The sequence below is a fragment of the Neofelis nebulosa genome, chromosome 2 (assembly GCF_028018385.1).
Source record: "Neofelis nebulosa isolate mNeoNeb1 chromosome 2, mNeoNeb1.pri, whole genome shotgun sequence".
In the NCBI taxonomy this organism is placed as follows: domain Eukaryota; kingdom Metazoa; phylum Chordata; class Mammalia; order Carnivora; family Felidae; genus Neofelis; species Neofelis nebulosa.
In genome coordinates, this window is record NC_080783.1 from 128,019,742 (window position 1) to 128,160,369 (window position 140,628).

Sequence of the window (140,628 nt, forward strand, 5' to 3'; positions counted from 1 at the left end):
ACAAGTTAGAAAATTCTGTTGCTGATTCTTTTCTCAGTGTTCAGGTAGGAGAGATTGAAAGGTATTATAAGCAGGTCATTGGATAAAATTGTGTAACAATGGCAACATCCAAACACCTGTATTCAAGCGCTCTTTTCCTGGCATGAGTTTATTTTTTAGGCAATGATAGAGCATCACCTTTATCTTGAAGGGACAGATCAAGAGTGCGTATTAAAAAAATCTGACAGCCATTTGTCGTTCATCACAGAAAAGAGCAATAAAAATGGAACATTTGTCTTTATAAGAAAACCGTGTGATTTATGGTTACGTTTGGTGGCTCTTTTAAGTACTTGCCATGAGAAAACTGAGGAACCCCCGTGTGAAATGGAAGATCTTCCTGGTGACTCGAGACCCCATTACAAAGTAGGGTAAAGACCCCATACTTTAAAGACCTTATTTTTTATAAAAGTAATGACGTGAATGACAGCGCTCAGCGTTCGTGCACATCTGGCTTTTGCTTCCTGGCTGCCAAGTGAATGAGTAGCAAGGGTGTCTCTCCTTCGTACCCACACTCCAGGCTCCCCTTTTCATATTGGTCAATCGTTTTCCCATAAACGATTTTTTTTCTGAGAAAGTCATTTACTCATGTTTCTCTTGGTGATTCAAAAATAATTCTTTCCAGGACGTAAACGAAGTAACAAATCCCATTAATTGAGATCTTAGAAGGCTCTCTGTGTTCAGTCGTATACAAAGCAAACTTCCTATCAGACATACTCTGTTTCCATGTTCATTTCTTAAAATTTTCAGCAATGTTTTCTATGCATCGTTCAATAAGGTCTGCTGACAAAAGATTTCATGTTGTTGCCATGGTGTTTTTCGAGTATTTCAGCCATTTTTCATGGTAAAGAAGCAAGCATTTCCCTAAGGGCATGCGGCTTTTTGTGTTTTGCAATTACTAAGAAACACCAAAAGACTCCTGTATACACTTATCATCACATTTAATGAGATTTTGTTAAATACTGGGGTAAGTATTGTTAATAACTTTAAGCATCAATGAAATAATTGAGGAAGTTTGCATTCATTGTCTGGATGCTTAATTTTTAAATGTCTTACTAATTCGGAAGCTTTCTACAATCAAGAGCTAGTATCTCAAGGCAAAAACTCTTAGGGCAATAACCTTCATTAACAATAATAAATGTCAACCACATTTCAGGGAATTATCTTGAAAACGTTGTTGTTTTTTTTGTCAACTTCTTTTTTAAAAAGTTTTTATTGATTTAAGAGACAGAGTGAGAGAGTGAGAGAGAGAGAGAGAGAGTGGGAGAGGGGCAGAGAGAGAGGGAGAGAGAATCCCAAACAGTCCCCCTGACATAGGCTTGAACTCACAACCATGAGATCATGACCTGAGCCGAAATCAAGAGTCAGGCGCTTAACCAACTGAGCCACTCAGGCGCCCCATCAAGTTTGTTTTAGGTCCAATTAGACTGTCATTGCTTTTGCCAGCTAATAAAGAGCTTATTCAGGAGGAGAAAGGTCATCCCAGATTATTTTTTTTATTGTTTCTTACGTTTGCATTATTGATAGTATCTCTAATCCAGGTCTCTTTGCAAGAATCTTTTAAAGCCATTTGTTCATTTTGTGAAGATTATATAGACACATAGCAAGCACGCAATAAGATTTTGGTTGAATCGAGAAAAATCTGACATGATACAGTCATCATTTCCTCCTTACAAAGCCTTAAGATCTTATGGTTCTCAAAGGATTGAGATCTATGGGGCCATCTCCCCTGTAGATCCCCATAGATCCCCAGGACTGTGGGGAGCAGTCCTATGGCCTCAGTGGTTTGAAATGGGAAGTGAGAAGATTCTATTCCTGAGTTCGGGAGGATCAAGTTCTTAATTCTCAGGGACTTCTCAGCCAAGAAGCATTTTCCTGGATGTCATGCTCTCTCTTGGGAGGAGTAAAAACAGTCCATGGGACTTAATTCTTCACTTTCCCCCAGAGGGATGTATAAAGATGAACAATCAAGACGCAAGCCCAGGCCTGCTGGCAATTCTGCTGGGAGAATCCAGCCAGTTTCCTTCCCCGATACACGGGGTGGTCTGCTCCAAGCTGGCCTGGTTCTAAGCTCTGAGGAAGTGAGCCTGGGGACAGAACCAGGACAGGATCTACATATGGGTTGGTGAGCCCGGGATCACACTCAAGAAGGCATAGCCCCCTGGCAATCTTTAGGCATCAGTTAGGATTGCATTTGGCTTTCCCTTAACAGAAACCCACGCTGGCTCACCCACATGGGGCTTTGAGTTTTGCCATATAACAAGAAGTCAGGAAGCAGGGGAGAGGTGTTGTCAGGAGAGTCATGAAGGACTCAGATCCTTCTAGCTTCCTGCTCTGCTATCCTAGTCTGGGGCTTTTCTTTTCAGGGTCGTGGGATGGCCCCCTTCATTCCCAAGCATCTCTGTCTCACCCCAGGCAGGAAGAAGGGGAGGGGTGAGGCCAAAATGTAGTCTTTTCCTCTGGGGACTCTGCCTTTTATTAAGGGAGGGCCAGTCTTCCCAGAGACGTTTACCTCTATGTTATTGTCCAGCCCTGTAGGCATTTGCAAGTGAGCCAGAAAGGCCAGGGATTTCAACTGAACACATCATTGCTCCCACATCAAAGTGACATTCAGTTAGTAAAGATTAAGCGGAGAATGGATTCTAAGTGCACCGGGAGCGTCTGGGTGGTCGTGAGTGAACCACCTGATTTCATATTGAATAGACTGACCCTTGCTTTTTCACTCCCCACTTCTCAAAAACCTTTCATCATGCCTTGGGCAATGTATGACTTAGAAATATTGTCAGGAAGAACCACACTGACTTGTAACAAGTTCCCTGGGTGCCCCATCATGCCCCCGTGCTGGCCTGCAGTCCACTCTTCGAGTATGGGTGGCAGGAGTCAGGATGCCTGGTCCCAGGCTTTAGTTTACCATGGGGCTCTCCATGTCCTTGACCTACCTTGCGGGTACTTGAGGACAGCTCCAATTCATAAATAACTGGTGCCATCTGTGAGAAGCTGTGCAAAGGCTGAGGCTCCCTGGTGAAGCCACAGCACCCCCCCTCTGCCGTTCACCCTGACTCCAGGGGGGCACACAGCCCAGCAGCCCAGCAGCCCCAGAGGGCGCTCGATTTCAGCGTCCAGGAGACTGTGTGGGAGGCGTTCCCAGACAAGATGAGCTGGGGGCTGGCAGCGGGGGAGGCCCAGGGCTGGGGAGTTGGCTCTGCAATGAAGCTGTGACTTTCTACAGCTCCTTGGTGAATTTGCAACTTCTGCTCCAAGCCTCTTCCAAGGGGGATTTCCACAAGGTCTGTAGATTTTGCTCAAACTGAATTGAATCGATACTAAGTTTGTTCAAACCCTGCAAACCCTGCGTTAAGAATTTTTGTGCTGTCCTCATGGCAGTAGCATAACATACTTGACCCTGAGCAGAGCTAATAATCACCTATGTGGATGATTAGGAGGACGGACGAGTAGTTTTTTGTGGTTTTTTTCCCTCATTTTCTTTTTTTTTTAATTGTTTTTTTTAATTGTTTTTGAATGTTTATTATTTTTGAAGGAGAGACAGAGACAGAGCGTGAGCAGGGGAGGAGCAGAGAGAAAGGGAGACACAGAATCCAAAGTGGGCTCTGGGCTCTGAGCTGTCAGCACAGAGCCGGATACGGGGCTCAAACTCACAAACCGTGAGATCATGACCTGAGACGAAGTCGGACGCTTAACTGACTGAGCCACCCAGGGGCCCCTTTTGTCCCCCTCATTTTCAAATAGATAGATAGATAGATGATAGATGATAGAAGTATACACACACACACACACACACACACACACACAAACTGCAGAAAATTTAGAAGTATCATGTTCCCACTCTTCATTCCTACCATAACCCCAATTTTATTTAGGGTAGCAATGCGCCCAGGTAAAAGATGACATTTCTTAACCTTTCTTGCAACTAGCAAGTGCTAATGGGCTATAAGTGGAACTTAGATGGGCTTTCGGGAAGATTCCTAAAGGAGAGAGGGGGGCAGACAGGGCAGGCACACATGCCCTTTTGTTCCAGTTTCTTCCTCCTTTTCGTGCCTGGAATGTGGATGTGATGGCTCGAACTCCAGCAGACATATTGGGTGTTTAGAATCGAAACTCTGTGTTGAAGGCAGTGATGCAGAAAAGTAGCAGGGACCTGCATCCCTGATGACTTTGTCCATCTGTCAAACAGCCCTGTAATACCTGCCTCTGGACTTCTTTTATGAGACAGAATGACTTCCTCTGCTCAAGTCACCAGGGTCAGGTCTCTGTTAACAACAACAAAAGTAATTCGTAGCTTGTTTAGTACCTGACACAGAGTGAGTGTCCAGTAAAAGTCTGGGGCCGTACAGTTCTCTGGAAAGACCTCTGGGTGATGAGAAAAAGCATGGGCTGAAGAATCCCATTCCTGTTTTGTCACCAGCTCCCTGAGTGACCAAGTCCGGGCCCTCTCTGGGTCTCAGTTTATTTTCTGTGAGGCATGAGGTCAAGGTAAATGCCCCCTCTGAGAGCTTCTTCGGCTGTTATCCCTCTGAATCTGTGGACTGAACACACCTGGGTACTCTTTTGGTTTTGTATCTTGCTAATTTTGTAGCAGTAGGTGGGTCATTTAGCCTCTTGGAGTCCTGGATTAAAAAAAAAAAAAATCTCAGTCACCTCGCTTATCAGGCATGCAGGAAATGTTTATTGAATGAATGAGGAAGGTTGGGGACCATGTCACCTGTCTGGTTGCCTCCCCAGATGATAGCAAGGATAAAATGAGCTAAGCCTGCACAATGCCGTCCCAAGAGTAGATCCCCGAAACTCAAATGCCTCCAGGACTGGGTTGACCTGGCTTCCCCCTGCCCCTTACAGAGCTCGGGTTCTAGGTATTTGCCAGGACTGACCTCTACTCAGGATGACCCTGCCACTACCCCGCCCCCCCCCCCCCAAAGCAGCTTCCAGACTGCTTCTTAGATGGCCAAAGTCCCTGGGCGAAGGAACAGAGAGAGAACCAAACCAGTCCTATGCCAGATGTGAGGAAGAAGAAATAGAATCAATCCCTCCGTGAATGAAGTTCCAGAGACAGCATCCCCCGTCTCCCCGCTGACCTCCTTCTGAGGATGCCAGGACTCCCGCCATCATTTGCCATCAGGAGAGGAGCTCCCGCCATCCAAGGAGCTCCTTGGTTCCCATTGGCCCAGAGCTCTACCTGTGCTGTTTCCCAACAGGAAATTCAGTTGCCCTGACACTCAATCTCCATAGCAACCCTTGCTTTTGAGACACTGAATGGAAACTGCTGGTGTGGGGAGGCCAGTAGCAGAATACTGATTTGTCCTGTGTCTGGAACCACGGCTGCGTCTCAATACCTTTCCAGATACCTAAGGAGCTAAAAATACATCTGGTTCTGTCTGGGGCTCTCCACCCAGGCTAAGCATCTTAAAGTGCATCTGTGCTCTGACCTGCTAATATCAGTTACCTCAGGCAACTTGTGCCTGGGGGCCACGGAACGGGGCACAGGTCTGGAGGGGTCTGCTGGAAAGAAGAGAGACAAGTGAGCAGCGTCTCCGGAGAGGAAACTGAGGCGTTCTGGGGGGACAGCCAGCAGACAGCACTAACTCCCTGCAGAGCGCCAGTGAACTTGTCAGTGCAACCCACGATCCCGGCATTTGGCCATTGGCTCATTCGACAACCGCGGATTAAGCCTCTACTCCATCCCCGAGTCTGTGCGGGGCGCTGGGATTACAGGCGTTAAGAAGAGAGGGCCCACGTGGGGCGTCTGGGCGGCTCGGTTAAGCGTCTGACTCTTGATTTCGGCTCAGGTCTTGATCTCACGGTTTGTGAGATCGAGCCTGGTGTCAGGCTCTGCACCGACAGTGTGGGGCTTCTTGGGATTCTTTCCCTCTCCCTCTCTCTCTCTGCCCCTCCCCCGCTTGTGCTCTCTCTCGAAAATACATCAACTTAAAAAAAAGAGAAAGAGCGCACATGTTCCCTGCTCTCACCGGTTTACGGGATGTTTGAAATGGGAATTATCCCTGAAAGTGCAAGCCTACTACGTGTATTCCTGGATGTTGTCTCTGCTCTGCCATGAGCCAGCCTCTCGGCTCAAAGATTATTTGGACTCATAACCTGGGCAGGGTTTCGCGGCACGGAGTAGGTGGCAAGCTAACACCGGGCCGACTGCAATGGCATGGAGCTGAGTGGCATTGCCCCTGCGGCCGGGGCCCGTCCCACCCGGGGAAGCCTCCCTCTCCGGGGGCCTCCCACGCGCTCTGGCCAGCACTGCAGAGGGGGTGCTCAGTCTGTGAGGTGCTGCATTTAGGATAGATAGTGACTACTCCACGGACACCTGTTAAGGCAGCTCAGGACAAAGCGACAGGTTGAATTACTTCCTAGTGTCCTTGGCAGGATTTGCAGACGGTCCTCCCCAACCCCCACCTCCTTCTTCCTGTAATCACTGCACATGTCATTCAATTACTCCTGCATTTCCCAGAGCCGGAAGCTGTGCAGAGTTTAGAGCAAGCGGTGCGTGCCAGGGCTGCTCTGAAAAAGCAGGTGCCACACGGCCCCGGCCCAGTCCCCGCTCGAACCCCGGCCTCCGCCATAAGGCACATGGGCCACAAGATGGAGAGACGGGGTTACGCGGCAGGCGCCGTGCAGGCACAGGAAGATCCCACAGATGATGCACCAGGTCACATGAGGGTGCCACCACGACCCTGACTGACTTCTTGAGCCTCAGGGCCTCGGATCCCGTGGCCGGCTGTTTGGCCTGGAGCAAAGAAAAGGGGCTGGGCTCCTGGACGCATCCCAAATCCGTTGGGCCATCTGGCGGAGAATAAGAATGATTCCATGCAGCCTAATTCTCTTTTTTTGGCAAAGCAGCTCCAGATCTGCCCAACGGGGGCATCTTTGCTTTTGGTTCCCTCCTGCAACTCTGTGGGCAAAACAACACCCTGACTCCTTCTGCCCGGATCATTTCGTCCTTCGCCCGAGGGAGTAGCAGCTCTCTGATGGTTTCCCTTTCCTTTCCTGCTGGAGAAAAGATCCTGTGGCTACCTGGGGATTGCTCTGTAACTGACCACCTGTCCCTACCGGTGGCTTCCTGCAGGGCCTTGGGGTGGAGCAGGGACTCCACAGACCTTAGACGCTGCGCGAACCCTTTGCGGGGGTTGGGGGGGGCACCGGGACGGTCCTCTCTTGGACCAGGACCTCTTTGCCAGGTGCTGGTCTCATTCAGGGCTGCACCTCGGGTGCTTCCGACCACCTCTACCCTCTGACTCAAGCTGCCTTCAGAGCCCATCTAAAGACACCTTCCAGAAACAGAGTCCCAGCAGGGCCCTTCCCACAGCTCTGTGGGGGAAGAAACAGAGGCCTGGTGAAGGAAGCCCATTTTGAGTCGGACTGCATAGATGGCCCGCGAAGGTATTCAGAGCTGGCTTCAGAGAGGTGGCTGAGAGGGTGGTGGGGGAGAAGGGCGCTGAGGGTGGGGGACACATAGTGAGCGAAGGTACGGAGGCCCAGCTCTGAGTGACACGACGGAGACAACCCTCCCAGTGGGGAGATACGCTTGTGAACACAGGTCGGGCTTTGGGCTCCAATTTTAGGCGCGTCACTTAGCAGTCGTTTGTCTTGGACAAGCTTTGTTTGTTTGTTTATTTATTTATAAATGTTTATTTATTTTTGAGAGAGCACGAGTGGGGGAGGGGCAGAGAGAGAGGGGGAGACAGAGGATCTGAAGCGGGCCCGCACTGATAGCAGTGGGCCTGACGTGGGGCTCGAACTCACGAATCAGGAGATCGTGACCTGAGCCGAAGTCGGATGCTCAACCGACTGAGCCACCCAGGCGTCTCCGTCTTGGGCCTGAGTCTCAGGTTCTTCGCCTATGAAGACTTGCTAGCAATACTTATGTGCAATAGCTAGCGTGAGGATTATATTAGATGCGGGCCTGAATTTACGGCTCACTAGCTGCCTGACCCAAACAAGTGAACTGCTCTGAGTCTCAGATTTCTCATCTTTAGAGTAGGGATTATACCTCCTCCAAAGGATGGGGGTAGGATTGAAGGAGCTGATGTACGTAAACTATTTGGCATAGGGTAAATGCCCAGGGAATGGCGGAATGTGCCAGAACCACTCGAGGGAGGTGGGGAGTCGGGAAGTTGTTTGAGCAGAGGGGAAGGGTTTGAGCCGAGCCACCCACCCACATGAGTGTTCCATGTGAGGGGGAGCCCGGTGGGGAGCAAAGCCTCTCTCCATGCCTCTCCCAGGCTTGAGCCAGTGAGTTAACCAGGCCAGTAACCACAGCCCTGCAGGGAAGGCTTTCATACCCTGGACCCAAATGATCAACTTAACGGCTTTATAGCAGAGGCAGGGAAGGAATTCAGAGAGGGCTCTCCTCTGGCAGCCGAGCGTGAGCTGTAAACCTCTTTTCTTTGTTGGAAGGAAAAAGAAATCATTTTAGTGAATTTCTTTTCTTGCAGGCACACTGAGTCACAGAGCCTGGACATCTTCTCCCTGGAGGAAGCCTCCAAATTCCCCCAGACACCCCTGCTGAGGCCTGGAAAGGTAAGTGAGCTCAAGCTGCCAGGGTCACTGGGCCCTGGGTGCCTGGCTGAAGAGTGGGGGTGGGGTACGGCAGGCTGCACAGGCCCCAGGTGACTCGGAACCGCCCATCCCTTCCTGTGGGGTGCCTCCTGGGTGCTCCGTCCTGTGGACAGTCCTTAGACCGCTACCCGGAGCACCCAGACAGCTCATGGTCATGGGCTTGGTCTCTAAGTCCCCCTGATGTGGGACCTCCCTTGGGCCTGTGCAGTCAGGAGAGGCAGCCCGGCGTGAGCAAGAACCGTGGATCCAGGACAGAAACGCTAGCGTTAAATCTCCTTGTTTTCTCTGCCTGCACGACGGGACAGTGTCCTGCCCCGCCTGTCTCTAGGTTCCACGTACGTGCAGGCCGTTTGGGTTAATGTTGTCATCCTAACACCTTACAGACAGTCATGAATGCCCAAGTCGCTTACATGCTTCCTTCCCTCTTGGGTAAATAATCCCAAACCCTTGCCTTCCAATCCAGTTCAAGTCCTGTCCCTCTTTCTGCTACATATTTTCATGTTCATGGCCTGTGGAGCTTAAAGCCCTCTCACTAGACAGCCCCTAAGCCAGGCAGGGCTAGCGTGCAGTGGTGGGGAAGGACCTCACGGCGCCTAACGTGGAGGTCCCACAGGGACTCTGGCCAAGAGTTCCCTGCCTTGCTGGCACTCCCTAAGACCCTCTGGTGGGAGCGGCTGCCGCCCTGGACACCCGGCGTTTTCTCTGTCACCTGTTACTGCCTCCCCTGCCCTCCATGCCTCCTGCACAGCACCCAAAGGCCGGAGAGTTAGCCAAGCCTCCAGGTGAGGCCAGTGCCTCCCAGCAATGCAGATACTTGGCTTCGGGAAGGAACAGCCACCGACGTCCTGCCCGTGGGCTTGGTTGAGCCTCCCAGAGAGGCCGTCGGCCTCTCCTGTCCCAATGGCTGTGTCTGAGCACACAGCACTGCAGGAGCAGGTCTGACTTTCCTCTCTTCCCTCAGGTGCTGAGCTGGGTGCCTGGCTCAGAGCAAGTGTGGCCCTGATCACTGGGCTGGTTACAGGTAGGAAGGAAGGAAGGAAGGAATTGTGCTAAAGGTCTCATCCTCCGAGGATCTGGTTTTCCTCAGGACATGAAATCTCTCCCAACACTGAAAACTCCTCCTCCCCTTCCTTGGGCCAGCCACGCGGGCATATTTCTCCAAGAGGATAATTCCATCTCTTTCCCTGGGAGTTTCCAACCCCAAAATGGCTCAGGCTTGCGCAGTGGTGCCAAATATGGCACACAGATTATTCTGAGCAACTCACAGCCTGGTCTTACACAAATAGTGAAGTAGAAGCGGAGAAGTGGATAATTCTGGTGTTCTCTTTCTTCGTGCCTGTCCTCCCTACCGTCATTGATTGAGTGAGTCACTCATTGATTCATTGATTCAAACTGTTACAGAGCGCGGGACACTGGTAGGTTCAGGCTATACACAGGGACCATGTGAGCTGTGGCCTGGGGAGTTTGCGGCCTGGAGGGAATTTGTCTGTCAGCCAGGAACACAAAGTGCAGGGGGTCTAGTTGATGGAAGGAAGGCCAGGGAAGCTAGGAGGAGGGGGAGGAGGCCGGGAAAAAAGGAGTGTGGTCTGGGAAACATCTGGAAGACAGTGTTTCATCTGATCTGAGCAAGGGGGATCCTTCTGCCGGATTCCTGCTAAGGTGTTGGTTGTTAATTAAAGAAAGTGTTAGCCACCGACAGCGTTAAAGTGTGGCCCTTCCGGGGCGCCTGGGTGGCTCAGTTGGTTAAGCGTCCGACTTCGGCTCAGGTCATGATCTCGCAGTTTGTGAGTTCGAGCCCCGCGTCGGGCTCTGTGCTGACAGCTCAGAGCCTGGAGCCTGCTTCAGATTCTGTGTCTCCCTCTCTCTCTGCCCCTCACCCACTCACACTCTGTCTCTCTCTCCTTCAAAAATAAATAAACATTAAAAAAAATTAAAAAAAAAAAAGTGTGGCCCTTCCTTTTGACAACCGTATTTGTTTTCGTTGCCTGCTGCCTGGGAAGCGTGTGGCATTGGCATCAAGTCGACCTTGATGTCCAGGTTCAAAACCTGACTGCCCATCGCTGTCTCTAACTTGGAGCAAGTCATTTGGTTTCTGGAATCTTCACTTGGTATAAACAGAGACTATCTTCTTCACCCCAAAGGGTTGTTGTATGGATTAAATGGGATGGCACATAGAAAGGGCTTAGCTCAGAGCTGGAACTGCACAGGTGCTCAGTAATGTGGTTTTGACCTCAGAAAATTAAGCAAGCGTTAATATGATCCAGCAATTCTACTTCTGGGTGTGTTCAGAGGAAATGAAAGGAGACTCTCAAAGAAATGTTTGTACACCCGTTATTCACAATAGCCCCAAACCGGAAGCAACCCAGGTTGGATGAATGGATAAACAAAATGTGATACACACACACACACACACACACACACACACACTGGACATTAGGCTTAGCCAATCACAAAGGGACAAATACTGCATGATTCCACTTATATGAGGCACCTAGAGTAGTTACATTCATAGAGTCAGACAGCAGAATGGGGGCTCCCAGGGGCTGGGGAGGAGAGGAGAATGGGGAGTTGGTGTTTAGTGGGCCGAGTTTCATTTTGGGGTGATGGGAAAGTTCTGGAGATGGACGGTGGTGACAGTTGTACAATAATGTGAATGTACTTTGGTGGGGGGAAGGGCAGAGGGACAGAGGGACAGAGACAGTCCCAAGTAGGCTCTATGCTCAGCACAGAGCCGACTCGGGACTCAATCCCACCACCCTGGAATCATGACCTGAGCTGAAATCAAGAGTCAGGTGCTTGGCCGACTGAGCCACCCAGGGGCGCCAACAATGTGGATGTACTTAATGCCATCAAACTCTACAGTTAAAAATAGAAAATTTTGTTATGTATATTCTATCACAATAAAAAATGTTGCTTTTACTCTCTTTCTCCGGCAGTGGAGCCTCTACAGACTTCTCTCTTCTTCATAAGGGACGTGGACAACCGCAAGCTTGGTGTGACACTTCTAAAAGGTCACCACCCCTGAGCTTGATGCCTCATTATCAACGGATCCTGCCCAGACTCCCAGAGAGGGCGATTGATTAATCAATGTTCTGTCGAGGCCAAAGAGTCTATACATCAGGCTGTTTGGAAGGAAGCTGGCTGTAGACTGGAGTCAGGCAGAGGGAGGAAAGGCAGACGAACGTTCACCGAGTGTCCACCGTGGGCTGGGAAAAGTGCTCAGCAGTTGCCAGGCATACGAATGACAAGCTTCTGCCCTCAAGGAATTCACAAGGAACTTCTCCCCTTATGGCCAGCCGGCCATCCCCCACTGTGGAGATGGCAAGGAGGGGAAAGGGGAAACTATATAGTTTTGCAATTGTCTCTCTGGACTCAGGACCCAGAGTTTTCTAGGGCCCCCAGAAGACCTGGCTCCTGAGGCTAGCCCTGCTTACTGACCTTCAACACAAAAATGCCTCTGTGTCCAGACCTGGAGGAACAGTCAGGGTTGTCTGGTGGGATCGCCACAGTGCTGAGGTTGGTAAGAGCCCAGGTCATGGGCAGAAAGGAAGGGAAACCTATCTGGGTATCCTGCTTCTTGCACCCCCGGGGGGTGGGGGGGGGGAGTTGGGGGTTGGGGGTGCAGGAGGGCCAGGATTTGCTTCTGCTAGCATTCTCTGGGGATCACATGGCCCAAGAGTTGGGGAATCTTTATGGGGACCCCCCCAAATAGTTTAGGGTCCTGAAAAGAAGCTCTCATATTTCCTACATCCCCCCACTAGCCTCAGGCATATGGCAGATAGGGATCCCACTGCAGAGGGTGTTTGGCAGTTCAAACATGAGGTCTCAAGTCCAAGGAAGTGTTTTAACTCATTCAACAAACACCTATCAAGCCCCTACTTACTACCAGGCATGTTAATAATTCAAGCTATGCTCTTAAGCTGGACAGGAGATAGAGGTCTAAGTGTAATTTCTAAAAAGTTGAAAGTATAAGTCTCCTACAGATACAGAATAAACGTGTCAAAGATTTTATTTAACTCATCCATTAACGAGGTAACCAATAAAATACGCTGGTTCAAAGAGCCTTTAAGGAACTGGATTTAAAAAGAAGACACACCGGTGCACCTGGATGGCTCAGTCGGCTGAGTGTCCGACTTCGGCCCAGGTTATGATCTCAAAGTCTGTGAGTTCGAGCCCCGCGTCGGGCTCTGTGCTGACAGCTCAGAGCCTGGAGCTGCTTCGGATTCTGTGTCTCCCTCTCTCTCCGCCCCGCCCCGCTCACGTTCTGTCTGTCTGTCTTTCAAAAATAAATAGATGTTAAAAAAAAAAATTCAAAGGGAAGACACATCAAAATAAATTTCTTTGTAAGTTGGAGACAAATCTGGTAAGTGTCCTGCAGAGCAATTAAACTAGGGTTATCTCTCCTACCAGCCAGAAATCATTTGACTCTCTACCGGATGGTGAAATGGTCTTCTAGAGCGTGCCATCCAATAAATATACACTGGGAACCATGTGTGTGATTCAAATTTTTTTAGTAGTCACGTTAAAAAGTAAAAACGAACAGGTGAAATCAATGTTAATAATACATTTTATTGGGGCGCCTGGGTGGCTTGGTCAGTTGAGCATCTGACTCTTGATTTCAGCTCAGGTCAGGATCTCAAGGTTGTGGGATTGAGCCCCGTGTGGGGCTCTGTGCTGAGTGTGAAGCCTACTTAAGATTCTCCCTCTCTCTCTCTGTCTCTCTCTCTCCTTCTGATCCTCTCCCTTGCTCACACGCGCTCGCTCTCTCTCTCTAAAATAAAAAAAAATTAATTAATAATATACTTTATTTAACCCAACAGGTCCAAAATACTGTCATTTTAACATGTGGCATTAGCACTTAACATGTTAAGTGCTCAAAAGCTCTATGTTGATAGCACAGTTCTAGAGAATTAAATAAGCTTTGTGTAGGTCTGTTAAACAAAGCTTCACTATGACAGGGCAAGAGTATACAGTCATCCTTTTGACCTTATCTAAATTTTGGATAATTTAAATTTTCCCTAATATAGTTAATATCCTAACATCTACATAGGTTCCTTGGCCCAATTTGCAGAAGTACAGGGAAGGTGAGTCCAAACTATGACTCTTAACACAGTTTGTGCAGGGGTGTGTGGGTGGCTCAGTCAGTTAAGCGTGGGACTCTTGATTTCGGCTCGGGTCACGATCTTGCGTTTCGAGAGATGGAGCCGCGGGTGGGGCCTGTACCGTCAGCGTGGAGCCTGCTTGGGATTCTCTCTCTCTCCCTCTTTCTTTACCCTTCCCCAGATCATGCTGTCTCTGAAAATACATAAATAAACTTTAAAAAAAAAAAGTTTTGTGCAAGGCATTCAGGTAAATACGGAGTGCAAACAAATGCTCTTGTAAAGGTGTATCGGGGGCTGTGTGGGGAGAAAATTCTGCTGGTGGGATGGGTGGATCAGGAAAGACTTCCCAAGAGATGAGTACTTTTCACAAGGTAGAGCAAATGGGGGCTGCTTTGAGCAACCTGCTAAAGCAGGACAGTGCAGAAGTTCAAAGAACACTTCTCCTTGAATGTGTGGGGAGGGAGGGACAGGAAATGAGGGTTGATGGGCCAGACGGTCAAGGGTCTTGGGCATCTCACCTCTACCCAACAGGGAGCCATGGAAGGGTTTTCAGAAAGGGAAGGACATGGTCAGACTTGTCTATTAGGAAGACCCTTCAAACAGCTGTTAGCCGTGTGGCTGGTGGAATTTTCCAATTCCTTCCCCTCTCGTTACCCCAGTGGTGAATGGGGATGAAGTCTGCGTCAAGGTTGGTAGCTAAAAATATTTCCTAGGCATCAAATTACAGATGTAATCCAAATCCGGAGTGAAGAAGGCACTGGCCAAGCGGGCAAGGTGGCCTCTGAGGTCAGAACAGACTAAAGATTCCTTCTGGGACCTGTGGAGGGGCTGCAGGTGGCTTTTATGGATTAGTGACTTGGTAGCCAATACCCTGGCAGCCTTTGGGGGCCAGGTGAGTACAAAGTAAGAGAAATCTCAGCTTGGCATTCACTCAGCCACTGGCCAAGCGAGGCAGGCCAAGACACAGGTTTGGGCTGTGTTTATCCCCATCATCTGGATAGAGATAAGGGCTGCCTTTGATTTCTCTTGCCCTTTACATCTGAGAAGCTCAGAGTACATCATGGGCATTCTCGAAGATGCCGGTCTCTCACTCTGGCAAGAGGAGGGTCAGACAAGGGCACGGAAAGCTGGGACGGGCACAAATGGTGCCAAGAACCAGGAAAAACTCCTGAATTTTCTCACCCTCCTTGGTCCCCCAGCTCATCAATGTCAGAGAAGAGGAAGCTAACCTGTGTTACTTCTAGTTCTATCTGAAGTGCACAGAACAAGCCACTTTGGGCCAAGAGCCTTGGCCCCAAGGAAGGTGAGAGGTAGCGTAGGGAAGGAGAGATTTCGGGATGGCTTGGTAATCAGCATCTGTCTTGGTGGTGTGTGCAGTGAGGGTGGGCGCCGAGGGGTCTTCGGTCAGCTTCCTTACAACTGTTGTGTCTCTAAGTGGCCCGTCCGCCAGCTGGCTGTGTTCCGAATATCCGACATGGGTGCAGTTGCCTTCCCGCCACAGTTGAGACCTTCTGCTGATGAAGACCTCCTCTCTTCCGTCCTCCACCAGGGCTAACCCTCCTGCCCCGGCACCTCCTGGAAAAGCTGCAGAATGGCCTGGGCTCTTTCTCTCCGGTTTAGGTCTCCCCAACAATCCTCTAGTAGAGTCTACCTGCTCAATTTGGGAAGGTTCCTTAGTGTTCATCCAGGAAAGAAGGGGGAGAGGAAGGAAGTTAAGCTTTACGAATGAAATGCCAGGTACCAGGCTAAAAGCAGTAAGAATGCAGGATCTTAATCGAGCCTTGGGGGAACCTGCTAAGATGGGCAGTATTATCCCCAATTTTATAAGTGCTGTAGCTCAGCAGGCAAGTTGTCAAAGATAGCACAGCCAGCGGTAGATGCAAGGCTAGAGCTCCGGTTCTCCAGTTCCTGTCCACGGTCAGTCCCAAGGAGAGCTGATCTAACTCTAGAGAGATCTGTGATGGAGCAAAAACCCCAGAGTGACGGCTGGCTAAAAGGAGCCACCAGGGGCCACCTGGCTCCACCTGTTTTCAGTCTGTGCTGGCCCAGCCTCTAACTTCCAGACTAATTGTTCTTCACATTGGCGGGAAGTGGGCACAGCAAGTCTGATGAAAGATTCGAACGCTGCCTGTAGAATATAACATACAAACAACGTTGGCTGCAACTTTGGGGGGCTCACGCACCCTGAGAGTCCAGAAATGGTCTTTGAGACCCAGGAAGTCTGCATAGGAGCCTAGGTGGGAAAAGAGAGCCAGGGTTTGGAAGGGTGGAGGAAGACAGAAACAGTGCTACGGGGGCAGGGCGGGAGCAGAGAGGTGGTCACTGACGGCCAGGGAAGGGGTCCCTGGGCTGAGCGTCAGGTGCACGGGGCACCTCCCAGGGTGAAGTGTGTTGGCATCAAGTGAGGTCACCAGAAGGCATCATGGAGCCCTGGGGGTGTTGAGGGGGGCAGGGTCCCCCAGGCCAGTCCTGGCCCATGCCAGAACTGGGTTTTGTTCTACAAATGGATTCAGGAACACAACTCAGAGTTCTAAACCTCCATTTGGCAAGCGGATTAAGATTTCTCCCCCTGGGGCGCCTGGATGGCTTAGTTGGTTGAGCATCCAACTTCAGCCTAGGTCATGATCTCACGGTTCAGGAGTTGGAGCCCCGCATCGGGCTCTGTGCTGACAGCTCAGAGCCTGGAGCTGCTTCGGATTCTGTGTCTCCCTCTCTCTCTGCTCGTCCCCCGCTCACACTCTGTCTCTCTCTCAAAAGTAAGTAATAAACATAAAAAAAGATTAAAAAAAAAAAATTTCTTCCCCTGAAGCCAGAAGTGTCCACAATGACAATAAAAACCCTCAGAGTAACCCAAACCTTCCATCCGCCAAGCAAGGGTGGGGTGGCGTCAGGCTAACCCAGCCGCCAAGGCAGCCTGTTAAAAATAATGCTTACGTAAAGAAAACACCCCCAGAAAAAGAATCCCGAGTAATCTGGGCGGGCTGGAATAAACGCCTCCTGTTCGGACCTACCTCTGAGATGAAATGATCTATTTCTTCCTTGAACTGCTCCCCCAGTTCTGTTCATTCACGTGCTTGCTCAGCAGACACCCAAACAGTGTTTTGGGTTTGCCCAGCTGTTCTATTTCCAGCCTGTTGAGTTCATTTTAGGTTCCACGGTCGGGATTGGTCCCTCCTCCTTCTCCCTCCTCCCTTTCTCGGTCCTCCTCTTCCCGCACTTTCTCACTCCTCCCGCCCCACTTCCCTTCCGACTCCTCCGTCTCCCACCCGTCCTCCCTGCCTCTCTCCCCCACCCCCCTCCAGGATCCCTGCTCTCTGTCTCTCCTCTAGTGCTTTCTCCCACGTCCCCACTCTTCGGCTCCTATGCCCCAGAGCTCGCGGGTATGTGTAGACAAGCCCTGGGAGAGAGAAGGACTGCAAGGTGGGGTGCAGGTGGTAGCCCTGGCAGCAGGCAGCTCGGCGGGCTTCTCTCTGGCTTCTCACGGTCAAGTACACAGGTATCACACAGGTGCTTCACGGCCACCAGGAGGGAAATGGCCTCGCCAACCGGTCACCTCGAGAGCATCCATGCCCCGGGGCCCTGCATCATGCTTGGACGCTGCCTCCGTCCTGTCATCTCCCTAGTGAACGGCCCTAGCAAGGATTTCGGGCAAAGGGTTTCTCGTGCTTTCTGTTGTGGAAGTCACGCCTGCCAAGCCCTACTCCCCTGATTGTGTCTCTACAACACGGCGGACGTGCACAGAGCACCATTTGCCTGCCTGAGCCTGGCTAGCTGTTTCACCTATTTCACCTCTCTTTGCTCCTCCTGGCAAAAAAAAAAAAAAAAAAAAAAAAAGGCACAAGCAGCAAAGCCAGTGGCAGCTAAAATTCTGGGTGTGGGCAGTTAATCGATGACAGGAGAGGGGCCAGTGCCACGGGGCCAGCTGCAGCCTGTAGAGCCAGCGGTCAGGGGCATGGGGGTGGGGCAGAGTCAGGCTGAATGGGTTCAGGTCAAAATCGGGATGTGAAATCTGTCTGTGAGATTGCTGTCGGGCTGATCTCCGTGCCTTGGTTCCTTATCTGTCACATGGAAGTGATTAAAAGAGCTCTTACCTCCTAGGTTTGTTCTGAAGATGAATCCGCACAGAAGGCTTAGCACAATGCTTGGCCTGTCAGGTGCTCAATGTGAGCTATTACTATTTCCAGAAGCACCAGCTCTCCTCTTCTGGAGGAACACCCCAGCCCCTGAGGGAAGGTCAGAGGAATGATAACCTTTCACCTCAGGTAGTGCTCCAGGGGTTCCAGAAGACCCGTCTACCCACTTCCTCATTTAACCTTCATACCTCCTGTGGATGAGGGCAGGGGAGGTTTAATTCCCATTTCACAGACGTGGAAACTGAGGCCAAGCAATGTCATGGGACTGGGCCAGGCTCCTATGGAAACAACCCTCTCCAGCTTCTCTCTCTATGGCCCACTCGGGCAGCGGGGATTTTGCCCACATTGGTGCTCAGAGAGTTGGAGAGGGCAGAAGGCTCATAAAAGAACACTGGTGAAGACTGAGAACGTGGAATATGGAGAAGGGAAGAACCTGGGACACGAGCCCTTGACTGGTCCACGTAGACTCCAGGGACGGTCTGAAGCCATTAGCACCAAGAGAGAAAGGCCCGCTGGCCGGCCAGAGCCTGGGAAGCTGAGGGGAGTGGGGGGCTGTGGATGGGGGCACTGCTGGCAGTGGGGGGGGGGCTGGGCTGGCACACAGTGGTGGGTGGTAGAGGGAGGGGCCCAGCATCCCAGGGAACTGTTCTGGACAGATTCTGAGACCAGACATGGGCTAGAATGACAAGTGTGAATGGCAGAAGTCAGGAGTGAGCGGCTAGCTCATTCCCTGTCTACTCATTCATTCCTCCATTCATTCATTCATCATTGAGTTCCTGAGCACCGAGCAGGAGCTGGAGATAAAAGCCTTAATAAGTGAGTAAACAGTAAGTCCCCATAAACAAGTAAATAGGCAACAGGCTATCCCTGTGCTAAGTCCTACACTAGAGGGGCGTACCAGGTACTGTGAGGGTATAAAGGAAGAGTCCAGGGAAGATTCTCACCGGAGGTGACAGATGAGCGGGTCTTGAGGGACGTATAAGTCCCTTGAGGGATGTATGTGTTTGCCAGGCAGGGGACTCAATACTGGAATATGGAAGGGGGTCCAAAAGGAGAGAGAGGGTCTTCGAGACAGGCAACTCCTATCACATATCACTTCTGATTTCCCTTTCGCGCTCCATTTTCTTTTAGTAATCAAAGCAAAGCCCAAATTCCTTGTAGAACTCTGGCCTCTACCTTGACTCACACAAGGAGCTCCTGCTTTCTCTCTCCTCTGGTCAAAACAAACAAACAAAATATCTACCCTCCCTAGAGTTCTCTGGTGTGAGGACTTCCGATAACAGAGAACAAGGCTCTTACTCCATAAGCTGAGAGGAGGTCTAGTAATCCTATGTCCTGGGAAATGAAATATACATGGGCCCTGATTTATACTACCATGTGGATGACTGGCACAAGATACTTTTCTCTGCATATATTAGAACATGAAGAGAGGGTGGAGAGACTAGAAGGACCTGGGAAATGTGCGGGTGTTTGAGGTGCAGTAAGGGTGTAGCGTATTTAGTGAGGATAGACACAAACTCAAGAAGAGACATGGAGGGTTCTAGAAACCAATTTTCCAGTTCTGTCCAGGGAAATGCAGCTGGTCACAGTGCAGCACACTATGTCCAGAGGGAGAGTGCTGCCATTGGAGCCTTCTCACACACCCCCTACCCTCACCATCCCCCCCCCCCCCCCCAGGCTCTCTGGGAGTTGGTTGCCACCTGGGGGGGAGGAAGGTCCTGAGAGAAATGAGGTCCCTAATGGATCTGCCAGGAGTACAAACAGTATCGTTCCCTCAGGGGGAGGAGGCAGTCCTGAGGCATGAGGCTAGACGCAGCTGGGGTGCTGGGAAGGAAACTGGTTCTGACTCCTATTCCTATAGTGCCCCCCTGGTCCACTGAGACGACAGCACAAGCTGGCCACCAGGCTGACCATGTATTGGCCTGGGAAGGGGGAGGGTCCTGGGGGAGCTTCTCGGTGCCGGTAGTGGAAGCCGTGGCAAAACTCTGCTCTCCATAGCAACTTGGCAGCCGCCACCCCAGGGAGGGCCACCATGGCAACAGCCGGGCCAGGAGCCGCTCCTCTGGGGGCTCTGGTCCTCCTGGGATCACCCCTGGTCTTCCCGAGGGCCAGCTGCCTGGGCCTGGGCCAGGCCGGACACTGAGGGTATGGGGAAAAGTCTGGTTTTTTTTGTTGCCCCCCTCCTTTTTTTTTTTTTTTTTAGTTTATTTATTCTTGAGAGACAGAGAGAGAGAGAATATGAGTGGGGAGGCGCAGAGAGAGAGAATCCCAAGCAGACTCCACACTGTGTGCAGAGCCTGACTTGGGACTTGAACTCACAAACCATGAGATCATGACCGGAGCCCAAGTCAGGAGTCAGACACTTAACCGACTGAGCCACCCGGGCTCCCCTCCCTTGTTTGTTTGATTTGAACATTTGATCACGGATATTGAATTTTAAGTGACTGTCCTTGGACCTGGGGCCTAAAGGTGAGAAACCGTGGGGGGAGGTAGTGAGTGGGTCTCTAGGGAGATAAAGAACAGAGTTGCCCATGGTTAAGGAATCCCAGGTTTTGGTCCCTACAGAGGTCCCCTCAGGGGTAGTGACACCCCAGTGGCCCCAGGCTCTGTCAGCTGAGGGCTCAGGATGACCCGGAGGAGCCCCACTGTCCCACCCAGAGGCCTGGGCTGGACCAGGAGGCTCAGAGTTCCAGAAAGAGTGCATATGGGTGAGGGGGACTGGCTTGAGGGCCATGCTGGGCCAGGCAACTTGTTTTCTGTCCCTCTTTCCCACCCCCAACCTCTCTCCCTGCCAGCCTTGTCTTTTGCCTCTTCCCAACTGCCTTTTCCCCAGAGCACTTACCCCACAGGGCTCAGCCCTGAGGGAAGCCAGGATGAATGAGCTCCCTCAGGTGGCTCACCGGTTGGGGAGGGGGTTTGACAAGTTCCTGAAGTTCCGAAGTTCTGGAAGGAAGAGCAGGAAGAGCTAGGAGAACTCCCCTCTCCGCCTCCCTCTCTCTCAGTCCTCATTATTCTGACAGTTTCTCAGGCAGGAAATGCATAATGTAAAGAGAAGAGCTTTCACGTTACTCCCCAAGGACTCCCAGGAATGCCCTAGAAGTGAGGTGCAGAAGCCAGCTGGAGACAGCTTGGAGGAGAAACATAGGATGCAGTTCAGCGGCTGCTTATGGCACGGCCATGTCTGCCCATTCATTCATTCATAAACTATTTACTGAGCCCCTAGCACTGTGCGGGGCCCCAGGTACTTACAGAGAGGCAGGCAAGGGGCAAATACGTGGTTACAAAGCATGCTAAGCACCCCGAAGAAAATGAGCCCGCTGCAGTGATAGAAAACAACACGGGGCACTGGAGGGGGCCACCAGGGAAGTGACATTTAAAGCCACACCAGAGGGGTGAGGCAAAGGGGTCAGGTGAGGTGGGCACAGTGTTCCATTAAAGGTGGAAGAGATGCTGTGTGTAACAAAGGTTCAGGGGCTGAGGGAAGAGGGGTGTGGGGGGGCACGGACGGAGGTAGGGAGGGGTCTGAGGAGGCACAGGGCCGTGAGGGCCCCCCTTTACCTTGACAGAGTTTAGATTTTACTCAAAGTGCAGTGGGAATCCAGCCACTGTGGGTTGAAGATGGGTTAACGTGATCTAGTGTCCATTTTCGGAAGGACTGTCTGGCTGCTGGGAGGACACTGGGGTGTAGACAGGCAGCTGGGGCCCAGCGAGGAAGGGGTGAGAGATGGAAGGCTTGCGAGGCATATTTCAGAACTAGGAATGACAGCATTGAAGTGGGCTGGAATGAGGGTGGGAGAGGTTATTATGTGTGTCTTTAGTCTACCGGTCTTTTGGCCTAGCCCCCCCATTAGAATGTCAGCTCCATGAGGGCAGGGGTCCCACCGACTGGGTCACTGTTGGTTCCCCAGGATGCAGTATGGGCATTTGATAAAGATTTAACGTGAGTGAGTGAGTGAGTGAGTGAGTGAGTGAGTGAGTGAGTTAAGGTATGAGAGGGAGGGGTTGACGATGACACCCTGGTTTTTGCTCAGCCTCAGTGTGGATGGTGGTAGCACATGGACGGGGAGAGGAGGACAGGGAGGGAGAACCGTGAAATCAGAGTCCAATGTCAGGGGAGCGTGGGGGTGCTTTTGAGGGGCTGAGCAGGCAGGGTGAGTGGGTGTGGAGAGCAGGGAGGGGAGGGGGTCGTACTCTCTGGTCACTGATGTACATGCAACATGGAAAGCAGTGCCTGGGATAGAGAAAAAGTTTAATATATGTTTGTTGGATGAATGAATCAATGAATGAATGAACAAATGAATGAAGTTGAGAGGAGAGTTCTGGGGCTGGACCTACAAACATGGCTGTCACCAGCTTCTGGAAGGCGTTTATGACTATAGGAGTGGGTGAGATCACCTAGCAAAGTGGGTGTAGAGAGAGAAAGGAAGGGACCTCCTCAGGCCAACCCTAGTCCCCACACCGGCAATTGCTGATTTATGAAGCAGGGAGCCTAGCTTAGCAAAAGCAGAGCCTGGCCATTCTGGGAGACTCTTATGGAATAGCCCTAACGACAGGTAAATATGGTGACTGGGGGTGGGGGTGCAGGCTGGCCCCTCAGCCCTGTGAGAAACGGAGAAGCTTCCAGCACCAACAGCATAAGGCCTCTGACCCCTCTGACCTGGAGCCACAGCTCTCCTGGCTCCCTCTCCTCAGCCCGTGATGCTATGGTCAGGCCCAGGTGAGGTTCCCCGGGAGAAAGCAGCTCCGAGCGTCCCTGGCAGCCCTTGTGGCCCCTAGAGCAACCCATGCTGTCCGGGGCTGAGGCGTGGTGACCACGGCCCCAGGTGACTGGGCCAGCTCACGTGCCACCTGTCGTGTTGATCCCACAAAGGCCTGGAGCCGGGCAATGAGGGCAGGTGCTCACGGTGATAACGTTGTCGGGGCCCGGGAGGCTGTAGGGGCGGGTACTGGCCACACATCGCAGGGTTATCAACCCAAGCGAGGGTATCAACCAGATGCACCACAGATGCCAGTCTCAGCCCTGGCATACACCCAGGATTGGCTGGAAAGAGGCAGACAGGGAGTCTAGCAGGGAGTTCCCCTCCAGAGCGAAGGACTTTGAGGAAAATCATGCCAGGAAAAGAGCTTATCTGGGTCCTGTTAGGAAGACCCGGGCTCCAGACCAGCCTCCACCGCTGAGTAGCTGCGTGGCCCCCTGTCAGTCAGAACGTGTGAGAACCGGAAGAGGTCTTCTAATTCAACCTTCCATGCCGAGTGGAAGTTCTTCCCACAAACCCTGGCACGTGACCACCCAATGTCTCTCCGGACATTTCCAGGGACAGGAACCTCGTACCCACAAGGCGGTCATTCCTATTCGGCAGTTCTGTCAGAAAGGTCTTTTACCAAAGGCCTAGAAGGACCCAACGCTAGATGTTAATAGTGTGGCCTCCAGGGAGGAGCGTAGGACTGAGGGAGGATGACAGGGCCTTCCTTCCCTGTTGATTTGGTATGGGATGCTTTCAACACCATGTGGGGAATTTGTAATAGCAGGAAAACAAAAAGCGAGGTTCTTCTTTATTTGACCCCGATCTGTCCTTCTAACATTTCCACCTACTGGTCCCAGGTCTGCTCTCCGGGATCAGAAGATAAGCTAAACCCACTTCCCCTCAGATGCCTTCAAATACTGAAGATGGGGGTCCCTTTTCTTCTGCAGGCTGAGCTGCTCCTGCTATAACTTGGTCTCCAGACCCGTCCCCATCCCAGTCACTCCCTTCAGACAATAAAACTCAGTGGGTTGCAGAGGAAAGAATCAAGAATTCCATGAGTTGGGGGTTATGCTAATTAACAACAGCCCCTTTTCTGTGGGGGGTGGGGTCAGGCACTACCAGGGCACCCACTTCCTCAATTCCAATTGAGGTGAATGAAATGAAAACCATTAAAAGCACAAATCCCTGCCCTCGGGCTGATGACTTAGAAGCCCCATTCCATTTACAAGGCAGGAAAGCACTGGACTCTTGGAGTCAGACTAGTTGGGTTCAAATCCCAGCTTGGCCCCTTTTTGGCTGGGTGACCCAACATGGCTGTCCTGCAGTTTTCTCTGTGAAACAAGAATAATGATGACACCGGTCTCGAAATGAGTTTTTAAGAGCATTAGATGTATCGCCCGGCACTCAATAAATGTTAGCTGTTTGGCATTATGACCCCCCACTCTCTCTGCCTGCTTCACAAGAAGATGAGGGCTTTACCGAAATGACGCTAATTCATAGCACTTATTTGAAAGGTGAGGCCAGAAACCAAACTGGGGTGGGTTACTGGGGGGAAGTTGCTCCACGACGCTCCTCCTCCCCCCCAATATTTGTAAGCAATGATCATGTGCCCAGGGTTTTACAGGCACTGCTCACTGGGTTCTCCCAACAGCTCCATGAGGTAGGTGCCATCAATACTCCCATTCAACAGATGAGGAAATAAAGATTCACATGGGTTAAGTAGGTTAAGTGACTTGCCCCAGGTCCCACAACTAGGAAGTCATGGGGCCAGGACTCCAAGCTGAGTGTGAGTGTGTCTGACTCCCAAAGTTGGTCTTGGACACCGGTGTCCTGTTCTTTGAACCAGCCCCCTCGTTTGGGCTCAGCCCCTGCTTTTTTTTTTTTTTTAATTTTTTTTTTTAACGTTTATTTATTTTTGAGACAGAGAGAGACAGAGCATGAACGGGGGAGGGTCAGAGAGAGGGAGACACAGAATCCGAAACAGGCTCCAGGCTCTGAGCTGTCAGCACAGAGCCTGACGTGGGGCTTGAACTCATGGACCGCGAGATCATGACCTGAGCCGAAGTCGGCCGCTTAACCGACTGAGCCACCCAGGCGCCCCAGCCCCTGCTTTTTTGAGGAAGCCACGGCCTTCCTTTCCTGACAGCCCTGCCCGCTGTTCCTGTGAGGTGAAGCGGACGGGTAGTCTGTTCTCGCTGAACTCTCCGCCCCTCTCCCCTCCAGAAGTCTGCACCAGCGTGTCACCGGGGACCCTGCATCTCCTTGGGTCCCCTGAGGGCCACCCTGGCCTCTGGTGCCCCGGGGCTGTTTGCTGGTTCTTGGCCCCTGACCGTGAAACGGTTCCACACTCATCTACGAAAAACAAAACAAAACAAAAACCCCCAGCCATCTTGGACGTGGGCCCCGATGCGTAATGTCGTTATGGAGCCAGAAGTACATCCCATCCCATTATGGCCTGGCCAAGCTTCTCTGAGGCCAGCCTGGCTGCAAATGGCTTTCTCCAGCCTGGAAAGGGGGGGCAGGGGCACAGGCCTTGCTTGCCCTCCGCGGCCGGACAAGATCTTATCTTTAATTGACAACTGGCAGCCTGCCATTGCTTTGCCTTGGCCGGCTCAGGCTCCAAGCCCGATTTTCTCTTGTGCCTCAAGAGCAGGCTTCCCCTCACTTCTTCCATCCCCTCTGCCTTCCTCACCCCCTGCCCCGTTATGCGCTTGTCCTTTCTTGGCGTGACTGAACACGGCGAACTCAGAAGTCTGTGGGGAAAAGCCTAAGAGCTCCGGAAAGGGGTGAGGAGGGAACGAACACTTGCTGTGGGCATCTTCTCTACGTCATAGGCACACCGAGGGCACTGGGCCCGGTCCTTACACGCGCGGTCTTTGAAACCCAAACTGGGCTGTTGTGATCCTCTTTCTACAGAATGGAAAACTGAGGTTGGCTGAGCTGTTCCCAAGTCACCCAGCTAGTAAGTGGCTTTGAACTGAGGCCCTACGACTCTAGACTTTGAACCGAGGCCCTACGACTCTAGTTTATGCCTAGAGTAAGAGGGTGAGGCAAACAAACATGTGCCCAGAGCTGGCTGCATGATTTACGGAGCCCGGTGCAAAAATGAACACGCAGGGCCCCTTCTTCCATCATTTCAAGACGGTGGCAGCTGAGCATGAAGGTGCGGGGCCATTTTGAACGAGCCCACAAGGCAGCACAGCTGGGAGCCAGCCCTGCGTGTGCCTCCATGTGACTGAGCGGGGAAACAACAGTGAGGGGCACGTGTCCCCATCGCTTACCCAGGATTCATTTATTCCCCATCGCTAAGTGGTCCCGGATGTACCACCTGTCCCTTGCCGGCCTCAGTTCGTCAGCCATCCAGTCTTCGCAATGACTCTGGCATCCCCAGGGCCTTGGCCCACATAGCACTGGTGCAATTCCAGGGAAGGTGGCGGGGGGGGGGGGGGGGGCCTGCACAAGCAAGCAGGAATACAGGGGTACGCCTTCCAAACACATCTCTTCCGCGTCACGGAGGGGGTCAGGTGGCGGCGGTGGAGACCAGAACGCTGCCGGGGAGCCGGGGGTCCCGGGTCAGCCCTCTTTCACAACCCCGGGCAAGCCTGTCCTTCTCTGGGCATTCGTGCCTAGCTCTAAACGCAGGGGTTGGCAGGCATCGGTGATTCCGGGTGGGGACAGGGCTAGGATCGGAGTGTGTTGCATGTCTCAGGTGTTGGGGTGGAAGCCCGGGGAGGTCCCCACAGACACAGAGCCAGAAAGGAGAGGCAGACGCAGTCACTCGAGGCGGGAGCAGCAGGATGCTCCAGATGTCTTTATTGGGGCTCGAGCACAGCACGACAGTGGAAGGCGCGCAGACAGGGCGGCAGGGCCCAGCCTAGGCATGCCTCAGACACACAGACACACACACACACACACACACACACACACACACGAGGGGACAGCTTTACAAAAGGACTGACCAACGCCAGGGAGGGGCAGGGCGGGTGGGACTGCGGTGAGAGGGCCGCGGGAGGGGCAGAGGCCAAGGTTGAAGGGGTCACCTGGTCTCTGCTATTGCACGCGTCCTCTGGCCACCGGCCAGGAAGTACAGTATTGCAACTGGTCTCCGCTTGCCCGAGGCTTCCCCTTCTCAGACCCCTGAGCCAGAGAGGCAGACAGACCCCTTCCCTGCCCGTCTGCCCAGCAGCATCTTTGAAAACAAATGGACGGAGGAGACAGAACAAAAACCCCAAAATAAAAAAAGACAAAACGCCCCCTCGGTCCAGGACACAGGTAAGGTGGAGGAGGAGTGGAAGAAGCTGCAGAGGAAGTCCCCTGGAAGTCCCCCAAAACTGGGGCGTGGGGTGGGAGGTAGAACCCCAATCTGGGGTGGGGTGGGGCCAGTGGAGCAGTGACCCCGGGGGGCAACCGGGCCTTCCCCACAGACCGCCGGCCACAGGGGAAGGAAACAACCCCGAGGGGCCAAGTCTGGCCTGCCCGCCCCCTCCCCCCTTGGGACTGGCAGAGCCCAGACGCTCTTTCTTGGGACATTCCACACACGTGTTCAGCAGAAACAAGGAGTCAGTGAAGAAGAGGGGGGCCGGGGGGCGGGGCCTGGGCCTGGGGAGACACAGCCTAACAGAGAAGACAGACCACCAGTAGCACGTGCACCACACACGAGTATAGTACGTACGAATATAGATACTATATGTGCATATATATCTCTTCGGTGTACAACAGAACAGAACATCAGACCCAGATGGCTCTGGGCCTGGAGGGTCACATGGGAGGTTTTCCGTCAGTCCTGTGCAAACAAGGGTCTCTGAGTCTTTCCCAGCGAAAGATTCTTGCCAGGGTTCCAGAGTTTCCCTAAGCCTCTGGCTTTCTGTCTGTCTGCCTGCCTCTCTCATGTTGGTGCCGCTTAAGAGAGGGTGAGGACTTCAGCCTGGGCATAGCTGGGCGAGAGGGCGTCTTGGCAGGTCTCTGTGTTTAAAGAGCACAGGTGTGAGACACTGGGACGCACGCTTTCGGCTCAACATTGCCGTCTGGGGGGGCAAGGAGTTCAGCAAAAGAAAGGGAGAAACAAAGAATGAGATGTTAGAAGGAAGCCAGCTGCTGACCCACAGCCTGTGGGCTAAGGACTAGGCCAGGAGCAGAGCTGGAAGGCATGGGGACCCCGGGCTAAGAGGCCAGGAAGAGCAAGGATGGGTCAGCGAATGGGGTGAGCCCTCTGCCTACCATCACCCCTCTGCCTACCCAGCACTAGGCCAAGGTGACTCGTAGACCATGTTACAGCTTATCTCCATACCTGCTCACGTAACGAGCTCCAGGAATCACAAGCCCTCAGGTCTTCAAAACCCCAGTGCAGTGGGCGGAGGGATCACAGCCCTACATGCTGGCACGGAGGGAGTGGGGGACGTTCCTGGTGTGGCCTGGAGTCCAACCTGGGCGGCCCACCCCCGCATAGCTCCACCTGCCACCTACCACCTGGGGCCACTCCATTGTCCCCGGGGCGGAGGGACAGGGGTGGCTGGTGAAGAAGGTGCCTGAGTGTGCTGCCCTGTCGTGCCTGGCCACAGTTCCTCAATCTGGCAGGAACAGAGTTCTAGCAGTTGGAGGGTGGATGCCGAAGGGGAGGGTCAGGGAGGATGCACGCGTCCATCTCAGAAGAGAAGGCCAGAAAGGAGCATCTTATTGAGAAACCCAACCCTTCTCAGTGAGCCCTTCTCGGCAGCTCAGCCTCAGCCTGGAATGTCAGTGGCCTGGGCCTTCCCTTCCCCTACCCTCCCAGCAGGGGCACAGGCAGGGCGGGCAAGGAGGCTGCTGTGGGGGCAGGGATTTGGGGGTGATACTCTCTGACCAGGGCAGGGGAGGCCCTCCTCTCCCAGGAAGCTCTGTGACAGGATAGTCTGGGCCCAAGGGGGTGACTCCTGGAGCCCCAGCCCTCGGGCTGGTACTCAGTCCCCCCTCTGACTCCCGGCCTACACTGAACAGACACCTTCCACCTCTGGTTCCAGCTCGCAGCTCTCCCCAGAAGCCCTGGGGGTTGACAAATGCCTCTAAGTTTGTCAGCAGGCCTGGTGCAAATTCGTAAGGTGAACAACTCCTATCCCAGCTGCTTCCCTGCTCTGTGGGGGAGGGGGTGGGCCCCAGCTGTGAGGGAAAGGCTTCTAGAAGACAAAGTAATGGGTACAGGTCCAAGTCTACACCCAACGTGAAGCCAACTGTGCTCTCAGATTACAGGTGGAAGGGAGAGCCTTCCCCTGAGGAGGGAGGCCCAGGGTCTGGACAGGCTGAGGCCCACGTAGGCAGCTGCGTTCCTAGGCAGGGCCCTGTGTACAGTGGGTCTCTGCAAACTCCAGGACTCACTTTGCCCCTTCCCAGGGCCCTGGGAGGTTCAGAGGTCCTGAGAAGTAGCAGCCTACTCAGCCGTCCTGTTAGCTAGGTCCTCTGTTTCCCCCACGGAAGCCAGAGAACCAGGGGGGACAGGTGGGAGCCCATCTCCCAAGGCACCAGGGGCTCCAGCTTGGCACTCCTGCATCATGTCGCCCAGGGACATCTGTGCCCACCGGAGGGGTGCCATGAGCATGCCCATCCCTGTGGGAGGGAGGAGAGGGAAGGAGGAGGTGGGTACCGTGGAAACTTGGGCTCCTGACAACTTGAGGGCTGCCACAGAAATAGCCAACTCAGTTCCCCGAACCAGAAAGGCAAGTCAGAGGAGAAAATAGCTGTGGCGTCCAGGCTAAACTGGACACCTAGCTCATCACATCCCCATCAGACTCAGGAGCCCCGTGCAAGGAGCCCTGTGGGGCCGGGACCGAATCCATCCTCACGAAGGAAAAGCAGCTGGGCTCTCAGATTCAGCGACGAGATGGTGCTTAATGTCTCCATCCTGCTCCACGGGGCTTCCCAGCCCCGGTCACTGAAAGGGGCCTGTCCAGGCCACATGGATGCCGCTGTATTTTCTCATCTCTTAGCGGGACATTTCATTCTGAGAACAAGCAGGAGACAGGCCCCACAGGCCACAGCAGGGCTGGGGTATGCCAGTACCCATCGTGAACACACTTTTCCGGAAGGGACATTCGTGTGTCTGCCCAAGGCTGAAGACAGACGGCACTGAAATGGGGGTGCTCCTGGCACAGGTTTTTCACAACAGCCAACCTCACGAAATGGTCTGACCTTTCTGCCCAGTGCACCTTCCGGGGTGGCCTCCCAATCCCCCAGCCTCCTGCCGAGTCCCTGAATTCTGTCCTTCCATTCCTATCTTTGCCCACCCTGGAAGGAGCAGATACGGACCTTAGTCATTCCCTCTACAAAGTTGCATAATCTGACTCTAAAAATTGCCAGGCGCACGGCTCCACTGTCAGGTCTAATTCCCATCAGGTGAAACAGGAAATGGCTTGGCCGAGGCCTTCTGCGTTCCTGAAGCTGAGGGGGCCCAGAGAGCCTCCCTGGGAAGCTGCTGGGGAGGGGCCGCCTGCAGCCGGCCCTGCCTGGCCCGGGAGTGGCCACGTGCGAGGGGCAGGATGGCTTCTGTCCCCACGCTTCCCCTCAGCTGCCCCTGCCCAGGGGGCACCCCTGCTCACTCAATGACTCACAAACCTGTTGTGCTCCTGGGCTCGTTAGGTAAATGAATACACTTAATTATAGAAATTAGATGAGTCTCCGGTTCTGGCAGCAATACAGAGCGCAGAGGCTGGGTGGGAGCGGCAGGTGACTCAGAGGCAGGGCTGGGAGTTTGGGGGAGCGGAGAAGGAGGGAAGAGAAACTGTCGTGGAAGCAGAGAAAGCAGCGCGGGAGAGGCACCACTGCTGGGGCGCAGATGGGGTGCGGGGCTCTGCCGCCGGGTGTCATTCTGGAGAGGAGGGCATCCCCACGCCTAGGCAGCCAATTGTGGGGCCCTAGGGACCCCCACCTGCGTGCCAGGCCAGGGCTGGGGAACATCAGGCCTCCTCTCCCAGGGCGGCACTGTTCCCCTCGCGGGCCTAGCTCCCTGCACACCAGCAGAGACGCCCCACGAGACAGCCTTATTCTTGGCTGGTCTGGGTGTGGGATGGACAGACAGACAGACAGAGATATTCAGTGGCAGGCTGGTTGCTGACTGAAGGCCACGAGGAATGAAAATGCATTTGCTGTGATTACGATGGGGCCCTGAGGGCAGGCAAGGCCCAGAGGCACAGGTCCTGGGTGGGGGGCTGGCACGTCCGGCTCAGGATGGCGACCGGGGAGGTGCAAGCCCTGGGCGTAATCTCCCCCTTGTTCTCAGGCTCCAGAGCTGAACATTCTGGGGAGCTGGGTGCTGTGGAGGAGAGGCTCAGGGGCCTGGATTCTCCTGCATCTCGCCCGGCTCCCTCAGGCCCCAGGAGGTATGAGGGCTGGAGGGCATGTGAGTGTGTGTGCCGGGGGGTGGGGAGAGCCGAGGGTGCCGCTAAGGGGCCGGGTGTCCAGGTGGAGGGCTGGTGAGAGGGTGGAAGGGGTGGGAGAGCGGGAGCTTTCTTGGAGGGTAGGGTGAGCTGTATCTTGATGCCAGTGGAGACAGCCCCAGACTGGTTCCAGCTGCTCCAGCTATGTTGTTTAGACTCCGGGACTTTGCGCAGCCTTGGTGAAGAAAAGGCACATGGGTCAGAGGGGCCTGGTTCCTCATCTGAGCAGCTCCGTGGGATCCATGCTCCAGGGGACCCCGCGGGGCAGTCAGCCCTGGGCTGGTTGAGGGGTCTGGCCCGCCTGGGAAAGGCTCCCTGACGTTCTTGGGCTTCCAGGTCACCTGGGCTCCAGAGGACAGATGCCAGGGCCGCACAGCTGATCTCTGCCCTGTCATTGTCCCCAAGTAAGTTCCCTTCCAGCTACACATACACCCCCCAGCCTCCAGCACCTTTCTACACCATCTTCGGAAGCCCTGATCAGCACCGGTCACCTTCCCCGCCCCCCCCCCCCCCCCCCGGGAGTTCACACTCTGACACTTGGGCAGCTATAGGCTCACAAGGGAGTCTCTGCCCGTGGCTGAAGGAGCCCTGGGCCCCCTACGCTAGGTCCCACACGTAGCCCCAGTGCAGAGAAGGGAGGCACGGTCTGGCATGGGGAAAGTTGCTGAGTGCTTGCTGGGAGTTTGGCGATGCTAACTGCCACGCTCGCTTAGCAGGGCCTGTTTCCCAGCAACCCACCTGTTCCCTCTCGAAGGTCACTCTAATTGGCTGAGCTGCATGCTTGTTGCCAAGAAGCAGTGTGGAGGCATCTTGAAAATAGAGCAGCCGGGCCACACGAGCTCCCAGAGAGATCTGGCGGTGCGGTACACGCTCCCCAGCCCAGGCACGTGCCCCTCCTGCCCCGGGTGTGACCCGCTCCCCACCTCCTCACGGTCCCGCCTGACTTGTACCCTCACAGCCTCTTCCACACTGCCACTTCCGCCAAGCCCCTCACAGTACTGGAGTGCAAACAGGGCTGTCGGGCAGTCAGCTCGAGGCCTACATGGGAGGCAGGGTCCCCTCTGCCCCACATTCCGGGCCATCACTCAGCATGCTCCAGCCACAGCAAGTCTCTGGGTCTGAACCAGGATGCAGCAGAAGCCGCTGCGTGTTTGTGATGGGGGGCAGGAGAGACAGGCACATCCAGAGCCCAAGGACTGGGACACGCAGAGGACAAGGAGACCAGAGAGACGCAGGAGAGAGTGTAAATGGTCTGAGTACCTTCGACCTGCAGCCCCGTAGCTGGGGCCTCTGGGCCATCTCCTTCCAGCTGCCAAATGGCAGCTCCTGATGGTGACACCCAACAGTACATATGCCCACCACAGCTGGACACACACCTCTCAGCGCCTCATTAGGGTCAGGGTGCCCTGGGGATCCCGTGGGGGCAGGCGCTGGGAAGGTGCCCGTGCAGGCTGCATGAGATGGGCAGGCCAGGAGACATGCTTGGGGGGACAGAGGCATCACAGACACTGCCCCAACTCACTCAACCCAGACCTGGACTGGAGTTTGGGACAGTGAGAAGTGGCGGGGGTGGGGGTGTGTGGATTTGGTTAAGAAGTGGCCTGAGAACCCAGGGACAAGCTTTGTTTCGGGAGGAGTCAGGGTTTGTTCTGGAACTAGGTAGGGCATTTAGGCAGGTTAAGTCACAGGGACAGGGCAAGAATGACAAAAAAGTGATCAGGAACCGGGCAGGAGCACCTGCTCTTGAGACTCCTGTTCTCAGCCACTACTGGCCCTCAACCAACCTCCATCATTGCTGACCCCCTTTTTGCAAGTAAGGAAGCCCTAAGTCCACGGCCCAGCTTCTGCCCTGCTCCTGCCATAGCTAGGGGCCTGCCGATGATTTTCAGCCTTTCCTTACAGGAGAGGACGGGCTACTCTCCTGAACCCTACAAATGCTTCAGAGCACACCTCAGAGGGGACACAGAGTCCCTACCCATCCCTACCCCCTTCCCCACCCCTTGGTCACCTGCTGGCTCTGCCTCAAGAGGCGTGCAGAGCTGGGCTGGCCCCTCCAGGGCTCCTGGACCCCCAGGGCAGGATGAGGAGGTCAGGCCTGTGCTAGGCTCTCCAAAGACATCACACCAGCGGCTCATTCTTATCCTGACTCCCGAAGGCTCTTGGTATCTCTCGGGACTTACTTGGGAAACCTTAGCTGTGTTTAAGGGAGGTCTAGGGAAAGTCTGGCAGTGACCCTGTGGAGCCAGGCCTCAAGGTCGTGGCAGGAACCAGAGGAAGAGGTGGTGATCAAATGGAGGGGAAAGGCAGGGGCCGCTGATTTGGCCTGCCCTTAGCCTCTAGCACTTAGTCTTTCTTCCCTGTGGCCATGGTGGGGGGCGGGGAGGGGCGTGGGTGCTGGGCTCTGTGAACCTCTGGGGGATGCCAGAGGCCTTTCTAGTCCAGGGAGTGGGAGATCAGGGTACTCATCTTAAAAGCGGGGGCACATCCAAGGCAGAGGAGATGGTGGCCAAGGCCTCAGGGGAGGAGGGGACCTCAAGGTTTGCAGGGGACACTGGGGAGACTCAGCTCCCTGGGGGCTCTCCACCTGCCCGGCCTGGGGAGCCATACCTTTCCGGACACTACCATCGGCACAGGCATAGTCCCCGGCGCTGAGCAGGAAGCAGGCGGCTGCCTTCTTGTTTTTGTCTCGGGGGCCAGAGCGTCGCAGGGCCCGGCGCTCCTCAGGGGTGGGGGCAGAGGCCAGGGGCTGGGTGAGGCCAGCTCCCTCCTCATCGGACAGCACCGCATTGGCATCGCCGTTCTGCTTGGAGTCTAAAGGGAGCAGACAGAAAGGAGGCTGTGTGAGGGGCTGCTTGGGCCTTCCTCATGGGCTCACCTGGGGGCTCGCCAATCCCAGCCCTAGAGTGTCACTTCCCTCACCTGAGGGGGCCTGGCATCTCCCTGGGAGGGCCAGCGAGTGGGCCTGGCCCTGGGGGCAGGGGGCGGAATGCCCTCCTTCCCTCTCAGCCTTGGCCTAGGGTCGTTCCCGGGACAAGGAGCCACAGATACCCCAAGCCGGGGCTGAATTCTGTCTGCCGCAGGCTGTCCCAGGAGATTAGCCTGAGGCAGGCGGCCGACTCGGCTTCCTCCTTGGGGCTGGCTCAGGCTGACACTTGGATGAGTCTGCATTCCCTCAGAGAACACCCGGCTTGCTGGGATGAGGGCTGGCAACGCCAGGGTTAAACCAATAAATAGGCCTCCACGGCCATCTCTCTGGACCCCCTGTAGGCGGTTAATCTTGCTCACCAGGCACCTCAGGCAGAGTCAAGTACCTAAAGGATTTGGAGCCCTCCGCTTGGGGCTCGCCTGTCTGGGGAAGACCCTGCACAGAGGAGGCTCCAGTTCAGCTCCCACTGCTGTGGGCTCTTTGCCCCAAGCCCCTGCCTCCGTCAGGCAGCACAGTGGGCCCTTGGCTGGCTCGCTCTGAAGGCAGCAGCCTCAGCATGGGCCAGGAATGCCCTGACCACGGCCAAGTAGTTAGGGTCAGGCTGAGGTGCAGCTGACAGCAGCCGCGGGTAAGTGTGCATCCAGGAGCTGGTGCAGGGACTTGCGCATTTTGATATTAGGTTTCCCTCTGAGCTCTGAAAGGGCCTCAGGGTACAGCTGAAATTCCCCGAGGCCCTGGCTGGGAGATTTCCACCCAGGGATGGGGGAAGGGGCACCACTTTGGTGGGGAAGAGGGGAGCCTGAGGGGGGTTGTTCCATCAAGGCCCCCAAATGACCCCAGGGAGTGAGTAGCCCCAGCATGTACTACGCCACCCCCCAACAGGCCATAGGTGAGTGTTATGAGTCAGGCACCCCTCTGGAGAGTGAGTCCCACTTTGCCCCCAGAGCTTAGCCAAAAGCTGCTACCTTTGTCTCCTGGCCCACCCCCAGCCTCCCGATGGCCTGGCGTCCAAGGGCTGCCCAGGCGAGGAATCCCAGACCTCCCTCTGGAGCCCCTCCCACCACACTTAGGCTCCGGCTCTCCAGCCTAACTCCAAGTTTCTGTGGGTTAAGCCGATTTCCTTTCCCCTCTCTTGACGCAGGTGGAAGCAAGCTTTCCAGGGGTGGCCTTTCCCATCCTTGAAGAACAGGATCCAGACCCGGAGGCCCTCCCCCTCCAGGGTGCAGAAGCCATTTCTTCTACCCTTCCTTTTCCCCTGCCCGACACTGTCTGGGCTACTCCCTCTCGGTTCCCTCCCATCCCATGTTAAACCCTGAGCCGAGGACTCAATCTAGCTTGTGCTGAACAGAAGGCAGCCTCCCACTGCTGTTACGTTATCACAATTATTAGGCCAAGAGACATCAGACTCCAACGTTTGGAAAGAAATGATTCACGTGTTGATGCACCTTGGCAGAACAGCTGCCCTGCTCCCTAGCTAACAACGACAGCGCCTGATGCTTGTAGAGTGGTTTTCACTTCTCCAAATACTCTCAGATCTGTTATTCATTTGGGTCTCCTCAAAGTCTTGGGGAGTAGGAGATGACTCCCATTTTACAGGTGAAGAACCCATGATCAGAGACGGTTAGTGACTGGCCTCAGGTCACACAGCACCATGGCCAAGACGGTATTTGAATTCACAGCCCCGTGCACCGCCCGCCGCAGCCTAAACTGGGTGGTAAACTCACTCCACAGACCCTAATGTTCAGAAAGCTATTGGAAAACCAGAAGAGAGAGAGAGATTTGGCCTCAACACTTTCTGCTTTTAAAGACACATCTTACACACTTAGGGCAGCCCGGGACAATAAAGGACAATCCCAAGTCCCAAGGGCTGAGGTTCACTTGGGGACTCCCTCCACCACTGGAGGGGAGGTGGCTTTCCTTCCTAACCCCCAATCTCACCTGCCCGTTTCCTCTCAACCATACCCTCTTCTGGGGCAGGGGGGCTGGTATCACTGTAGGTGCTGTCCCGGGGCGAGGTCTCCTCAGACTTGCAGTAAATGGGTGACTCAAGCTGGGGTGGCCGGGGCACGTGCTTCTTTCTTTTTTTAGGCAGCTTCTGCTTGGCCATGGCCAGGGAGTAGTACATGCCGAAGTTGTTGACGATGACCGGCACGGGCATGGCGATGGTGAGCACGCCAGCCAGTGCACACAGCGCCCCCACCAGCATGCCCGACCACGTCTTGGGGTACATGTCCCCATAGCCCAGCGTCGTCATGGTGACCACCGCCCACCAGAAGCCAATGGGGATGTTCTTGAAGTCGGTGTGGTCGTTGCCCCGTGGGTCGGAGGGCCTGGCGCCAATGCGCTCGGCATAGTAGATCATGGTGGCGAAGATAAGCACGCCCAGGGCCAGGAAGATGATGAGCAGGAGGAACTCATTGGTGCTGGCACGCAGGGTGTGGCCCAGCACGCGCAGCCCCACGAAGTGGCGTGTGAGCTTGAAGATGCGCAGGATGCGCACGAAGCGCACGACGCGCAGGAAGCCCAGCACGTCTCGGGCTGCCTTGGAGGACAGGCCGCTCAGCCCCACCTCCAGGTAGAAGGGCAGGATGGCCACGAAGTCGATGATGTTGAGCAGGTTCTTGACGAAGTCTAGCGTGTCAGGGCAGCACACGATGCGCACCAGGAACTCCAGTGTAAACCACAGCACACACACGCCCTCGATGTAGGTCAGGATGGGCTCTGTCTCCACCTCCCGCCGGAAGTGCACGCTGGTCGTGTTCCCCACTCGGTGGATCTCTGTCACGTTGCGGTCAATGTTGAAGGCCTCGTGGGTCTCCAGACAGAAGGTGGTGATGGAGACCAGGATGAAGAAGAGAGAGGCGAAGGCCACCACCTGCGGGCGAGGAGGAGAGTGGGGCGGTTGTCAGGGATGGACGGGCGCCGTCCTGTTTGTGGAGAGTGAGGGCATGGGTCACCGGAAGGAAGGACGTTAGATGGTGAGAGGCGGGATGAAAGTAGTCGTGGGCTGGAACTCCCTCTTCAGAGGGTCTTTACCCATCTGCTCGGGCATTTTAAGGTAATTCCTCCCAATCTTTGTCACGGCACACAGAAGAGACAGGCTGCTTCTGGCTGGAGGCAACTGGACAGGAAACTATACTATTGGCTACGACGCGCCCCACCCCCCGCCCCGCCCTTAACGCTCTGGCTCCGCCCACTGCTGACTCTGGCCCCGCCTCCTGCCTAGCTCCGCGCCCCTGTAGAAGGGTCGTGCCTTAAATCTTCTCAAACTGTAATAGGTATATAAATCATCTAGGAATCTTGTTAAAATCTGATTCTGATTCTGATTCTGATTCAGGGCCAGGGTAGGGCCTGTGATTCTGCATTTCTAACAAACTCTCAGGAGAGGCTGCTGGTCCACAGACTACACTTGGAGTAATTAGGCTTTAGGGGCAATGGTCCTCAAAGTGAGGTCCCGGACCAGCTGCAGGAGCAGCAGCACTTGGGAACTAGTTAGAAATGCAAATTCTTGACCCCGTAAACTTACTGAATGAGAAATACTGTGGGTAGGGCCCAGCTATCTGCTTTAACAAACCTTCCAGGTAATTCTGATGCATGCTAAGTTTTGAGGTCCACTGTGTTAGGGATATGCCCGGAGAGAGGACCTGGAGGGAATGAGTCCGGGCCTGTTTCTGCCAGCTGAGTCTTAGAACTCCAGCCACGACCCCCCACTTCCTCAAGTCCCAAGTCCCAGCCCCTCTCTACCACCTTGCAGCTTAGAATGTCCCAGCCAAATGCCCAGACAGTGAGAAGTGTCTGAAGGAAGGTAGCACGTTCCATAATAGGAGACAAGGGGAGGTCTGCCCAGAATAACCACCTCGCCCCTTCCCGACACCTGGCATTTCCTGGGACACTGAGCTCCAACAAAAAATAAACTGCACCCACTGGGATCGGAGTGTGGCAGGGGCTGATCCAGACGGCTCGGATCTCGGGTAGAATGATGACAGTGGCACCCGGCAGAGGAACAGCTAGGTTTAAGTGTCCAATCATTATGAATGGAGATGAAATGCATGTGTAATAGCACCAATTACGGAACCCTCATCTGTTATTCATGCAATGCCATTCACCACTGTCGGGGCACCTGTTGCTGGGGTCTCCGCCCCCTGCTGCTGCCTGTCCTGCTCCGTGCGTGCGTGGGGATGAGCTTCCTCCCTGGGCAGAGGGCCGAGCTTAAATAGGTGGACGGGGAAGGACTGTGGCCCCGTGGCCACTTGGCAATCCCCACACACTGACTTCCACCTGGCCATGGCTAATGGTGCCCCTCAGGGATGCTTTCCTCCCTGAGAGTGTGCATGAGGGAGGGGGAGAAGGCACACCTTGTTCTTAGTATTGCAAAACACCAATGGAGAATACAAGGGGAGCTGGGAAAATGAAACAGCAGCACCTCCGGGGCCTCTGGAGCAGAAGCAAGTCTGAGAGAACTTTGGGAATGAACATCCGTTAGCTGTCTGTTTTGTCCTGGCACAGCTGGGCACTTGGTATGTGTTACTGCCTTCGGTCCTCCCTGTGACCCTGTGAGGTAAGTCTCATCGTCTCCTTTTAAGGAGGAGTAACTAAGCATCAGAGAGGTTTAAATGCTTGCCTAAGGTCACATAGCCTAGAAGGGTTGGAAACCAGACTTGAACTCAGATCTGTTTACCTTTGGAGGCCATACCTTCTCTTCACACCGCACTGCCTTCACGATCAATTCACAGACCCAGGAAAGTCCTCTCTGAACTGTCAATACTGTTCCTAGCCAACTCCTTGATGACTACTATTTTACCCTTAGAGTTGTGTACCTTGGACTTAAGACAGACACCCACTGCACAGTAACACATCTTATTTACACTTGACCATGGACAGGTTGATCAAATGCAGCGAGGAAGGAGAACGGAGGTAGCAGACCACTTTCCCCACTTGAACAACTCTGCCTGGAGCTTCTCCTGTTTGTGGCTCTCCTATGAAGGTAAATTTCAAGTTCCTTTTCTGATCTCTCTCTCTCTTTTAAGTTTATTATTTATTTGAAGAGAAAGAGAGAGACCCCAAGCAGGCTCCACGTTATCAGCACAGAGCCCGATGGGGGGCTCGATCTCACGAACCATGAGATCATGACCTGAGCCGAAATCAAGAGTCACGTGCTTAACCGACTGAGCCACCCAGGTGCGCCTGATCTCATTTTTCTTCCCCGAGAAAGGTGCTATCAAGGCAATACAGACCGATGTGGGTATTAGGCAAACGGCTCCAGCCTGGGGGCTCTCCGTGGCCATCCAGAGATGAGCTGGTGGTGGCACCTGTTGAGTGGCCACCGTGATGCTGGGAACCGACTCCGGGCACTGCTCCCATCCCCAGCAGCAAAAGGGGTGGGGTAAGGCGTGGAGACGGCATACCCTAGCTCTGCCAGGAAGCATGGGAAGCAGGAGCCTGCTCTCTCTGAGGAAAAATTAGCCAGGAGAGTTGGCCCACCTGGGAGCCGAGCGTGAAGTTAATTAGTGATTTGGAAAAACAAGTTCAGGAAGAGCTGCCAAGGGGCTGAGCAGAGGGCACAGAGAGGGGAGAAGGGGAGGGAGGGCAGTGTGCCGGCCACCCTCTTACCCACAGGGCCAAGGAGCCGGCCTTGGTGCCTTCCTCACTGCCGCCCGGGCTCCTTCTGCAGCCGCCCAGTAAGTACAAACCACCCCTCCTGCCTTAGGGAACAGCCCCCTGAATTCCTGCGGTGTCCACTCACTTCTGTTTTTCCTTAGAGCTGTTGCAACTATTATCTCGTATCACTCACCTCGGCCCTCCCAGGAGATGGGGCTGATAAAGGGTAGCCACATGTGCCCATTTCCCAGGCACGAGAAAGGGCAAATGACTCGCTCAGGATCAGGCAGAGGCCAGGTCCCCTGACTCTCAGCTCAGAGTTCTTTCCGCTTGGTCCTCTAACCAAACAGTCCACTCCTCTTTGGTGACATCTTCACGGGGTCTCAGTCTCCCCTGTGACCTCTCGACGGCTAGCAGCAGGTGCAAGGCAGGCCCCAGAAAGCCCCCCCCTTCCCCAAGGAGACAGGCACACCACCTGAGGCTGAGCTGGGACAGATGCAGGCACCTGGGCTCTGGCGTGTTGCCCCAGGTGGGTCCTGAGGTTACAGGTTCCCCTGTCGGGCCCCAATGATTCCTTTCTCCCTAGGTTATTCCCGAACTGAATTATTTTGTAAGCAGTGGTCCTAAGCAAGTGCAATCAAGGCCCTTCACCTCCAGCAGCAGGGACACTGCTTTTTTTTCCCTCCCACTCTCTTTTTTGGGGGCTTCCGGGGACAAAAAAGGACCAAGGAAGGAGGCAGTGGCTGCAACAGCACCCAATTTAGACATCAAGGCCTTGAGCTGGAGCCTTCTGAGCGGCCCTTGCTGGGCCATCCCATACAGCTAGTGGGGTACACTTGTACCTCCTTCCCATGGTACCTGCTGGGCAGAGACTGAGACCAAAGAGCTAAGGACCCCTGGGGTCAGACTGCCTGGGTCCCTCATCCTGGCCCAGCCACTCACTAGGTAAATGCTGCACTTTGTACGGGTCTCTCACTACAAAATGGGGCCAGCACTAGTTCCCAGCCAGGGGTGTGGGCATGGTCTCCAAGGACCCTTACATGCAGCTTCTGAGAGGCTGAGTTGGACCTGGAGCCAGAAACATCGCAAAAATCTTTGCTTTTTAGAAGCAAAGGGACCCCAGGAGCTCACCCAGTTCAATTCCCTTTCTGCTGGTTTTGCAACCAAAGAAACTGAGGCCTGGGGAGAAGGGACTTGCCCCGGTTCCCATGGTGGAAGATGTCAGTTCTGTCCATGCTACCTGAGGACACGGGACATAGATTCTGCTGGAAGTCAAAACCGCCCAAGCGGAAAATTGCTTATGCGATCTGGTTTGGCCAGCAGCTACGCTCCTCCCCGCTGGAAGGATGCGGGAGGGTCTCACCACCCTGGACAGGAGGTTCCGAGCCTCTGTGCTGGAAAGCACCGCTCCTTCCAGCTTCCTGCTCCATGGGCTCCCCACACACAGGCTGGCTGTAGCCTGTGGGGGACCCACCTGTCCGGAGACCCAGGTGTTTTGGCTGGTGAGTCAGCCCTGTTATCAGCCTCCTTCACCAAGCTCATCCTAAAACTGCCATGGTAGGAATCTAAAGTCACGTGCTTCTGGGTACAAGCTGGTCTCTGCTACTCACTGCCTGAGAGACCTTAGGCAAATTTCTTAACCTCTCTAAGCCTTAGGGTCTTTGCCCATAAAATGGCCTACTGTGTGCCAGACACTGTTCTGGGCGCTGGGGAACAGCAGGAAACAAAACGAACACCCCTGCCCCCTAGGCCTTACATTCTAGGAGAAGGAAACCATCAACAAATAAGCAAATACATAGTATGCCGGATGGTATAAGTGTCAGGAAGAAAGATAAAGAGGAAAGGAGGTAGAGTATGAGGAGGAGGGAACTATTTCATTTTCTTTTTAAACCATTTTTTTCAATTTGTTTTGAGAGAGAGAAAGAGCACGTGCATGCGCAAGTCGGGGAGGGGCAGAGAGCGCGAGAGAATCCCAAGCAGGCTCCATACTGTCAGCGCAGAGCCCTATGCAGGGCTCGAACCCACGAACCATGAGATCATGACCTGAGCCGAGATCAAGAGTTGGACGCTTAACTGACTAAGCCACCCAGGTGACCGGAGGGACCTATTTCAAATAGGGTGATTAGGCAAGACCTCAATGCCAAGGTGACGCATCTAAGCAGAGACCTGAAGGAGTGAGGAAGTGACTTATATGAAGATCCAGGACACCTGGAGAGGCAGAGGGAACAGGCACTGCAAAGGACCTGAGGCTACAGAGTGCTTGATGTGTTGAGGGGGATGAGAACAGTACCCACTTTATAGGGCTGTTTTGAGGATTAAAAGAAATGATATTTGTAAAACTCAGCACAGAGCCTAGAGTGTCTCAAGAATCTGGCACAGGCTGGGTCGGGGGGGTAGGGGGGAGGTGACAGACACCAGTCATTGGGAACTGAATACAATCAGCGGGGGCAGGGGAGGGGGGCCCAAGGAGAAAGGGCCAAGGAGACAGATGGACCGATAAACATAAGAAGACTCATGCCCAAAACCTATATTAAGGATGAAGTGTAGGAGAAGAGAAATCTGAGAACACAGCCAAAGACACTTGCAGAGAAGATCGGTGGGGATGGGATGAGGCGCTGAGGCTTCCGGGGAAGTGAGGTCCTAGAGCCCAGGCAGCGCTGTAAAAGGAGCGAGCAGCCCTGCGGGCTCAGAGGCAGGAAAAGAGAAACAACGTGTCAGGCAAAGCATCTCTGAGCTGTCCCTAGGCTCCTGAGTGAGGGCCTCAAACTGCAGGTATCAGCCTAGCGACACCTGTTCCTCTCCTTTCATGGGCTCCCCTGGGAGCAGACCCTGGCCCTGGGACCTCCTATCCTGGTTCCAGGGGCCACAGCCTGCCACCACCTATGCCCCCCTTCTGCCAAGCCAGCACGTGGGGCTTCTCAGGGCCTCTGGGCTGCCGGGAGCTGATGAGTCCGGCCCCAGAAGGAATTCAGTCCAGCCCAGACCGCCGGCCAGGAACGTGCCCAGCCAAATGCAATTCCTGGCTGTTGCCTATCTGTGTTCCGTGCTGTCCTATCTCTGCTGGGGCCGGTCGCCTGGCCAGAAAATTCGCCCCTTCCCTAACTCCGCATGGTTAAAGCACTGCTCACGGTGAAAATTTATGTATTTATTTATATATTTATTTATAGCCTGCCTCCTTCTAAAAATTATTTAAGAGAGCTAAGTCATTATCCTGCAGGGCCTATCCAGCTTAACTTCTATTTCCTCCTTGCGGCTTCCCTGCTGGCCAACCATCCCCCCACCTCGCTTCACTTCACACAGAGGTGGGATTTATGGCTTTTTCCTCTCACCTCCTGTGGGGCTTTATTCTTTAAGAGTACTGTGGCACCTCTCAAGATCCATCTTGTGTTATTACTATTTCTTGTCACCCAATTTCCTTCAACTGCCACCGACTCCACCTGACCTAGCTCCCTTCAGGAACAGGGACCACGTCTGTCTCGTCTCTGTATTTACAGGGCCCAGACTGGTGTCCGGCATGTGATAAGTACCCAATAAATGTTTTCTGAATGACTGGAGCCAAGGGGACTGCCTACTTCCTCTCCAGGTCCTGGGGAACCTGTCACGAGGAGGAGACGTGGCCAGCCCCACTAACTCGGGCTAGAGGTGACCGAAATGCCCAGGAATACCTCCAGGCACATGGGCTCTCAGACTCTGTGGCTTTCCAGGGTGGGCCAAGGCCACTGCCTGATGGGGCCCCCTGCCAGAGGCTGGGTAAACATCACCCAGCCTGAGAAAAACCCAAAAAAACCCTAGCAGGGAGCTGGGCCAGAGGCTGTGGTAGGCTGGGTGCCCAGGAACAAGGATGGCCTGAACGTCCTGGTGCCCAGCACACTGGGTTTGGAGTGAGGGCAGGACAATGTCCACGGGTGGAGGCAAGGAGCCTGGGGGCTCCCCATTCCCAAGGCCCAAAGGCCTGGCTCTGTTCCTGCCCATTCTTCCCTCATCTCCCCAAAATAGCCCAAGTTTATTTCAGCCCCTCCCCCACTTTACACCCCACCCCAAATGGTGACAAACAGAAACACCTCATTATCCAGAGACAAGATGTTCAGAGGCAAATGTTGGTCTGTTCAGAACAAAAAAGAAAAACACAAAACAGACCCAGGAAGAGACTGGGAGGCTGCCTCGGGACAGGGTTGGGGGACAGGCCAGGGCACCGAGCCTCCCAGGCTTGGCTTCTTGGCTCTCCCTAGCCCAGCCGGCTTGGGACCAGGGGGTCCTGCCCACCACCCAGCTAGTCCCAGTCAATGCCCATGTCAGAGAAGCTGGGGGGCCTTCAGAAAGGATAAGTAGGAACAGAGCTCTGCATTTTCTTCCAAGAAGGCCTCCATTTCACTCCTCTGTCGGGCCAGGGGACACCTCGTCACCTCTCGTAACTAAGTCCCCTTTCTTTTTGTTCTATGCGAGTCCCACAGTGAGAAAAAACAGAGAGCAAGCTCAGATGTGAGCAATTCTAGGGAGTGAGGGGATGGGAGCTTTAGTTTGGAGGAGGAAGTGAAGGGAGGGATGGCAGGAGAGCAGAAGGTCCCCTCTGGGGCCCCCTAAAGTCAGAGGCCTTTTCCAGGCAAGAAGGCACAGGAGGCGGCTGAAGCTGTGGCACAAGCACAGACGTGGGTTCACAAGATCTGGGTTTGGAGCCTAGTTCAACCACCAGCTGTGTGAGCCAGCCCCTCTGGGCCTCAGTTTCCCTCAGTGTAGACTGAGGTTAATGATCCCTGCCTCACAGAGGCCAGACGAGATACTAGAACAAAGCAAAAGTGACCTGATACGCAGTGGGTGCTCAGTGAAAACCCAGCTCCAGCTGCCTTCCTGGGACAGTAGGGATCCTTGGGCCACATCCTCTACTCGGAAGGGGAACATTATGGGAAAACGAATCCAGGTACTGATTTAGCCAAAGGAGAACGACTATCATCCTTTTTTTTTTTTTTTTTTTTTTTGTTTTTAAGTTCTATTTATTTTCAGGGAGGGAGAGAGAGCATGAGCAGGGGAGAGGGCAGAGAGAGGCAACCAGGCTTTGTGCTGCCAGCGTGGAGCTCAATGGGGGCTTAAACTCACGAACTTAAGATCATGACCTGAGCCGAAATTGAGCTGCACGCTTAACCAACTGAGCCACCCAGGCGCTCCAAAACACTATCGTTCTTAACAGGACTGATAACAGCTGAAGTCAGTCTAACCCCTGGGTCCTCAAGAGGTTGGGAGTGAAGGGAGGGGAGTGTCCTAGGGTCCCGTTCCTCAGGCCTCCTATGTGCCCTCAGCAAATAAGGAAGGCCTTATTCTACCAACCTCCTTGCTGCCAAAACCCTGCTGGTCCCCCTCAGTCTGGCAAGCCACCCTGGCTGTGGCTGAGGCTGGGACTGTGGGCACTGGGCAGGTGGGGACAGGACCAGCCTGCCCCATGCCTGCTTTCCCACACCAGGCCACAGAAAGAGAGCCACCAAAGCGCCGCCACAGGCCTGGCCACCGTGAGGGGAGCGGGGGTGAGCACCCTGACCGACCTAGAGCCTGCCTGAATGGGAACAGCTCTGCGGGCCAGGCCAGTAGCTACGCAACAGGCTCCACAATCAGTTGAGTTCACTTTCCGTTTGTATCTGTTTTGCTCCTGTCATAACACACTACTCAACTGGCCAGTTGGGTGCAAACCAACGCCTGGGGTGGGCCCTGCCCCTCTGCCCTACTGGCCTTCAGTGGGCACCCCACACCCACGGCTGATGCTGCAGGCCCCGAGTAGGGAGGGTATGCACAGACCCAGTGGACAATACTTGCTGGAAGGGCAGTGTTATTGGCCGCGGGTAAACAGAGTGAGGAGGGCACAGCCCCAGATCGCCTACGCCCCAGGCCCTTAGACCTTGAGGGGTGGCAGAGTAAATGTCCCTGCTGATGTCCCCATCTGCCCCTGGGTTTTCTGATGTCATCCACAGGAAGTACAGAACCTCAGAACACCTTCCAGGCCAGAATAAGAAACAAACCACCCCTTCACCTCCAAAACAGCCTCGTTCAGTGGAAAGAACATGTTGCAATCGGAGGAGCAGGGGCTTTGACTCACAGCATGCCACTATCTGGCTGTGTCATCTCAGGCAAGATGTTTACCCTCTCACAGGCCCAATCTACTGAATGGGGAGGAGATCTCCACCGTTAAGTTTATCGGGAGGACTAGAGATTAATGTAAGTACCTGCATGGCATACTCAAACCAAAAGCCATCAGCAATTTTTTAACAATTATGTATTCTCACTTGTCTGTCCTAGGAACAGCTGAATTGAAGGCTTGCTTCTGCCTCGTGCTCCTTAGCAGGAAGCAAGTCCACTTTTGGCATGAGTGCCATTAAGCTCCACATAGCTGTTCACATCAGTGTTACCAACCAGAAAGTTGGAATCTAAGGGAGGTTCCTGCTCTGCCCTTAAGTGTCTTTGACGGCATCGAACACCTCTGGATCGTGGTTTCTTCATTGCTTCAATATTAGAATTAACCCTGCCCGGCCCCGAACTCCTGGCCTCGGCTGGAATGCCCTGGCGGATGTGACTCCACATCAAACGGGCAAGTATCTTGGGCTCCTGGAGAAACTCAAGAGGTCAACTAGGCTCTGCATTTATTCAACGAGCCCCCAGGCCGGCCGACCCTGGGGTTTGTTGAGCAGAAGGTAAACTCATAGATGGCACAGCCCCTTGGAATCCAAGAGAGAAGCAGCAGAGATGAAAAGTTCCCCAGAGGCCCCAGGAACAGGACCTAGCTCCCGTAACCACATCATTTCATTTCTGCCTCCCTGCCTTGTCCCCTTTCCCCATTTCTAGGAAGCCAAATCTACTGCCTCCCCCTAGCCCCAACTTAAAAAGAGCCTGGATTAGCCTGTACCTGTTGCTCTCCCCTAGTACCCACAGCCAACAGCAGACACTGGCAGGGTTAGTGAACTGCATGAGAAGCCCCCAGAACTCACAGCAGACCCAGGCCAGGGCATCATCTGGGCTGATCTAAGGGCTGTAGGGAAGAAACAAAGGCAGCTCCTGGCCCCAACTTCCCTCTCAGTCCTGACAAAGGGGTCTGCCTTCCAGGGGCTGCCCTGGGATGCCTTGGCCACCAAGACCTCTGTTCTTCCCAGGCCAGAGATGTGTCTGCCCTGGTCTAGCATTAACGCCAGCCTGGCCTGCCCTGCAGCCCCACTTCCCAGCCTCCTGCCCTCACCTGGGTGGGGAAGCGGAACTTTCCCTTCCATGACCTGGTTGAGGCCCAGCACAGGAGGGGCCAGGGAGGGTGGCAAGGGCTCTGAGACTCATTAATAGGATGACTTGGGATGCCAGAGGTGAGGAACAGCCAGGCTTTAGGCTGCCAGCCATGAAGCCAGGCACCAGCCTCTGGGGTTCTCTCTCTCTCTCTCTCTCTCTCTCTCTCTCTCTCTCTAAAGAATCTGAAGCCATCCTTCATGGTTGTTTTTTTTTTTAAGCCGTCCAAGTATATCCCCATCCCTCCAACCCCTTTCACCTTAGGGGGGTGGGAGAAACTGGACTGACTTGAGGAGGAGGTGGTGGGATAGGACTAGATCTATGCCACCCTCTTCTCCCCCCACATACCCATTTCAGGCAGTAACCCGAACCAGGGCTTTCTGGGAAGCCAATCTGTGCCGCAGCAGGAAGAAAAGAAGTGGCAACAAATTTGGGATCATCACAGGCAGCCTGTGGCTGGCCACTGACCGCGGGAGCCTGCATCACCCAGAACATTAGGCCCTTCCTGTCTAACTGAAGCCAAGACATCCCAGGTGACCAGGAAGCCTTAGGGGCATGGCAAGGGGCAGACATCTTGACTTATCTCCCTGAAAAAAGGCTCACCAGAAACCTGGATGAGAGGCCTGCATTCCGGTCCCAGCCCTGCCTGGGCTGGAGCTGGTGTCCCTCTACAGAACTCATACTTCACAGCGTACCCGGCTGCCCAGAGCATTTAAAGGAGGTGGCACCCATGGAAGAAGCTAACACATGGGCCTGCCACAGAGTAGGCGCTTAGCACACCCAGTTTTCTTCCCCCAAACCCTGACTCAGGCAGGAGGCCTAATTCCAGCTCTCCAGGCCGCTGGCCCTGTGGAGGAGTGGGGGGTAAATGAAGAGAGGCAGCCTGTGCAGAGAAGGGGGAGGAAGAGCTCAGCTAAGGGCAACCCACTCCCTCGAAGGGGATGCGGCAAAGCAGGCAGCTGGGATTAGGTCCAAGTAGTAAGTCAAGTGCGTGCAATCTTCTGATGAGGCGTGCAGGAGAGAGGGTATGGGGGGGGGCGGGGGGGGGGGGAGGATGAGTCCCCTGGGGTTCCATGGAAGACAGAGGGAATTGGGAGGGAGGCAGTGGTAAAGGTAAGTCAGTCTCGGCCCAGCCCGCTCCTCCCGGCCCCCATCCCCACCACCACGGGTACTTACACACCCGAGAGGAGGCTCAGGCTCCTTTCACTCACCCTGGCCGCCCGGGAGGAGTAGGGATCTTCGAAGAGCGCCCACATGCGGGGCTGCCAGCCGCGGCAGCCCCCCGACCCCGCGCCGGGGCCTGCACCTCCCTCATGGGGCCCCAGGCGCTGCAGGGCCAGCTCCCGCTCATCATCGCCGGCCTCATCGCCAGTCCCTGCGCCACCGCCGCCTCCGTCCGGGCTCTCGAAGATATCGAGCGCCTCTTCGGCGTCGCGGTGCTGCCGGTAGGTCATCCAGCAGCAGGGCTCCACGTCGGTCTCGTCGATGCCCCAGAAAGTGAGCTCCTCCTCGAAGAGCGGCCCACACACGTCGGCGGGGCAGTGCAGCTTGCCGGTGCGGTAGTAGTTGAGCACGTAAGCAAAGACGCCCGGGTGCCGGTCGAAGAAGAACTCGCAGCTCCCGCCGCCGTTGCTGCCGCTGCTGCCCGCACCGCCGCCATCGGACTCGGGCCGGCCCCCGCCGTCGGGATCCGCCAGCCAGGCGAGGCGGGTGCCCGGTAGGGTGCGCAGGGTGCTGCGGTAGGTCTCATGTCGCGTGCCGCCCACGTTGATGATGATCTTCTCCGACGCCTCGCCCTTGGCCATCTCCTCCTTCAGACATGTTTTGGACGGAGGCTTGTTCCCCGACTTGCGCCCACGGTAGGAGGAGACACACACCGAGCTGATCATAAGAAGCGCTGCGGGGCTTCGGCTTGGGGCGGCCGCTGCCCTCCAAACACCCTTCCCAAGGAGGCAGCGTCAGACGGGGGAGGGGGAGGAGACGAGGAGGAGGCAGGAGGCAGGAGGCGGCGGCGGCCCCCTCTGCGGCTTGGCCCTGCCCCTGCCTCCCCCCGGGGCGCGGAGCAGGAGGGGTTGGGTTTCTCCCGTGCACAGGTGGTTGGGGTTTGGGCAGGCAGCTCCGGCGAGGGAGGCAGGAGGGAAAAGGCGAGCCGAGGACCCAAGCGAGGGGCCCGGGGAGGCAGGAACAAGCCCTCACGCTCCCCGGCTAGGACTGGACACTCAGATGCTCGGGCCCCCGGACACGCCCCCCCCTTTCACCCTCAAAAGGCGAGTTAGCGCACAGTCCAGGCTCACTGCGAAGGTCTGGGGCGCGCGCGCGCTCACACTCACAGGGGCCACCCTCCGGCTCCCGAGTCCCGGGAGCGGCCGGCTTCCCCGCGGCGGCGGCAGCGCAGCAGCAACAAGTCCTCGGAGCGGCTGCCGGGGCCGGGCCGACGCTCTTACGGCAGCCGGCGGAGCTCCGCGGGCCCGGGCTGCTTGCGGTCAACACGAGGCGGCGGCGGCGGCATGTGGCCTCTTCCCCCCATTCATAAATCCAGCTCAGGGCTCGGATGGCGGGCGGGGCTGAGCGGAGCGCGGCGTTCAGGCGGGCGGGGGCTGCGCAGGGCGAGGCGGCCGCAGAAAAACAAGCGCGCCCGCAGGAGCGAGCCTCCCGTCCTGCGTCCGCGGCTCGGCAGCGGCTAGGAGCGGCGCGGGGCTGGCGCTGCGCAGCGGGGGCCGTGCTGGGGCGGGGGGGGCCTCAGACGGGGCGTCCTGCGCAGCGCCGAGCCTGGGGGGCGGAGCCGCTCCGGGGCGCGGGGCTCTGGGCTCCGGCGGCCGAGCGGCCAAGGACACCTGCAGGCTTCCCAGGCAGCGCGGATCGAGAGCTTCAGCGCAGCGCCCCGGCGCCGGGCTCCAGCGATCTGGCGGCACTGGGAGCCACGCCATCCGCGCGTCTGCCCATCTCCGGGCGGGGCGCCGGCCTTGGCTCGCGGCAGGAGGCGGGCGAAAGGTGGCCTAAGGGCGGGGGAGCCTGGGCGCCGGTGGGCTGGGGCCCAGGGGGTTCTCGATCTCCCTCCGGCGTTGGTAGCGGATGCCACTCTCTGGTGGCGCCTTTTCTTCTCGGCCCCGCCTCGCCCGGGCGCGCCCTCCGTTGGGCGGGGTGGGCGGGGCGCGGCGCGGGACCGACCGGACTCGCTGCAGGGCCCGGGCGGCGGGGCTCAGCCTTCCTCCGCTGAGCCGAGCCGAGCCGAGGCGCGTAACCCCCTCACCGCCAGCGCCCAGCCCAGCGCGCCGCCCCTGCGCGCGTCCGCCATCGTCCCCTCCGCCCCTTCGGCCCGGCTCCCCGCCTTCCCCGAGCCCGCAGCTCCTCCCACTGCAGCCCCTGGGACACCGAAGGGCTCGCGACCCCTGACCTCTAACCTCCGCCCGCCCCTTCTGGCCGCTCTAGTCAACTCCCCCTCCTTGTTGCGGTTTCATTGCGGCGGACTGGAGGACGGGGAATAAAGGGGGTGGAGAGACAGTGTCGAGTGGAGGAGGCTGCCCCCTCCTGTCCCAGACACCGTGTTGGGGCTTCCTGACCACCCCGCCCCCATCTTGTGCCTGTGAGGCCCAACTAGGCCCAAGATGACTGTGATCTCGATACCAGCCTCTATCACAGTCAACAAAGACCCTGCCTGCGGTGGAATGGGGGACCTGGCGGCCTTGCGCAGAATTGGCTCCTGGTCTGGGTGGAAGAAAACCAGGGTTCTGGCACTATTGTGGGTGTGGAGTAGGTGGTCCTGAAAGATCATTAGGTTAAAGCCATGGCTCCTTGTTGCCCTGAAAGCACATAGAAAGTGGCTGCAGCCTGCCGTCCTGCCGTGTGACTCCTTCCTGGTTCTGTGTTGTTTCACTCATTGCAATTTGTCTCCTCTCCCCTCTCTGACCCTGAGGTCTTTCCAGCCTGCACTGCTTTTTCATCTTGATACCCCCCACACTGCCTGCCTGGAGAACCTGTTTGCTAAGTGATTGAGAAGCTGCCATACCCAAAACATTAGGCAGCAGCCCGATCTTACTGGCCTCATCCCAAGAGCAATTTCCAGATTCGTTTGTTTTTATTTGTTTTCAAGTCCAGAGCCTCTTCTACATCTTTAAGTTAATCCTCATTTTTTTACAGCTTCAGGCTGCCTCCATGTCCATCGGGATGATATAAGGAGGGTTTTAAGGCAGAAATACAAGGGGATTGACACCTGCTTCGGATACCCGTGTACCATCCAACTTCCAGATCAGGTAGTACCTGGCTACAGTGGGAAAACAAGACAAGGTCCTGGTGTGCTCCAAAGAAAGGTTAAAAGCTCAGTGAAGATGCAAGGGATTGTCAGCAAAAGTCTCACTAATGAGGGCAGAAAAACAAAGGGACCGTGGTCTTTGATGATTCGTACTAATATGCAGAGGAGGTGGGTACCATCTTGGACTGTAGCCAGAAACACACATTTGCTGGTACCTCTTTTGTGTCCAGTCCTTAATATCTGCATTTCAGAGTTTGGCTGGCTTTGGGTTTGCTGCAGCAAAGAAGAAATATCCCAAATGTGACTGGGAAGAGAAGACCTGGGACTGTCCAGAAGCTGGAGAGCCATAGCAAGGATGTTAAAGAATTGACTGATGAATAGCTTTCAAGTGCTATCTGGTTGTGTCCTGGCAGACTCCCTTGGGGTCTCCCCCACTTTGCATTTTTCAGGCTGGCTGAACTCAGTCATTCCAGAAAGAGTGAGAAATTGGTGGGAGTGGGGTGGGGGGAATGAAAAACAAACGAATATCCTAGCATCCCACAGCTGAGTCCTTTGTTTATCCAGTAAATATTTCTTGAGTACCTACTGTGTGCCAGAAGCTGTTCAGGCAATGGAAATCAATGAATAAAACAGAGCCCTACCTGCCCCTGCCCCCAACCTCATCCCAGCAAATCTCTGCCCTCTTGGGGCTTCTGCAATGTTTGTGGACGGTAATAAGCATGTGGGGAGACGGGTGGAGGGAGAAAGCTGCCAGGCAAATAAAAGGCCTGGAGGGGAGGTCAAGAAGCTGGCGTGGGGGTAGGGAAACCCAGGAAGAGCCAGGTAAGACAGAGGGCCCAGCCTGGGAGAGGCAGTGAGTAAATGTGCACTGGGGGGTAGCGTCCCTGACTCAGTGCGCTGACCAGCTCCTGAATATGGGAACTGAGCCTCAGGCCGGAGGCCCCCAAGAGCAGTCCTCACCACTTTGCTGAAGGTTTTATCCCAGAGCTCTGGGCTAACCTGTTACCTAGCCTTTCTGTAATTTTCTGGAGGATTCAGTACGTTGCAGCTGGCTTGTCTCCGTTGGTTCTGTGTGCATGAGCTCATGCTGTTTCCCTAAAGTACAGAGCCCAGGATAGGTGAGAGCCCCCTCCCCAGCCGGCCCTGTGACGGCCTACTCTGGATGGGTGGGTGCTGCCCCCTGGTGGTACTAGGAGTCCCTGCTCCTGATTGCACCTCTGGCCTGTGGGGATGAGGAGAAAAGGGGTTTAAAGGCTTGGGGTGACAACAGATTCTGGGCTTCCGGTCAATTCCAGTTTCCCATTAGGGACCCTGCATTCTCTTGCCTTTTCCCATTCCTCCAAGACCTCTATAACCGGCAGGCTGAAGCAAGATTGAAATAGCTTGGAAATTCCTTAATTCTACAAGCCTAGTTCCCTCTAGTGTCACCTTTTCTACCCCTTCCTTCCCTGGGCCCTGTGGTTTCTTCTAGCAGTCAGAAAAGAGCACCCATCTGGGTGCTAGTTCACACGAAAGTGGCAGCCACAGTGGGCTTCCCTCACCAGGAATAAAGGGTGTGGCAAAAGCGTAGGAAAACAGGGCAATGTCTGCTTCCAGGGTGACACTGATGAGGGCTGGCAAGCCTTTCTATAGCCCCTCAAATAAGGCCCTTGGTCTCTGAGACCTGAAGCTGACCCTGCCAACCCAAAGCTGGAGAGCCTGACATCAAAGCCCTTTGCCATTCCCCTTTCCCTACTGCGGCTTGGAGTGGGGCTCAGTCACCTTGGGGTGACAAGAGCCATCCAATACGCTCTCTGTCTTCTTGCTTTGGACTCCACTTGTGTTGAAGGGTTCCAGGCCTAGGAGCAAGTCCCCCAGCTGTCAAGCAAGGATCTCTCCAATGATACTCCCATGACCCCCTTTCGGCATTCCAGCTCTGGCCAGGGACTGACCCTTCCTCCCTGAGGCCCAGGTCAAGGAGCCAGCATCCTTTCCCAGCCTGCTCTGCTCCCCAGCCCAATTAATTGAATTGTCTTATCAGCCATCATCTCATCACTGGGGGGAGGGTGATAGAGCCTTTCCCTCGCTATCATGGAGGGACTAGGGAAGAGAGCCAGAGGAGGCTGGAAGTCTCTTGTTTGCTTATCAGTTCATTTAACCCTGCCTCCCACCCCCACCACAGGCAGCCTGCAGAGACTAACAGGCTCCAGATGAAATGCTGAGAGCCTTCCCAAGTGGGATCCAGGGAGAGCCAAGCATAGAGGACAGCCCTCGGGGCCCTGTGGAGGTCAGCTCTAATGGTTCTTTCACACAGGGGCAGGAGGCAGGGTTGGGTGGCTGTGATAATCCCAGTGAAGGTGTGTTTAGGGCCCTAGGGAACTCAGAAGATGGACTTTGATGTCCCAGCTCTTAAAGTGCCAACAGGGTGCAGGCCACAAGCTCAGGCCTGGCCAAGACTCAGAGCCTCATAAATCATGGACCCCGAGTCATAGGGCTGGCAGGGACCTGAGTGCTACCTCACACATACATTCTCCTTGAGAGATTTCTGGCCTAAGGAGCAGCAATGAGCTCTGGGAGACTGAGCTGGGCCTGTGGCTGGGCCAGGGGTACGGAATGATATGGGGTCCCGCATGGCCTCTGCCCGTAGAACAGTATTCATGGGAGTCACAGTACCAGGACCAGCTCAGTAGACCCCCAGAGCTCTCTTTGCTCAAAGTTGCTGGGATAGACACTCCACCTGTGTCCAGAGACAGAGCGCACCAGTGCACACGCGCACACACACACACACGCACACACACACACACACACCCTAAATCAGGGCCCACCTGGCAGGACTCCTTGGCACTCAGCATTTCTCCATCTAGAAAAGTACAGTTTCCTCCCACCTGGGCTAAATTCCAGCAAAACTGGTTCATTCCATTAGAGTGGTTAATTAGTTCTGATGGACCCAGCCCCCTCCAGCAGTGTCCTGGGGAAAGACGACGCAGTCGTCTGGAGAGGTAGACCAAACACTGGCTCCTCTTGGATGCTCATGAAGCCCAGGGATCCTTCCCCATTTGGGTCAGTCTTGGGAAGAACAGAGAGACCCAGAAGCCAGCCAGCTCTGCCCCAGGGAGCCACAGGGGGGATCTCCACCGAGTCTCTCTGCTCTGCAGCTGGCTCTATGGCTGGCACGGAGTAATCGTAATAATGGTTTGTTTGTTGTTGAGTGACAGACGTCATCTTCTCCCCATTTCCTGGGTTTCCTCCCACATAAGACAGTGTTGGTGAAGAACGCATCCGTGTGCCTGGAACCAGCCAGCGGGTATGACAGTGGCAGGACATTCCAAGTCACATGATGACTACCCTGCATGAGGCAGGTGCCCCCGCCTGACCCTTATTTGTATTTTCTCAGCGCTTGGCACAGCCCTAGGACTCAGATGCTCAGGTCATGCTTGAGGCAGGGAATTAATGTTGGTGGGATGAGGGTGGGCAAGGGGGGAAGCTTTCCTTGTAAGTACTTGCAGTACCTAGATTGGGAGTCTAGGCTTTGGCCCTGGTTTTCCCCCTGTCTGCTTGTGGGAAGTCTGGGTAGATCTCTTCCCCTCTCTGGGCTCGAGTTTCTCCAATCGTCCTATGAGGAGCTTGGGCCCCATAATCAGTAGGGTTCATGTTCTGGTTACTATCACTCTGAAGCAAATTACTCCCCAAAATTAGCGTTGTAAATACAAAGAACATCCTATTTTGCTTCGGATACTACTGGTCCAGCAGATCCGAAGGGCTCAGTGGGACCGTTCTCGCTTAGGGTCCCTCATGCAGCTGCAGTCCAATGTCCACTGGAGCCTCAGACCTGTCCAGCTCAGCTCGACTGAGTGCTTGCTGTGGTATGTTCATGTGGCTGGCAGGTGATAGTGGCTGTCAGCTGGGAATTGAGCTGAAACTGTGCATGGGACCACCTACAAACACACAGCTTCTCTAGCACTGGCAGTCTCAGGGCAGATAGACTTCTTATACGGCAGCTGGGATCCCCCAGGACCACCATCCCTAGAATGCATCCCTAGACATGGCATGACTTTTCCTGAGCTAGCCTCACAAGCCATCTAGTGTCACTTCTGCCATACTCTGTTGGTCAAAGGAGACGTTTACTCACCCTGATTCCAGGGGAGGAGCATGGACTCCACTTGAAGCATTAAAGAACTTGGGGGCTTTTTTTTTGAATCCCTGTGGTTTGTAGAATCCTTCAACCCTGGCCCAAGCCCTTATGGTTGGCTGAGCCTCTGTGGCTTGTTGAGGCTGTTTTTTTTTTTTTTTGGGGGGGGTGGGGGAGCAGTGTACAGGATCTGTGATACTCCCTTCTTTGGAAACAATGCCTTCTCTCCCCTCCTTTCTTAGTTTCTTTGGGTTTTAGGCTGAATCCGTCTTTTCTGAATAGCTCTGTGAGAATGGCTCATTGCATGGGTAATGGGGCCCTCGGAATGAAAGGGGCCCCATGGATCTACTCCAGCTGCAAAAAGGAAGGGAGCTACTATTTAATGAGCACCTATTATATTTCAGTACGGAAAGAGTTCTGTACTGTATTCTAGTAGGTGTTCCAGAAGCAGGTCAGTTTTTCCTCACAGCAATCTCTGCAAGGAAGAGATTTGGTCATCATCCTCCTTTTACAGATTAGGAAATGAAGTTTCACAGGTTTGTGACTTGCCCAAGGTCAAACGATCGGTGACAAAGCCATGACTCAGAAGAAGCTGTTCTCGGGGCACCTGGGTGGTTCAGCTGGTGAGGCATCCGACTCTTGGCTTCAGCTCAGGTCATGATCTCACAGTTTGTGAGTTTGAGCCCCTCATTGGGCTCCTGCTGATAGTGCAGAGCCTGCTTGGGATTCTCTCTCTCTCCCTCTCTCTGCCCCTCCCCCGCTCACTCTCTATCTCTCTCTCAAAAATAAATAAATAAATAGGGGCACCTGGGTGGCTCAGTCGGTTGAGCAGCTGACTTTGGCTCAGGTCGTGATCTCGCAGCTCGTGGGTTTGAGCTCCACGTCAGGCTCTGTGCTGACAGATCAGAGCCTGGGGTCTGCTTTGGATTCTGTGTTTCCCCCTCTCTCTGCCCCTCCCCAACTTGTGCTCTGTCTCTCTCTCTCTCAAAAATAAATAAAAAACATTTTAAAAAAAGAAAAGAAAAAGAAGTCTGGCCACCCAGAGATGAACCATGCTGGAGAGGCCAGGTGTAGACACTCTTCTGGTGACAGTCCCAGCTGAGCCCAGCCTTCCAGCCATTCTTACTGAGGTGTCAGCCACTCGGATGAATGTGAGTGAGGCTGCCTTGGACCCTCCAGACCAGCTCCTCTGCCAATTTAACACCACTAAGTGACCTCCGTTGCCACCAGAAGGGTCCCTCAGACATGCCCTGCCTGAATTCCTTACCCCCCAAAATCATGAGATATAAGAGAGATAAAATAACTTGCTCTAGGTCTCCTAGGAACCGGCGGGGCGGGGGGGGGTGGGGGTGGGCAGCTGACATTTGAACTTGGACTTTGAAAGTCTGCCTCCACAACTCCTTCAAACCCACTGCTTCTTAGTGGGTTTATGTGTGCCTCCTGTCAGGGAAATTGACATTTCAACCCAAAACACTACCTTCAACCAAAGGATTGAATGAATTTACAAGGAGGGACGTTTTCAGCACAGGGACTTTCTCAATTAAGAGGTACATGGTGTGATATAGAGTCTGGGGACATAGGGGGTGGTTTCCCTCTGGAAAACCCAGGACAGCAGGGGTTGATTTACCTATGTTTGCGTGTCCATAGCTGGCACAGAACCTGTCACCATGGACGCTTAATAATTGTTCACTAACAACCCACAAGGCGGAAGTGCTAGAGTTGGAGAAGAGGGTAGGGGACCAAAGATCTGGAGAGAAAGGTTTTCCTGCCATCTGGTGGCTGTTTCTGGAATGACACCTTTTACTTCTAAGGAGAAGGAAATGGAGGGTGGCTGGGGGCCTGGGCTGCGTGTGCAGATCAGGCAGCAGCATTTCAGACTGGAGTGGGGTGCGGTAGGGGGGCCTTTACCGTCCACTAAAGTTTGCAAAAGATCAGAATTTAGAGCGTGCTGTTCACATGAGATTAGACGTGTGGAGCACTCGGACCCCAATAAGGCCTCCTAGAAGCGTGTGTGTTCAACACCCAGGGCAACGCTTAGGCAAAGAAACACGCATCCCTCCTCAACCTTCCCTCAAACTCCTCAGCCAGCCAGCACCCACAACCCACGGCAACCCTCTCTGCCCCATCCTGTCCAAGCTTCTCCCCCGGAGCTGCTGCTGGCCTCTAAGGCTTCCCCCATCCCCTCTCCCTGAGCCTGAGGCGGGTCAGAAAGGCAAGAGGGATTTGGTAAGAACAGACACTTTATTGTACACCGTGGGTGGGGGGAGTAGAAAGGAAGGAGAGGGTCGGGGGATGATGATGCCTCGGCCCCTCCCCTGGGCTGAGCGGTCTTGACCCAGGGCCCTGGCCAGTCACGGGGCACACGGACTTCATGTCTCTGCTCTCTCCCACCGTGGGAGTACTCTGGGGGGACAGGCGGGTGTAGCTGTGAGGAAGGGCAGAAGGGGAGCCCCCTGCCTATAATACTACAGGCCTGCTGAGGGCCTGGCACCACGCAGCTTGTGGCCCCCAGCTTCACCACCTATGGCAGGCTGACTCAGGAAGGCTTCTCCTGGCACTAGGAAAGACGTCCCCTCAGATTTATTGCTGGAGGGCAAAAGCCAACCCCTCGCCAGTATGCCTCACCTGTCCACCCCCATCTGGAGCCCAGGCTTCGCATCGCCTCAGCGGAGTAGGGCTCCCCGAGGAAGAAGCTGGTGACCGGGGCTGGAGGACAGGCAGGAGCAGGGACCGGGGGACGCTTTCAGGCAACCCCCCCACCCCGCCCTGCCTGCCCTGAGTCCGCTGTCTCCTGTGGGCACTGCATGGACAGCACCAAAGCCGGTAAGGGACGTGGACCCGACACAGGGATGTGGGGGCCTGCCCCTCCCACTCCTCCAGGGAATCCGGGGCTGGATCTCACCTTGTCAGATGCCTCACCTCTTCTGGCCTCGACCAACCGCTCCCAGCCCCCCTGAGGAGTGAGGAGTGTGTGTCAAAAGCGCAGGGAAAGGGAAGCTGTTCCTTTCTGAGCCCTCTCAGGACTGTCTCAAGGACGAACATGGGACAGAGGCGCTGGGAGAGGCTCTCCTGGGGTCTCCCCATCTTAAGAAACCCAGCACTTTTCCTCAGGATGCAAAGCTTGTGACTCCAGAGGGAACAGCAAGAAGTTGGCTAGAAAATAAATTTGGGGGCTGTCCCTCCCACCCCAAAGCCCCTCCTTCCCTGTTTCTGGCAAGCCCAGGGGTAGGAAGGTAATGGGCCACCAGCAAGAAACACCTGCCTTTCCCCACAGCACCCTGCCCCAAGGCCTTGCCTGACAGAGCTGAGGGGGGAGGCAGGGAGAGGGCCAGTGTGGTCTGCAGGGACGTGGTGAACACGGGCCGGCACGAATCACCTACACGCACCCGCACCCAGGTAGGTGCACGCACCACACACACACACACGCACGCACACGCACGCACCAAGCTCCAGGCCTTATGTCTAACACAGCAGAGCCACAGCCGGGACGGGGCCCGGCCTGCAGCCAAAGGCTACAAGCACTACCCGGCCCGTAAGAACCAAGCAGACGGCCCCGCTCAACCGCCCTGGTGCAGGCTGGCAGGCTGGGGCCTGGCCCAGCCACACGCTACAAAATTAAAAATATATCAAATATACAATGAAAATAGATCTGTACAGCACTGAGGATGAAAATAGTCCACCAGCCACAGTATAATATTGGGTTTGTCATTTAACAGCATTTACACCCACATGTACAGATTGAATATACAATAGAAATAGAATATATAGAAGAGTATATATAGTAGAGTGTCTCTCCTGGGGCCTTGCTTTTCCTGTTGCTAAGTCTGCTGGGATTAGGCATGGGGCCAGGTAGGAGGTGTTGGTGAGGTGCCTGAGGCGGGATGCTGTGCCCCAAAAGCTCATGTCTTCGGGGACATGTGGGTCTCCTTCCCCTCCTCACACTGAGAAAGGACAGGTGTGGCCAGAGGGCTGGAAATGGGAGCAGATGCGGGGGGAGGGGCCCCCTGGCGAGTTGGTGGGGGGGACCATGGGGCTAGGGGATGAAGGAGGGAACCCCGGGCGTGGCCTGTCCCTCCCAGCGCTGAGAACACGGGAGTGACTCGGGACGTTGCGTGAAGGTGCCCGGGCCTAGCACTGTGGCCCGCTGCTATCCCGTGTACCTCAGCTCTCACAATTGGAGTTCCGCCATCCCCGCCAGGCTGCCTGCCTTCCATCCATCCATGCCCGTGCATCCACGCGACCATCCTTCCGCGAGCCCATCCAGTGCTCTGCAGACATTATTCTCCAGCCGGACTCCAGTCCTCCCAGCCTGCACTCCGAGGGCAGCCCTCTTCCGGGGGAGGCCTCAGGTAGGGGTGGGTGGGGATGTGGCAGGGGCTGGGCCCCAGGACAGAGACCCGGCCCTTCTCCTGGGCAACCCCGGTGCCCACAGCACTGCCTGTGCACTCCCTGTCATGGGCCGGGCGGCTTGGGGAAGGGTCCCGAGATATTTACACATGACATGCACACGGCGCTGGCTGTGCTCGAACAAGGAGAGTGAGTGGCAGCCCAAAGGGGCAGTGAAGTTTCCGTCTTTCCCTAGGGATGAGGTTTGCTGGGTACGAGCCCCTGAACTCCAGGGACCCCCATTCCAGGGGAGAAGCTGCCGCTAGTGAGAAAGTTGGGCCCCCGCGTGAGAGAGGGAGTGTGCTTCGCAATTGTGCTCTAAACCATCTGAATTGTGCTGCAGGCCAAGGGCCCCCGTGCCCAGCCCCCCTTCTGCTGCGGAGGCTTGCACTCGAGCCAGAGAGCGCTATCTGCCTCCCAAAACAGAACCTGGGGACTTCCACAAGATTCTGTCCCAAGTCTGAGCCCTGAGTCCTGACACAATCGTCCCGTCCCCGACCTTGAATTCATCAGCCTCCGGGCTGCCCCACACCCTGTCCTACCCGACACCGAGCCTCTCACCACCACCTGGCGGCACGGAGGGATGCCCAGGACCTAAGAACGACAGGTACCAGGTTACAGGGAGCGGGTAGGGAGAGTGACCCCTACAGTGGCCACTTGCAGTCTCCACTGTGCTGGGAATCCGGACTTCTGGATTGTTCTCGTTAATCAGCTGCGATTTGGTGAGCGGGTCTCAGGAGGTGAGATGGGCTGGGAGCCTGCACTGGGGACAGAGTTTCTCCCGGCCCCTGCTCAGGTCTAGGGAGGAGCTGGCCGGGACTGGGGTGGGGGATGAGGGAGGGCACCCCCCCTCTCCGTGGGCAGAGGGCCTGGCCTAGGAAGCGAGGCCAGGCCGGGACGAGCAGGCTGGATGGGTGTGGGGGGAGAGGTGGGCAGGGCAGGGTGGGGCAGTGGTCACAGCTCCGACTCGGGGGTGCTGGCCAGGAGGTAGCTGCTCCCATAGCGTCCATTGGGGTTGCCGCTGGTCTCCAGGGGCGACGTGCTGCCGGGCCCCAGGTAGGAGCGGTGAGTGGGCATGGGGGAGGGCGCCTCGCTGGGCACCTTGCTGAGGATGAAGCGGGTCTCATCGTTCTCCTCCAGGTTGGAGATGTCCTTCATCATGCGGCCCTTCTTGTAGGACACGGAGAGGGTGTTGGAGCCATCAGAGAGCAGGTGGAAGTGCCGGAGGATGAACACCACGGGGATGGGCAAGGTCGCCACGACGATGAGGGTGATCAGGAGCGCCATGGCCCAGTTAGGGAAGTACAGGTAGCGCTCCGCAGCCTAGGGGTGGACGGGGGCGAGGGCTGCTGTCCGACGCTGTGACCACCTCACCCTCCCGGGACCTCCAGGCCTGACTCCTCCTGCCCTCTCCCATCCCCACACGCCATCCTGGCCAGGCGCCAGCAGAGATGGAGGGCATCGGGGTGGCTACTCGAGTTAGCTGGTCGCCTTGGTTAAGGGCCCTGGGTCTCCCCTGGGTCTCGGTTTCTACATCTGGAAAATGGATGGGTAATTCTGCTCTACAGACATGGACAGAGAACACGGGTTAGGAAGACAGGACGGGTGCACCAAACTTTCTGACCCTCAGTCTCCCCCTTTGTGCTCTAGGGGTAATGCCACCTCTCTCTCTGGGCCATTGTAAAGATTACAGATCAGGTGTGCAAAGGCCCTGGAGGGGCCTGGCACACAGCAGCTCCCCTAGAAGGGTTTATCTCTATTGCCTGGGGAGATGCCAGTGACCCTGGGGTTTCAGGTCCCCCCTCACCTCCTCCTTGATCCAGGCGCTGTACCCGGGGGGCGTGACCCCCAGCTGGATGATGCTCGCCGTGGTGAGCACAGCCATACACAGTGGAGACACGAACTTCCACATGTAGAAATAGAAGCGATAGGGCCGGAAGCCCAGCATCTCTGTCAGCTCCTGCATGAACCTGCCAGGTGCACAGAGAGCCCAGCTTCGACACCCCCACCGCGCCTGCGTATCCCCCCACAACTGCCTCCTCCAGGAAGCCTTCAATGACCAGTCCCTCCCTCCCAGGCTCTTCCATTCTTCACATTCAGCGCTCCCAGTTTATTATTCGGTGGCCCAGCTGGCCTCTGCGCAGGCTCTGGTGCCCTCTGCTAACCTCCCCTGAATACCTAACAGCTCACCCCATCCAGGGATTTGCTGCTGTTCACGGGACATGCCTGCGCAGCTGGACAGGCGCCGCAGGACCTCTGTGTGCGCCTTGCACCCCACCCCACTCACACTGGTCTGGCTCCACACGCCCCCTGCTGGAAGAGAGGTGAAGGGCACTTCTCTAGCGTCCAGGGGCCCTGACTTGGGGGGTTCTAACGCCTGGGTCTGTGGGTAGAATTACAATAGTTGGCTGGCTGTGTACATGAGTGTCATGAAAAAAACATCATTTCTACGTCAATAACACCTAAGTGCAATCTTGCATTTCTTACTGTCGCAAATGCAAGCAACCACAGCGGTATTGGCAGTACCTGAGACTTTGTCACCAAATCATTACATCACAGACACCTTCCCATCACGTTACAATCGAAGCCGCCTACAAACGCCATTTATGTCCACCGCTATCTCACGATGATTGCCATAGCTAGGTCGTGTAACTTCATGCAGTAAAAATAAGGTACCTGTGCGTCACTGTATCCGATTTTCAACAGCACTTTCCTAGTTTTCATCTTCATTTATTTCCTGTATCTTACATATTTTATCTTATCCACTTGAGAAGAATATTCTGGGGCTTCACCTGACTGCAGAAGCCTCTTCTGCAGGAGCAGCCTCTTCCAGCCCCGGCTCCCAGGGCTGTTCCTGTCTTACCCCGCGTCCCTGCCTGCGCTCTTGTAGGAAGAAGATGGCTGTAGCAGGGCCGTGACAGAGCCTGATTCCAAGACCAGGTCCAGACATGAGCGGAGGCTCTGGCCTTGTGGACAGAGTGGGAGGGGCCCGGTCCTGGGGCTCCCCAGGCCCACAGATTTGTTAAATGAGGAATGAGGCCGGGGGGCTGACGGTGGATGTGGCTCTGCTGTGGGCTCGGGCCACGAGCCCCACTGCTTCCTTACTGCTGAATTCCCTTACCTCACCCCCCAGACAGGTCCCCAACCGCACCTCATCTCGCACCCCCAGATTGCTCACCCCAACACTGAGTCGGGCTGCTGAAGTCCTACAGTTCTCTCTGAGTGGGCGGGGGGGGGGGGGCTCTTGTACAGCCGCTAAGTGCTTAACAAGCTTAACAGAAGTCTGAAGAGCTGGTACTCAGGTAAGGGGCTACAGTAATTTAAGGCAGCTTAGGGTGATGCCAGGACCTGAACCCAGGAGACTCACGCCCTCAGCCTGTCTCTGCCTCTTACCAGCCAAGTGGCCTTGGGGAGTCACGTCCTCCCTCTGAGTCCCAGATCTCTAAGGGCACTTTGAGCGCTGACATTCGGACTCTGTGATCTCCTAGCCCACTCAGAAGCAGCCCTGGGGACACGGCACTCTCCAGGAGGTCATAATAGGACAGACCCCTCCTCCTGTCCCACGCCTTCTCCACGTCTCCCCCCCCCCCTTACTTCTTGGTTCCATAGATCCAGGCCACAGCAATGTTCTCAAGGATGACGATGACGGTGAGCGGCAGGGTGGCAGAGTAGTCATCAAACATGGTGACAAAGTAGTTTCCGGAGCGCTGGACGAACAATAGCCCCACGAAGAATGCAAAGACACAGCAGCCCACTACAGAGAGCCGGGAGGCCGGTGTGGGGGCACAGGTGCAGGGTGGGCGGGGCCCAGGGGTCTTGGGGGGCACCCAGGCCCCTCCCTTCCCACCCCTCCTCCCTGAAGGCCTTCAAGGGAGGGTTCCAGATGCTGAGCTTCTGAGCTCCCACTCTACCAGGAGAGGAGCGGCCCAGGGCTGGGAGTAACAGAGACGGAGTAGGGCGCAAGGCCAACGTGGAGGGAGGGCACCCCCCCAGGGGGGTTCAGCAGGCCCTCAGAGAGAGGCCATCCCCCAGCTCGGGTTTGGCACAGATTCCCCAACAGCCCTCTCCTGGCTCTTGAGTGCTCTCCTCTGGGTGGTAAGCCAGGCCCCAACTGCATCCCGGGGGGCAGCAGGGAGCCTTCTCAGTATGGAGTCTTCCTAAAGTCAGAGGCACAATGGTCGCCTCTGAGGGCAGCCCACAGGGCTGGGGCCGGGGGCGCTGCCGGGAAGAGTTACCTGTGAACATCTCCTTGGGCACCTTGAAGGTGTCGATGATGGGCGTGGTGATGCCGGCCATGGTCCCAATCATGCTGCCCAGACCCAGGTTGATGAGCATCAGGAAGAACATGACAGACCAGAACGGGGAGGCCGGGAAGTGCGTCATGGCCTCAGTGAAGGCGATGAAGGCCAGCCCTGTGCCCTGCACGGACTGAGGACGGGGTGGAGGGCGAGGGCTCAGCGAAGCCCACACCACTCCTGGGAGCCCCTTGCTTCCTCATCTCTGCCCCTGCAGCTTTAAGAATAACGATTCCCTCCTTCACAGGAATCCCTGCCCCCACCTAAATCTCATCTTTGGCCAGCGGGTCTCAAACTTGAGTGAGCATCAGCATCCCCCCCCTCCCCCAGGGAGCAAGGTACCGCTTCAAGAAGGTCACCTGTGGGATCTGGGAGCTATGAGCTGTCTAGGGATCCCAGGTGATCTAGATGAAGATGCTCATATTTAGCCCAGCCTGAGACCCTCCTCCTCTAAGAAGTCTTCCCTGATGGCTCCAGCCACAACTTTGGGAGCATCCCGTTCTGAGCTCCAGACTTTAAGGTAGTGGGCCCAGCCTCCAGTGCCTAATGGAACTACACCGGAGCCTTTAAAACACCAATGCCTGAGTACTCCCCCCGCACCCCCCCCCCCCGGAAATGATCATTTGATTGGTCTGGTGCTAAAAGCTGGGTATGTGAGTTTTATTAAGCCCCCGGGGGACTCCAATGGGTAGCCAAGGTGGAGAGCCACTGCACCCATGCCTGGGCCCCTGCTCATGGGGCAAGTGACCACACACTGCCCACGGACATCACTTCTACGCTGTCCTGTAGGGACCCGTGATTGTGGGGAAACACCTCCCCCAACTGCGTGAGTGTGTAATTCTTGTCACTTGGATGTTATCGACGACAGATCATATAAGGAAGAAAAACTGGCTCTAATCCTAGTTTTATTCAGAGGACTTGGGCCATGCCCAGGAAAATGGAGCAGGATCTCACGGAAGGGAGGCGCCCTTTGTGCTGCCAGTCACCTGGGGGCAGAAACCAGACTGGATCGTTTGCTCTCGATCACATGGGAAGAGGCAGAGGGTACAGGACACGGCTCCCTTAGCATTAGTATAGTGCCAGCAGCATGCAGAGGACTTCACATCGAGCTCAGGCATCAGGACAGGGAAAGCTCATCTTGCCTAGCTTCATAAAGAGGGCAGAGTTGGCCTGGGCTGAAGGGAGCTGGCTCTGCCCCATGGAAATCTTGGCACCAGCTGGGTCCCAAGACCCTGTGGGCATGTCTCTATCCTGTTACCCCTACTAACAGAACAGTCCCTTTGAAAGTTTCCAGCTGTGCAAGTGGGAATAGAAGCAAGGTGACCAAACTTGGGCCTGAGCATTAAGGAGGGAGTGGTAGTCACCTGCTCTGTCCCAGGGACTAAGGGTCATTGCGGCAGTGGGAGCTGCAGTGAGTGGGGACAGCCGGGGGAGGGAACCGAAGCATCAAGGGGCGACTCAGAGCATGGGGACTCGAACCCTGGCTCCCCTTACTAGCTGTGAGACCTTGAGCAAGCTCCCAATTTACAGGCTACATAGCCGCAAAATAGGTGGCCGTATTAATACTCAACTCACAGCACTGTCGTGAGGGCCAGAGGGGACAGACAGCAGAGCGCACTCAGTAATGGAAGTGCTTCTTTTCTGTGAGCCGTGTACAAAGCCCTGTTGCAAGTGCATTATGTATGACCGTGACCCACGTGCAGGAAGCCTGTGCAACGCATCTGAAAGTCATTCCGCACGATTCCTGTGATCTCTGGGACGCGTGTGTGTGCCTCGTGCCAAAGGTTTGGCTGAAACCTTTCCTCTCTCCCTCCCTGGACACATCGTGGGTCCTGGTTTATCAAGCAAGCAAATGAGTCCCTGGCGGCCTTCTGAGGCCTGCATCCAGGCTCCAGCCACCCCTGGCCTGTCTCTGGGTCCCACACTCCCACGTATGCCTTCCTGCCCACCCTAGGAAGGGCAGCCTGCCTCACACCTTGTCCAGCTCGTCCTCCAGGAGGCAGGGGTCGAGGCCCAGAGCTGAGAAGTGGTCCTCCTTCACGGCCATGATGACTTTGTACATCTCCGTGTAGTCCTTGGCAGTCAGGTGCGAGAAGTTGACGTGTGGAGGGATGAGGTCCCGGCTCAGGACATTGGTGTGGAGGTACCCCAGGATTTTCTCGGCATTCCTGCAGCACAAAAAGGGGAGGGCCAGGTAAAGAGGCAGGAGTGGGCACGGTCCCCGAGGCCCCTCCCAGACACCCAGGAAGGAGCCCACACGGGCCATCGACAGAGACATCTCTGAACCCGTCCCTGGGATCCGGGGCCGGGGCCGGAGAGAGCTCCTCTGATGTCCAGCCATTAACCCCGGGGCAGATGGGGACTCTGCCTCCGTAGCCCACCTGCCCCGCCTGGGTAAGGTGGACAGGGAGAAGAAGGGACAGCAGCCAAGATGCCACCTACTCGACCACACACTTCTCGTTCATGATGTTGGCCTTGAAGCCCAGCACAGCAAACACCACGAGGGTGGCCAGCACCGAGGTGAAGAAATTAATGAAGGACACCAGTGCAGCATCGAAGTGACAGTTGTTATCTTGCTTGTTGTAGCTGGAGAAGGCGATGACACCCCCGAAGCCTAGCCCCAGGGCGAAGAAGACCTGTGTGGCTGCCTCCCGCCACACCTGGGGGTCCAGCATCTTGTCCAGCTGTGGGGGGAGGACGAGAGACACACAGATGATGGTTTTATTCACGCACAGTGGCGCTCCCACCTCGGCCCCTTCCTTACCCTCACTGGAGTTCAGAGGCCGCATGGCATGGTGGGAAAGCTGTGGTTGGGTGACCTTGGGTTTTCCCCTGACCCCTCTGAACTTGAGACCCCCATGTGTATAACACAGATAACAAGAGCATTAACTTCAGAGGATTGCTGTGAGGCTTAAGTGAGATAAAATAAATGCTGTGTGCTTACTCAGTAACTTCTCAGTTCATTTGAACTGCCACCTTTGCTTACCATGGGGCTATTATACTGAGGAATATCTTCAGGGCCATTAGGTATGATGTGTGGTGCACAGCTCGAGGGAAGGCCATTCATTTGGACTATAGTGTGAATGGTGCCTCTTAGAGTTGTGCAGTGTACAACCTGCACAACAGCACTAGAGAACTGAGAACACGAGTGTTTCCCCGATACCTTCTCCACTTCAAACCATGAAAAAGGACACCAGCTCCTCCTTCCTGCCCACCTGATCTTCTTTTCCCAGGAAAAAAATAAGGGCCCCATCTTCATTCTCGCACTTCTACATGTTCTGGGTCACAGAAAGACCCTTCCCCCCTCCCACCCAACCAACTTGAAGCACAGAACCCAGACACTTCCTAGAGAGGGGAAACCCCCTTCCTGACCTTCCACCTGCCTTCAGACCTGATGGAACCCTGCACCACAACAGCCTGTAGAGGGTATGGGGCAATTCCCAAAGTGCTTTTCGTAGCCATTTTCCTTTTACTGTTTGCCCCTCAAGACAGGGACCGTGGCTTGGACCCAGCACGGGGCTGTACAGTTAGATGGACCCAGGCCTAAACCTGACGCCCATCCTTAAATAGCTTAGAAGGGTTAGAAAAATGACAGTGCCCGTTTTGTGAGCCTCAGTTTTCTCATCTGAACAATGGGAACAATAATAGAGTATCCCTCCCATGGCAGTTGTGAGGATCAGATGTGCAGCAACAAGTAATGCCTGGCACATAAATAGCAAGTTAATCCTGACAAAGTGCCTCTGACTTGGTCAGGACAGGTTTGTTTGTTTGTTTGTTTGTTTGTTTTGGTGGAGGGAAGGAATTACTGTTCACATTTTGAAATAGTGAACAGACACCCCAAGGTGAAAATTACTCGCTCGGAGTTACTCGAGTACAGATGCTCTGATGCTGGCCCCTGACACCCTCCTAGCACCTCCCCAGACCATATCCTCCTGCGCCTGTGCTGCTGAGGTCAACCCAAGTGACCGAGGAGGCAAGGAGGTTCTAGAGAGTTCGCTATCCCTGCAGGCACAAGCCCGAACTGGTCCTGTCCTGGCCGCCCCTCGCTGTGTGCCTGTGGCCAAGTCCACTCCCCGTGTGCGTACTGAGGCCTTGGACTTGAGGCTCCGCCCAGTGCTATCTTACAGCCCTAACGCCCAGGATGGAGGCCCATCTGCCCGCCACCTCAGCAGCTCCCTAGGCACAGCTGAGCGCCTGGAGTCACCCCACTGGCTGAGGAGATGCTGGCAAGCTTGGAGGGCTGGGAGAGGCGCCCCCAGGCTCACCCCAGCCTCCCCCAGGCTGGGGAGGAAGAGGAGGACGACGGTGATAGAGTCTTCAGGGTCAGTGCACAAAGGGAGGCCTGGCCGGCGAGTATGTGTGTTCTGGGGGGCGATTAAGTTCCCCTCACCTTGCACAAAATAAAGTCATCTTTGGTCCACCAAGAAAACCCAGAACCCAGGCTTTAAGGAGCTAACAGTACCCGACTTCCATGAGAAGGGGACACCTTCCCCATCCCCTCCCTGTCTCTGCACACTCAATAGTAACGTGTTGTGGCCTCCCTGTGAGTATGACACGCAGCCACTCATCCATCAAACACGGGACACCTACTGGGGGTCAGGCCGGGGGCTAGGTGTGGGGACCCACAGAGAGTAAGAGCAGGCAAGGTCCCAGCTCCTGTGGAGATGATATTCTAATTGTCAAATGACCCCACAAACAGATGTTAAGTTGCAAAGGTGACAAGGGCTGTGAAGGCCAGGACCCAATACTTGGTCGGGGGGAGGCAGGGGGTTGAGCCAGTCAGGAGGCCAGGGACAGCTTCCCCTGAGGAAAGGATCCTCGAACTGACATCTGAGAGGTAGAAAGCGAGGTTAAGAGGGCAAGGAAGAGCATTCGGACAGAGGGAACAGCGTCCGCTGAGGCCCCGAGGCAAGGCAGGACAGAGGAGGGTGTGTGAACAGAAAGAGGCCAGGCTGCCTGAAGCAGCAAGGATGAGGCGTGAGAGGTACAGGTGAGGCTGGGGGGCAGAGGAGTCAGATCAAAGGTCTTACCGGGCTCCCAAGAATGCACTTAATTCCGGGGGGGAAAGAAGTGATCAGATGTGCATTTCTAACAGAAACCAGAGCCAATGAGGCAGCCCTGTTAGGAAGCACCTCTGGGGTCCAGGCAGGGTAATGATGGCCTTGCCTAGGGTCAGGGTGGAGAGATTTCAGCAGGAAAAACCAAGTCGACCTTCGCTCTGGACTGGAGGTGGGGGGATGCTGGAGAGTCAGATGCCAAGGTGACAGCCATGCTTCTGGCCTGCGTGCCTGAGGGGGTGGAGATGGACACCGAGGAGAAGGGGCAGGTCTTGACGGGGTTGGAACGGTGCCGATCGAGACGTCAGCTGTAGAAATGCTGAGTTTAATGTGTCTTTACGATAGGCGAGAGGAGATGTCAAGTGGGCGGGCAGACAAGTGAGCCTGGAGCCCAGAGAAGAGAGGCTGAGCCAGACATGTAACTCGTGAGGTGCAGTTGTGCGGGAAGGAACTGAAGGGCTCACCGGGGTGGGGAGAAAAGGCAAGCCAGGGGCCGGGACAACATCTCCAAGTTCAATGCAGCAGAGAGGGAGGTGCAGCAGCCCAGACGGGAGGAAGCGCAAGAGAAGGCTGGCTCCGGAGGTCACAGGACACAAGCCTGGCTGGAGGGGGACCCAGGCTACCGAGAGAAATATGCTACGGTGAGCAGGTCATGGGTGGGCTCCGTCGGAGCTGTTCGGGAAGCGATGTGGCCAGAGTCACGTAGATGCCAGGAAAAGTGAGAAGCAGAGGGGAAGAAACGAAGGCAAAGCAGATAATCTACTCCTTGGAGAAGCTAGCCCTGGAACGGGAGGAGAAACGTGGCAGGTTCGGGCCATCAAGGAAGTGTGGCTTTTTTATTTGGTATCTTGTTTTTGCTTTTTTAATTTTAATTTTAATTTTTGAGAGAGAGAGACAGACAGACAGCGAGTGGAGGAGGAGCAGAGAGAGAGGGAGACACAGAATCCGAAGCAGGCTCCAGGCTCTGAGCTGTCAGCACAGAGCCTGACGCGGGGCTCGAACTCACGAACCGTGAGATCATGACCTGAGCCGAACTTGGACACTCAACTGACTGAGCCACCCAGGCGTCCCATGTGTTTGTCTTTAATGCAGTGACTTGATATGTAAAGGCCGATGGAGGGCAGGGGATCTAGAGGGGAGGGGGTCTGTCTTCCACAGGGAACCCTGGAGCTGCTCACGGAGGGAGCAGGACAAGAGAACAGGATAGGGCAGCTGCAGGGTGGGTTTGTATGTTCCGCGTCTGTCTCTGAGGGGGTTTCTGTCTTGGTGGCTCTGTTCACCCCGTAACGCAGAAGGCTGACTCACCTGTTAGGGGTGAAGCCGGCACGTTCAGACAGGCGGAAGAGGTTTAAATCGGTCACAGTGGAGCACAGAGAAATGGAGCAGGGTTATACCACATTGTCGAGGGTCCACTGTGTTTGCAATGTCGTCTTGACGAAAAGTAGGACAGGCCCACGTTTCCTTACCTAAAAGCCCCAAGGCCAGACTGGTTTTGGGACTCGGGCTCTTCTTCCTAACTTTATTTTAGAAAGGTAATATGGTGCATATGCCACGCAATTACATAATCCCCCAGTGGGGTCTGGGGCAGCACCCTGTAATCAAACACATTGGTATTTCTGTAGCAGAATATGAAAATTCACACCAAGTGAATCAATAATGACTATAAATAGCCTCACATCTGTTCAGGTCATTTTGCCGCCAACTGAGTTCCGGGAGAAAGAAAAAACAACTTTTGTTTTTCAGGGCTATTTGGATTTTGGCATTGTGAGTAAGGAGACAGAGGCCTGCGTGGAAATTTGAAGATTATTTTAAACAGGAGAACAAAATAATCGTTGTCCCGACGGGGCAAGGACCTTTGTACCTCCCCTCTCCTGGGTGGGTTTTTAAAAGATCCTCCCAGGAGGTTCTAGAAATGGGTGGGGGGATTACTTATGCCTGGGAGGTATGCTGGCATTCACTGATGCTCACCAATGATCATTCATGACAGTTCTACCAATCAGCTGGAAACTGGGCACTTCCCAAAATGGCCGGGCTCTGGGCGGTCTGGTGAGTTCCCACCAGGAAGAAGCACCAGATTTTGTGACAGAGGGTAGGTTGAGATGGACACCGCCCTGGCCGTTCCCCTTGCAGGCTGAAAAATCTTTGCTGGTTCCCCACTGTGTGCTGAAAAATCTTTTTCCACTCTTTGCTCCTATCTCCGAATGCAGCGAACTAACTCTTCCAAAGCCCCGCAGTCTCATACCTCTGGCCTTTGCCCAGGCTGTTCCCTCTGCCTGGAATTCCGCTCCTCTTACATACCGGTGAAACTCCTACTTCCTTCTTAAAGGCCAGCATAAATATCACCTCCTCCTTGAAGCTTTTTCTGATGCCTCTGGCAGAGCTAGTCACAGCCCTCGGGCTCTTGCAACTCCACTCAATACCTGCATTCCAGGTTTATATGTCTGCCTTCTGTTCAACACTCTGTGTTTCTTAGGGGTGGAGCCCATCTCCTGTCCACTGTGTAAGCAGTGTCTGACACACAGGAGAGAAGGAAAGCGTTGGGAGCGAGAGAGAGAGAGAGAGAGAGAGAGAGAGAGACGGACAAGGCTGCTTCCTCAAGGTGAACTGCGTGGGAGGGACCACACCAGGCGCAGTGAAATTGTACCCGCCTTTCTGTGCTAGGATCAGGCTTCTAGGACAAGAAGATCCTTAGGGCTTTAAACCTCTACTTTCTCAAACATGGCTATTTTTTTTTTTTAATTTTTTTTTTCAATGTTTTTTATTTTTGGGACAGAGAGAGACAGAGCATGACCGGGGGAGGGGCAGAGAGAGAGGGAGATACAGAATCGGAAACAGGCTCCAGGCTCCGAGCCGTCAGCCCAGAGCCCGACGCGGGGCTCGAACTCACGGACCGCGAGATCGTGACCTGGCTGAAGTCGGACGCTTAACCGACTGCGCCACCCAGGCGCCCCAAACATGGCTATTTTAATGCTGGCTTCCTTTCCTTTTCTTCTCGCTTGCTTTTTTTCTCCCCCTCCCCCATCCCCACCCTCCTTCTTCCTTCTCTCCCTCCTCCCTCCTCCTCCTCCTCCTCCTCCTCCTCCTCCTCCTCCTCCTCCTCTTCTGGTGATTCTTTCAGTTTTCATCTACATCAGTTATTACCAAAGTTTTTACAAAAGGGTCTGGACCACCTGTGAGGTCCAAACACATGTCATTGTCAGGATTTTCATCACTCTAAGCCTCAAAATGGGTAAATTCCTAGGCCCAGCCACTTTCAGGGCCAAGTTCCATAAATGGAGGCAGCCACACCCTAGGGAGACCACCATAATCCCAAACTGCACCATCAGAGCTGACCCTGTAACTTGGGGGACAGACTCTCCAAGGACAGGGTAGGCAAGTCTTATATGCAACGATCTGGGATGGGAACAAGAATTTTGTTTATGTTTTTAAGACTGTATCTATTTGCTGTTCTTTTCTAATTTTTAAAAATGATGGCACATTGATTGCAAAAGGTACAAAAGGTGGAGAGGAAAATATAATGAGCCCCCAGGTACCCATCACTCAGTTTCAACAATTTACCAACATATGGCCAGTCTCACCTCCTCTTGCCCCATTCCCCATCCCTAGATTATCTTGAAGAAAATTGGTGGCTCCAAATCTGATATTAATGAGGCCCCAGGAAACAGTCTGTGCCAAAGCTTGACCTTTGAGGACACACGTGCCCTGTGTGAGCAGCCCCTGGGCACCCCTCCAGCCTGCAGCTTGGAGGGGCTCTCTTGCTGATGGAGATGACCAGATGCCCAATGTTCACCTGCGGGTAAAGTGAGGCAGGCACCTTCAGGACTGTTCAGAACAACAGGAAAGCCTGTTGTTCCTTGAATTTAAAGGGGCTCTAGCAGGATTCCTGGGGTGCTGGTGCATAATTCCAGCAAGGCCCCGATCATGGGGTCTACAGAGGATGAACCCGCGGCCAGACCTCAGGAAGCCCGATGTCCTTGCCAAACATCAGGATGTGACCGCAAGAGGAGAGGTGGGGAATGAGCTCTCCCTACGAAAAGACAAGGCTCGCGCCGTCCTTGGGGTGCCTGCCCTAAAACACGGCAAGAGCTTCCTGCCATTTCCTTGGCACGAGGGGTGAGTCACTTCCTCATGCAGAGAGCGAGGTGTTTCACGCATTTGACTCAGCGGCACAAAGATGCTTTTGGAATCCACAAGCAGCCCCTGAGCGCCTGGCCTGACCTGGTGCGTGACTGGAGCACACACACCTTTGCTCCTCAGCCCTGCCGGGCACCTGCCAGTGCAACAGCCAGCTGGGGCTGCGAGACACCAGATGGCACTGGAGCGCTGGGTTCCCAGCGCCCAAGAACAGTGTCACCTTCACGAGGGAGAGAATAATAATCGCTAAGGCTTACCATGCGCTCTCTGCGCACCGGAAGCAGGTCCCCCGTGCTCTCCCGACAAGGCTGTCGGGAAGCCCCCGTGGTTTGCCCCATCTCGCAGCCGAGTAAACGGAGTGAGTTCCCACAGGGACCTTGCCCTCCGACCATTGAGTGATGAGCCGGGATCTGAACCAGACTGTCTGGCTCCGGAGCCCGCCCAAGGCTGGCTTGCCCTGGTCATCCTGCCCAGAAGCCCTCCTCTGCTTGTGGAGGTCAAGGAGCTCTACCACTGATCTCTGCCCCTGGGCCCTCAGTGCCTCCCAGGACCCCACTTCTCTAAGGGTTAACACGTACCCTTGACCCTGGGCCAGTCTGGCTCACGGGTGAAGACTGCTCATGTGTCTAGATCCCAGACGCGGTGAAGCGAGAGGCAGATGCCCAAAGCTGCACGTAGCTGAGGCTGTGCCGGGCCCCTGTCCCGGAAAACCGTGTGCTCTCATCTCAACTGATGACACATGGTTTAAAACTCAAAAGGCACAAAAGGGCACTGTAAGGGCTCCTTTACCCCACCCCATATCCAGACACTCAGTTCCTATTCTTGCGTGCCCTTCCAGTGATATTTTATGTGTATATCAGTAACACACACACACACACACCCCAACATATATATCTGAGTGTGTGTATATTCCTGCCCCCAGTCTGGCACTTCCTCGTCGTGCTGAGTTAGGAACCCACAGAGTTATGGGGCTTCTGGCAAGCTGCCCCCCTCAGCCCCTGCCCACTCTCAGCCTTGTTCCCAAAGTGTGCCTAAGGGACCACTGGGCCTGGTCCCTCGGTCCCAGGGCCCCGTTTACCTCGGCTGCTGCAAGGTTCCCACAACTCCTGGGTTGTCCTTCATCCGGACTTCGTCTCAGGATGGCTGGGTCTGTCCCCTGCTCTGACTCACGCCCTGCCCCTCCCTAACTGCCTGCACCCTGCCACCGGCCCCTGGAACTCACAGTCTGTCACCCCCACTCCCCCATCTCCACAAGCCTTCCCTGGATGCCCCCTCCCCCATGCCTTCTTGCTCCCATTCGGTGGTTCTCCAGCCTGGCCACACATCAGAATCACTGGGAGCTTTCAAGAGCTCCTACTACCTGGATACCACACCTGGGGATCCTGATTTTCAGTCTGTTGGCTGGAGTCTGATTGGTCGAGGGTGGGCCCGATCCGGAGGCGTCCCCTGCAGCCCTCTCGAGTAGAGGCTGTCCTCTTACACGCCCAGGCTGCCATCGGGCCTGGAGGCAGACAGCGGGCTGCCTGTTCCTCCAGGTCGTTGTCACTATTCCAAGTACACTGTCTCTGTCCGCTCTACAGCTATCATATTTCTGGGTCCCTTCAGCTCCTCCCTTCCACTGAGATCGTCCTTCACCCCACTCCTAGGATTGTGCCATAGCCCCTGTCATATCTAAGAGCGGTGCGCCACCTAGGACCTCAAAGTCAAGGACCCTGAACCCCAGAGCACCGTCTTCCCAGCTCACCCCTTCTAGTATCTTGACTCCAAAAATTCTTCACCCGTACTGGGACTATCTGCCCTTCACCACCCCCATCCTGTTTGTAGCATAGCTTCCCTTCTTCATTGGCTTGGTTGATGGTCCATCATTTGGTTGCTCCCTTGCTACCCTCTTAACTCCCCTGCCGCCTCTCCCCATGGTCATCCCTTGTTATCACCTCCTGACCCTGGTGAAGTCCAACCAACCTTCCACCGACTCTGGGCCTGCCCCCAAGCCGCTAAGCATAGCTGGAGAAATCACGCAGGGTGCACCTTGGGACCTTGGATGAGTTATTTAACCTCTCTGTGCATCAGTACCTCCCCCGCCCCCTGCAAACTGGCTAAAATAACACCTGCCCTGAGGGTTATTATGAGCTTCAATGAGTGACTGTATGTCAGGTGCACGTAACGGTGCCTGGCACACGTAAGCATCATCCACTGTAAAACACATGATTGTTCTCAGTATCCCTCCAACTGTGGGAAATAGCGTGCTTTCAGAGGTGTTAAACTAGGGGGAACTGTCCAGCTTGGGACTGGAGAAGTGTTAGCCGCGCCATGCTGGCTGGCTTCACTGCACACTCGTGTGCCCCCTGACCGCCAGCCTGTCCTCCATGCCGCCCACACTCCCTGTCTCCTGCACGGTCACCTCACATTCGCTCCTCCTTAGGCGTCCACCACGCTCCGCCATCCGGACTCTCAACTGAGGCCCTTGCTTCCTCCTTCACAGAAGAAAATGACACGATGGGAAGAGAGAGCTCTCACAATGAGGAGCTCCTCACCACAGCTTCTCAGCTGCCAGCCCCTGTGCCCACCGGCTGGCCCTTGCCTCCTGTTCCTCCCCGATGAGACCAACTCCTCCACGTGGGCACTGGGCGCCCCCTCCCTGCTCACTCAAGGACTCTGGTTCCCCTCCACCCAAAAGCATTGATTTCCCACTCTTAGTTTTTTGTGTTTTTTTTTTTTTTAAGTGTACCATTTGGGACACCTAGGGCGGCTCAGCGGGTTAAGTGTATGACTTCCACTCAGGCCATGATCTCGCGGTTCATGAGTCTTGAGTTCGAGCCCCGCATGGGCCTCTCTGCTGTCAGCACAGAGCCCACTTCGGACCCTCTGTCTCTCTCTCTCTGCCCCTCCCACACGCCCACTCTCTCTCTCTCTCAAAAATAAACATTTTAAAAGCATAAAGTTTAATGGTATTTAGCACATCGCAGAGTTGTGCCCCCATTGCCACAATTTTCGAACTTCTTCATCACCCCGAAAAGAAAGCCCATCCTCATTAACGGTCACTCCCCTTTTCCCCCCAGCCTCCTCACAAACCCAGCCCTAAGGAACCACTAATCTGCTTTCTGTCTCTACAGATTTGCCTATTCTGGCCATTTCACGTAAATGGAATCACACAACATGTGGTCTTTGGTGACCAAAAACCAAAGACCAAAGAGGTTCGTGCAATGTCGTGGCACCTGTTAGTACTTCATTCCCCTTTATGGCCTAAGAAGTCACCCTCGTACAAACACACGACTCTCGATTCTTCTATTCGTCAGTTGACAGACATCTGAGCTGTTTCTACCTTTTGGCTCTTGTGAAGGATGCTGCGATGAACATTTGTGTACAAGTTTTTGTGTGAACATGTTTTTAGTTCTCTTGGAAACACGCCTGGGAGTGGAGTTGCTGGCTCATACGCTAACTCTGTCTAACCTTTGGAGATGCTGCCAGGCTGTTTGCCAAAGCGGCTGCTCCATTCCACATTCCCACCAGCGGCATATGATGGAGTTCTGTCATCATGGTACCGAGTTCTGAAATAACACCCTCGATCCCATGGATATCTCCAGTTTCCACCCATTTCTCATTTCTCTGCTTTTTTTTTTTTTTTATATTAAAACGCCTGGGTTTGCACCTGGGTGGCTCAGTCGGTCAAGCGTCCAACTCTTGGTTTCGGCTCAGGTCATGATCTCACAGTTTGTGAGATTGAGCCCCGCATCGGGCTCTGCGCGGACAGCGAGGACCCTGCTTGGGACTCTCTCTCCCTCTCTCTCTGCCCCTCCCCTGCTGGCTCGTGTGTGTGTGTGTGTGTGTGTGTGTCCGTGTGTCCGCACACGCGCGTGCTCTCTTTCTCTCCAGGGACCCGCCTGATGCCAGGTGCACTGCTCAATTCCCAGTCCTCACTGCCTGCCTGACCTCAGCAACTTTGGACATGGCAGATCATTCCCTCCTTAAAGACGTTTCTCTGCTTTGCCTCTGGGATTGATGTATCCATGTCTCCCTCCCCTCCTCCTCCTCCTCTTTGTCCTCCCACATTGGCTACCCTTCCCCCAACCTCTAAATGCTGGGCCCTGGTGCTTACTGCTCAGTCCTCTTCTCAGTGTTCACTCTCCAGGTGACCGTCACTAGTCCACTGCTTTAAAGTCTCTGATTCCCAAGTTTATATCTCCACTTGGCCTGCAGACTCAGCTGTCCGACTGCTTACCCAGTATCTCCGCTTGGTATCTACTAGACATTTTAGACCTGCTGTGTCCAAAACAGTAGTCTTGATGTTCCCCACCAAGTCTGCTCTCCTCACCGTCTGCCCTCATCTCCATGAATTCAACTCCGTGCTTCTAGTCGCTCAGGCAAAAGACCATGGAGTCATCCCCAAATTGACCACTGTCCCTCTCTCAGCCCTCACATCCAATTCCACAACAAATCGTGTGACCCTACTTCCCGAATATGTCCAGAATCTGACCACTTCTCATCACTCCTATTGACATCACCTGGGTTGAAATCACAGTCTCCTCTCACCTGGAGGAATTCTAGAACTTGGATGGATTCACCTGGATGGAGCCTTCTGGCAGGTCGTTCTGTTCCACCCTTGCTCCCTCAGATTGTCTACGGCAGCCAGAGGGGTCTTTCGAAGATGGAGGTCAGGTCACGTTGCTACTTCGCTCGGCACCTCCAGGGGCTCCCGTTTCACCAAGAGTAGACACCAAAGGCCTACTTGGCTCATAACACACTCGTGCTCTGGCTCCCCACTGCCCCCTTCACCGCATGTCCTACCTCTCTCCCCTCCCATTCCGGACTCATTTAGCCTCCTTGAATTGGATGCCAAACACTTCCAAACCTCGAGGCCTTTTCATTTACTGTTCTCTCCGGAATGGAATGAGCTACTTTCAGATATCCACACAGCCTGCTTCCCACCTCCCCTCTTCACTCAAAGACCACTTTCTCAGGGAGGCCTTCCTTGAACACTACCTGAAGCAACCCCTCTCCCTGGTGTCCCTACTCCTCCTTTCTCTGCTTTATTTTTCTCCTTAGCAACACCACCCAGCAAGTCCTTAATCTTCTATTATCTTATTATTCCCATGAGGGCTAGGAAGTTCGTCTGCTTGGTTCACCACTGGATCCCAGGACCCACCACAGAGTCCAGAACCTAACAGGCACTCAGCGAACCTTTGAGGACTGAAGGGATAAATTAATGACAGTCATTTGGATTGTTTTCCACCTTTGGCCACTAAAACACGTACTACCATGGCCAATATGGTTCACGGGTCATTTTTGTTTTGAGGGAATATATCTGCAGGGCAAATAACTGGAAGTGGAATTGCTGGGTCAAAGGACACGAATAGTTATGATTTTGAGAAACATTTTCCGAAAGTTTTGGTGGTAAGTCTACCACAATCTACCACTTTGTGTTGAGCAAGTCACATGGTGAATTGTGTGGCACGCCATGCTGACTTGGGTGTTCACTGAATGCTAAGAAAGTAATCAGGAGAGATGTTGCCCAAGGAATCCAAGAAGTTAACTAGCCGTCAACATGAATTACTGTCCCATCAAAAATGCTAGAGGGTCATCACGGTATCCTGGCCACGCTGCATTTGCCATACGTCCAGTGACTGCTTGGGGGCATGGACTGAAAGTCCAGATCCTATGGCTTGGATCCTTTCTGGTATTGGAAGACTACAGAAGAGGACTTTCAGCATATTCACAGACAGCCTGTGCTCTTTTCGAGTGGATTCTGAGATGCCCTGGCCAAAACTCTTCTTGGACTCTGCCATGGCTACCAAATGGCATGACCCCTGGAGATGTCATTCACATGGTGGTCGGTCTAAATGGAGCAGCGCACAGCCTGGGAAGCTGTGTGCAAGGACCCCAGCATTCTATAGCACTGCTCTAGGTCAAGGACTTGAAATGGTTTCAGGGTTCCCCATCTCACCGATCCTGTCCTGGAACAGTCACAGCTCTGCAACAGGGGTCTGCCACATATGGACAGTCGAACAACTGTCCACCCTCACCCAGCCGTCGTTGCTGGCCTTACCTGCAGCACAGGCTGTGAAGGGGATCCTTGATGGAAGAGTTTGGCCTTTGAGGCCCTTAGGTCTCCCCTTCCCCATTCAACACATCCATCCAAGGTCAGGAGCAGGAGCTGCCCCAAAGAACTGCTCAGTGAGCAAGATCTCAAGATGAACTCGCAGGCTCTATCCAGACTGAAAGTCACAAAAGCTAGATGAGCCAGGCACCACACCTGCTGGGTCTTGGTAACCTGGCTCCTCCAGGTTACTTTAAACTGCACTTCATGGAGGCTCTTGCCCATATACATGCTAACATGACATCACGCCATTTCCTGAACATCCAGGAAAAGGTTTTGGAGAGGAATGTCCTCTGTTATGCAAAGTACACATCAACCATCTCACATCCATCTGATTAGCAAAAATTGAAGTCTAACAAACGTGGAGCAGCAAAGACTCTTGTCTACAGCTGGTGGGAGTGTCGACCGTTGCCACCACTTTGCTGCTGTTTTTGTAACGTTTATTCATTTTTGAGAGGCAGGGAGAGAGAGCATGAGCAGGAGAAGGACAGAGACAGAGGGAGAGGGAGAGGGAGAGGGAGACACAGAATCTGAAGCAGGCTCTAGGCTCTGAGCTGTCAGTACAGAGCCCAATACAGGGCTCGAACCCATGAACTGTGAGACCATGACCTGAGCTGAAAGTGGATGCTTAACTGACTTGAGCCACCCAGGTGCCCTGTTGCCACCACTTTGGAGAGCAATTTGGCCACCATCTAGTAAAACTGAAGGTATGCATATCCTTTGGGATGGCAATTTTACTCCTGAATTTTTTCTAGACACCCTAGAAAAAAACTGTGCACATGAAGACCTGTGTGATAATGTTTACTGTAGTGTTACTAGCAATAGTGAAAGCTGGAAACAACAGAAGTGATCATCAACTAGAGAATGAACAAATAAAGTTCCGTGCTATGGTGGAATACTGTCCACCAGGGAAGGTGGAGACACCAGAACTACAAACAGCACTATAAATAAACCTCAAATAACAGTATGGGACAAAAATAAAAGCTGAGGCAAGTCACAGGAAGTTGCATAAAATACGATGCCACTTACATAAAGTTTAAAAATACGCACAAATGCTATACGTTGTTTATGCACACACGAATATGTATTAGGAGTTTTAAACAATGTACTAGGGGGATGAAGCTTGAGTTCCGGATAGTGGTTTTCTTTAGGGGAGGAGAGAAATGGGATCAGGTCAGGCTATATAGGCATTTTTTATGGCCTCTGTAATTTTGATCTCTTAAAAATGTTTACTATATTATTATATATGTGTGGTTACATGCCTGAGATATTTCATAATTAAAAAGGTGTTTTAGGGGCGCCTCAGTGGCTCAGTTGGTTAAGCATCCGACTGTTGATTTTGGCTCAACTCATGATCTCGCGGTTCGTGAGTTTGAGCCCCCCATCAGCCCAGGGCCTGCCTGGGATCCTGTCTCCCTCTCTCTCTGCCCCTCCCCCACTTGCTCTCTCTATCTCTCTCAAAATGAATAAAAAGGATGTTTTAAAAAGCATCTGAATCAAACGGAGAGCGGTACTGTGTATGCTGGGACCAGAAGCCAATCTCATGAATCTGTTCCATACTGGGCTCTCTCAACATGGATCCCACCAAGGGGCCCATCCGGAGACCTGTGTGAATCTCCCATTTATGAACATCTCCAGAGTATACAGTTTCCTCATAAGGTTCAATAAAGTATAACTAAAAGATTCAAGTGAAAACGTTGGACAGATCATCATTCTAAAATACAGTTGAAGTAATTCATAGAAACTGTTGGCTTTCTTCTCATGGCCGTTTCCCTCCCAAAGAAACCAGATTCACATTATTTTCTTCTTTGTCAGACATCCCATGTTCACAACAACCTTATGCCAGCCACGCGGCTCGGGAGGCACACTTCTGCCTCAGGAGGTTTGCTAAGCTCTTCCTAAAGAGGACCTCTGTGGATGTTCACATAGAAACCTCAGATGTTACCGCTAAGAATGCTGGGGGCCAATTTAGTCCCTCTCTGATGAATATAGAGCGGTGTGTATCCTGCCCATTGCCACCCTCCAAACATCAGGGGCTGTTCCCAGCTGCAGGGCAGAGCTGGGAGGGAATGGGGATCTCAATCCCCACCAGATCTGGGTTCTTCTCCCAGTGTCATCTGTATGAACTGTCTGTGTGAGCCCTGGTGTGTGTGAGCACGTGTGTGCCATGGCAGTGTTAGGGGCTCAACACGGTGGAGTTCTGACCCATGCCTACAGACTGGAGTCTCACCAACCAGCTGGGTGCTCACTGATCAGCTGGCATTTGGAGGTGGACCTCCCCAGCCTTGCCAGCTGGAGTTACTAACGTACATTGCTCGGGCACCTTGAAGGACATCCCAATCTGCATTTGAAATCCCCTTATTCCTCAGGGGACTGGCTCTGCCAGCTGTGGCCAGTGGTCTGAAGGGGAACAGAGAGGCAAGGCCACATGGTGGGCAAAGACCACCATTAAGAAACCCGTGTGTACATATTCGGGATGTCTACTGCCCTGCTAGTGTCCTGTGACATGTGCACAGTGGTCCCTCGCTGGGCTATGGGGAGGATTAAAGGAGAGAAGATACGGATGGATTTGGTCAGGGTAAAATCGCTACCCACACGGCCCATTATCTTGAGTTAAACAGTGACACCGTTCCCCTGATTTGGGTACAAGCTGTGATTCCCGGCGGCAGGGGAGATCTCTTTTCTTAGGCATCTTCTTGGCTCCTGCTGTCACAGATGCACTGACGGAGCCTGCCACTGCTCCCTGCCCCCCTGCCCCAGTCCCACCTGACGTCCCACCTTTGCCTCAAGCATGCCCAGTGCTTTCCCTCAATTGCTCATGTGGTTCCCTTCACTGCGATGTCCTACTGCCACTCGCTGAAGTCGGATCTGCTTCCGGGTCATCCGTTCCCTGAAGCTTCTCCTGATTTCACCCAAATTGGCGTGATGTCCCTCTTGTTGGAACCGGGGCCCGTGACTATGCCTGACACGTAACAGGTCCTCAGTGAGTGCTAAACTGCACGAAGCCGGCAGGGCTCAGTGGCGTGGTCAGTGTCTCCCAGACCCTTACCTTGGGGGTGAACATGTGTAGGATGCCATCGACGGCCCCTCGCAGCAGCAGCCCCCGGACCAGGAAGCAGGCCAGCACCACATAGGGGAAGAGGGAGCTGAAATACATCACCTGCAGAGAAGACAGGGACCCGCTGTGGGGCAGAATGCCTCCCGCAGCTGGCACCCCCCTCCCTGCTCACAGCTGGGGCACAAAAGCCCTCCTCTGATGGCAGAAGAAAGTGCAGCCCTGGGACCCCTGGGCACAGGGCCAAACCCACCCCACATCTGGCCTCGAGCCAAGGCAGGAGCACAGACAAGCTGGAGTCGGAGCGGCTGTGCCTGGGGCCAGTTTCCTCCTTTCAAGAGCTGGTAAGGCTGGGTCTGTGGCCTCCCCGCCCCCAAGGGCCACCACGGGGGTGAGGAACTGTCTCCTCTCCCCTCCTCCTGTTTTCATGTCTCCTGCCTGCTTTTCTATCCTTGACTCCAGGGGACCCCCTAAGGATCTCCCGTGTCCTTGGAACTCCTTTGACAGAAGCCTTCCCGGAGGTTACAGACATGGGTCCCAAGCAAAAAAATCAGAAAAGGTCCTGCCTCTTGTGACCATAAATTGTGTGCTGTTTTCTAGCATGTGCATTTTTTGCACACTTCTAGATTCCCCACGTGCCTGGCAGAGAGCCTCACACAAAGGAGATGCTCACGGAATGTTTGCTGCGCTGAAACAAATCAAGTGGGTCATTTGGGCAGGATGGTGTTGGAGGTATAAGAGTGGGTGTGTCCAGAGCCAGACCACCTGAGTCCTGATCCTGGCTCTAGCATTCTCAACCATGTGACCTTGAGCGATTCACTTAACCTCTGTGTGCCTCCATTTCCTCATCTATAAAATGGGTGCATGCTTCCTAACTCATAAGGGTGTTGTGGACCCAAAGCAGTCAGACAGGTGGCAGTGCCTGATAAGTGCCACGAAGTCTCAGCTACTTTTGTGGCCTTTGGAGAGGGAAGAGTGGAGAACACTACCTTTCCAAGGCTCAACTTCCTTACTCATTGAGTCCATTATAACACCTGGAGCTTCAGACAGATGGCCAAGGCTCCAGTTCCAGCTCTGGGATGCACTGGCTGCCTGATCTCAGGTGAGGAGCCTTCCCCGCTCTGGGCCTCAGTTCACTCATCTGTAGAATGAGTGGATTAGGCCACGGGGTCCCTAATGTCCTTTGCGGCCCCGACAGTCCATGAATACCGTACATGCCAAAGAAGAAAGGGCCCTTACTTGAAAGGGGTCTGAGCTCCAGGGAGAAGGTGTATGGGGTTGGCTGGACTGCACCCCGAGAGAGCCACGGAGAGCCGTCCTCGAGGCCCCAAGGTGCCTGTACTCACAGCACACACTTGCTCAAAGAGCCCTTTCGTTTCCACAGGGCGAGCTGCTGAGTTTTACCAAAAAGTGCTCAGAGCAGATGCTTCTAGGGCTTTTGCTTGGGAACCTAAAGGGTTAGGATGTAGACGAATGTCCCTGGGTCAGCGCTCCCAGCTTTTTTTCCCTTTCAAGTCTGCAGAGCAGGGCTGAGTTATCTGAGCACAGAGGCGGCTAGCGTTCAAAGCAACGATTTTCCACAAGCCCACTCCGACCCCCTCTTGGTGGGCAATAATCCAGCAGTGACACTCCCATCGCCTCCATGGCGGGGGGGGGGGGGTTGTGTCATCATCCTGAGCCACTCAGAGGCCAAGCCCACCCAAAAGACCCTGCATAGCATATCCCAGTGTCCTCAGACCCCTGCCTTCCATGCTCTTCTACCCCCCCCCCCCCGAGTCCCTTCCTGACTCACCTTCCCAGAGGACTGGATGCCCTTGACCACGGCCATGCCCACGATGCTCCAGGCCACCAGGAGGCACAGGGTCATCTTCCAGTTGAGGCCTCCGCTCTCCGAGATGGAGTTGGAGATGTCCAAGGCCTCTCGGTACCAGAAGTAGGTGGTGGCTGAGCTCTTTTCACACTCTGCCTCCACCACTGAAACAGCAGCAAAGGCCACAATGCCTCAGTCGGGGCTCTGGGTCCCCCTCCTCTGCCTGACCCCCAACTAGGGCAGCAGTGGGCGAGGGGCCGGCTGAGTGTGGGAGCAGGGAGGGACTGTGCTCGTTCTGGGCTAGCCAGGATCTGGCAGACCCTGAAGCCTCCAGATGGGGCTCCAGATGGGGCCCAGGAGGCTTTGGGACACACTGATCTGGCTGCATTCTCACACATGCCACTCCTTGCCCGCCTCCATCGGTGGAGGACAGCAAGGGTTAGGCAGAACTGGCCTCAAGTTCCCTGGGAAAGGTTCTGAGCTAGGAGCCAGACATCTGGATTCTCATCCAAGATCCTTGGTTAAATCAGTAGTGCAACCACAGGAAAGTTGCTTCTGGACCTCAGTTTACCCCTCTGTGTGGTGGGCTACATCATTTGGCCTTTTATAGGACTGGCATGCAAATTAAGGCTGTTTCCAGACAGGATGGTGTTAGAGTTACACAGGATTGTAACAACTAAACACAAGTCACAATTTCTACAGTTTTCTCTATACTCATTTCATTCAGTCCCCATAAGAACTCTATGGGATAGGCTGGCAAGGACCATCAGAACAGGAAATGTGGGTCAGGTAGGTGTCTTATTCAAGGCGACACAGCAAGTCAATGAAATCTCAAATCTCTGCCTAAGCCTCTTAGGCTCCTTCCACCCCTTCCTGAGATAGGCTGGCTGGGGAACCCAGTTGGTCATACTCAGGGGGTCCTATACTTGCCTGCCACAGTCCCATTCCTGGTGACAGGACATTCGCTCCAGGGCAGTGGGTACTGGAAGGACTTGAAGAAGTAGAAAATGCTCCAGCCGATGATCACATTATAATATAGCCCAACAAACAGGCAGACCTGGGGACAATGGTCCATGGTTGGGGGAGGGGTCATGAAGGCTGCAGGCAACTCCACCCCACCCCCACTCCCCATCCTAGGCCCAGGCTCCGGCTGACTGCACACAACACTGCTCACAGTCTTGGAGGAAGAGGAGGAGGAAGAGGAGGAGGAGGAGGGGGAGGAGGGATGAGACACAGGCACTGAGGGCCTCTTCCTAATCCTCCCTTCATCTGGTATTCAGGGAATCCACAAAAGAATGTTTCAGATATTAAAGATCTCTCCTTTAAGCAATGAACTCTTAAAATGGTAATCCTTTCCAGTTTGAAATTCTTCTAAAAATGCTTAAAGCACTTCCCCATCATTTCCTGATGACTCAGGATTACAATCCCAGAGCTGCCCTCCGGGACCCTGGAGGCCTGCTCGCCTTTTGCCTCTATAGACAATGGCCCCAGACTGCAGTGTTCCTTGAGCTTTCGTGGATGCTTCTTCCTGGTTTCCTAACGTCCTCCCTCGTCTCAGGATCCCACTCTTCGGTACTGTCAGCAGCCCGCCTCCAGAAAGATGTCACTTTCCATGTCTCGGAAACATGATCGCTACCCTTGGCAGAATTGCATTTGAGATAGGAGTACACGGATTCTGACCGAGGGTCCGAGTGGCTTCTCAGAAAGCAATGCTTTCACGCACGGGGGTTTGCCGTACCCGCTCTGGATGCCGAGAGGCCCCTTCCGCCTCCAGCGGCCTGCTCGGTAATGCTGATCAGCGTGAGCGCCGAGGGCCCTTTACCGCATCAATGTCACGAGCTCTGGCGTGTAGGAGCAGACGCTCGGACGGCACACCTTAACTGCAATATCGAGGGAGAGGGACCCCCACTTCTTTCACTTGGGTGCTTTCAGGCCAAGGGGAGACCCATTCACACTCACGTGCGTACACACGGCCAGCCCCGGCAGGGTATGCTGTACTTGGCCGTGTCTCCCTGGGCAGAGGTGATGCCCGCCATGACTGTGGGAGCCACACAGACCCTCCCCCAGTCTCTGCCTGAGACAGGTTTGGGCTTGGCCATGCTACCAGGCCTAACGGAATGCTCAGTCCCTTCCAGAGGCAGGTGTGAACATGTGCACCCATGGGCTCTGCCCATAAGGGAAGCTCAGTTTCCTCACCTCGAGAGCTAAGCGGAACCTCACCTCCAGGCCCATAAATGAGCCTCACGGAGTTCCCCATCCAGGCCCGTGGGGTGTCCCCGGCTTCCGCTGTTCCAAAGCCGGGTCGGCCACAGGCTCTCATCTAAGACCTTCTCCAACGCTGCTCATGTGCACAGCAAAGTGACAAGGAACCCCCACGCCTCAGGACTGCCTTTTCCTGCCACACACCTGCCCAGCTGAAATACTCCTCAGTCAAGGAGAGAGGAAGGGCCTCTCTCACGGGGAGCTGATGGGCTGGGAAGCATAGGCATCTGGGACTGGTCCACGTGTCCACGGAGAACTTCTGCTGAGATGTCCCAGGCACCCCCTCGAGACGATGTCCCAGCCTCTCCTCCTTGGCAACAATTCCCAATATTATATCCTGCTTCGGGCAGTAATTTAGGCACTGTGTGGCCCTGAGACACCGGCTGGAAACAATTCTCACGCTGAGGGTCTCCCTCCTGCCCTGGCCCTGGCCCAAGACTCCGGTCTACAAACCCCGTACCCCAGAGCGGCCCCTCTGCCTGCCGGTTAAGTGCCCAGTGTCTGCCTCCGACTCACTATGCAGCTGGAGAAGCCGATGCCCCCCAAGCGGGGGCACACGTAGTGCCACACACCAATGCTGCCACGGCGGATCCTCTGGCCCACAGCCAGCTCCAGGAAGAAGAGTGGGATCCCGATGATGATCAGTAGCACGAGGTAGGGCACCAGGTAGGCACCTGGGGAGGAGAGAGGAGCGTCACGGGGTGTCCGGAGCACGGCACCAGGGTAAAGGAGGACAGCCATGTCCTGCAGACCTGCCCACATCTCTGATCACCCTCAAAGTGCCAGTGGTCCCGTGCTCCTCCAGGAATGGTCTGGCTCATACGTGTGGCCCGCCACCCACTGGCCGCCCAGGCCCTCCTTCTCCCCCTTGACTCCTCTGCCCTGAAATGCTAAGGGGGCATCTGGATGCAGGTCCATGCCTCTCGCTCACAAGGTTGGATTCAGAGATGGACAGACAGACAGACAGATGCCGCACTCTCAGGAATCCACACGTCAAATCACAAATAGACACACTCTCCCCTCCCCCCTCCCAACGTACTCTGTGGACACCTGTTCACACCCCCTCCCGCCCACAGAGAAGCAGCCCCAGATGGAGTGGACCCTGCTCCCTCGTCCCCCAGAGGCACAGCCCCGGGGCACAGCCCTCCCCGCATCTGAAGCAGATGCTGACACAGCAGACCGGGTAGCTCCAGGGAAGCGGAGCTTTTGGAAGCTCTCCAGGGAGAGAGGGTCTGACCAGCATCACCATTAATCTACAGCTAATTGGGAGGAACGAGGGAGAAATTAGCAGTTCAGAAAAGCACGGCCAAGAGGATCATAATGGATAGACAGGATGGATCTTGATAAAGATTCCAGATGAGAAATTAAACTCACTGTCCCTGGCCTCACTGCAGACACAATCTCAATTCCAAGTGACAGGGCAGTTAGCAGGAGAATTAAAATCGTGTCTGGACACAGATGAGCGATCCCTGCTGAGAGATGTGCCAGCAACCCAGTCCTGTTAGCAATGCTGTCACACAGCCCCCGTCACCAGTGCCATGAGGGCCACCCAGCACCCCCAGACCAAGCCTTGCCAGCTTGGAGCATCCAGAAGACCCCCGGCCACATGGCTCTGGCCCCCATAACATGACATCCGTATGTGTGCGATCTGCCAAAGAACCCCGGGGGGATCAGGCGTCTCTTGGGCACAAGACCCAGCGCTCAGCAACAGTCAGCTGTTGACTGTAGGCCTACCATGCACTTGGCATGTGCGGGGTGTGGGGGGGGTGGGTACTTGGGTGAAAGAAGGCACAGCCGCTATCCCAGGAGAGCTCACAGTCTGGAAGGCAAGACCCTCAGGTTCACACGAGCAATGTCAGCACGTGTACACACACACACACACACACACACACACGGACCAGTCACACAGAGCCAACCGAGCACACGCATGCTGAGGGAGGGGTCAGACAGAACTCATCAGGAAAGTCCTCCAGGGGAGGTAACCCACCAAACCTTACACAACAGCATCTGATTCATTAAACATCCACACACATACAGTCACACGTACACGTAAATTCCACGTGTCGCTAGCAAGCAGCCTGAAAAGACGGTGGGCCCGAAGGACTCGCGGTTCTGTCTCCTGGTCCGGGGTTCGGGGAAATGAGAGAGGAGAGAAGTGACATGCAGAAAAGCACAGGGACACAGCCTCCCTAGTTTACGTATTTCACCCACATACCCTTGGGTGACGCAAGATGTGCAGAAAGATGGGTTTCGGGGTATCAGAAGAGTAGGCTGGCATCCTCTGGGGATGCTTCTCTCCTCTGCCCCAAAGAACCAGGGAAAGCCTCCACATCCGTGCTGTCCAAAGAGCGGCCCCCCAGCAGAGACCGGTCCCTGGCAACCCGCCACCTGTCCCTCGGGCCGGTGGCCTGCGCCAGGCCCAGGGCACCGACTTGGCTGCAATTCTCCGGACCGTGCCACGGCCTAGCCACGTGAAGCGCTCGGGGGCTGGGGGCTGGGTGAGAATTGCTGGTTAGGCAGAGGTACTTTTCTTATCAACCTTTGCTGAGATCATTTGGAAACGCACCCTCTACCACCTTAGAAAATACAACCTGGAGGCACAACTAGATTGATCTCCTTTGACGTTTCAGGGACGTTCGGGAGCTTCAGGTCGTCAGCCTGAACAGCCAGGAGTGCTGTGCACGGTGTTAGAAGTTTCACAGAACATGGCTCTAGGAAGGTAGATTGTGTGATCTCTGAGGCCTCCTGGATCTCTCCAGTCTCTGTCCTGGTCTATAGTCTAGGTCTTGCTTCCGGCACACCCTGAGGTTATTTCTGGGCTTTGAAGCACCACCTTGGTCTCAGCCTGTTGAGATGCGTACTAAGTAGGGGCTGAGATCTGGGGGGGGCCAGACCCCCTGGGCTTGAATCCTGGCTCTGCCACTTACTAGCTGTGTGACTCTGGACCAATTACTTGATCTCTCTACACCACTGTTTTGTCCTCTGCCTAAAAAAGGATAATAACATTAGGTAGAACCACATGAAACTGCTGATCTCTGACCATTTTTGACTTACAAAAATGGTCATTTCACATGCTTCAACTCTACCCCTATGGCACAGGGCTGTTTCAAGGATTCAGTGACTTCCTTACCCCTTAGTAAGCACTTGATGAACATTTGCCTCTTTTCATAAAGATAAACAAGAAAAAAAAAAAAAGCAAACTAAGAGGACACAGAATAAAGAAACGGTCAGCATCTAGTCGCGCTAAGCAGAGTTCCAGAGTTCCCACCCAGATTTAAGCAAAGTTGGACTGGATCCTTCATGGCTCAGAACCACAGAGCTTCCACTCTTGGACCAAATAGTTGTCTCTTTCCTGTATGTGAAACATGATAATTTATCTCCTTCCAAAAAATATTTAAGATGACTTATCATAAACCCCGTAGAATACTGGAGTCAAAGGCAGAGATAGAAAGGGACTCTAGGAATCAGAGAGCGGGGAAGGATGGGGGCAGGAATGAGTCATGGGGAGCTCAAAATCCTGAGAGTTATATCAACTCAGTGACCTGAGTCTGGCCACGCCATATAGACGAAAAGCTCTAATTGGTAGCTATTTATTGATTTATTAGAAGTGGGGGGAAGACCTTTCAAAGCATGGAGAGCATACAGTGAATAAACGGTGCCATAGTGGCAAGATAAAAGCCTCTGGCCTCAGTTACACCGACTCGAGGGGGCATGCTCACTTCCCACCCTTCAACAGAAATTGGAAAGAAGGGAAGTCTCCAGCCAGGCTCGGCCTCTGGACGAGAGAGTGTTCTGCAGAGGAGGGAGCATCCCTGAATGGGGCTGCATCTCTGGGAGAGGCTACATGGCCAGAGTCCCACAGAGCAGAGAGAAAAGGAGTCAGGTGAGAATGCCTACAAAGCTGTGGCCACCCATCAGGCTGGAGTGTGGCAGTCCCAGGCCACAGGGACTAGGAGGCACAAGGGCTCTCTGCTGGCTCCAATCACTTTCCCAGGACCAGATGTCTGAGCTTGTAAATGTCCTTGTTTTCAGCCTGCTAGGTTTTTCTGTGTTTATTTTCTGTTAGTTTTCCCCTGCTTTCAAAACAAATTACCTTTGAAACATTCCAGCCTGCCTCAGATGGGCCAGAGGATAAGGGCCCGGGGGCTGCTACCCACCCGGGTGGCTAGAAGTGGTTAGTAGAAGGGGTTTGATTCCAGGGGCAAGATCCTGTAGGCAGAGTAAAACTCGGGGGGCAGTGCAAGGCCCCCTCCTACCTGGGAGGCAGCAGGTATGCTCAGACTCTGGGGGCCAAGCTGTTCTGGTTAGAATCCTTACTTTATCACTAGCTGTGTGACCTTGAGCGAGATACCTAACCTCTCTGTGCCTCAATTTTGCAGTCTCTACCATGAGGATAGTAACTCCTTCCTCACACAGGGAGTAGGGGGATTCGATGGCTGAACTGTATGAAATTGGTGCTTTGGTTGGTCCCAGACACTTAAATATCAGCAGTTTCATGCATTTCGGCCTAATATCCAGTAAGTGCTAAGCAGTGCCTGGCACCTGCTAAGCCTTTAAGTATCATGGCCAACAGTTGCTCTTTACTATGCGTCAGATAACGGTGTTAAGCATTCCACACATAAGGCTCACCGAATCCTCCCAACTGTGCTGTAACGCAGGATCTACTACTATTCCCATTTTACAGATGATGACAGAGAGGCACAGAGAGATCAAGCAACTTGCACAGGGCTGCAATGCCGGCTGGCTGCACTGGGGTTTGTGCCCAGGCAGTCCCGGGCCAGAGCCCACGTTCTTATCATCATCATGCCTGACAGCCTCTTGGTAGCTATTAACCATTAGCTATTTCTGGGGAGCCTTCCCCTGGACCTCCGAGCCCCACCCTATGAGGGCTCCAATTCTGCATCAGCAAAGGGGCGTCCCTTTCCACTCCTCAGCCCGGCCCATTTGCAAGGCCCCCCTGGGGTAGGCAGGGCTGCCTCTTACCGCCTCCATTTTTCTGGCACAGGTAGGGGAACCTCCAGATGTTGCCCAGGCCCACGGAGAAGCCGATCTGGGCCAGGATGTACTGCAGCTTGCTGTTCCAGGCCGGCCGGTCCTCCGCGTCCAGCTCCTCCTCTGCCGCCTTCTGCTTGCCGCCAGCCTCACCTGCCACATTCAGGATGCTCTGCTTGTAGTCCACGGGCTCCTCGAGGGCCAGCAGGTCGGCCACCGACTCCGTGACATGCTCACTGCTGTGCTCACGCTGGGTCACCTTGCTGTTCTTAGGCATTGGTGACGCCTGGGCCACGCAGCCCCGCTCCCCGGCACTCAGAGAAGGTGGGGCTCAGTTGCTGTCAGCTCCTTCTCATCCAGGGACCTGTGAGACCAGGTGAGCAGGGGAGGATCAGCTGACCACCCCAGAGAGGTGGGGAGCCCGAGCGGACCCAGATCCGCCATCACTCCGGGCACATACTCGGAGGCTGGGCTGTGAGTGGCCTGGAATGTTGCGTTTGTCTTTCTCCCTGTCAGGGGGTACCCACCGAGGGGCTCAAAGTCTGCAGACTCCGTTTTCTCACAGGCCCTGCCTGAGCATGCCTGAAAGGTAAACCTAATGGGGTAAGAGGGGCCAACCCACCCACCAAACCCAAATAAAGGGGCATCCATGATGCCACTGCCCTGTTTTGTAACCGCATATCCTGAAGTGTTCAAGGCCCTTCGGAGGCCCCCACAGCCCTCTCCTCCCAGGTGGTGCAGGTTTGTGGCCAAGTCCTAGCCCTCCTGAGCTCTAGCTATGTACCGAACCATCTGGTGGGACCCTGGGAAACCAGTGTCTGCCTTCTCTGGGGTCTTTCTGTTCAAAATACAACGCATGGGCCAGCAGCATCACAGGGAGCTTGTTAGAAATGCAGAGGGCACCCGGGTGGCTCAGCTGATTAAGCGTCCGGCTCTGGGTTTCTGCCCGGGTTGTGACCTCATGGTTCATGGGTTCTAGCCCTGTGCTGGACTCTGTGCTGATGGTGTGGAACCTGCTTGGGATTCTCTCTCTCACCCTCCTTCGCTGCCTCTCCCTTGCGCGCGCTCTCTCTCTCTCTCAAAAATGAATAAAAGAAAACTTAAGAAAAAAAAAAAGAAAAGAAATGCAGAATGCCAGGCCCACCCCAGACCTACCAAACCATTCTCTGTATTTTTACAGAACCCTTAGTGATTAAAAGGGACATTAATGTTTGCAAAACAAAAACAGAAAACAAACAACAAGAAGAAAACAATAAAACATAAACAAAACAAAAAAACCCAAAAGGTTAGAGCTCTCACCATGGGGACCCTGAACACCAGCCCCACATCCAGACCTTCATTCCCCAGGCAGGAGCGCTGACCAGGTTCTGCTAAGGATTCTGGCACTAAAGCCCTAGAGGTGTTTGCTTAGTGCCAACAAATGCTGGGTCATCGCTCAGCACTGACATTATCTGAGGGCCACTGCAGCCAAGAGCCAGTTCTCCATTCTCCGGTGACAGTTTTACAGCAGATAATGTCTGCATGATGCGAGCGGGGGAGGCAAACCCTCCCCTGCTCCTGCCATTCCCCATCCGTCTCTCAGGCTTTCCCTTAAAGAAATAAAGCACCAAGGAAATGAGCCCTTTGAAGGATATCAACATGCTGCTGTGTTTCAAAGCACCTCCTCGTTAAGGGGAGGTTGGAGGATTTAAAATTAAACACACGTACACCCCGGCCTGCAGTTGCCCTGTGTCTTTCTAGGGATGTAAATTACCCAGCTCGGTAATCACTTTACTAGGGGAAGGAGCCGCCTCTGGAAGTCTGTCCTCCTCGTCTGCAGCATCGGAACAGCGCGGGCAACGGCACCGTGCAGCAGAAGCTTGACCCGGACCTCCTGGCCGACTCCAGTAAAGCCCCAAACTTCAAGGGAACCTGGCCAGCCGGATCCTGTTACACGTGTAGTGAAGCTAGGACACCCAACAGATGGGGACTGTCCACGCTGGTCTGTGTGGTTAGCCAGTCCTCCCTGGGCCAGGCCATGGACCACAGCAGCAGGTGACAACTCCCTGAAGGGAAACTGTGAGTCTTTGGTGACTCCCCCTTCCACTCCAGGAACGGTCGAGGTGTTGGGCTTTGCAGTGACCAAGACAGAACCAGCCTGCCAAAAAGAGCTCAGAATTCCCTATAAGAAACACAGCTCTCTGTTGGGACTCCACTTCACATTGGACCAGCCAAACATTCCACTGTGTCCTGGAGGGAGTGTGTGTCTGGGGACCTTTCAGCCCTCCTCCTCCTGCCCACACGACCTAAGGGAATGTTGCCCCTAGGAGTTATGCAATGGGGAGGCTTTTGTTCTTGTCTGGACTGCCAGGATGAGCCCTTTCCCCTTCCCTGGTCAGCAGATCCCTGTCCCCAGGGCACTCAAATGGAGAAAACCTAAGCACAGGCAATGGCAGTTTGAGAGAGAGAGAGCGAGAGAGGGGCAGAGAGAGAAAGAATCCCAAGCAGCCTCCACGCTGCCAGCATGGAGCCCGATGCAGGGCTTGAACTCACAAACTGTGAGATCATGACCTGAGCCAAAATCCAGAGTCAGACACTTAACCCACGGAGCTATCCAGGTGCCCCTTAACAAGAGTTGTTATTAAAAACTAGAACAGGAGGGCGGGTGGGGGGCACCTGGGTGGCTCAGTGGGTTAAGCGTCCAACTCTGGATTTCAGCTCAGGTCATAATCTCATGGTTTAGGAGTCTGAGCCCACATCAGGCTCTCTGCTGTCAGCACGGAGCCTGCTTCAGATCCTCTGTCCCCGCCCCCCCCCCCCCGCCCTCGACTTGCTGTCTCTCTCTCAAAAATAAATAAACACTTAAAAAAATTAAAAAGTAAAAACTAGAACTGGGGAGAAGGGTTGGGGTCCGTCTGGAGACTGCAGTTACCAGGGTGCCAGCTCAGAGCCTGTCTCCAGGTACTCTGCCTGCCGTGGAATTTGATGAGAACAGTCCGCGATGCATTAAGTACGATTTACTGCTCATCATCCCACAACTGGAGAAAACCAAAGGGGATTCCCGCAAGCATGCAGAATTTATCCCGACGCTGACCAACTGGAGAACATGCTTTCCCAAAAATAGCCTAGAGAGTGGCAGCTCTCGTCACCAACAGGAGAAAGTTCTGCAGGAGGGAAGAGCGTCATTCAGACGAGGAGGACTCAAGGACAAAACCGGCACATTCTGGTAAAGCCACAGCAGCATCACAGAAACCACAGGCACGATGGGAGCTTCTTCCTTCTTCCCAAGATGCATGCCAGAAGGCCCCCTGTGCTGTCAGGTTTGCAGGACGAAAAGTGCAAATTTACAAGCGGAGGCACTGGCCTGGGCTGCAATCATGACTAGAACCTTCTGTGCCCAGGAACACGCTCAGGTGACAAAAGTGTCTGACACTTAGAATATTAAAGCTTGAGGGGCCCTAGCAATATTCCCATTCCATGTATGAGGACACTGAGGCTCAGAGAGGAAGCCAATTGCCCAAAGCCACTGGGTCACACTCAGTAGGGAGGTGGGAAACAGGACGAAGACAGTGGTGGTGAGGGCAGGGGCTTCGCAATCAGATGGACCTGGGTCTGAGATCTCCCATTTCTTTCATTCATTCGTTCATTCCCTCACTCACTTGACATCCATTTACCGAGTGCCTTCTCTGTGCCAGGCTCTGTTCTAGGTTTCAGGGAGAGAGCAGTGAACAAAATAAGCAAAATGTTTCCCCTCGTGGAGTTTATATTTCCTGTGGAAGGGCCAGATACTAAAGAAAGAAACAAACATATAAAGGCCAGTGGTGATACGTGACATAAAGGCAAATAACATGGGGTGGGGGAGGGGGTGTTGCAAACTGAAGGGCTGTTATTTTATGGTCCAGAAAGGCATCCCTGAGGAGGGGACATTCAAGCAGAGGCACTCAGGAAACAGATGTCGAGTGAGTGAGTGAATGAATAAATGGAAACGCTCAACCCCTGGCCTGCCTGTCTTCAAAGCCCCTGTCCTCCACCACCACAACCGACTGTAAGGACTCTGGCTGGTGCTCTGCGAGAGGTGGGCAGCCACTTCGCTTTAATTATGCAGGCGTCGGGCCTCTGGGGGGGGGGAGGTGCAAAGGGTCTACATAATGACAGCTGTCCCCTCCAAGGGAGGGCTGCCCTGGGGACTCAATGAGCAGGCACATCCAAAGTGCCCAGCACAGGGCCTGGCACCAGGAAGGACCCTGCTCCTGGGAAGCCTTGCATTGTTTGCTTTTTTGTTTTTTGTTTTTCATTTAAAAATATGTAACCCCCCCTCCATTTATGTTTGGTCACATAAATGCCAAAAGCCAGAGTCGGTTTGTGGCAGAAGTGGGGTGGAGATGGAGAGAAGCGTTTTCTAACACCACCACCTCAGAAATGCCGGTTTTTGTTACCAAGAGCTGGCACCACCCTGAGGCTGCTGGGACAGCACCCCACAAAGCCCAGCCCACCCACCTCACCTAGTGTCAAAGAGAAGCAGGTAAAGGCCTGGTCTTGGGTCTAAAGATCAGCAACATTATTACTAATAAAAAACATGGCCTCGCAGTAAAGTCTAGCAATATTATTAGTCGCGCTATAGCTCATATGTGTTATGGTTTGAAACCACTTGCAAACATTTTGCGCTCCGTCTCCTGGCACGGGATGGGGTGGTGACACTGCTCAGAAGCCAGACTGCACGGGTTCGAATCCCAGCTCCCTGCTTACCCGCTGCCTGGCCTCGCAGGTTTCTTAAGGCCACAGAGCTGCATCTCCTCAGCCATCAAAGGAGGACAGCAGTTCCCACCTCACAACGTTGTGGACAGAACAGGTCGCACAGGTCTCAGAACCACGCAGGAGCCCAGCAAGTGCTCATAAATGTTGCCTCTCCTTGTCATCTCACTGGATTCACAGCCAGCCCGGGAAGCGGGTGAGGCAGCTGCGCCCCAGGGCAGGACAGCACCTGACTCACATCACATGGCTGGCAGTCCCAAGTCTCCTCGCACCTCTGCTGCCTCCATGGTTTAAAGAGGACACAGCACCAGTGGTATGGATCATCCTTTCCCGCAACCCCCAGTTCCCTTGGAGGCCCTGGGCTGGTGAAAGGTCAGCTTGCAGACCAGGGCGTGGGAACCCAGCGTGTACCCAGCCAACAACCCTGAGGCATTACCTGGGACGAGCACCAGGGTCAGAGAAGGATCCAGGAGGGGCGGATTCCTCTCTACCCCTGACTTTACGGGGCTTGGAGCCAGCCGTGATCCAGGTATCAGGAGGCTGGCCAGGTGCTGGTCCCGACCACCCACCAACCAACCATGCAAGCTGACACCATTGCCCTGACCTCTCTAGGCCTCAGTTTCCCCGTGTGTAAAATGGGTTGGTCTTCATGATCTCCGAGGCCCTTCGCGGCCTGTCTGTATCCAGGGGGCATCCCTCCTGCACAGGGATGCGAGGAAGGCGTGACCCGCCCAGGGCAGCTGACACTGGCCCTTCGGCCTGTGTGTCTTACCACCTCTGCCAGTTGAGAGCTCGCTGGGGTGTCGTGGGGACGCTGTGACAGCCAGCCAGCCTTACTCCAATTTTGCCCCTGCTCGGGGGCTGGGGTGGGCTGTGAAGCTGATTCCAGGAGCAGCGCGTCAGATGATGGAGCTCTGAGGCACTGAAGGGCCGCCTCAATTACTCAAAGCACAATGCAGGGGGGGGGGTCGAGAGTTGAGAGAGCCCTTGGGGCCAGACCTGTCACTTAGCAACCGATGCAGCCTGCAGCTCAGAAGCTCGCGTGAGAAAAGCAGCACCCAGGGAGTGAAGCTCCTTAAAAAGAAAAAAAAAAATTGTGCGACTAGGAGGCAGACAGGTAAAAATATCCCCTGCCGGAGGGCTGACGGCTCCACCACAAGTTTCAAAGCGTGGCACTCGGCCATCACCTCAGGGGTGAGGGGAGGCCGCTCACCCTGTGACTGGGGCCAGGCCCCACCCTGCCGCTCCAAGCATCCCGAGGTGGGGGCCTTCTGGAACGCGGTGTCCAGTCAGCCCCCTGAGCACCCGCCTCTTGGGGTCACGGTCTCTCTTGTTCGGGAGGGTTGTACCAGTAACTCTGGGGACGAACCCCAGGGAATCACTTCTTTTCCAAGCCAGACCCCCCGGGGGGGACTGGGTGGTGAGGCCACCATCTTTGGGAAAGCAGGCGGCAGAGATGACGACAGACCCCCCACCCCAGGGCCCTGCTTCCCTCAGCCCCACGGGGAGCGCCGTATTTTGCCACTGTTGGATCTCGCGGCTCTGGGGACAGTACTGCACATTCTTAAATGCAAACCTCTACAACAGGGAGCTGGGAAGAGCCCCAAGGAGCGGGGAGCAGTGGGAGGACACCCAGTGGCCCCAGCCATAAAGCCAGGGTCCAACTAACTCTAGGCTGATCAGAGGTAAGAAGGAAGCAAGGTCGGTGTCTCTCTGTCTCTCACACAACTAGACAGCTTCCTGATTTCCATGTGACATGCCGTGGTGGCCCAAACAATTCTCCTAATTACCTCGGAGCCTCTGGGCTTCAGCTGAGCCTAAAGCAGGTCGACTGTTATCAGAGATACAAATTGTCCTACAAATTATTTTTAATTGTTTTATTGAAACCTCCCGGCAGTCACCTGGGGCAAACTGCTCCTGACAGGCCTTGGTGATGGCTGCTCTCCTGGTTTTTCTTGGCCAGCACCATTTGGACCCCTCCCTCCCTCCCCCTCCATGCCAAGGGCGCAGAGCCCCGTCAGTATGTTTGAGCCCGTCCTCTCTCCCACCCCCTGTGCTCTGGTTCAGCCCTTCTCTCAGTTCGATGCCTGCAGCAGGCTCACTGTCCTCCAGGCCTTCTAAGATAGCTTCCTGAAATACCACGTCACCCCACTTCCACGGGAGAGAGCCCACGGCCCTTGCCAGAGACATTTGCCACTTCTCCATTCCCCAGCCTCAGCTGCCACTTCTCTGCCGGGCCCCTGTGCAGAAAACCCTCCCCGGTGTCTGCCTCTTGAAGCTTCCCTTGAAGGGAACCACACTTATTCCCATTTTACAGATGAAGAACCAAAGGCTCAGAGGGGTTAGCTATACTTTCACTGAATGACCTTGAAGGTGCAGCTCAAGATCCACCTCGCCTCTGTGGCACGTTCTGTGATGCCGTAAGTGAAAAGTAATGCTCCTTTCTTTCCCCTCTCAGCACGCAACTTGTAATACTCTTCCACGCTTTGACTATTTGGCTTTCTAGTATAACTCCTTGTGCACACCCCCGATGCATCCTCTAAACAGGGAGCTCCCTGAAGGCAGGAACCAAAGCATATCCAGCTTTGCGTCCACCCGCAACTGCCCCCAGCCCAGCCGGTGCCTGGCACACACAGGGAGGAATAGGATGCCTGCAGATGTTCCAGGGCTCCTGCCACCCCACCCTCTAAAAGCAACCTGCTTCCTATGTTGAAATCCTAACCACTGCCTTCACCTTTGAAACAGCAGCAAGGGCAAAAAGCTAACACACTTGACTGAGTCACATTTAAACCTACTAGATGCCTGAGTGCCCCAGCTATGGGAGCGGGGGGCGGGGGGGACGTGGGTGGGGGGGTATGAATGAAGTGCAGCCCAGAAGCCCATGTGGGGAGGACCCTGGGACTCGGAATCCAGCTTTCTGTTCTGTAATCATCTGTACAATAGGGAACAGTGCTTACCTACCAACTGCATCTGGTTACCACATGGATAGCAAGAGAAAGAAAAGATTCTTGGGAAGTCAAATAAACAGAACAGGAATTTCTGACTCCATTTCACAGATTTGTTGTAGACCAAATCCTCATGTACTACTATTGTACGTGCTCAGTGAATGTGATATGAAGGAAGTGAATGAGTGCATGAATGACAGGTGCATTCTGAATTCCCCCAATTTTCCAGAACCTGACATGATTCCCCAGCTTCAAAACTTTCCTATTTTCTGGTGCAATATTCCCGTCCCCAAAACACACGATGTCCCAAAGACGCCCCACGTGGCAGAGTAAAGCAAAGGTAAGCTAAGAAGTCTGGCTGTCATTCGCTGACTTTCTGCCTCTTCTAAAGGATCCACTATTTGTGCCTCACTCTCTCCACTTTGTAGACAGGGTCTGCCTTCACCTTAGAGAGGTACACACCGGATGGGCACCGTCTCGGCACGGAGTGTTCCACGAGGCTGGTGGGACCATTGCAAACAGCAGCTCAGGCAGAGGAGCCAGTAGAACCTTCTGTGGCCCGTCTCACCTTCCTGTTACATTTGCCGAGCGTGCTCTCTGCAGTTGGTATTTTGTTTTCTTAGTCAAGGAGGAAGGGAAGCAGGAAAAGGGGCAGATGGTCCAGAGGGGGAGGAACTGGCACTGGAATACGTGGGTGGGGCCAGTGCAAACAAAATCTTTTGGTTCAGTTTTACCATTTCATGGGAGGGGGAAAGGCATGCCTAGTCGCCGTGGAAGCAAGAGCAGTGCCATGACCACCCCACAGATGCATTAACCTTGTGCCAGAACTTAGGTGCTAAGGGAACTTCTGAAGGCAGTGGGGGCGGGGGTGTCATCATTAACAGCAGCTGCAGCAGCAGCAACAACAAACAACAACACAGGGATCCTTCTTGAGGGCTGGCTCTGTAGCAGCCACTGTGTGGAGCGGTCATTATCTCCTTAAACCCTGCCCATAACCGTATGAGTTTGGCACCACACTTATTGCTATCTTACAGATGAAGAAGGAGAGGCTCAGTGGGATTGGTTGCTGATTTCATTGAACCACTGGCCCTGCGATGCTGGTGCTTTCTTGAACTTACCGGAGAGGCTCAATGGAAGGTTGGAAGGTTTTCACCCAACCAGGTCACCACTGCCACCTGATCAACAGCCATTTTGAGATGCCACTGACTGTACATTGTGTCCTGAATTGAAGATGTGATGGTGTGCAAAAAAAAAAAAAAAAAAAAAAAAATGCATCTTGGAACTGGTGAAGCAAAGCGACAGGTCCACAGGCACAAGTCAAAAACTGGAGGCCCCGGGTCCACACCAGCACAGTCTGACTCTGGGATCTGACTCTAAACCACAACACTATCACAGAAAGATGGGTTTTGGAGGCAGGGAGGTCTGGTTTGAGTCCTGCTGCCACTTACTAGCTGTGAGTCTTCAGGAAAGAACACAGAATCTCAGGGTCTTGGCTTCTGGACCTAAAAAGATGGAGAAGTCCCCAAAGGTGAGGGCCTCTTGGTCATGAGGACAAGATGAGATGATGCAGGCGGCATACCGTGAGCTGACACCAGCTGCCCCTTCACGTGAGCACATGGGGAAAGTGGGTGTGGCCAAGCCTAGGGGCACAGCTGCCCACTGTCCTGCGGTGCCCTGGCACCAGAGTACGACAAGCATGTGGGTGCCCGAGGACGCGGGGGGCTGGAGGGGGTGCTGGTGCTCCAACTGATTTCCCGCTTCCTTTACTTCCTTCAACCAATATTTATTGAACACTAACTATGTGTCAGACCCTGTTCTAGCACAGCAGAGAACAGAGCAAGCAGTGCCCATCCCCTGTGGGATTTATATTCTAGGGTAAAGTGACAAAAATCAGACAGATATGGGGCACCTGAGTGGCTCAGTTGGTTAAGCATCCAACTCCTGGTTTCGGCTCAGGTCATGATCTCATGGTTTCGTGGGTTCGAGCCCTGTGTTGGGCTCTGCGCTGGTGACATGGAGCCTGCTTGAAAGTCAGTCTCTCTCTCTGTCTCTCTCTGTCTCTCTCTGCCTCTTCCCCACTCACACTCTCTCTGTCTCTCCCAGGATAGATAAATAAATTTAAAAAACAGACAAATATATAATTAGTGCCGTATGTATAGACATATATCTCCAGTATATATAAACATATCACATAAATATGTAATATTGAATGTGAGGGGACGGAGTGAGACAGGGGTGCTACAATATGTAGAGGGACTAGGAGGGCACACTCTGATAAAGACCTGATGGAGGGTGAGAATGGGCCATGTGAATATCCTGAGAAAGCATTCAGGGCAGAGTGAACAGGAAGTGCAAAGGCCCTGAGGCAGCCGGTTTGGTGAGTAGGAGGGCTAGAAAGAAGGACCTGGGCCTAGGGCATCCTAAGCAAGCGAAGAATGGGAAGTGCCTTCAGGAGGATAGCTAGACTCCAGAGTAGGCAGGGCTTGCAGAGCATGGAAAGGACTGGGTTTCCTTTCAAGGCTAATAGGGAGCCGTTTCAAGTTTTCAAGCAGGAGAGTGATGTGACTCAACTGTTTTTAAAAAGATGACTGAAGGACAAGTGAAGACACAGGGAGGGTAGGTAAGAGGGGATGGTGACCTGAGCCGGGGCGGTGGGTGAGGTTTAGGTTTTAGAGAGAGAGGGAAACATAGAGCCCCAGAGTGCTGGAGAGCATGCCAGGTCCCCGACAGGTAGACAACCTATGGGACTGTCCCAATTTGGAAAAAGACAAAAGTTTTTTTTTTTTTAAATCACATGTTAAAATAAAATTCCAGGAGCAAGGAGCGGAAGCCTCACTACCTACTTTCCTCATTCATGAGAGGCCCATGGTGGTAACAGATGGGTCCTCACAGTATCTGTCCAAATTCTCTGACCTGGATTTTCTTTTCTGTTTTTGTTTTTTTTTTTTTTTAACGTTTATTTATTTTTGAGACAGAGAGAGACAGAGCATGAAGGGGGGAGGGGCAGAGAGAGAAGGAGACACAGAATCGGAAGCAGGCTCCAGGCTCTGAGCCATCAGCCCAGAGCCCGACACGGGGCTCGAACTCACAGACCGCGAGATGGTGACCTGAGCTGAAGTTGGACGCTTAACCGACTGCGCCACCCAGGCGCCCCTTTTTCTGTTTTTTTTTTTTAATTAAAAAAACTTTTTTTATTAAAAAAATTTTTTTAGCATTTATTTATTTTTGAGAGACAGAGATAGGCAGAGCATGTGCGGGGGAGGGGGAAAGAGAAAGAGATACAGAATCTGAAGCAGGCTCCAGGCTCTGAGCTATTTGTTAGCACAGAGCCTGATGCGGGGCTTGAACTCACGAACTTCGAGACCATGACCTGAGCCGAAGTCGGACGCTCAACGGACTGAGCCAGCTAGGCGCCCCGGACCTGGATTTTCTTAAAGCCACTACTTTGTCTTCCCTCAGAGAGAGAGACAGAGGGAACCAAGGGTGTCCAATTACCTGTGTTACCCACCAGACTGCTGAAGGGCACTTGAAGGAATAGTGATCAGAAACCCTTAATTACAGACCCAACATGATGTCTCTTTCCTGGGAATGAGAAGGGTTTGTGGCTCTTTCCTCATCAACCCTCAGTGTAGCTTTGTGGAGAGGTGGGCAGAAAAGTGCCCCTACTGGGAACAGGTCACAGGACAGCCGATCGCAGTGAAGGGAGCAAGTATTTTTGAAAACCTGCTATGCTTACATATGTTATTTATACCCCCAACAACTTGGGATAAAAATGTAATTCTCATTTTACAAAGAAACCCAGGCTGAGGGAAGAAAACTATCAGGTACAAAATTATCCTGCCATGAAGTGAAAGAGTGGAGATTCAAACTGTGGGCCCCTGAGCTCTGTAGCCCATTTTCTTTCTGATATTCTAGTGCTTTCCAATCTTTTGTACATCATGACACATGGAGAAGAGAACACTGATATGGCACACTGGGGTAAGTGGTCCCGGCACCCTAGGCCATTCCAGGCAACTCCAAGGAATAGAGGCATCGTTATTTCTGGGCCCCACGTTACCCATCTGCGGCACTGGTTAGGAAGTTTTCCAATGTACCATGACACGGTGCAAAGTGATATACCCGAATCTCATTCAGCAAGTCAACAGTGAGGTGAGTCTATCTACCACCATTTCTCCCTGAGGTTAGGAGCTTCTTCATTTGGCCAGGTCCTTTCCCAAAGCCAATGTCACAATGCAAGTTGGGGGACTGGTCAAGGAGGTTCCTTCCAGCTGCTCTAGAGGAGTCCCCAAATTACTAGCAGGCAGGTCGTCTCGGTGGTGTGCCAGGACCGTGGACAGTGCCCACCAGGCCATTTAGGAAGCCGGCGCTGGGTTGCACCTGCTCTCCTTCCCTTCCAACCCCCCCAGGGAAGAGGAGGTCTGCATCCCCACTGGATACTCACCTGGCAGCACCTGATGGAGCCGCTCCAGCAGGTGACTGTTCACTTCCCTTGAAAGGTAGCTTTATCAAACAGCACTCCTGACCTGGAGTGGGATTTAAAACCACAGAAGCCCAGGAGTCTTATAATTAAAGAGAAAATGCAACCAGCAGGAATCTGGGGGTGTGGACCAATGAATTCTATTTGTAAGTGAAAGAATAGGTGGCAAATTAGTGGTGCACAGAATCCAGTGGAAATTCTCATTAAACCAGTAATTAGAAATGACAGAGTACATGGAGAGGCAACTTGTTATCTTCAAGTGAACTGTGAGTAGCCTTGGAAGGCACATAGGCAGCTCAGGGGCACAAATGCAGCTGATGAGATGACCCCAAGGCCCAGGAGCTGGGGCGTTATTTCCTCCCGTTCGTGCCTGCCCCGCCCTCACTCCACAAGAGGTCCCAGAGCAAATAGGGCTTTAAGTCTCAACTCCCAAGTTAGACACTCAGGCTGCCCAGGACTCCCCTGACCCAGAATTATGCTCCAACAAAATGTACCTGGTCATGAACATGAGAACAATAGGGTACAGCAATCCATCTTGCACCTGAGCTGATGTGCTCACCTGTAAATTTTCTGTGCACGGTGAATATCTATTTCTTTTAACAACTGGATGTATCCATAGTTGAACAGTGTTTTAACTTGAATAATAACTCATGGGGGTGGGGGAGGGGGGGACTTTTCAAAGGACTCTGTCTCCACAAAATGGCTGCCTGTGGAGCCAGGGCTTCTGGGAAAACCCTTTGTGTCCTCTGGGGGTGGGGGAACATCAATGCTTACATTCCAGTTATCCACCCTCACTTACAAGAACTTCCCCACCAAGATCAAGGGTCGTTTGGACATACCACGCAGGCTAGGACAATACGGGCCTGTCCTGCCAGGGATGGTGGTTTCTCAGAGAAGAAATAGATGAAGAAGCAGGAAGAATCTGATGCCAAGTTTCCCAGCACAGCCCCAGACTCCAGTGGCAGAACCCCAAGGGTGAGGAGAGTGGGCTCTCCACGGGACAAGATGAGGAAGCGAGCGGCGTCCTTCCGAGCAGTCCACGCCAGCCAGCGGCTGCCATGCATAACCTTGGAGTGTTCGCAGTTTTGCTCTGGAGTCTGGGGCCTCACCAGAAACTGCTGCCAGTCCCTGGCACACACTCTCCAGCAGAGAAATCTGACACACCAGAGCTCCCACCAGCGACTGACCGTCCTTGATTCTGCAGATGCGGAAATCCTCAGGGCGACATCCACTGTGCTCTGACTCTTCCCTCACTGCTTCCAGCACCAACCCTTGACCTGGACAAACTTTAAGGAATGAGGTCAGGAGTGGTAGAGTCGGGGTAGGGGTGGGGATGGGGCAAGACAAGATAGGACAATAAAGCAGCATGATGGAGCCTAGGATCTCCCACTGGATCCCAGCTCCCCTGGCACCACAGACCATATTTCCCAAACCTTGGAAGTTTAGGTATGTTCATTCTCCACCAAATTCCCATTGGTGGAGGCCCATTTCTCCCTTCCTCAGGGCACTAGCTTAAATAACTAGACCCACAGGTTTAGACAGCCTCATTTGGGTATAAATGCCTAGGCGGTCTGCAAACATTTATTAAGAACTTACTGTGAAGTGGTTAAGAATCTGCCAGACCTGAGTTCAAATTCTCAGACTGCCACTCACTGCTGGTGTGACCTTCAGCAAATGATTTAACCTCTCTGAACCTCAAGTCTCACATCTGTAAACTGCAGGGAGCAATATCCATCTCCTGGGATTGTAGCAAAGATTAAACGAGGTGGTATACGAATAAAGCACTTAGCGCAACACAGAAGCCTCAGTAAAAACCTGGATATTCTCACTGTTTGCCAAGCACGGCATGAGCTCCTGGAATCCAGAACTGCACCGGCCCCTCCTAAAAGCACACAAAGTAGGCGCTTCCCCACAGGTCACTGACCCGCCTGATTCTAGGGTAGCACACTAACACAGACCCGCAGACCCACACTAACACAGTCTGGGACGCTAGGTGGGGGAGGGTGATGCACAAGGGCTTTGTAGGGGCTGAGTGACAGAGTCTTTTCCCTGCCTGGTGCTCCAGATGTTTGGCTGTGAGAACTTCTTGCAGCCCAGCCTAGGAGTGAGTGATAACTCAGATCTGCTTCCAGGAAAAAAAGCCCAAATCCACCTTCCCTTTAAACTATGTGGCTGCTTAACAGCCTTAAAGGGATTCATGATGAATTGTCCTGCCGCAGCAAACTTAGATCGGAAAGGAGCTCGAGAGAAGGGGGACACACCGGCAGTAGGAGCCTGCTTCTCAAGAACCCTCTCATCTCTGTCTCGATCATCTTTGAAATTTGTTTCCAGGTCCAGTGGGGAGAGCATCAATCCAGGGTGCATGTACCACACACACACACACACACACACACACACACACACACACACTGCCAGTAGTAGACTGGACTCCCCTAGGTCAGCACGGCCTCTCTGGCTGCACCATTATTGCCTTTCAGTCTTGAGGCACACACATCTTAGCTCAGCACCAAGCCTAGACATCTTACAGAAAGAGACAGCAAGGGGCCAGGATCCCTCAGGGAAGGCAAGCGACACACTCCTTTCCTCTCCAGGAAAGGCCAGCCTCACTTCCCCAGGATGGTTGTCATGCAGCTTCCAACTCCATGATGGATAGGACAAGAGGGAGGATGATGGCAAGATCTGGCCGTATGGCAGGGGCCCCCAAAGTCCACCGGGCAAGTGCCACAACTTGAGACCAGGCCATGGTCATGGACAATTCTAAGGAGTCAGGGCCTGTGCTGGAGTCTCTCCCTGGAGCTGTTGCAGAGACAGCTGAGGGCACCCATCAGACCCAGCACAGCTCTGTCCACCACCTCCACCCCACCCTTCATAACTCTGTTCTTTTTTTTTTAGATATAATTTATTGTCAAGTTAGCTAACATACATTGTATACAGTGTGCTCTTGGTTTCAGGAGTAGATTCTGGGTGATTCTTCCGATTCTTCGCTCACATACAACACCCAGTGCCCATCCCAACAAGCGCCCTCCTCGATGCCCATCTCCCATTTTCCCCTCTCCCCACACCCCCCGCCATCAACCCTCAGTTTGTTCTCTGTATTTAAGAGTCTTTCATGGTCCACGACCCTGCTCTTACTCAGCGTGTCCTGGGGAGACCTGAAGGTTGGGAAGAGGTCAACGTGAAGCTGAATTAGGGGTCCTTCGCAAGCACATGTGAAGCCCTGACACTTTCACTTGTCTCCACACCCCCTCTCACACCAAGGCACAAGGGGCAGGGAGAGAAAGAACCATCTCTGGTTAAGGCCCATAAAGAAAGAGGTGGGGAATTAACATTTTAGAGCATCTGCCACGTATCCAGCACTGGGCTCAAAATAAGCTTGAGGAAAAGGCACCACAGGCATCCCTCTTCTATGACCGAGGAAACCAAGGCCCCGGACGTAAAGTGACTTGCCCAAGGTCACCCTGCCCTGGCACCTGGCAGAGCCCTGGGCCCACTTCCGACCACAAGCACACAGCCTCCCCCTGGGCCCCTGCTCCAATCCCCCAACCCCAACCTGGCTCTGCGTGCCTTCCCTGTGGGGTCAGAGCTCTAGGACACCTGCCCAGTGCCTGAGTTTTGCTTGGCTCACTCTGAGGACCTGCCTACCTCTAGCAGTGGCCCCCAAACTCCGGGAGCCCTGGCCATCGCTGCTTACAAGCCCTGGTAAAGAACTCCATTCAGCTCACAAACAGCTGACACACAACTCTGTGTGACTCAGGCCAAACGAACTCACTCCAATCAGAGCTGGTGGGCACGATTTGCCTCCTGCACTGAGTCACTCTCCAGGCTGAGCTGCAGGGATTTGCTGAGACTCACCACCTACTTAGCCACAGCTGCTTGGTTGGAGAAAAAGCCAGCACGGGAGCTGAGACCTCTGACGGTCCCAACGGATGGGCCACAGCCAAGGACAATCGGGTGTGACCTCGAAGCCCTTCCTCCTGCCTGGGTGATGGGTCCACCTGGCTGGACCATGGGGTAATGTAAGCACAGCATGAAATACAGCAATTCTTCACCATGAACCTCAACACACTCTGACCTTGTTCTCCAGACATCAATCAGTATGTACAGGACAGCCTTACAGTTAGGCTCGAACTAAAGTTTTGGTTGATTTTTTTTTTTTTTGAGCCGTTACAGGATTTTCTCAGTTCCTGGAAGTTCCTGTTAACAAGGGCAGTGCCCTCAGAAAAATCTTCCTTCTCTATACCACGACCCTGTCTTCCCAGCCCGATCCACCTGCCTCCCTTTCACAGCTGAATTGCCCCAAAGGTATTTCTGGTTAGAAATTCCCTAATCCGAAGGATCCGTTACAAATTTCTCAAAGAAGGAAAGAGGAATGAAATTTTAAAAAATAAATAAAAACAAAACAAAAACATTTTTTTTTAACGCCACTTGACAGCCACTGGGCCCCCTCAAGTGACTGGCCTCAGGATTTCCGAAGGGCTGTTTGGCCTTTAAAAAGATAACACCAGTCTTCCTTCCACGGCAGCCGCGCCCCTGGGGGAGCGGCCCTCCCCGGACTACCGTGAGCATAGCTTGGGAGGACGTTGGTTGCACAGGTATAAATGTGGCTGAGGCCTCTCCCGAGACGGCGCCCTCTCCAGACCTGCACCCCGCGCACGTCCCCCATCTCAGCCATTCGCTTCCCAGATGCGCTTCCCTCGAGGGAAGATGGGTTCCCCGCTAGCTCCGAATTCAGCGAGGTCCAGCTCCCGGACTCGGAATTAAATATTCATCTCGGGCGTGAGCGCTCCGCTACTCCTGCCAATGTTACTGTCAAGGTCATGGGCCTGAAGCCGAGCGGCTGAGGCTGGGGTCTCCGACCGCGCAAGAGCCTCCCCGCGGGAACTGCGCCCTGGGCGCGCAGCTCCGGGCGGCCAAACCGGCCGGGCCTCCCGCCCGGTCCTCCGCGGGCGCTTGCCTCTGCAGCTCTGCCGGATTACCTCCGGAGTTCTTGGGCCCTCCTGAGCCCTGGAAGCTGGAGCCCGTTGGCGAACCCATGAGCGCGGAGCTGGGCACCCCGATGCGCCCGAGGAGCGCGGGCCCCGGGGCTTCGTCGCCAGGCAACGGCGGCTGGAGCGGCGGGAGGAGCCCGGGGCCCGCGCAGGGCCGGGCGGGCACCGGGCAGCGCCGCCTCGCACCTCTGTCCTTAGGCCTTCCAGGCTGGGGCGGGGCCAGAACAGCTAAAGTTGCGGTGGCTGGCCGGGTACAGCCAGGCAGGGCGCGGCCCGAGACTCACCTGTCCCGCGTGAGCCGTCGCGCGGACTCGACCCCCTGCACTCCGGCCGAGCAGCTGCGGTCCCCGACGGGTCGCCGGCTCACAGCCCCTCCCGCGGGCAACCCGAGTCTGGCGGCGGCGGGCACCGGCCGGGGCTGGGAGGGGACCCGGAGCCGCGCGTCCGCGCACGCGACTCTGCTCGCTCCTCGCTCCCTCCCTCGCCGCCGGTTCCGACTCAGATCCCGCCCGCGGCGCGCTCGAGCCTCTCTGGGGAGCAGCCCTGGGACCCAGGTTCCGTGGCGGAGGGAGCGCGTGGGGGCTGCAGGCGCCAGCGCCGAGTGTCGCCCTCCCCGCGCCCCGGCCGCGCCGGCTCTGCGGAGCGGAACGGAGCTGGGCGGAGCGCAGCGCGCACTATTCCCTCGTTTTCCGAAAGGCCACCCTGGCGGCGGGGCGCCGTGACGCAGGCTTGACTCACGCTCGGGCCCGCGTCAGTGCGAGGCTCTGGGGCCGCAAGCGAGGCTCTGATGGCCGACGACGCAGGCGGAGGGGGGTGGGCAGGGAGAGGGAGAGGGGCTAGCCCAGGAGCGGCCTCTTGAGGCCCCTCCCCAGGACACCCAGACCCTGGGGCTTCATCACGGGGGCTTCCATTATCAGAAGAATGGGGCCCCAATGGCCAAGGGTCTCTGGAATCCTGGGCCCCATTTCGTCACCCTATCAGGTGCAGCTCTTTGGCCCTCCTTCATGAATTCGGCTTCACCCAAAGTGCTTACTCCCCTGCTGTAGCCACCTCCACCCACCCCCGTGCCTTTGCTCACTCTTCCCCTACTTGCAATTCCTTTTCCACTCCACCGTCCTTCCATCCTACCATCCTGCAAGACCATTCCCTGTGCAGTTCAACTTCACTACAGTACTCCTCTGTTGAGCTCCTACTGTATGCTGTGGGCAGCAGGGGTTGAGAAGATCACCGAACTGCGGGCCGCGCCTCTGGAACCGGCAGAGTGGGGTTTACCTTGATAGCCACAATACCAGCCCAAAGGACTGAGGAACTCTACAAGATGGGGAAAGTGGGGGGGCTATGAAGGGAGAGGAAAATTCTGACTGGGTTCTGGGCAGGCCTTAAGGATGTGAGCTGGGATCCTGGCCTCAGAGGGTGGATAGGACTTCAACAGATGCAAGGGGAGAAGGTTGGCTCTTGTGGACGGGAGAGCACGACAAGAACAAAGCTAGCAGAGAGTGGAGAAGTGTGCAGGCGGTGACTGCTTGAGCTGGAGGGGTGGAGCAACAGGGGTGAGGTTAGGGAGGTGGGAGCTATCCTCCTGGGCCTTGGAGGGCTGTGTGGGGAGTCTGGGATGAATCCTCTCTGCTCTAGGGGATCTTAGCATTAGAGGCAGTGTTTGGGAGGGGGTGGCGGAGGTGGGGGCTGTTTCTCAGTTATCCTATTGACAGGAGATAGCACTGTGCCATGAACTGTGAAGACTGAGATTTTACCCTTGCAGAGCAAGGAGGGTTTCATGGTTTCATGGTGCCATGGTTTCATGGATGCTGGCAGAAGACATGAGACTCCCGGGCCGGAGACAAAGGATTTTATCACCCATAGCGCAGCAGGCAGTGCGAGCTGCACTTTCAAATCAGTTTCCCTTGACCCCCAAGTCCCATGGGAAGGACGTGGGGCTGATTCTGGGTGCTCCTGCACACTCTGAAGAATTCGAAGTTTAGGAACCCCAATCCTTTATAATGGACTGCATGCAAATTTGCCAACCTTTGCCCTGGAGAGAGACATTATTATCTTAGACAGCAAACAAACCTGTCCTCCACTGAGGGAGACTGTCTTCCAAAGCTGCTCACTATGCAAATATCCTCAAAAAGATAGTCTGGAACAAAAAGCCATCAGTGCCTCTGCCCACAAGACTTGCAGAAATGTGAGACACCCATGGAGATTTATCTTCCAATGGGCATCTATCTTTTCACTCAACAGCTACTGAGTGTTAGATAGTGTTTACCTGGCACTGTTCTAGGCCCCGAGGATACCACAGAAAACAGGACAGATAATGATCCTTATCCTCATGGAGCTTACATTGAGGTGGACCCATCCAGCAACATGGAGTGGGGTGAAGGGGCGTGGCAGGAAGTAGCAAATGATACAGGAGCCATGCCAGAGGTGAACAAACAGAATGTGATGGCTGACCTGGTGGGGGATGTGAGAGAAGGATGGGGTCAGAGATGGGTGGTTTTAGGGTAGGGGAGCTCGCCGGTGGTGTGCTCATGGGAAAGGGTAGGGCTTTGGAGCCTTATAGACCTGTTTTCTTTCATTCTGATTGCCGTTTACTAGAGACCTTGAGCAAGTGGCGTAATGCCTCTGAGCCTCAGTTTCCACATCTGTAAAATGAATAATACATATCCCATAAGGTCGTTAGGCTGACCAGGTGAGAGGATTTTTATTTTTTTTATTAAAAAAAATTTTTTTTAATGTTTATTTATTTTTGAGACAGAGAGAGACAGAGCATGAATGGGGGAGGGTCAGAGAGAGGGAGACACAGAATCTGAAACGGGCTCCAGGCTCTGAGCTGTCAGCACAGAGCCCGACGCGGGGCTCGAACTCATGGACTGCGAGATCATGACCTGAGCCGAAGTCAGTCGCTTAACCGACTGAGCCACCCAGGCGCCCCGAGAGGATTTTTAAAAATATCTGGTATTATATCTGATACGTGTGCTTTATAAATGATTGCTATTAGTGGTATTATTAGATAACTGTATTATTATTAACCAGGATGGGGATCTCAAAAGAGGGACAGATCTGGGGAGCAGTAGGAAGAAGGTAACAAGATCATGGATTTGGGATATATGAAAATAAAGTGTCTGCGGGATATCAAGACAATAACCAGGAGATGTCCTTGCTCCTCTGCCCTTGTATCACATTTACCCAGTAAAACTCCAACCTTGAATACACGCAATACTTGGTTTCTCTATGCAAAGTTCTCTAGAGAAAAACACCATGGGGCGCATGAGTGTCCCTCTGCTTTCATGGTTACCAACCTCAAATGGGCTCTCATGCCGTACAACAAGCTTCCTATGATTCTCCGGTCAACTTACTTCTCAGGTCTGATGGACGCCACTCCCACCTTCTCCGCTCTCCTAAACACCCACCCTGCTGCCCCCCCACCCCCAGCCAGTTGGAAGCCCTCTGGGTTTCCCACTGAGGTTAAGTAGACCTGCCCCCATCTGCACTTACATTTGCACCTGCTCTCTCCTCCTCCTTTCTGACATAGCAGGGGAGAGTCTCTCCTGTTCCCTGCGATCAGTCCCCAGTCCGCTGGGTCCCCTGGCCCCAGCCTCCTTGAGAACCTCAATCACTGTGGGTTATTCCTTCTCTCCTGTCTTATCAACCATTTCCTTTCTACTGGATCCTTCTTAGCAGGCATCTTCTTTTCACAAAGTCACTAAAGCTCTCATCCTCACCTTCTCGTTTTCTTCCACACACCCTGCTTCCATTCCTTCACTCCCCACTCGCTCCTCAACCCACCTCTGTTCATCATGCTGCCAAGGGGGCTCTCTCTCGCTAGGGTCACAAGTGACCTCTATGTCACTAAATCCACGGAGCAGTCTCCAGTCCTCATCTCCCTGACCTCTCTGTGATACTTGTCTTGGTTGCCCTCTCAAGACTTCTTTCTAGAACTCTCTTCACAGGTGCCACACTCCCTGGTTTTCCTCTTACCCTTCTGGTCACCGCTTGGTTTTCCCTGCTGACCTTTAAATGCTGGACCTCCCAGAGCTCTAGCCTTTTCACCCTCTGTACGTCTGTCTGAGACCATCTCCCAGACCACTGGCTCCCACCTTTACATCTCCTTTCCGGACACCCTTCTGAGCTCCATATACGCAACCTCCTACTCTATCTTTCTACTTGACCCCCTTGGAGTCACTTCCAGCACAGATTGCAAGAAATAAATTCAACATTCGAAGTTCTACCCTGTAAACATTCCATAATTTGCTTCTCACTCCTCCTCCAGTGCTCCCTGGCTCCCCTTGAGACCTCCTCTTTATCACTGTTTCGTGAAATCTGTCATTAAATCCTGGAGATTTCATCTCCTAAGTACCTCTAGAATCTGGCCACTTCTCTTTCATTCTGCTGCCATCATGCTTATCCACACCAGAATAATCACTTGCCTGGACCCTCACCGTCAACTCCTGATTCCGACTGCAGTCTTGCTGCCTTTCTCCGTACAACAGCAGCAGCACCGTGATCTTTTAGAAGTCCAGATATGATCACAGCCTTCTCAAGCTTGCAGCGTTTGGCCCACACCTTCAACACATTCTTTCAGGCCCTTCCTCAGCCCTAGCCTTGTTTCACACCCTCCCCCATGGCCTTCCCTGCAACCCACTGCCTGCTCTGACCTTCTCTTGGCCCTCCTATGCGCACCCGCTCCTTCCGAACTTGGACTTCAGCCATATGCCCTCTCTGCCAGAGAGGCTCTCAGTCCCTCCTCCTCTTCCTTCGCTCCCTGCTCGCCCACCCAATTCACCTCAAACCCTAATTCTTCATGGCTCTCCTGACCATGAAGAATTCAGTCAACCTCCCAGGTAGACATTTCTTCTCCTTTGTAGCCCTGTCATGATTTGTAATTAGCTGCTCAATGGTGTGACTGGATGCCGGGGAATGGTCTCCCTGGATGATGGGTGAGCTCCACGAGGGGAGAGACCACGTCCGTCTTTACCACAGAATGGACTGTCCATAAAGATTGGCTGAAAGAATAAAGTGTGGTTAGAAATATGGGTGTAAAGTCCAAGAGAGAGAGAGAGAGAGCTGGAGACACAGACCTGGAAGTCATGAGCAGAAGAGGGTGCTAAGCAGAGGGGAAGGATGCCCCCCCCCAGAAGAAGTGTGTAGAAGACAGTCGGGAGAGCAGAACTTGGGGTGCTGGGCCTGCTTCTGTGGGGCAGGAAGAGCAGGAGTGGTCAGGAGAGAAGACAGAGAGGAAGACTCAAGAGGTGAGAGGACTATGTGTGTCACAGAAGAAAGCGTTTCCAGAAGGGAAAGGCAGTCCACACTGTCAACATCTGCCTTGCAGTGAAAGAAGATGAAGCCTGGAAGGTGTCCCTGACTGAAGGCCCCAACATGGAGAGGGGAAGGAAGGCTTCCACTAGGAAGTCTTCCTGACCCCTCCAGCGCTCAGTGACCGTCTCCCTTCTGAACATCTAGAAAACTGATTCTTCCTTGCCAGGCCTATAGAAAGATATTTCAAGTACCTAGTATTATATTACCAGGTGAGACTATTAGTATCCCCGGCTTACTCACAGACAAACTCAGCCTTGGCGTCCAAGTCAAATGGTGAGGTCCATCTTTCCTCTCAATCTTGACATTTAGGGCCATATAATGTAGGTTTCCCTTCACGTATCTATGCCTGGCCTCTCAAATTGGAGTGTGGCTACATAAAAGGCAGGGACCTCTTCCTCTTCAACTCTCCATGCCTCACTTCCCCCACCGCCCCCTCACACACCGGACTTACACACAGTAAGTGCCCAGTCAAAGTTTACAGGCTGGGCATTCCTGTCAAATCTGGCAGGGACCAACACAAGACCTAATCCACTCTTCTCAATACTGGTCCTGTTCAGAAAAGGAGATACTTTTCCTGGCAAAGCTCCCCTTCCCAGATTTTCCTCTTCCACCCAAGCGCGTCTTCCTGAAAAGAAAGACACTGAAGTAATGCCCTTAATTTTTATTTCTCACTACATGAATCCAAAGAACGCTACCCCCAGGATCGTAAAGTAGTAAGACGTAGGAGGAAGTGTTGGCCGTGGCCTTTTCCAGGACACAGAGAAACAGCCCAAATTGTAATTCACTTCAATTGTTTGTGTTTCTGAATATCTTAAACACACACAGATGCTAAACTATGATCTCTCTTTTGTTCTGAACGGCACAGTTATTAGAGTTTTTTCCAGGGTGGATGTTTTTAAAAATGGTCCCAGCATTCTTTGAATGCTCTTTTCAAGAAGTGATACCCGTATCTCCTCCCTCGCAATCCGATCTGTGATGCCTGAACAAGAGAAGGAAGTCATGTGTATCTCGACCCAGGCCATAAGGAAATGGTAGCTTCCATTCTCTCTTGGGATGCCTGCTCTCAGAACCTACCATTCTGTGAGAAAGCCCAAGCAGCCCACAGAGAGGCCCATGTGGGGAGGAGGCCACCGACCCCCAGCCTTGGCTGAGTTCCTGAACTACAGCAGGCACCAGCCACGTGAGTGGATCATCTTGGAAGCAATCCCTCCCAGCCCACTCAAGCCCCCAGCAGATGTTGCACGGGGCAGAGACAAACTGTCCCACAGAGTCCTTCCCAGGTGCCTGACCCACAGAAACTACGAGATAGAGAAAATTATTGCTCCAAACCACTACATTCTAGGGTGCTTTGTTACACAGCAATAAATAACCAGAACAGCCATGTATTTATTGGATAAGTAGGGAAGTCGCAGGATGGTCAGTGACCATGTGCTACTTTCACACCTTGGAGAACTCCCTCACCCCTGACTTAGAGGCAGTAGATGGGCCTCCTTCCACAGCCATCATCGGAACCCCATCCTCCCAGATTAACTGAGTTAGATCAGCAAAGGAGAGGAGCAATTGGGGTTCACCCAATTAGGGTTCAGAATCTAAAATACAGCTGATATAAAAGTCCCCAGGTGCCACCGTTATTGTATAAGTGTGTCTTTATTTTTTTTAATGTTTATTTATTTTTCACACACACACACATACACACACACACACACACACACACACACAGCATGAGCAGGGGAGGGGCAGAGAGAGAGGGAGACACAGAATCCGAAGCAGGCTCCAGGCTCTGAGCTGTCAGCACAGAGCCGGACGTGGGGCTCAAACTCACGAACTGAGAGATCATGACCCGAGCTGAAGTAGGATGCTTAACCGACTGAGCCACCCAGGCCCCCCTGCGTGTCTTTAGAATAAATGCGAGGCCTATCGCAGTTCCTTGAAGATGGTTATCCTGTTATGGCTTCTGAGGATCAAGCCAATCCCCGTGGGAGGTAGAGTTTCACCTGAATGAAGAGGCAAATGCCAGCTTAACCAGCGGGGGGAAATGGAAGCTGGACCCTGGACCAGGAGCTCCGATTTCCTCCAGGGCTGCCCTCATTCGTGGCACTTCTGCTTCCTTCCTTTTCCTGGCCAGTGGCTGCCATCCCTGACACACCGTAGTTTGCTTTGCCACAGAGACCCCACGGGCTTCATCAGCTCACCAATTAGATGGAGCGAGCAGGAGGAACGACACACATACGCGGCGTCTTGAGTTAGCAAGTGAGTAAGTGAGTGTCAGCTCTCAGACGCAGGGACACAGGGACGCGGGAGCAGAGCGGTGCAGGAGCACAGCGAGCCAGCGGCCGGAGGCTCATTCGGCCCCTGCAGGCCAGTGCCAGGACTCACGGTCTCACCTTGTGACCTCTTAGGACCTAGTGTTCTCACCTGTGAGATGGGGATAAGGAGAGTGCCCTCCTCACAGGATGCTGAGCATTCAAAGGAACGTATGTATAACAGCGGCCTGGCACAGAGCGAGGACTCGACACACGTAAATGGCTGCTATGATAATGATGACAATGACAACTGTGATGATGACAGTGACATAGTAAAGAGCTGGGCCATGGGGCGCCTGGGTGTCTCAGTCGGTTGAGCATCCGACTTTGGCTCAGGTCATGATCTCACCGTTCGTGAGTTCGAGCCCCGCATCAGGCTCTGTGCCGACAGCCCAGAGCCTAGAGCCTACTTCGGATTCTGTGTCCCCCTCTCTCTCCGCCCCACCCCTGCTTGTGCTCTGTCTCTCTCTCTCTTTCAAAAATGAATAAACATACAAAAATAAAAAAAAAAAAAAAAAAAAGAGCTGGGCCAGAAGCATGGGAGCAGGTGCTTCAGGCCAGAGCCCTGTGCCCTGGGGTCCTGTGTAGATGGAACAGGACTGAGCCCAGGGAGGAAGGCCTGCCAGCAATCCCAGCTGTGGAAAAGTCACCTGTCCAAACTCGAGCCGGGTGTCGAGGGGGGAGCGGTGGGAATCTGAGCGGGACAGGACTTCCCGGGGTCAGTACACAGCAGGCAGCCACCCCCTCACCCGGCCCATCTGGTGCAGCCATGGGCGCAGCAGCCGGGTCCACCTGCTCCCGTCTGTGTGTGGCGAGTCTCTTTGCAAATCCAAGTAAATACTAGTTCGGGAAAGCACGGGGGGCTCATGGCCCACTTCAGAGGCAGGGTTTACACCATCAGCCAAAGACAGACAGCGTGGAAGGTGTTGAAGAGCTAAACAATTTCCCCGGCCTTGGCCAGGGCCTAATAAAAGCCCCAAGGCAGCCCCAGCGGTGAGAAGACAACGACGGACTTCATTCCCATTAAGAGAAAGTAAGTTTTCCTAAAACAGTGACACAGAACTTTGTTAGCACCCGGGCGTTTGTGTTCAGTTCAGTTTCTGCTCTGAGCATTATGTGGCCCGGAAGAAAGAACAAGATTCTCTGGCGTGCGTGTAGCATGTATGTACGTGTATATAATACATATAGTAATCCAAGTAAGGATCTTTGAAGACACAACACAGATGAGTTCATCACCTTTTACATGTTTGTTTCCTGTTCCTCCAAATCCATCATTCCTGGTTCCATCAGAGTTTATGTGAAAAATAACTGGAGTTTTAGTAGATTTCAAGCTGTAAATATGAAGCAACAATGTGAAATGGCTGCTAACTTAAGCTTGAGCTTCACGAATGGAATTCTCGTTTTCCAACAAAGGGGTGGATGTCACAAGTCCATCTAGCTTCCCCTCTGGAGCTTGAGGACCCCTGTAAAGAAACAGAGGGCAAGCATGGAGGAGCTTATGAATTCACCGTATGTCCAACCCCAAGGCGTAGGTCTGGGTCCAGCCAGGTCATTCAGAGGCTGTGGCTTCGGGGACAAATGAGAGGTAAAGTCAGAAGGTGAGTGGGATTCTCTAATGTGGAAGCCTGACGTGTTAGGCTGGAAACCTCTACTTAGATTGAAATGTAAGAGGGAGCCATGGAAAGTTTTAGAGCATGACAGTCACATGATGTCACATGTGACAGTCACATGTTGCTTCCCAGCAACACTTCAATGGGATGTGACAACACCAGAGCCCTTCAGAAGCATCCCTACCCCCTGAGAGGAGACCCCAATTTTGATTCCCAGTTCTAACTCATAGCAGCTTCAAGAGTCTCTTCATGGGGCACCTGGGTGGTTCAGTCCATTAAGCCTCTGACTCTTGATTTCCCCGTTTGTGTTCTCCCTCTCTCTCTCAAAACAAATGAATAAACCTTTTTTTTTTTTTAAGAGTCTCTTCATTCCTGACCTCAACTCCCTAGTCTGTAAAGTGGAAGCCTCACTTCAGGGTCTGAGAGAACCCCAGTGGTTAGCAATTCGATGGAGGTGGGGCAGAACTGGAGAGGAATGTGAGGAAAGAGAGAGGAAGTGAGAGATCAGCTGCCCTGGAGGACCATGGAAGGGACCAATTCTTTCCTGCACCCATCACCTCCCCATCCTCCACTGTGACTCAGGCAAGCCCTTGAACCCCTTGTTTCCTCATCTCCCAATCGATGTGAGATAGTCAAGCACGGCAATGGAGGAGAGGAATGGACAGCTCTTCACAGGAATAGGAAGCACCCCACAAATTCAAGCCGAGCCCCACTGCCCAGCCCCAAGGCAACTCTGATCTTCTGCTTTTTGGAACTCAGTGGCCTGGAAAATTGTCCCAGAGAATCTGACTCTGCAGAGTCCTTATGGAACAGGATAAGGTGTCCCAACTGAACACACCCCTGCAGGAGCATACAGAGCACAAATCAAAGCAGACCTTTGGGATGAGTGTGTGTGAGTTCAAGGGACTCTTCACTTTACACAAGGACTCGCCTAGCTCTCCTTTTCTGAGACAGCTTGATGGACATAGATAAACCCAGGTTCTGATCCAGCCTTGCCAGCCAACTTTTGACAATCACTTAATATCTTTGAACTTCATATCCTTTTTTTTTTTAATGTTTATTTATTCTTGAAAGAGAAAGACAGAGAGCTAGTGGGGGAAGGGCAGAGAGAGAGATACACAGAATCTGAAACAGGCTCCAGGCTCTGAGCCATCAGCACAGAGCCCGATGCAGGGCTGGAACTCAGGAACTGTGAGTTCATGACCTGAGCCGAAGTCGGACCCTCAACCAACTGAGCCACCGAGGTGCCCTAAACTTCATATTATCTGGAAAATGGAAATAATATTCAGTTCTCTAATCTCATGAGGTCCTTGTGAGGATTAAAAAGATAAATCAAGGCAGTATTATCACTGTTGCTATTAGCAGTAGCTCATAAGGCACTACTGTAAGCATCTTACACTTATTAATTCACTGAATCATTAAATAGCCACTTACCCTGAGAACTTTAAAATTAATGTGCATTATCCCCTTAAAAGCTAAAAGTTTCGTTTCGAAAAACAATTCACAAGAGAAAAAGTTAAACAACAGTATAATTCGGTAATATGATTGGATGAAAAATTAACATGCAAATTATCTAGAACATTCAGGTACCCCACAGCCAGTGAGAAGATAAAAGAAACGCTTCTTTACAATAGTAAGAAAAGAAAAGTACTTAGGAATAAACTTGAAAAAAGGTATAGAAAATCCGCATAGAGAGAGCAGCTCCCAAATGCTACTGAGAGATCCGCCACCCTGCAAAACAAACAGATAAACAAACATCACAAATAAATAAACAAAAAATATTTAAGCAGAAGCAAAGGAATACAAAATAGCCAGGGGAATTATGAAAAGAGAGCACAATAGGTGTGGTGTAGCCCACGAGGTGAGGAAGCATATTATAAAGTTGTAAGTTTAAATTCATGCGGTCCTAGTATGAGAAATACATGAGGCAGAACACAGAGTCCAGAAATAAACTCAGACTTAGTTAGTCATTTAGATTATGATAAAGATTATATTTCAAGTGACTAGGGGAAAGATGGATTTTTTAATAAATGGTATTGGTTTAGCCACCAGAAAAGAAGTAAATGTGAATGCCTTCCTTACTCCTTACACCAAATTGTACTCGTATCGGGGATAATAAATGTTAAAAAAAATTAAAAGCCATAGGAATGCATCCAAAGCAGTACTTAGAGGGATATTTGTGGACTTAAATAGATATATTAGAAGAGAGATTACAAATCAATGAGCCAAGCAAACATCTCAAGAACTTAGGAAAATAGACTCAAAGGGAACAGAAGGAAGAAAACGATAAAGACAATGTAGAAATTAATGAAATAGGAAAGTAAACATACAGTAGAGAGGATCACCAAAATCAGAAGTTTTTCCTTTGAAAAGGAAATGAAATGAAATTAAAATGGAAATGAAAATGAAATTATAAAAATACGAAAAGAAGACATGGAAAAGTTATTCTAACATTGGGAGGGGAAGACCTTTCTAAGGTCTTCACTGATGTCCTTTTACCTCTCCCTCCTTTATTGTTCCCCAAATCACTTATCACCATCTGGCATTTGACTCACTTTCTTCTTCATTTGCTTGTTGTCTGCTCCCCAACTAGACTAACACTATATCCCCAGCACTTAGAACAGTCCTGCCATATAGTAGGTGTTTAGAGATATCTATTAAGTGACTGTTTTAAAAGTGGGGAAGATATTTCTCTAATATATAGAGTTCCTAAAAATGAGTGAGAGGGCGCCTGAGTGGCTCAGTTAGAGTGGCTCCGACTTCAGCTCAGGTCATGATCTTGAGGTTCGTGAGTTCGAGCCCCACATCAGGCTCTCTGCTGTTGGCACAGAGCCCGCTTCAGATCCTCTGTCCTCCTCTCTCTGCCCCTCCCCTGCTCATTCTCAAAATAAATAAACTTTTTAAGAAATGAGTGAGAGGGCTATGAATAGAAAGTTTATGGAAAATAAAATACAAGTGGCTTTTACACGTATAAAGAGATGTTCCATTTCATTCATATTAGAAGAAATGGCAAACTGAAAAATAATGGGATATGATCTTTTACCTATTATGTTGGTAAATAAATTTTCTTTAAAAGGCTGATAACACACTAGTTGCTAACTGGAGAAGACTTCAATTATACAATCTCTGCAGAGGATAACGAGACCATATTTATCAAAACGACAAAGGCACATACCCATTGCCCATTAAACCACATTTATGAAAATTCTGAAGGCACATACTCATTCTGAACATGTGTTTGTTTAAAGACATTTGTTGAAAAATAGTCCTTGCAGCCGTGTTTGTAAAAAAAAAAAAGAAAGAAAGAAAAGAAAGCAATTTAGATGTCTCTCAACAAGAAACTGTTTAAATAATTTATGGTACCTCCACGCATTGAAATTCTTTGCAGCCATTAAAACGAACAAATCTGCTCTGTATGTTCTGATTTGGAAATATCTTCAAAATGTATTGTTAAATGAAAAAAGATGCAGAATAGTGTGGAGAGGGCGGGACCATTTGTGTATGTCTCACGTACTTGTCGGGGCATAAAATATTTCTGGAATGAGACATAAGAAACTGATGATGGTGCTTGCCTCTAGGGTGAGGAACTGTATGGCTGTGGGCAAGCAAGAAGGAAAGACTTATTTTCCACATACCTTTTGAATTTTAGGCCTCGTATCTGTACTCGAATATTTGGTGTATCTATATCTGCTTCTATACGCAAAGGCGATCTCTAGAAACAGGATACCTGAAAATGGCCACGGTCACTTCCTCTATGGAGGGGGGCCTGGGGGCTGGAGGACCTTGGAAGGGAAAGTTGGTATTGGACTTACTTTGGTTTAATTTTTCTTTGACTATGTGCATATATTATCTGTTCATTAAAATAACAAAAATGCGTTTCTCCTTGCTCCTTCCACTGCTGTCTCCTGGCCCCCCACTTTCGCTCCTGTCCCTGCCATTCAGGGGGACATGGCTGCTCTCTGCAGCAGGACACAGTAAGAGAGCATGGACTGTGGATCACATCCAGGTTTTCATTCTGACTAGGAGCTCCTCATCCGGAAGATGGGGATAAGAGCAGTTATGTGTATCATAGGGCGTATGAGGATTAAATGAGATAACATACGTCCAGGGAGTAGGCAATAAACAATAGTTACCATTAGCATAAGGGAACTTTGCTTTTCTGGAACATGGCTATAACACCCATGGAGGGCCGGGTGGCTGAACCTTTGAAATCTTGTCCTTGGAAGTGTATTGCCTCCCTTTTATCAGCTACCTCAAAACTTTGAGGAAGAAAGAAGCGGTAAAGACTTGGAGGAGTCACAGTACCTTCTGATATTTAAGGGGTGGGGGGATGGTGAAGGAAGATATCCCAAATTGCCTACATGCCTGCATCCTGGGACCCCAAACTCCCAGCCCAGAAGGAAGCACTGTTTGTGCACAGAAAGGGGTTGGGGGGGGGGGGTCTGCTGGAATAGGAGCAGCAGCCTCTAGGAGTGGGATGAGGAGGGGAACGTGGCAGGAGACATAGGAGGGGGGGCGTGTGCCCCACAGGCGTGGGGAAGGAGAATCAGGTGCAAACCCGCCTGGCCCCAGGGCCAGCATGCAGCTTTTAGTACCAGAGTCAAATATAGACCCATTTCCATAAAAGCACCAGCCTGCTTCTATAAATACCCTAGCCAGTTTTCCGGGGTTCTCATGTGACTTTGATGCCTACCGGCTGCGGGGGATCCGTCACCATGGTTACCAGGCCATGTGACCAGCCACTCTTCATTCATGGCAGGTTGCCGCATCCTGGATTGGGGGCAGGGTGGTGAAGGGGGCTGAAGAATGGGGATGAGCCACGAATAAAGTGTCCGGTCTTGCCTCTAGGCTCTAGCCTTCCTGCAAGGATGCTCTGACAGAATTATTGATCTCCCAGGCTGGCTGTCAGGGAAGAAACATTTATATTCGAGAAGCCATAGACATCCTTGCCTTTGAGTCTGAGAAGCAAAGGTTCAGAGCCTGCAGTCACCTGAACAGCCCTCTCGGCCACTACCCTTGTTGTCAGAGGAAGAAAACCGGGCCCAGAAAGGTGGGGTCCAAGGTCAGGCAGCAAGTCAGTTGCCAAACTGGGGCAAGAACAGGGTGTGTGTCATTAACAGGCTCATCTCCATTTAAGCAGTGCTCAGCTCTGGGCTGGGAGGAAGCTGCGGTGAGAAATACAAGTGTGACTCTGGTGAGTGGGACTTTAGGTATCTTTGCTCCCAGGTTCTCCACCTGGCTAGAGTCATAGGTCTGAAACAGAGCTCTGAAAACAGAGCTCATTTAATCGGTGCCAAGACCCAGGCCCCTGGCCCCTAAACATAGAGAGAATGGCTAATAAATCATGAAAAGTCCTGTAGCGTTGAACAAAGCCAGATGTCACCCTCAGTAATCTATGGAAATCTTTTTTTGATGAGACTGTCCCAGATCTGCCCCTATCCGGCTGAATCCCTCAGACATCACCATGTCCCGAGCCCCTCCTTGCTCAGTGCTGGGGATGAGATAAAGAGGCAGGAAAGGAACCTTCGTTGCACCTGCAGAGCGACCACGCTGAGGAACACATGGATAAGCAAACAGAAGAGAATCTTGTTAACAGCTGTATTTGGAGACATTCTCGGGTCAGAAGCAGGGTGGGCCACAGAAATTAGGGAAGGCTTCCAGGAGGAGGTGGGGAGGAGGACGTAGCCTGGCAGGTGGATGGGAGGAGATGGGAGAATCTTTCTCAGAGGCTGGGTCAGAGACAGTGCTCTGCCTGAGATGGGCCGAAGGGGAAATGCTGGCCAGGTCTTGGGACAGAAGAGAATCTTGTTAACAGCTGTATTCGGAGACATCCTCAGGTCAGAAGCAGGGTGGGCCACAGACATTAGGGAAGGCTTCCCGGAGGAGGTGGGGACATAGCCTGGCAGGTGGATGGGAGGAGATGGGAGGATCTTTCTCAGAGGCTGGGTCAGAGACAGTGCTCTGTCTGAGATGGGCCAAGGGGGAAATGCCGGCCAGGTCTTGGGATAGGACACTGGCGACCACAGAGCTGATTCACATGACTCAGTCACATGGGCTTACCAGCCAACAGTGGAGGGGCTCGGAGGAAATGGACTCAGAAAAGACAAATTCTTGCATTGAAATATTGCTGAAGGAGACAGAATGAAAGCAGACATCAGCCGTGGGCTCTGTCACCATGTGGTCTTGGGACAGATGTCCAGCAGGCCCCAAAGAGGTTGAAATCCACCGTGCTGGATGGGGGCTGGGAGCGGCCAAATGGCCTCTGGCTGGCTGGCTCTCCCTTATTCTTCACCCACACGACCCACCTGCCCCCCCCCCCCCACGGACTGTTAGCTAGCCTGAGAGTGGGCTGACCACAGCAGCCTGTCCCCAGCCTCAGAGGCTAGGAGCAGGGACTCTGATGAGGAGGCCACGCTGCCCGAGTACAAGCCACGTTTCCTCTGGGCTTCCCAACCCGCCAAGCACCCACACTGTGCGTGTTTCCTTCACCGGGCCCCCCAGCTGCTGGAGTCCAGGGACTCCGGTCATGGTCATACCCAGCCTGTATCTATAAACCCTCCCCTGGTGCACAGCAGGGGCGCCGAACGGAGGCACACGCTCACTCAGTGCTGGGTGGTGCAGATGGAGGACACTCTGCACACAGACCCAAGTGGGAGCCCTTCCTGGCCATGTCACTCACTCGTGCGCCTTCGTGGGGGCTTGTTCAGACTCTCTGGGCCTCAGCTCCTTATCTGTGAAAGGGGTTAGTGACCCCTACTTTGAAGAACAGTTGTGGAAACTAGAGATGAAGGATACACAGTGCCCGGCACGCAGAAAGTGGTTGTAAAAGGCAGTTGCCGGGTGCACGGGGGGGTGGGGGGGGGGGTGGGGGGGGGGGGGAGGGAGCATTTCCTCATGGGTTTCGGTGCCATGCTCTCTCACCCTAGGATTCTCCTGAGTCTTCTAGCACCTTCCTAGGCACCAACCCTTTTTCCTAGAACGGCCTCTCATTTGGCTCCACTCATCAGAAGCCTCTCGGTCCTTCAAAGCCCCATTTCAACGTCATGCCTCCCTGCTGGCTTGCCTGCTGGCCTCTGGCAGACCAGATGCTTCCTTGGGGCAGGGGAGGGGGGTTGCCAGCACCACCACTGGCCACAGTCCCACCGTATTGTCCCTCAGCACACCCTGCTTTCGGCAGCAGTCACAAGAGGTATCGTGTAGAACACCACTTACTGCGGCTAGGAACCTACCATACTGAGACAGAGAGGGTAAGTGACCTGGCCATGGTCACACAGCTACGAGGTGGCAAAGACGGAAGGTAAACTCAAATCGGCCTGGTTCCAAAGGTTCTGCGGCCTTGCTGCTAATTATACTCTTCACTGACCAACTTCACACTCTCCAACTATAATATAAGCCATCGTGGTGTGGCAGGAAAACACACAGATCCTGGAGGCAGCTAGAAATGGGCGCAAAGCTCACTTTTGTCACAGACAAGTTGAGGGACCCTGCGTAAGGCCTTGACCTCTGCATGTGTTTCCTCACCTAGAGTTGTGAGATGATGTGACATGTAGCGGTGGGCCTGCTCCCAACAGGGAGTGTTACCACTCACGCGCCCTGCCTTCCCGGGAGGCCGGGTTTGCCTCAAGAGCGTGGAGCATGGGACTCGAGGGCATAAGCCTGCACCACACCGTTCTCCGGGCTCCTGTGCACCTTTTCTTTTTCCTCCTGGCACCACCGCAACCACAAAGAAGATACTCTTAGCACCTCCATTGTACAAAACCACAGCCTAAAGAGGGTGAGAAACTTGCCCGGCGTGACATAACCAAGCAGCAGAGCTGGGATGTGACCCAGATCCATCTGACCTCAAAGCCTGGGCTCTGAACCGTGATTCCATGGAGCCTCTCTGCAAGGTAGGGAATCGGTGATTCCTCTTCCATCTCTGCTGTGAGACAGTTCAAGCAGGAATCACAAACTCCATATTGCAGACAGAGAAGTAAAAGCCTGGATACTAAGTGACTTGCCCAGGTACGAAGCCAGTTGATGGCAGAGCCAGTTCTAGAATGCAGGGCTCCTAAACCCAGTGCTCCACTTTCTTATTTGCACTCTGATGCCTGTGGCTTAGATTCTTGGGATGGAGACACCAGGGCCCTGGGACCTTGGCCAGGAAGTTGGCCACAGGCCTCAGCCTGGGCCCAAGAAGCCTCCAACCATGGAGGAATTTGCTTTGAAGACAAAGGATGACTCCTGGCAGGGAGAGTCGCTCTCATTTCTATTCCAGACAAATGGGAAGCTGCTGCAGATTCCATGATAAATCTTTTTGCTAAAGATGATGCATCACTTGGGCTGGTTATATGCACAGTCTTTGGACATTATACAAGTCAATTATCGAGACCAAGTTCTCAGCACTGAGCGGAGATATTTTCATCGCGTGGCTGTCACGGAGCCAGAGCCTCCCGGGGATCTGGCCGGGAAGCTGGTCCATGTCGAGGCTGGTGCCGGAGTCACTGCAGAGTGGTGGCACCTGCCCCCCCGGGTGCCAGGGGAAGTGTCCCTACTGCCATCATGATGGCCTCCATGCTGGGCTAGCCCCTGAGGTCACCCCAAGGCTGCTGGGCTGGCCATGATTACTCTGTCCGGGATGCTGACATGCCCTCCCTGTCAGCTGTCTGGAGTTGGGAAAATAAGACCATTCTGGGCCAAACCCCAAGTACAGAGCTGCAAACAGGGACTTGCTTCCCCCGCCCCAGAAGCACTGTCTCCACACCCCAAGGGGCTCCTTACCTGAGCCCAGAATACTTCCAGGTCATCCTACAGTCCCCCAAGAACTTCTCTGGGCCAGCAGGTCCAGCTTTCCCTCACCACCTAAACCTAAGAGAGCACACAGCTGGTTCTCCAAGGTCAGGATTTTTACTTTCTTATTTTGATCTTTTTAAAGGAAGCCATTCTTTTTTTTTTAATGTCTGTTTATTTTTTGAGACAGAGAGAGAGAGAGAGAGGCAGAGAGGGAGAGAAAATGCCAAGCAGCCTCTTCACTGTCAGTACAGAGCCTGATGTGGGGCTCGAACTCATGAACCGTGAGATCATGGAGGTCAGGAATTTTAAATCTAGTATGTTTGTCGCTCCAAACATTTAAGCTCAGTGTTTCAGAGCTAAAGTTTGAGGTTCTGGCAAGAACACTGGCCTGGGAAGTGTGTGGGCTTCACTAACTGCTGTGTGGCTTTGGTCAAGTCTTCAACCTATCTGAGCCCCAATCTTCTCCTCTAAAAATGTGGCCAATGGTTCTTCCAAGCTCCAAAATGCTAAGCTGCATTTTCCAGGATTCCAAGAAGGCAGTCGGAGACGACGGGAGCATAGGAGGGGGCTGAGGGTGGTGACCGATTAAACGGAGGGAGCAGGGGACTGAGTCACACTAAATGTCATGCTAAAAATTTAGGTTTTATTTTAAAGGTAGTGGAGAGCCAGGAGAAATGTTTAAGCATGGGAGTAGAATTGCCAGATTTAGCAAATAAAAATACCAGACATCTATTTAAATTTGAACTGGGCATCCTGTATTTTATTTGGCAACCTTGCATGGGAGTGACAGAGAACGCTCTTTGGCCACTGAGTGGAGAATGCACTAAAGGGGACAAAACCTGAAGCAGGGAGACCATTTCGGAGGCTATTATATTCCAGGCAATAATCACAAAAGTTTTGTTCAACACTTATTCCTTGCTGGCACTGTTCTAAGTATTTTGTGTGTATGGAAGCATCTAATTCTCACAAGGTGTAGTATCTAGCATCATTCCCATTTGACAGGCGAGGAGACTACAGCACAGAGACGTTAGTTAACTTGCCCAGGTCACACAGCTGGTGGCAGAGCTGGGGTTGGAGCCCCCAAAAGCCCACATTCTTAACTGATGCAACGTACTGCCACCCGTGGGAGCCAGGAGAGCCTGAACCCAGGCCATGCAGTGGGAACTGGGTGACAGCTCCTGGGTGGGAGTTGGGACACTGTGACCGGCAGGGAAAGGAGAGGGAGCTTGGGAACCGCAATGTATCACAGCGGCACTCGTGTTTTCAGACCCCTCGATGTTTTTCAGAGCAGAAGGAAGAGCTCATAAGCAAAAAACTAGCACTTCTTCAGAATCTACCGAACACTAGGCAGGGCGTCAGGGGTCCTCAAAGTGTTTAGGAGGCCTAATGAGGAGGGCATGGTGGCTGACTGGACGTGGAGGGCTCTGGTTTGGGATGGCTGAGGGTGACATTAGCCAGAGAAAACATTTGGGATGATGAGCAGCGGAGGGGGGGGGGGGGGTTGGGCCCCAGGTGCAGGCTGTGGGAGGGAAGATGTGTTTCAGTCTAGGACATGCTAAACTTATCAGGTACTAAGCAATGAGGCAATCAAGGCCCAGAGAGGTTTAGTGACTATCCTGGAGTCACACAGACTGTAGGTGTGAGGGCACAAACTGGAACTGGGGTCTGTTAACTGTATCTGGGGTGCCTGCCACAGACAGGGCCTTAGCTTAGGTTCAAAAATGGGATGAAAATGGGGCGCCCGGGTGGCTCAGTCGGTCAAGCGTCCGACTTGGCCTCGGGTCGTGATCTCACGGTTGGTGGGTTCAAGCCCCATGTCAGGCTCTGTGCTGACAGCTCAGAGTCTGGAGCCTGCTTCAGATTCTGTGTCTCCTTCTCTCTCTTCCCTTCCCCCCACCTGTGCGCTCTCTCTCTCTCTCTCCTTCAAAAGTAAATAAACATTTAAAAAAATTTTTAAAGGGGACGTAAAGGGAGACACCCCCAAATACAAGTTGTGGTCTGTGTCTAGGGGACACTGTTTGAAGCAGGTTCTGGTGGGTCTACGAGCTCAGCTCTGAGTGCAGTCGTGCCCCCTCAAACTGAAATCAAAGCGGAGGGCAGAGCTGGGCTGAGTTTTGGGCACCATGAACCAAGAGCAGTCTCTCTGCAAAATGGGTTTTCTCCCCCTGTACACAGAGAACAATCCCCACGGCACAGCTGCGGAAGACTCAGGTAAAGAAATGGGAAAGCATGTGCTGTGCACATGTGATCTGTCATTGTGCCGGTAGTCCGTTCTCCTGCCTCTGCCACTGCCCCCTCCCCCTGGCGTCCTCCTCATCTTCCTCCTCCCCCCCCCCCCCATTTCCTCATCTTCCCTCCCCTCCTTTCAGGCCTTGGGACCTAGCCTGTTACAGAGAAGCAGGGATGTCTGCAGATAAGCCGCTTAGAGACAAACGTGCCGCCTCAGCCAGCCTGGCTCGCTCCTCCAGGTCTCCGGCTCTCCATTCCTCCTCCTGCAACACACACACTCACACACCACACAGGACCTCCCAGCGCAGCTCGACCAGCTCGCCTAGCCATCTCTCCGGCAGACCCCCTCTACCCCTCTCCCCGCATCCACCGGCCTCCCCGGGAGCCCGACACGCACGCACGCACGCACACACATGCACGCTAGCTGTTGCCCGGGAGCACCACCGAGGCGGCAGGAGGGACCCACGAGAGGCCCTAGGGGCATGGGGAGGCTCCGGCTTGGTCGGCCTGGAAATGTACAAAGCAGATCCCCGGGGACAGAGCGAGAGACTGACGTCAAACCAAGGCTGAAAATATAGTCTGGAAAGTCATGAGGCACCGTGAAAAATGAGCCGTCCTCCCCAGCCAGAGACATAAATCCCACCTCTTTCGAGTCTTGAAGCAGCAGGGCTGGCTGCCGCTAGCCTCTAGAATGCCTGCTGAGAGGCCTCGGGGTCCCCAATGCCCCATACAGGGGCCAGGGCACCCCCTCCCTGCTCCTAAGAGTGGCCGGTGCCCTGGGAACTGAAGGACACCAAGCAGGAGATGAGGGGCTCCAGTGCCCACCCTCACCCCTGGCGTCTGGCTAAGCACAGTGTGGCAGGGATGTGACCTCCCAAACCACACCCAGAGGGCCCAGAGGGCCCAGAGAGCCAGGCCCATGCCTTGTGTGGGGCTCAAGGTCCCGGCCAGCATTAAGCTCCAACACCCTTTGCTGTCCTTGGGCAGTCTGCCTTCCCATCTTTTTCTCTACCTACCCACCCCACAAGTACTTATTAACTAATAAGTACAGGAGAAACAGAGGACCAGAGCTGTCAGATGGCCTAGTCCCAGACCACAGATAGTCCATGTCAGAGAGGGCCCGGCATCCTTTGGAGCATGGGGTTTTCAGGAACCAGAAGTCTTCCTGCTCTCAGACGCCCAAGCCTCCCCAGACCCGTATGAATGGAGCAGAGGAACCTCAGGCCGCAAGAGCAGCCGTGGGATTGTGGCTCTCTGCAGCAACCAGCAGGGCCTTCAGGGCCAGCAACGTCAGTGGCAAATGTCCCTGCCCCCACCCCTTACGCCACCCCCCTCTTGGCTGTCCATAAGCCCCCAAGAATTAAAGCGGTCAGAGGGAAAGTGACGGAGGCCCCCCGCAGAGTGACCAAGGTTAAATTTTCACCACTCGCTGGCAATAGACTTAAAAGAGATTTTAAACTATGTTGGAAAATGAAGAAAGTTTGACTAATCTCACCTGAGTTGGAGATGGAGGTTCTATCTTCTACACACTTCTATGTGACTGTGGCCTATTCCTGCTGATTCCCCTTTTCTGGTCTGCCCCCACCAGCTTCTCTGTTTAACACGCCAGGTCTGGTGTTGTCCATTCTCTGAATCCTCTCGCCTTGTCCTTCATCCCCAGCACCATGACCCCTCCAGAATAAACTGCTCTGTCCTCTGAGCTTCTTTCTCCACAACAGGGTCAATTCAACCTGGCCAGGAGGGCTGGGCTCACCTTCACAGAATCTAACCAAGCAAGCTTCAATCGTACCATACGGTTAACTTCTCAAAGGCACTAGAAAGACAGGCAAGGGCTGGAGCCCTGGGCTGGGAGGACAGTCACCAGACTCCCCTTCTCTGGGCACCTGCCCGCAAAGCTCAGGACCTCAGCGCCCTGACAATCCTGGGGTGGGACTGGAAGGGAAGCAGGGGCAGCTAAAGACAAGCCTTATAGAGACGGTCACGTGCAGGGTCAAGCTTCAGGGCAACAGAGGCATTTGTATGAAAACCCAAGTCAGAGCATGTCACTCAAAGTCCTTTCTCAGCTCCTCATCTCACTTGGGGTAAAAACCAAAGTCCCTAGCATGACCCCAAAGCCCTGTGTGATCCGGCCTAAATTCTCTCTCTACCTATCTCATGCTGTGCTCTGCCTCCTCCTTCCTGTTCCTGCCACAGCAGGCTTCCCTGAACACTCCACCTCAGGACCTTTACACCTGCCCTCTCCCATTGCTCAAATGACACCTCTAGGGAGGCCTTTGCTGACCGCCCTGTTCAAAATTACACACACACACACACACACACACACACACACACACACACACACGCTCCCTGTACCTCTTCCTTGCTTTATTTTCCTTCTTATCATTTATCACCAACTGATATCTATATATTTTATTTATTATTTCTCTCCCTCACTGGAATGTAAGCTCAGTCAGGGTAGGAACTTTTATCTGTTTGATGTTCGTTCTTCTCCTCGTTGATTCACATGCCTTCTTTTAAAATCCTGTAACTTGAATCCTGAGATAAAAGTTAACTACCGTTAAAACGTCTTATGTTAGATGTTAAGGAAATGAAAGAGGGAAAGAGACAAAAATATCTGCCTAATGGAAATATATATGTATAAACATATTCATAAGGAAACACGGACCTTGTTTGCACAACTGGCCGGAGCAGTATCTATAATTACTTTCCTCCCCTGGCCAGTCCATATTGCCTTTGCCCCCAGCGAGCACCCCAGTTGGTTGTGGGTCCTTGCCAGGGTGAGAGTGGCGTGCTGGGGCCAGAAGAGATAAATAATTGACTTTAAACAGTTCTACTCCCAAGATGACTGTTGTGTGCTCAGATCAAAGAACATTCTCCTGTCAGTTGCGCATTCCCCAAGGTGCTACGACACGCAGTAGGAGAGCTGTCCCCTGGCTGATGCTGAGGGCTTACCTGCCTCAGTGTCCCCACATCTGTGGAGGGCAGGGGGGTGCACAGATGGCTTGCTCAGGGCTGGATGCGTGAGAGGACGTAAACACTGGGGGACAGCGCACAGAGGAGGGAGGAAGACAGTCCCTCGTGCCCTTGCTCACCTCCTTCCTCAACGTCTCCCTCTGGATGGCATTTTCTGGTACCTTTACCAGTGCCTCTAGCAAGGCCCAGGGGACCCTGGGGCACTACCACTGGGGTCCCTGCTGGTGCCCTGAGAGCCCTTCACTCTTCCTGCTGGCCCGGAGTACCCACCTCTGCAGCAACTTCTCCTGAAGGCTGTAAGCCTGAGTATTGCTCAAGGCAATTGGGTCCGGCAGGGAACGCCAACTCCAGACCCCAGCTCTCTGAAGGTCCAGCATCAGCCCTCGTCCAGCCGAACACCCCACAGAGGCACCCTCCACCGGGAGCTCCATGAGGGCAGGGAAGGAGCTATTTGCTCACCATCAAATTCCCGTCCACGGCACTGGCCACGTAAGTGCTGCAGTTACAAAGGCAGCTGACAAGACAGGGCAGCCGGGGTCTGGGAGGGCCCTTGGGGGTCAGCCCTGTCTCGCTCCTGCTACTCACTGAGTGGGTGATCAGTCACTCGGGCTGTCTGCTTTTCTGCTCATCCTACCCACCGTTAAAATGTCAATGTGTGACCCTCTGTCTATTGCCGAAGCAGCGGATGGCAGGAGCTTCACAGACGCTGCGGCAGTGCAGACGGAAGCAGAGCTCGCCCTGCTGCGCCTGCGCGACCCTCCGGTGCCACTGCAGGGGCTTCCGCGGGGGCCTCTTGCACCAAACACATGTCCCCTCTTGTTCACCGGTGCCTCCCGCCACGCTGCGCGCCAGCAGAAAGAAGCACCCTGTAGCAGGCGGAGTTCCGCCAAGGAAGCAGAGCCAGGAGGAGATCTACACGCACAAGTACGGGGAACTGGCTACGTGGGTGTGGGGCTGGCTAAGCAGGTCTGAGGCCCATGGGGCAGGCAAGCAGGAAGGGAAGGTCACGGGCAGCCCGAAACCGTTAGGCCCCTGTTGAAGCTGTTGGCCCTGCCCGAGTTCCTCCCAGGGAAGGCCTAAGCCTTCTCTTAAAGGGCTTCCAACTGACTGAGCCAGGCCCACCCAGGAATCTCCATAATTTCAAGTCAGGTGATCTGGGAGGACTTTAATCACAAGTGCAAATTCCCTTTGCAGCAGTCCCCCTGGATTCATGTTTGAATAACTGGGAGAAGGACAGTGTATTCGACAAAAGAGCTGCCGCCCCCTTCTGTGCTCCATCTTTCCAGAGAGAGAAAGAGAGAGAGAAGGGGGGGGGGCTCATTTGCGGCTCCCCATCTGGAAGTGCGGTAGAGAGGGAATTCTGGGGAAAGTAATTTTGCCAGCCAAGCCAGGAGGCCACAAAGCCAGCAGGCTCCCCAGTGGCTTAAATCTGCATAAAGACCAAACATCCCACCTCATGTTGACACATCAGTCACCGTCTACAAAGCATATTTGAATTCCATTGTCTTGCATAATCCTCTTGACAGCTTTCTGAAGGGAATTTAATTTATTTCAATTCACAGGTGACTCACCCAACCTCCCACACAGGCTGGTAAGTGCCAGAGCTGGACCTTGAACCTGCCTTGATCTGACTCATTCATGTCCTCACCAGACAGTGAGTTTGATAAGGAGAGAAGATCTTCGGTTTCCGGATGCACTTCAGGAGAGATGAAAGGAATAGGGACCCCGTCTTTAAGACAATCTGCCTAAACTTTGGTTTTGCCGGTATTTTAGTCTCCCACACATGGTGCTAAAAAGGTCACATTTCTTTCTTAGGTTACATAATCTTTCTTCTAAAGATTAAATTTAATCTTCTCCAGGCTTCCACCCAGCCCTGTCTGCACAGATGTGCTCACTGACCAGATCTCATGAATGGCGGTGGGTCCTCTCTTTTTGGGCCAATTTGGGGCAAGGGTCTCTGCTGAGAGTCAACCTTCTCAGGGCACCCTGCAACCCTTATCCTCAGGCCCTGCCACTCCTTGGAGCACCACAGGGAAGCACATACAGGTCCCAACCTTGGGACTGCCCTACCTTTCCCTTCTAGCCTGCTTTCGTCCAAATTTTCCTCCACTGCCTCCTCCCACAAAGACGATCCCCTCAGCGAGCCTAAAATTTTATAAAAGAAAAGCCAGGAAAAAGGTGACAGTGGTCTTCCAGGTGCCTGACAACTGATGTTTTGGGCCCTCCCCTACCCCAAATATGACCAGTGATTATACTGAACGATGATCAAACTTATTGAGCACTATATTCTAAGCACTTGGCTAGTGGCAATTCATTTAATCCTGCTAAAGGCCTCTAATGGTAGATGCTATTGCTTTGGCCATTCTCTCATGTGAGAAACAGGCTGAAGTAAGAGTTTTGACTCCAGGGGTTGTGCCCGTTATAACCACAGCCCTCTGTGCCACATCCCACCGAAATCTGGTGTCAGGCCAGCTTGCACCAAGGCCTGTCTGTGGTCTTGGGAGGGAGGAAGGACAGTTAGCTACACAAAGAAAATCAAGTCACAAACTAAAGTGGCAATAAATTATCCCACCCTGGTGGGGAAGTGGGGGCAGTAGGGGAGAGGAGGAAAGGATTCGGGTACCTGGTTCCACTCTATACCAGCTCCGTGGTTCAGGGGAGTTTCGATCTCCTGAAATACAAAACCTTTCAAGTAATCTCAAACTTTCATGTTTGTTGAGAGGACCAAAGGAGGAAAAAGTATGTGAGCGCTCTTTGTAAACTCTAAACTCAGTGGATGTTTGCATTAAGGGCCGGAACATCTGCTTTGTCAATGCCTGGGTTTAATAACTTCAACTTTGGTAGGCAACGAACAAGACAACCCAGTGCTATGGCCAGGTCACTGTGCTGGGAGCTAGGGGACCAAGCAAGATGCTCTCCTGGACACAAAAACGGAGACAGAGACAGAGACAGAGAGAACTTGCTTTCCCAGACTCCTTTGCAGCTAGACCTGCATGTGACAGTTCCACCAGGAAAAATCCCTGTCTAACATTGGGAGGGAGAGCGGAGGTAGAAAGAAATGAGAGGCAGCAGCTGGACTGATTAAGCGTTCTGGGTCAACTTGAAAACAGGAATTCGAGAAGATACACGCACCCCTTATGTTTGTTGCAGTGTAATTTACAATAGTCAAAATATGGAAGCAGCCCAAGTGTCCGTCAATAGATGATGGATAAGGAAAACGCGGTACATATGCGATGGAATATTATGCAGCCGTAATCCAAGATGAGCTCGTGCCATTTGAGACCACAAATGTGTGGATGGAGCTGGAGGGTATTACGCTAAGCGAAATACATCAGATCGAGAAAGACAAATACCAGATGATTCCACTCATAAAATGGAATCTAAAACAAACAAACAAATGAATTAATAAAACCACAAGCAGAATCAGACCTCTAAATACAGGGAACAAACTAATGGTCGCCAGAGGCAACGGGGGTAGGGAGTGCGCAAAAGGGGTGAAGGGGAGACAGAGATACAGGCTTCCAGTGACAGAATGAATAAGTCACGGAATAAAAGGAACAACATAAGGGATACAATCAATGATAGCACACCAGCGACACAACAGCTACACTCACGGTGAACAAGGTAGAATCCATAAACCACGAAAAGACTAAATCGCTAAGTTGTACGCCTGAAACTAATGTAACATTGGGTGTCACCTGTCCTCGGCTGAGGTAGGTTTCTAGCCTCCTTCCTGGGCAGTGGGCAGCAGAGGGCTGTGTTTCTTCCAGATCAGTCCTGTGGGATGCTCGGGTGTTCCTCCTGGCTTGGTAACATCTTGGATCTCTCCAAGGTTCTCTGAACCACCTAATATCCTCGAATAAATTCCTTTCTGCTTACATCATCCAGAGTGGGATCTGTTGCCCCAGCTTGGTATCGGAAGAGATTCCAAGCAAGAAACCTTTGAGGAAATGAGAATCTGGGACTCGTTTTCTGAATGAGTTGCACTTCCAGACAATGGAGTGCTGGTTAGCATCAGAGGAGGGAATTTTGGGGTGGGTGGCACAGTCAGGAAACAGCTACTGCCATCAGCTCAGGCCTCCACAAGAAGGTGCCCGTGGGACGCAAGGCTTTGGCAGTCGAGCGGCTGCTGAAGTGAACCTTGCTCTGGCTAGTTCACTGGATTGTTCTGAAGCAAATGTCGTAAAAACATGTCAGAAGCATTTCAGCACGCTTCCAGAAAAGGTGACTTTGTGGGGCACCTGGGTTGCTCAGTCGGTTCAGCGTCTGACTTCAGCTCAGACCATGATCTCGTAGCTCGTGAGTTCGGGCTCTGTGCTGACAGCTCAGAGCCTGGAGCCTGCGTCGGATTCTGTCTCCCTCTCTCTCTCTGCCCCTCCCCTGCTCACCCTCTGTCTCTCCATCTCTCTGTTTCTCTCTGTCTCAAAAATAAAATAAACACTAACAATTTTTTAAAAAGAGAGAAAAGGTGACTTTTTAAAACATAAGCACAATACTATTATCACATTTAAAAACTATATAACATTGGGGCGCCTGGGTGGCTCAGTCGGTTGAGCGGCCGACTTTGGCTCAGGTCATGATCTTGCAGTCCATGAGTTCAAGCCCCGCGTTGGGCTCTGTGCTGACTGCTCAGAGCCTGGAGCCTGCTTCACATTCTGTCTCCCTCTCTCTCTCTACCCCTCCCCCTCTTGCACTTTTGTCTCTCTCTCTCAAAAATAAAATGAAAACATAAAAAAAATTTTTTTAATATATAACATTAATTTCTTAACACAAATATCCAGCCAAGGTTCAAATTTCCCCATTGTCTTGCCCTTTTTTTTTTTTAAACACTTTGCTCAAATCAAGATCCAAATAACTCTGGCCTTTGCAATTAGTTAATACATCTTAACTTTCTTTCAACCTATAGATTACACTCCCTCATTGTCTCTCTTTTTTTCCTCCTTGCTGTTTGTTCCATAGACCTCCCACAGGCCAACCCCCTTTCGCCTGTTGGAAAGTCAAAACCTACATTTCCAAGAGTCTTTCCATGAAGGTGTCATCACGACCTGTGGTCTCCCAAGCAGGTGCCCCCGCATGCGTCTTTCAGGCGGCAATGAGCCAGGTGAGAGGCCACCTTCAGGGTGGTGCTGGAGGTGTCTGAGTCCCCCCGGACACTTGTGGTGGGGGCTCCGGGCTCTTGTCCCTGGAAGCTCAGGAGCCAAGCAGCAGGGCAGGTGGCAATGTGGGTGTTCCTCCCACTGCAGCTCCTGGTCCTCCCGGGAGTCCTGTAAGCCATCCCCCCACCTGCCATAAATCCCTTTACGCACAAACTGGCTAGAGAACGTTCGGTTGACTGCGGCGGTGGGTGGCGGTCACATGAGAATAAGCCTTAATTCTGCACAGTATTTTAGAGTATAAAAATACTTTCACCTATATCATGGCACGGGTGCCCTTAGCTACCCCACAAGGGGGGCATTCTTATCCCCATTGAACGGATGAGCCCAGAGCGGGTCAGACCGAGCAACCAAGCCGAACTCTTACAGTTAGGGAGTGTCTCAAGACTCAGTCCCAAGGCTTCAGATTCCAGGTCCCCTATTGTCTCTTGCTGTTCTGCCTCCCTGTCCTCACAGGCTGCCACGGTCACAGCAGAGATGACAGAGGCTCTAGGGCTAAGATGGCTGCAGGAAATATGGCAGCCCAGGGAGATAGTCTGGAAAGACTCCTCACTTTGCCTAAGATCAGTATATATCCTCCCCACATGTCTCTGCCCAGCGACGTCTCTACGGGGCTGCTTCGTCCAAGTCCTGGGGTCTGAGTGCCCCCTGCTTTCCTCCTTCTGCCAGGCCTGTGCTGGAGAGGGGGCGGCAGGGGGTCAGGAAAGGCAGCCTCCCAGGCTACTGCCCTGACTGTCACCCCAGCTCTGTCACCAAAGCCCCTCCAGAGTCCCTGTTCCAGGCTGTGCGTGGAAGGAGGTGCACTTGGTGTTTGAGGGGAGATAGTGGAAGGGGCTTGAGGGGCCCTGAGAGCACTGAGTCCTTCTCCAATGCATTATCGTCCAAGTTTAAGTAGCAGCAGTGGCCTGAGGGGGTCTGGATGAGAGGAGGAACCAGTGGCGGGCTCCGAGGGCCTTTCCTTTGCCGTCTCTGATGGACAGCAGCTTTGATCCCAGGGTCTGAGCTCATAACTAACGTCCCAAGCACGGGTGCCCTGGGGCTTCTCCAAGGACGTCTGGCTGACAAGGCCGACTCGGCCGGACCTCAGCGGGCAGGCCTGGCTCCATTGCTGTGGGCCGTGACGGGTTTACAGCCGGCCGGCCGACATTAGTTACCTCAGATTTATCACCCTTCTACAAGGGCAGAGGGGGCCCTTAAATCACCATGATGGGAAATGCTGTCGGAGGGAGAGGAGGGCAAGTAAGTAAGGAGCCATCCTGGGGGCTTGGGCTTCCTGCTGGCTCCTTGGGTTAGAGTCCTTTCCAGAAGGGGACTGACAGTGCTGGAGCCCAGGGGAACCAAGCAGCCACCTGGGGAAGAGCCGGGAAGGACTGCAGGAAGTGACCCAGAAGAACGAGGGCACCCAGCTCCCGCTGGGCTGGCCAGGGCGGAGCCATGCAAGTGCGGGGACCCGGCACCGAACCTGCTGGCCACCGTGACTTGGAGAAGCAGCTCATTGCTGTGGCCGGTGCTGCACGTGTGCCTGCCTAAGCAGTCCCACCTCCCTAGCAGCATGTCCCTCTGCAAGCAAGGCTGTTTGTGGCAACGCCATGTGTGCGGACATCTGTGCCCTTTCTCTGGATGTGTGTCTGCTTGGGGGTCTACGTCAGCAAACAGGGGCATGCGTGCAATGAGGCCATTTCCCATTGCACTTGAACACAGGGCTGGCTAGATGCACCTGTGAGTTGGTATTGCACGTGTGGGCAGGTGGGGTGCAGGGTCAGGACCTATTCAAAGGTAGTAGCTTCTGGGTCCCTGTCCATGCCTGTGCACTGGGTGAGTCTAAGGACATCAGGAGAAAGAAGACGCCGGGAAGACAAGGAGAGGAGCTGGTGGTGGCATTCAGTAGGACAACGAGGGCTGACTGAGCAGAATGGGAAGAAAAGGAAGGCAGGCAGTGGATGAGCACTGAGACATACGGAGCAGAGAGAAAGAGCGCTCAAGGGAGGTGCCCAGATGTCCACACAATGCAGTCAGCTCAGCCCCACATGTGGTCAGAGAAAACGGGAGGGAAAGGGTAGAGGGTAGAGGAGAAGTATAGGAAGAAACCCAGAAAGGACAAGGAGAGGAGAAAGGTGAGCCAAGAAGGCAAGAGTGGGGCGAGCCAGCTGGCGGGAACACCATCTCCTCCAGAGGACCCCAGCGCCCAGGCTTTGCAGCTGGTCTCACCTCAGCTAGCTCCTTGAGCAGCAGCTGGCTCCGAAGCAGGACCCTCCCCCAAGGCAGCCTGGCCCCTGGCCAACCTCCTGCCACAGGCTGGCAGCCACTCAAGCCCGGCTCAGAGCACCGGGAGAGCGATCCGGGCTGGGGCAGGGAGCTGAAGCAAGCATGCCATGCTGGAGTGTTCACACAGAGAAGAGGGTCTCTGTTCTCCGACGTACATGGGCCGACGTGCACCTGCAGGTACCCCTGCAAAGCCCAACTGCCACCCGGTACACAAACGTGTGCACCCGCGTGTCCAGCTTCATGTCCCCACGTGTCCTGACCACACGAGGCATCACCTGGACCCACCAAAGTTGGTCCATGCCACCTCTTCCCGCAGCCCTGGCCGTTCCTGGGCTGGGCTCTACAAAGCCTTCCTTTTCTGTCCTTGAATTTGCTGTGTGGGATCTTCCGGCTGGACTGCCTGGGCCAGGCTGGGCTGGACCAGCTGGGCTCCAGCAGCCTGAGCCCCAAAAGGCAAGATGTGGACCCCAACCCTGCAAGTGGCAGCCGGCCTCCCGCTCACTCTGCAAACCCGGCTCTGCCACCCTACACCCCACCCTATGGGTTTGTGTTTACAGGACAGGTGTGCGCCTTGGGTGTGTCCGTGTGGCTGTGGATGTCATGGGGCACCCGGCGAGGTCAGAAGCTGGGCATGCTAAGCCAAGTGGCGGTTCTCCAGGTGTGACACGTGGAGCCTAGGTGTCAGGAAAAGTCCCTCACGTGTCCTTCGACTGCCCTCCTTTCCCATCCTTCACTGGCTCAAATGCTGCCTCCCCCTTGAAGCCTCCCTGAGGCTCAGCTAGAGCAACTGCCCACCTGTGCTCCCACACAGCTGAACCTAACCCTTTAGTTGATTCTTTTGTCAATGATGTCATTCACATACACAAAACTATATACCACAACCCACGCTGTGGTGGACAGGCTGCAAGATACCGCCCCCCCCCCCCCCCATAATCTCCTTCTGTTGTTGTCTGTGCCTTTGTGAGATCTCTTCCTCAAAAATGTGGGCAGGACCCGTGACTCGCTTTTAGTAAAACCCGGCAGTGGGGGTCTCTGTAGCCCCTGGAACGCTGTTAAGTGCCTGCCTTCTCCATCATCTACAAGGGTTTCCATCCGGAAAGACCATCCCCTGCCCCATCACTCAGGACTAGGGGCAACAGTGGTGTTCTGCTAGCTACCCACACAGCACAACTCAAGCAGGGGCTGTGGCGGGACATTGGGGCTCCCCCGAGTCCCCTCTGCCGTTCCACGCAGCAAGGGACGGCAGGGGGCGCACTCCTTTCTGCCTTGTCGGAAAGACAGAGCTCCTCATCTACCAGCCTAAATCACTAGCACAAAGCCTGGCGCATAGTAGGACCGCCACCAGTGTTTCTTGAAGGAAGAGCAAAGGGCTGATAAAATAACGCATGAACGATGTGAACGAGGAAAGGCCATTTTGCCAGGAGCCAGGGGACTGAGGGCATTGGCCTGCAGGTGATGCGTGCAGGAACAAGGAGAAGCCAGATTCCTCTGTGGATAGACACACAAAGCTGGCTGTCCTGAGATGCTTCCTACTTGAGCAAAGTTGCTACCCTGGGGAGCGGGGAGGAGGGGACCTGTGTGTCCTTCCATGGCAGGAGAGAGGTGCTGTGGGGAATCAAGCGGCAGAGCTATATGCCCAAGGCTGCCGTTTAGAAAG

General features: G+C 53.7%; 2 protein-coding genes and 1 long non-coding RNA gene across 8 annotated transcripts; 1 reads left to right on the forward strand and 2 right to left on the reverse strand.

Annotated features, from left to right (window-relative positions):
- Nucleotides 1-3,879: 3,879 nt before the first annotated feature.
- KCNC4 (potassium voltage-gated channel subfamily C member 4) lies at nucleotides 3,880-50,034 on the reverse strand. 5 transcript variants are annotated; one of them, XR_009257867.1, is made up of 5 exons: nucleotides 47,982-50,034; nucleotides 35,863-36,799; nucleotides 33,606-33,809; nucleotides 17,810-17,941; nucleotides 3,880-4,661 (listed from the first exon to the last, which is right to left on the reverse strand). XR_009257867.1 is itself a non-coding variant. In XM_058716261.1 (4 exons), exons 1-4 carry the CDS (start codon nucleotides 48,657-48,659, stop codon nucleotides 4,642-4,644), a joined length of 1,839 nt encoding a protein of 612 aa, XP_058572244.1. In that variant the 5' UTR covers nucleotides 48,660-49,593; the 3' UTR covers nucleotides 3,880-4,641. The 5 variants fall into 5 exon arrangements, 4 of the variants coding, with proteins under 4 accessions (XP_058572244.1, XP_058572242.1, XP_058572243.1 ...); XM_058716261.1 differs by lacking the exon at nucleotides 17,810-17,941 and having other exon boundaries at nucleotides 47,982-49,593; XM_058716259.1 differs by lacking the exons at nucleotides 3,880-4,661; nucleotides 17,810-17,941 and adding an exon at nucleotides 26,377-27,558 and having other exon boundaries at nucleotides 47,982-49,593.
- On the forward strand, nucleotides 49,653-51,664 carry LOC131504221 (uncharacterized). Its single transcript, XR_009257868.1, has 2 exons — nucleotides 49,653-49,761; nucleotides 50,908-51,664. It is a non-coding gene; the product is annotated as an uncharacterized LOC131504221 (long non-coding RNA).
- Nucleotides 51,665-58,787: 7,123 nt separating this feature from the next.
- On the reverse strand, nucleotides 58,788-109,052 carry SLC6A17 (solute carrier family 6 member 17). 2 transcript variants are annotated; one of them, XM_058716262.1, is made up of 12 exons: nucleotides 108,638-109,052; nucleotides 91,204-91,576; nucleotides 86,737-86,894; nucleotides 84,889-85,015; nucleotides 83,941-84,122; nucleotides 82,143-82,253; nucleotides 66,251-66,492; nucleotides 65,784-65,976; nucleotides 63,749-63,941; nucleotides 63,108-63,267; nucleotides 61,321-61,483; nucleotides 58,788-60,836 (listed from the first exon to the last, which is right to left on the reverse strand). In XM_058716262.1, the coding sequence occupies exons 2-12, from the start codon at nucleotides 91,487-91,489 to the stop codon at nucleotides 60,468-60,470; spliced, it is 2,184 nt and encodes a 727-aa protein (XP_058572245.1). In that variant the 5' UTR covers nucleotides 91,490-91,576; nucleotides 108,638-109,052; the 3' UTR covers nucleotides 58,788-60,467. The 2 variants fall into 2 exon arrangements, with proteins under 2 accessions (XP_058572245.1, XP_058572246.1); XM_058716263.1 differs by lacking the exon at nucleotides 108,638-109,052 and adding an exon at nucleotides 92,512-92,532.
- Between the last annotated feature and the right edge of the window lie 31,576 nt (nucleotides 109,053-140,628).

Excerpts from the sequence above, each read along its gene's own strand:
- SLC6A17 (XM_058716262.1), bottom strand. The coding sequence starts at position 91,489 with ATGCCTAAGAACAGCAAGGTGACCCAGCGTGAGCACAGCAGTGAGCAT. Across the intron at positions 82,254-83,940 it reads GCATCCAGTCCTCTGGGAAG|GTGATGTATTTCAGCTCCCT; the intron begins GTGAGTCAGGAA and ends TCTTCTCTGCAG. Across the intron at positions 63,268-63,748 it reads GCCCAAGGAGATGTTCACAG|TGGGCTGCTGTGTCTTTGCA; the intron begins GTAACTCTTCCC and ends GGCTCTCTGTAG.
- KCNC4 (XM_058716258.1), bottom strand. The coding sequence starts at position 48,659 with ATGATCAGCTCGGTGTGTGTCTCCTCCTACCGTGGGCGCAAGTCGGGG. Across the intron at positions 33,810-35,862 it reads GGTTGAGAGGAAACGGGCAG|ACTCCAAGCAGAACGGCGAT; the intron begins GTGAGATTGGGG and ends TGCTCCCTTTAG. Across the intron at positions 31,174-33,605 it reads CGATGGTAGTGTCCGGAAAG|GCTGCGCAAAGTCCCGGAGT; the intron begins GTATGGCTCCCC and ends TTCTTCACCAAG.